The 107,618-nt window shown below is 33.8% G+C and overlaps 13 protein-coding genes across 40 annotated transcripts; 1 reads left to right on the forward strand and 12 right to left on the reverse strand.

The window, feature by feature from the left end:
* Positions 1–7,763: 7,763 nt before the first annotated feature.
* On the reverse strand, positions 7,764–11,968 carry LOC107949979 (disease resistance-like protein DSC1). The gene is made up of 4 exons (XM_016884731.2): positions 11,370–11,968; positions 10,123–11,296; positions 9,516–9,833; positions 7,764–9,286 (listed from the first exon to the last, which is right to left on the reverse strand). Exons 1-4 carry the CDS (start codon positions 11,849–11,851, stop codon positions 7,832–7,834), a joined length of 3,429 nt encoding a protein of 1,142 aa, XP_016740220.2. The 5' UTR covers positions 11,852–11,968; the 3' UTR covers positions 7,764–7,831.
* An 8,348-nt stretch (positions 11,969–20,316) lies between these two features.
* On the reverse strand, positions 20,317–21,114 carry LOC107934972 (dirigent protein 4). Its single transcript, XM_016867497.2, has one exon. It carries the CDS (start codon positions 21,041–21,043, stop codon positions 20,486–20,488), a length of 558 nt encoding a protein of 185 aa, XP_016722986.2. The 5' UTR covers positions 21,044–21,114; the 3' UTR covers positions 20,317–20,485.
* A 5,233-nt stretch (positions 21,115–26,347) lies between these two features.
* Positions 26,348–35,459, reverse strand: LOC107934935 (disease resistance protein RPV1). 16 transcript variants are annotated; one of them, XR_005919928.1, is made up of 14 exons: positions 34,873–35,457; positions 33,699–34,782; positions 32,847–33,161; positions 32,419–32,565; positions 32,048–32,194; positions 29,401–31,776; positions 28,793–28,966; positions 28,635–28,707; positions 28,439–28,524; positions 28,177–28,316; positions 27,797–27,934; positions 27,656–27,724; positions 27,498–27,560; positions 26,791–27,408 (listed from the first exon to the last, which is right to left on the reverse strand). XR_005919928.1 is itself a non-coding variant. In XM_041103643.1 (7 exons), exons 1-7 carry the CDS (start codon positions 35,340–35,342, stop codon positions 31,356–31,358), a joined length of 2,499 nt encoding a protein of 832 aa, XP_040959577.1. In that variant the 5' UTR covers positions 35,343–35,458; the 3' UTR covers positions 31,115–31,355. The 16 variants fall into 16 exon arrangements, 1 of the variants encoding a protein (XP_040959577.1); XR_005919922.1 differs by adding an exon at positions 26,348–26,643 and having other exon boundaries at positions 27,215–27,408; positions 28,177–28,524; positions 28,635–28,966; XR_005919921.1 differs by having other exon boundaries at positions 28,177–28,524.
* Positions 35,460–39,204: 3,745 nt separating this feature from the next.
* Positions 39,205–45,982, reverse strand: LOC107934973 (disease resistance protein RUN1). 2 transcript variants are annotated; one of them, XM_016867499.2, is made up of 9 exons: positions 45,406–45,982; positions 44,816–45,325; positions 43,631–44,726; positions 43,044–43,370; positions 42,515–42,661; positions 42,082–42,228; positions 41,652–41,798; positions 39,954–41,372; positions 39,205–39,497 (listed from the first exon to the last, which is right to left on the reverse strand). In XM_016867499.2, exons 1-8 carry the CDS (start codon positions 45,885–45,887, stop codon positions 40,032–40,034), a joined length of 4,197 nt encoding a protein of 1,398 aa, XP_016722988.2. In that variant the 5' UTR covers positions 45,888–45,982; the 3' UTR covers positions 39,205–39,497; positions 39,954–40,031. The 2 variants fall into 2 exon arrangements, with proteins under 2 accessions (XP_016722988.2, XP_016722987.2); XM_016867498.2 differs by having other exon boundaries at positions 39,205–39,503; positions 45,406–45,981.
* A 4,476-nt stretch (positions 45,983–50,458) lies between these two features.
* On the forward strand, positions 50,459–54,405 carry LOC107934977 (uncharacterized). Of its 3 annotated transcripts, none has more exons than XR_005919935.1 (4): positions 50,459–51,181; positions 51,388–51,639; positions 52,956–53,066; positions 54,004–54,405. XR_005919935.1 is itself a non-coding variant. In XM_041103651.1 (2 exons), the coding sequence occupies exons 1-2, from the start codon at positions 50,869–50,871 to the stop codon at positions 51,411–51,413; spliced, it is 339 nt and encodes a 112-aa protein (XP_040959585.1). In that variant the 5' UTR covers positions 50,463–50,868; the 3' UTR covers positions 51,414–51,880. The 3 variants fall into 3 exon arrangements, 1 of the variants encoding a protein (XP_040959585.1); XR_001694117.2 differs by having other exon boundaries at positions 50,463–51,181; positions 52,956–53,084; XM_041103651.1 differs by lacking the exons at positions 52,956–53,066; positions 54,004–54,405 and having other exon boundaries at positions 50,463–51,181; positions 51,388–51,880.
* Positions 54,406–56,176: 1,771 nt separating this feature from the next.
* LOC107963196 (disease resistance protein RPS4-like) lies at positions 56,177–60,701 on the reverse strand. Of its 7 annotated transcripts, none has more exons than XM_041103649.1 (9): positions 60,408–60,701; positions 58,767–60,182; positions 58,107–58,163; positions 57,920–57,995; positions 57,762–57,834; positions 57,568–57,640; positions 56,762–56,932; positions 56,624–56,666; positions 56,177–56,534 (listed from the first exon to the last, which is right to left on the reverse strand). In XM_041103649.1, exons 1-2 carry the CDS (start codon positions 60,687–60,689, stop codon positions 58,953–58,955), a joined length of 1,512 nt encoding a protein of 503 aa, XP_040959583.1. In that variant the 5' UTR covers positions 60,690–60,701; the 3' UTR covers positions 56,177–56,534; positions 56,624–56,666; positions 56,762–56,932; positions 57,568–57,640; positions 57,762–57,834; positions 57,920–57,995; positions 58,107–58,163; positions 58,767–58,952. The 7 variants fall into 7 exon arrangements, with proteins under 7 accessions (XP_040959583.1, XP_040959581.1, XP_040959582.1 ...); XM_041103647.1 differs by having other exon boundaries at positions 56,762–57,001; XM_041103648.1 differs by having other exon boundaries at positions 57,568–57,652.
* A 22-nt stretch (positions 60,702–60,723) lies between these two features.
* LOC121222135 (disease resistance protein RUN1-like) lies at positions 60,724–62,252 on the reverse strand. Its single transcript, XM_041102061.1, has 2 exons — positions 61,139–62,252; positions 60,724–60,731 (listed from the first exon to the last, which is right to left on the reverse strand). Exons 1-2 carry the CDS (start codon positions 62,250–62,252, stop codon positions 60,724–60,726), a joined length of 1,122 nt encoding a protein of 373 aa, XP_040957995.1.
* Positions 62,253–67,516: 5,264 nt separating this feature from the next.
* On the reverse strand, positions 67,517–68,598 carry LOC107934952 (TMV resistance protein N-like). Its single transcript, XM_041102062.1, has 2 exons — positions 68,114–68,598; positions 67,517–68,030 (listed from the first exon to the last, which is right to left on the reverse strand). Exons 1-2 carry the CDS (start codon positions 68,596–68,598, stop codon positions 67,517–67,519), a joined length of 999 nt encoding a protein of 332 aa, XP_040957996.1.
* A 2,574-nt stretch (positions 68,599–71,172) lies between these two features.
* Positions 71,173–78,170, reverse strand: LOC107934976 (TMV resistance protein N-like). Of its 4 annotated transcripts, none has more exons than XR_005919937.1 (7): positions 77,422–78,170; positions 76,454–77,333; positions 75,149–75,225; positions 74,779–74,925; positions 72,659–74,483; positions 71,568–72,177; positions 71,173–71,457 (listed from the first exon to the last, which is right to left on the reverse strand). XR_005919937.1 is itself a non-coding variant. In XM_041103652.1 (3 exons), exons 1-2 carry the CDS (start codon positions 77,907–77,909, stop codon positions 76,946–76,948), a joined length of 876 nt encoding a protein of 291 aa, XP_040959586.1. In that variant the 5' UTR covers positions 77,910–78,168; the 3' UTR covers positions 75,075–75,225; positions 76,454–76,945. The 4 variants fall into 4 exon arrangements, 1 of the variants encoding a protein (XP_040959586.1); XR_005919938.1 differs by having other exon boundaries at positions 71,279–71,738; positions 72,004–72,177; XR_005919936.1 differs by having other exon boundaries at positions 71,279–72,177.
* A 1,746-nt stretch (positions 78,171–79,916) lies between these two features.
* LOC121222593 (disease resistance protein RPP2B-like) lies at positions 79,917–82,576 on the reverse strand. The gene is made up of 4 exons (XM_041103653.1): positions 80,899–82,576; positions 80,317–80,457; positions 80,173–80,230; positions 79,917–80,077 (listed from the first exon to the last, which is right to left on the reverse strand). Coding segments are annotated over exons 1-2 (810 nt in total). The 5' UTR covers positions 81,708–82,576; the 3' UTR covers positions 79,917–80,077; positions 80,173–80,230; positions 80,317–80,456.
* On the reverse strand, positions 81,795–83,548 carry LOC107934954 (disease resistance protein RPP4-like). The gene is made up of 4 exons (XM_041102063.1): positions 83,366–83,548; positions 82,694–82,888; positions 82,079–82,396; positions 81,795–81,839 (listed from the first exon to the last, which is right to left on the reverse strand). The coding sequence occupies exons 1-4, from the start codon at positions 83,546–83,548 to the stop codon at positions 81,795–81,797; spliced, it is 741 nt and encodes a 246-aa protein (XP_040957997.1).
* Positions 83,549–83,580: 32 nt separating this feature from the next.
* Positions 83,581–84,279, reverse strand: LOC107934955 (disease resistance protein RUN1-like). The gene has a single exon (XM_016867482.2). The coding sequence runs from the start codon at positions 84,277–84,279 to the stop codon at positions 83,581–83,583; it is 699 nt and encodes a 232-aa protein (XP_016722971.2).
* Positions 84,280–96,059: 11,780 nt separating this feature from the next.
* LOC107934956 (TMV resistance protein N) lies at positions 96,060–103,370 on the reverse strand. Its single transcript, XM_041103654.1, has 11 exons — positions 102,849–103,370; positions 102,256–102,765; positions 101,026–102,166; positions 100,296–100,619; positions 98,633–100,045; positions 97,972–98,028; positions 97,785–97,860; positions 97,627–97,699; positions 97,432–97,517; positions 96,622–96,838; positions 96,060–96,414 (listed from the first exon to the last, which is right to left on the reverse strand). Exons 1-5 carry the CDS (start codon positions 103,340–103,342, stop codon positions 98,756–98,758), a joined length of 3,759 nt encoding a protein of 1,252 aa, XP_040959588.1. The 5' UTR covers positions 103,343–103,370; the 3' UTR covers positions 96,060–96,414; positions 96,622–96,838; positions 97,432–97,517; positions 97,627–97,699; positions 97,785–97,860; positions 97,972–98,028; positions 98,633–98,755.
* Positions 103,371–107,618: the final 4,248 nt, after the last annotated feature.

Below are 107,618 nucleotides of genomic sequence, written 5' to 3' on the forward strand. Positions count from 1 at the left end.
AGGTTCACTTTGCTTGGCTTCGTTTATTCTTATATCAGTCAAGAAGATACGTTTAAAATGTTCATCAACTGGGAAGAGATGCTGAGCTCGTTATCTTCTATACGATTAATTTGAGGTATCTTCTTCATTGTTCCATCTTCGTTGTTTTCAACAATTTATATTTTTGTTTTGGTTAAACTGGGAAGAAATGTTTGTTTAGTCGGATTTTCCCAATCTGAAGGCTTGGATGCTTTCTATGTTCTTTTTTTCTTGCTTCTTTTCATCGAAATATAGGATGGATTTTTTGTTCTTTTCGTAACAACTAAAATAATTCAACAAAGCTAAATTTACTTTCTTTCTGTACAATTAATCAATTGGAATTATCTTCATACAAATTTGTTACATCATCTAAGAATCAATTCCTAAATTAATAAAAGTGATCCACCAAAATATTTTCTGTTAATTTGTTAAAATAGATTTCAATTTTCATTATAATTATTGAACTCCTCCAAAGAAAACGTTCAAATTAAATTTTAATTATTTTATTAAACAAATCTTATTGATATATTTAAATTAAAATATTAATTTGAATGATCATGTTTTGATACATTTGAAGTGAAAAATAGGATTACTTAATTCTATCTTTTATTTTTATTGTATCTCTAAAGTCTATCATCACACTAAGCTGAATTAATACAAATCAGCCCATAAAGATAACGTTTGCTTTCGTATTAAGTATTTAGATAGCAGTTGCGACACATCTTGAAGGTCTTTTTTTTTCAGATTTCAATGTTTTTTGATGTTATTTTTCACCACAATGAACAACACAAGATGATAATGTTAATTACAACACAATGATGGTTTATTACTTATTCTATTTCAACAATTTTGTCTAAATGCTTTTTATATTTTACAGCTTAATTTGGCTTTTTTAGTAAAATAACCTAAAAAATTAATTAATTAACAAAATGATTTGGACAAAAAATTATTTAATAAAATGACCTGTTTTGAACGATGTAGCTCGGTGTTGCCGGTTAGTCAAGCAATACCACCCACTTTTTCAACACTATCATCAGCCAATCATTATCTTTTTAAAAGAAATAATTTTTTTATTGTCGCCACTGTATCAGGCAACACTTTGTACATGTTTTTCAAAATATTACTCTCTCTCTTTTACCGACAAAAGAGACAAGTGCTTTTAATGGCAAAGGGTCAAATTCTTGTCTTGGTCCATCTACCATGATCAGATTTAGAATTTGATCCTTATAATTTGATCATTTATTATTATAGTGTTAATAGAAGTAAATAACACTATTAAATATCATTTAATTAAAATACTAATGTACGCTTTATCATAAAAATATCAGCATGATTAATTGGGAGAAGTTTTTAAAATATAAACAAAAAAGAAAGATCCACAACAAAGTTTTAATCAAAATAATTAATAGTAGTACCTATTTGGATCAACTGATGAAATTATAAAAATATAAAGATAATGCTAAATCAAAGTACAAATATTAAATCTCAAATTTGAATATAATAGACAAACCAAAGCTATAATTTGATGAAACTATGTTCCTTTTTCCAATTTTAACCTCCCAAGTTAATAATTTTTCTCTTGACAACTCGAGTGAGAGAAAACAAATACTTGGACTACAAAGTACAAGTAGTTTATACAAAATTAATTAAAATGATTTTTTGGTTAAATTTTCAAACATATCCTATCAAAACTTGCCTTGAATAAAGTACATGCATCATAAAATCAAGTGCACCCTTTGTTTTAAGTACATTGGCTCTACCATGATATCATTTGGACTGGTATACAACATTTTTTTTCTGGTTCATGTACATTCCAGAGGTTCTGACCAAAGAACAACTTGGGGAAATTCTTGATTTTTAATCCTTTGATAAATCTGAGGAAAAGAATGGCATGAGGAAGCTAAAAATCACAATGAGTCAAAGTTAATTGAAGATGCAAGGCAAAGTAATGATTACCTGTTCCTCATTTTTTTTAAAGCTAAAGCTCAAAGTACTTTTCTAAGATCTGCTATTCCCTCGTGATTTTGGTTTGTCATCTACGTTTCCTACACCACTCACGACCATCTTCATTCCCATCATAGTAGCAAATTTAGGAGGTTAAAGCTTAATCTCTAGATTTTGGCTAACTTATACTATATTGCATTAAGAAAGGTGAGACAAAAAGGCATATCTACAAATCCAGAAATTTCTTGAGAACATGTTTTGTTGGTGAGAAAGAAGATATCAAAGATAACCCTAACCTGCAAATCCTGTAGAGTATCAAATATGTCAACATCTTAACTTTCATACAAGTTTTACTATGGAGGAATGCAAGAATGCAAAGAAGTGTTTGACATGACTGACTTAGGAGTCATGACATACTTCCTTGTATGGAAGTAAACCAGTCTGATCAAGGCATTTTTATCAGCTAGCATGCCTTTGCCTTGAAAATTCTCAACAAGTTTCATATGTCAAGCTGTAAATCAGTGAGCACACCATTGGCTCAAGGAGAGAAACTGACCAGCTTTGGAAGTCAAGAAAGAGTTGATGAAAGGGAGTACAAAAGCTTAATTGGTTGCTTACTCTACTTGACAGTAGCCAGACCTGACCTCATGCATGCAGTTAGTCTATTGTCAAGATTCATGCATTGTTGCAATATAACTCATTTCAAGGCAGCTAAAAGGATACTCAGGTATATCAAAGGAACTTTGAAGTTTGGGGTTGAATTTAAGAAAGAAGGAGAGCTAAAGCTGATTGGTTACTCAGATAGTGATTGGGCTGGGTCAGTTGAGGACATGAGAAGCACCTCGGGCTATTTCTTTAAACTTGACTTGAGAGTTTTTTGCTAGAGCTCAAAGAAGCAGTAGACAGTAGCTCAGTCAATAGCTGAAGCTGAATACATAGCAGTAGCAGCAGTCAAGCTATTTGGCTTAGAAAGGTGCTATGTGATTTAAATCAAGAGCAACATGGACCTACTGAGAATTTTGTTGACAATCAGTCAGCAGTTGCTATAGCCAAGAATCCAGTTTTTCATGGCAAAACCAAACACTTTAAAATCAAATTCCATTTTGTTCGAGAGGCAGAGCAATCCAATGAAATTAGTTTGGTTCACTGCAGCTCACAAGTTCAATTAGCTGACATTTTAACAAAGCCTTTTAGCACAACAAGGTTTATAAATTTGAGGAACTTAATTGGTGTTTGTTGCCTACAGTCTAAGGAGGAGTGTTGAGCATTGGCCTACAATGCAACAAAAAGCAGCAGCACTGCCTACATATCAGCAGCATGAAGATTGAACTAGAATAAATTTTTTGCTTTGTTTAATTTTGTTCTTTTGTAATGTGATCAAGTTGGTATGTAACTTGGTATCCAAAGTTAGTATTTTTATTGGATTTGAAACTGATGGATGTAATAGCTGATTTGTTCAGCTTTTCTTTTGAATTACTTTAGTTTGCAACTTGCCATATTAGTGGGAGCAGTTACAAGTTTAGGTAACTGTCCAAGTTATTTTTATAACCTCAATATATTTTCAAATGGAGAACGAAATCAATGACTTCTTCTTTTGGTTATAATTTTTTTGCTCATTGTTTTTCTTCTGTTTTTGCTTGCTGTTTATGTTTGCTCTTGGTTGCTGCCACATTGTTCTAACAAAAATCCAGAAAGCAAAGCTGTATTGGATAAACTCTGTTGACAAGTTGCAGTACCGCTTCAATATCTCAATTCAACCACAATATAAAGAAATCATTCAGTACAAGAAATTGAACATCTTAAAAGCTTACTTGTTTCAAACATCTGTCATTTATTCCTTATGCTCTCCTAACATCAATCATTGCCATCTTTATTCCCTTTAAATTACCAAATTCAAAAAGTAAAAGCTTAATCTCTGGTTAAAAGGGCACCTCTATAAATGTGAGTGAGATAAAATGGATTTTGCATTGATTCGCAACCTTCACCTTAACACCAGTAATTTTGTGGGAACTTCATTTGTTGGTGAGAAAGACGATATCCAAACCACCCATAATCTGCAACTTCAATTCTAGTAGAGTATTGAATCTGTGCCTCTGATAGGCACATCATCAATGTCCATTTGAGGACCAAACTGGTTGGGTTCAATCTGATCAACTATTAGCTCTTCAGAAGTTGTTTCTGGTTCATTTTTCTCCCAATTCCAGCACCCCTTTTCATCAAAGACCACATCTCTGCTCACCTAAATTTTATTTGTTGAAGGATTCAAAATTCTGTAGCTTTTCTTAACTGAACTATAGCCTATTAAGATACATGGTTGGGCCCTTTTTGACAGTTTATCTCTCTTCTCAGCTAGTATTCGTATATAGCATAGGTAGCCAAAGACTTTTAAGTGAGCCAATGAAGGCTTGAATCCAAAATAGGCCTCAAAAAGTGTCTTGTGAGCAAGTGCCTTGGTTGGAAGTCTATTCTGAAGGTAGACAGCAGTGTTTACTACCTCAGCCTATATGGTTTTTGGCAATTTCTTCTCGAACAACAAACATCTAGCCATATCCATCAAACTTCTGTTTTTTCTTTCACTGACTCTATTTTGCTGAGGAGTATAGACATTGGTTAACTGGTGTTTGATACTAGCATCACTGCAAATGGCTTGAAATTTAGCTGAGGTGTACTCAGTTCCATTGTCTGATCTTACAGACTTTAATTTGCATCCAGTCTCAGTTTCAACTGCAACTTTGAACTTCATAAACACTTGAGCTACCTTAGACTTGTGTTTCAAGAAGAAAATCCAGCAATATCTTGTACAATCATCAATGAAAAGAATGAAGTACCTGTTTCCATTGAGTGAATCAATTTTCATTGGGCCACAAACATCAGTGTGCACCAGCTACAACCTTTCTGAGGCTCTCCATGCTCTATTTGCAGGAAATGGCAGTCTTGCTTGTTTTCTTAGCTGGCATACCTCACAAACTTCATCATTCTCCACTGAGTTGGTGAAATTTTCAGTTAAACCTTCACTGACCATCTAAGCCATTGATCTGAAGTTGGCATGTCCAAGCCTTTGATGTTAGAGCTTGGAATCATCAGTAGAGGCTATGTAAGCTGACTTTGAGTCACTTGGCTAATAGACTTCAAAGCATTTGTCAGTCATAGTGACTGTCATGAGGCTTGATCCACTTGGATCGGAAATCTGGCACTGATTGCCCTTGAACACCACTGAATAACCTTTCTCTAGCAGTTGAGCAATGCTGAGAAGGTTCCTGTCAATCTCAGGCACCAATAGCACATTCGAGATGACTTTGGCACCTGTTAAAGTGCATATCAACACATCCCCCTTTCCTTCAGCCTTTATGAACTGACCATTGCCAACCTTTACTTTGGTTTTGCAGTTCCTGTCCAGAGTTTTAAAGATGGATGCATCTAGTGACATGTGATTAGTACAACCACTGTCTAATAGCCAACCTTTTGAGCACCTTTTATTATCTGATAAGCAAGACACAGTAAAGACCTACTATTCATGGTCACTATTGTATTTAGCCACTCGAACCTCTTCATTTTTCTTTTGTGAGTGAACCTACTTAGGCCTGCCTTTGTTTTTGCAGACCCTTTCAACATGCCCTCTCTTTTTGTAGTGTTGGCATAGAACATCTGGTCCAAACCAACATCTTTCTTCTAGATGATCAGGCCTCTTGCAGTGCCTGTATGGTTGGTCACTCATTGCATTATCAGGCTTAAACCTATTTTTCCAGAACTTTTTGCCTTTGATAGCATTAGTGTTCGAGGCCTCTCTGGCTTTGGCTTAAAAAGCACCTTCTTGATGGTCTTCAACTCTGCTAGCTCTTCTTTGCTCCTGAGCATAAAATGTGTTAATTACCTCAGTCAAAGAGATGCTAGCTAGGTCTATTAAATCCTCTAAAGAGGATATCTTTGCCTCATACCTTTCAGGTAAGGTAGAGAGGACTTTCTCCACTATACTTGCTTCATCAAACTACTCAGCAAGGAGCTTTATGCTGTTAACCACTACCATGATCCTATCTGCATACTGCTTCACAGTTTCTTCTTCTCTCATCTTTAAGTTTTTAAAGTCTCTTCTTAAATTCAAAAACTACTACTGCCTTGTCTTTTCTGTGCCTTGAAACTCCTCATTGAGCTTGTCCCAGGCTTGCTTTGGTGTTTCACAAGCCATAATTCTGGTGAAAATGACATTTAAGACACTATTCTGAATGCAGGACATGGCTTTGTGCCTCTTGGTCCTCTCATCAGCATGTTATCTGATCTGAGCCACTATGGGATTGGCCCTCAGTGGTGCTGGCTTAGTATCGGTGTTAACAACTTTCCACTGATCAAAGGCCTGAAAGTAAGTCCTCATTTTAATTACCACCCAAATGTTAAAACTTTCCCCATTAAAAACTGGTAGAGCTGCTAGAGAAAATCCTGAAGAAGCCATTCGAGTTTTGGCTTTGATGCAACAGGTCCTCTAAGACAAAGGATCTAGATACCAATTGTTGGTGCAAAACAAGCTTGTTTAAGCTTGCTTAAGCAACAAGCCTCGTGGCGTGCTGAAGAAACAAAAGTAGCAAATGCTTTGCAAATGGAAAACAGAATAAAAGCAAAGGAAAATGGAAGAAAGTTTTGATGAAAAACAAACTGATTTTTTCATTAACAACAAGATAAGGCATCAAGCCATTATATATATCAGTTACCTTAAGAAAATAAACAAGCTATCACCTAATCAACTACCTAACACCACTAATTTGCCTTGAAACTTGCTAGATTAACTTGTTCATGTTGCTTTGCTGATCTTTCAGTCAATCAACATCAAAATTACATCAAAAATTTACCTACTAAGTTCAAAATAGACTAGGTTACAAAAGGATTAAAAAGTAACTAAATGTAACAAACAAAACAACAACTTTAAGCTTCAGTTACTACACAGCCAGCCTTGACTGCTTGTAGTTCCTTCTCCTGCATGGCCACCTTTGTAGTTCAACTTGTTGCATGGAAACTAACTTCAAAAAATCCAAGATAAAAAATATCAACTCCAATGGCTCTACCATGAAACTAACCCAATCTAGCTTGAGAATGAGAACTGTCAAAGTTTGCCTCCAGCTCCATGTGTTCATCCTACAAGTTTTGAGATCTTTTGAAAATTCTGGATTTATATAATCCCATTGATAAATATGGGAAAAAAGGTGAGGATGCTAAAAATCATTATATGAACCTAAAATCATAATAATAAGTCAAAGTCAAAAGGTAACTTACTTCTCTACCAAGACTGAATGGCCAGAACCCAGAAAGGGCCTCGAAAGATTACTTCGAATTTGTGTTGACAAATCTGTTGACAACTTGCATTGTCACCAACTATCAGTTCAAAAACTTGTATAAAGCAAACATTCAGTAAAACAAACTGAAGGTCTTACAGCTCAGGCTTTCCTCCTTGTATGGCTAAAGCTCCAATTCAGCAATGGCATTCTCAAAGATCTATCATTCCCTAGTCTTACATCAACACAAAAGCAAAGGATATAAGAAAAACCAATCTCACAAATAACCGATCTTTCTAATGAATCAAGATATTATCCAAAGAAAATGCATCAAGTAATTTTTCAAGCAGAGCAAGTTAGATTCATCCTGGTTGGTTTTAATTAATTAAAGCACTTCATTTTTTGTCATTAATTTATAAGTTGAAAATTCACTATTAACAATTGTGGGAAACAAAAGTATGGCAATATGAAAAATGAAATGAAAAAACTGAAAAATATATGGTAATATGACAAAAGAGATGAAAATGAAACCCCTACCTATGCATTTCGATGACAAAATTGAGAAGTTGAAACTCCTCAAAAGCAGAGCCAAAGATGGAAAGAAATACAAACTAGTTCAATCTTTTAAGTCCTCCATCCCCTTCTTCACCATCATGGCTAAAGCTTCTTTTGTTTCCAGCAACTCTCTTTTCAGTAGCATCTGCGTCACTCTTTGCATCCACGTAAAATACATGAACGCCGCATTTCTTCACCTTGAAATCATGGAGACATATTTTTTCACCCTCTTCATTGTAGCTATAACTTCTGATGTAGAATTCAAATGTTGCCTCTTCATAATTCTTGTCTTCTTTAATCATATCCTTTTGAAATAGAATCAATACGTGATCACCCATGCAGTTCCACTCTGACTTTAAACTCCCACCGTCATATAACACACTTTTGAACTTTTCATAACCACCACCACCATCACTACAACTAGAGACTGTCAGTTGGTATTCACAGGTAAGTTCAAGTTCTTTGAAGCCACTACAGTGGGTGAGATCGGCCACAAGGCAGATAGCAAAAGCCAAGAATCTTCTCTTACCACACACATTTGGAGCTATCTTCAATGTTAAGGAAGAATACACGTTCTGGGACTCGAACTTATTTGCTGAAATTTCGGTTCCCGGGAAACAGCAAACCGATGCTCTTGGAAAAAAAATATTTTGCCCTCTCCATTTCTCTGCTATAGATCCAATTTTGAACATGGCATTTGCCTCAATGCTATCAATTGAGTCTTGATTCAAATTAGAGCAATTGGAGAACATCATGCTTAACTCATAAGCCCCACCAAGAAAACCGTGTTGTTGTATGAACGACACTTTTTCTAATGATGGGCAGTCATGTGCATCCAAGCGCCATAAATATGGTGGAAGATCTAAGAGTAATTTAAGGCTCTTGCAATGGTTCATCCTCAAATTTCGAAGGCTTTTAAACGATAAGATTGATGAGGGCACATCAATGGTTGGAATCTTTCTTGAACTAGAGAGGGAAATATAGCACTGTAGCTTTTGAATACTTGAGCCGCTCATATCTAAGTCTGCAAGAATACCTATGTAGTCGAAAGACAAGGACACTTGTTCAATTTGAGTCTTTGATAAGTTCAATCTACGTAAGCTTTTGGGGATTTCTGGAAATTTGGAGATTGGGCAATGACTAAGATCCAAATCATTAAGGGATTCCAACTTCAAAATATTGTTGGACACATTTTTAACCCTTGAGTTACTCAACCGTAATTGTCTAAGCCAGATGAGATGTTCAATTGAATCAGGCACTTCCTCTATTCCCGTTCCTTCTAAATCCAAGTAATGAAAATGACTTGGGATCTCAGGAATCTTCTTGAGGTTATGACATCCATGAAGATCAAAACTTTTAAGAGAAGCCAAATGGGTTAGGCAAGGAAGTTCAACCAAACTTTCGCACCCCCTACAGCAAAGGCTTTTAAGGTTGATTGCCCCGAGTAGACTAGGAATCTTTCTTAAATTCTTGCAATCAAAAAGGTCAATTTCCTTTAAACTAACAAGATCCTGGCAAAGAAAGTATAAAGCAGCTATGTTACTTCTAACCATCGTCTACATGCTTTGGGCATATTGAAATTTAAAAGAAAAAAAAATAATTATTACACTGAAAATAAAAACTATAAATAATAATAATAATAAAAAAGAAGATATCATTATATGGTTATCTAATACACCAACTATAAATCCTTTTTTTTAAAAATAAATTCTTGGATAAAGAAAGTATGAAAGAATATACCTGATGATTATCTCCATTCCAAAGTTGTTCCATATCACCATGTGGTAATTTCAATACAACAAGATTTTTTGGATTAAAACTTGAGGATAAAGATTTGAACGGGTAACACTCCCAACAAAGATACCTTAGCTCATCAGGAAGAGATACAATATCAACTTGGTCTGCAAGTAGCTTGTTATTCCAACATTTCCCAAATTTTCGAGGAAAATAAAAGTGGATAAATCTAAGATTTAGCATATTCTCAAAAACAGTAGGAGATAACTTTAAATTATCAATTTGAGACATGTCTAACTTTATTCCTTTAATTGCTTCATTTCCCTGATAACCAAAAAAAAAATTATCAAATATCAGCATAAAGAAATACATAGGAATTCCATTAAATAGAAGTAAATAGATTAGGAAAGGCTTAGACAAGTTTACCATACCTTTCTATTACAAAAATTTTGACATATATTAAAAGTGTTTAATTGTGTTTTTTTAAAAGCAACGTATTATTAGATATCTAATAATCAATATTGATATCTTCATTTTTGAAATAATAATTAAAAAGAGTTAATATTTGACATATTGTTCGTGTATAGATTTATAAATATACCATTAAACTTACTTTATTGTATCTCAGCATTTGATGCACATTATTGGGACTCCATAGTCTACTGCAATTTCCAATGCCTATAGCTTCTTGGCGAATAATATCCTTGCCCATCTCTTCAAGAATATCATGCATAGAAATTATTAGAGGTCCTGCTGCACATGCTGTGGAAAAATCGACTACACGTTCTGCTGCAAATGTTGGGCGAAACAGTCTGAGATCTTCCTCAAGCATATCTTGAAAATGGATGATGTCAAGTAGGCATTTATCCACCAAATTGCTTATTCCACACACTGCACCATTATACAAGGAACATAGAATATCTTCTACTTCTTCCTTATATTTCCCTTTGAAGAAACATGCTATGTCAAGAAATAAATTCTTCTCTAGTTCATCTAGCTCATCAAAGCTACTCTTTAAAATTTGTGATATTTTTGGTTGGCCATATTCCTTTAGTCTATCCACCTCGCTCTCCCACTCTTTTCTAGATTTCGTATATAGTTTACAACCCAAAACCTTAAGAGCAAGTGGATTGCCTTGGGCATATCTTACAAATTGGTTCGATAGATCTCGAAAATTAGCAGTAGGATTCAACTGCTTAAATGCAAATGTAGAAAAAAGTTGAAGAGAGCTTTTCTCATTTAACCTATTTACCTTGTGTATTTTGTCAGCTCCTCCATTCTTGAGAACTTGTCTATCTCTAGATATTAGAATGATTTTACTTCCATCACCAAAATGTTTAACACCCAAGTAATCTATTAGGTCTGGGTCATCAACATCATCAACAACAACAATTACTTTTTTATTGTTGAGCCTCTCTCGGATAAAAGCGGACCCTATCGAGGGGGTAAGTATATCAATTTGCTGGTTTAATATTTTAGAAACAAAGTTATTTCGTAAAGACTCCATCCCTTGTTGGCGTATTTTCTCTCTAACATTTTGAAGAAACCAACAACTTTTATACTTTGAACAGATTTCATGATATACAACATTAGCAAGAGTAGTTTTGCCTATACCAGCCATTCCCCAAAGCCCTATTACGCGGCAATCTTTTTGATTAATTAGCTTCAAGATTGTCTTTTTCTGATAATCTATTCCAACCAATTCTTCAAAAGCAGTACTGGATTTGTTATTCATCAGCTTTTTTGTAACATATTCAACGATATCCTTGATGTACTTGGTTTCAGGTCTAGAAAATAAGACAAAATGAAAGTTAAAACTAAAATACGTCAAATATAAGAAGATTAGAGAAAGAGAGTTACCTGTCGAACTTGCCACCTTCAATATGCCACCCTTTTAATTTACCGACGTCAGCAAAGGCTTTTTTCCATCGTCGTACTTGATCTAGACTTTTTGATTCATGGTCACTAAAGGATGTTTTGAAACTGCCACCAAGGTTCCGCACATCAAAAGGATCAACATGGTAAAAGATGGGAAGAACAATTTGTCGTCGAGTGTGCTTGCAGTCCATGATGCAAGAAATTTCAGCCAAGCATGATTTCGAAGAAGCATAGTCTTTAGATAAAATGATGATCGAGAGATTTGAGGCCATAATTGCATTTGAAAGTGCTGGTGATATTTGCTCCCCTCTTTCCAATGTTTCTTCATCGAAGAAGACATTCAGTCCCGTGTCTTTCAAAGCTTTGAGTAGATGACTGGTGAAGTTAAGGCGCGTGTCTTCACCTCTGAAGCTCAAGAAAACTTGGTGCTTCGTTTGACGAGAAGAAGGTGAAGAAGACGCCATGAAAGATTATGGATAATGTGATTGAGGCAAAGGGAGAAAATTATAGCAAGGGAGCTTTGGTTTGCCTATTGAAAAAGAAAAGTTTAAAATATGGATCCATCATCGAGGAACCTTTTATTAAATGGATACGTGTGAAAAAAAAATTATATAATAAATATATTTATAAAAAAATTAATTAGATTTTATTAAAATAGTGCAAATGTTAAAAACTGTTAAACTTTTTTTTCTCCGCCAAAATAAAAAAATTTATTAAAGAGAAGTAATGGTCAAAACAAACCAAATGGTTAGAAAAACTAAAAACAAAACAGCTCAACATTCACCTTAAAATACATACACAACACAAGAGATTGGAAACACTAAACCGTAAAGACACCAACTTCATTCTTGAAACTCACGCCCTTGCAACATTCAAAAATCAAGATAGCAAAGATCCCGAATAGTATTCCAAAACCGCTCAAGACACAACTTTGCTTCATGCCAAGAATATCCATAGTTAAAAAACTATTAAGGTTTAGGTTCAAATTTTGTAATGTTATGAACCTAAGCAGAAGAGTAGGTGAAGAAGAAGAAGAAGAAATTAAGTTCAGAGAGGAGTGAGAGAGAAGCAAACATAATTATCCAATTTCATAACCATTTTCCAACTTCACCCTCTGTAAACGGAAAAATATATAGGATTTTTTCTATATAATTTATCACATTTTTATATAAATCCATTGTTAAAACTAAGTAATTGTTTAATAAACTAATGAAATATGTGAAAAATATGAAATTAGAACATAAAAGTTATTAAAATGTGATTTTATACTTTATTATATAGTTTTCATGCAATAAATAGCTTATTTTATATTAATTTGAATATATTATATTTTTTAAGACATAAAGTGGGTTCATGATTAAATTAAATAATAAAATATAAAATTATATTTAATAATTCATTTTAAAATATTTTATTTATAATTTGGGTTTTAATTAATTAATTAAAATTGGATAAATTTAATTCTTTGGTCCTCTAACTTGTTGATTTATTCTGGACAGGTCTGATAGCTTTGTTGGATTACAAAACCATCCAAATTAGAGACCAAGTCAGCCCAAAATTCGGTGTCTTAATTGGATTACCAAAACTTAAAAAAAAAAACTGTCTTAATTGGGTGACTATTTATGTATCCAAATGAATCGATTTTAACAATAGAATGAAAAAAAATATAAAAAAAAATGTTTGTGATTAAGTTAAATATTTTATAATTGAATGACCAAAAGAAAAATTCTCATAATTAAGTGGCTATTTGTATACCCAAACAAATACCGTTTCATTCAATAATCTCTAATCAAGGAAATTATTTTAAGTGACAATTGACAAAGCAATTGGTTTGATAATAATAAGTAGATCAAATTTGTGTAATAAAAAAATGGATGGATGGGGACATGGGTCATTACTTACACTAACAAAATTGAATGTTATTTGTTAAAATTGTAAAATTTTAATACAAAATTTAATAAATTATGACCTATCATTTTGGATCATTAAAAAATTAAATGTAGAAGCGTACTTGAATATATTGATATGTTGAAATCTTTAAATATTGTGGTTTCCCACCTACCATTAATAGATCAACATGTTTCTTTTAGAAATAATATATATATTTATGTTTATTGGTAAATGTTTTAATAAGATGTCATATCGTATAATTTACTGCACATCAATTAGAACCATTTTTATCTTTTAAAAAAAATTATTGGATGAGCAAAGTATGAAAGAATATACCTAATGATCATTGTCATCCTAAAGTTTTCCATGTTGCCATTTGATAACTCCAACGTAACAAGATTCTTTACATTAAAACTTAATAAATTTTTGAAGGGATAATAACTCTACCAAAGAAGCCTTAATTCATTAGGAAGAGATACATTATCATGCTCCTTTGCAAGTAGCTATTGTCAGAGTTACTTGAATAGAAGTAGAGATATTTAAGATTAATCATGTTCTCAACTTTGATTTGAGATATGTCTAACTCTATTCCTTCAATTGATTCAGTCCCCTAATAAATATATATATATATATATATATATATATTATCAAGCATCCGTATAGATAAATTTATGGTCGTATTAAATCACTCATAAAAAAATAATTATGTTAAAGAAAGGCTTAGACTAATTTAGCATACTTTTTATTTACATGAACTTTCAGCCATATGAAGTGTTTAACTTTATCTTGTTTTTTTAAGGCAATGCATTAGATATTAATTAACCCAACAGAATGATAGACACTTGAGTGGATCCTATGTTATACCTTAACTCATTATAGGAAATATCTTTTTACGTACCCCATGTTCAAACCTTCCATAAGTATATAGAAGAAAAAAATATCTAAAGTTATGTATGCTCTAGAAAATAGTAGGATATAATTGTATGTAATCAATTTAAGATATGTCTACCTTTATTCTTTAAATTGGTTCAGTCTCATAATAACAATATATATCAAGTCATAAAGATTATTAAAAAATATATATTTTTTCAAAGCGATGAATTAGATATTTAACTAACATTTATTCCATAAAACATTGGTCATATCATACGAAGACATCTTATTAAAAATTCTATGAAGTATGGATTTGCATTTAATAAACTGACATAATACAATTCATATACTACCAATGAAGAAAATGTTGCGGAAAGGATCGATTCGAGAACTCCGATATGACTACAAGTAAATTGACCGGAACGAAAAATAAAGTGAACACAAGGATTTACGTGGTTCGGCTTTAATGCCTACGTCCACGGGCAGAGGCGAAAAGAAATTTCACTATAACAAGATGAAGATTACAAGTGTTTTACACTCAAGACACAACCCGAGAACCTCACAACTCTCAACCCCTATAGAAAACCCGAAAGCTAAAATCCTAGCTTTCAAAGAACAAGCTTTGCTCTCTCTTGGTTTGGGATGATTAATATGGCTAATGAACCTCTCTATTTATAAGAGAGTTCAAGGACATAATTGTCCAAAACTTTGGCAAAGATTTGTGGTTGAAAATGGACACCAACAACCATCCACTAATCCACTACCACCAACAACCCACTACCAACAACAACAATCCACTACCAATTTTAAGCCATTTCTTAACAAATCTCCACCTTGGCTTGAAATTTACCAAGCTGAACATCATAGTGAATTCCTCGAACTGGATCACCTCTTCCAAACGCCTCTCTGGCGCTAATCAATCCCGAATACCTATCAAGTCCAAGCAATGCTTGAACTTATATGCAGGGATCACCTTAGTTAACATATCTGCAGGATTCTTCTCGGTAGCAACCTTGCTGATAACAATGTCACCTTGCGTAACATGTTCCCGAACAAAATGATATCTGACATCAATGTGTTTGGTCCGTTCATGAAACATCTGATTTTTAGTCAGATGTATGGCACTCTGGCTATCGCAAAATACAACAGTGAAATCCTGTTGTAAACCCAAACTGCTTACTAGACCTTTCATCCACAATGCTTCTTTCACTGCTTCTGCTAACGCCATATATTCCGCCTCAGTCGTAGATAAGGCTACGGTAGACTGTAACACAGCTTTCCAACTAATGGCTCCTCCAGAATAAGTGAAAACATAACCCGTCAGAGATCTTCTTTTGTCCAGATCTCCAGCATAATCAGAGTCCACATAGCCCGTGACACTGCTAGTGCAGTCACTCTGATCATATACCAAGCATAAATCTGCAGAACCTCTCAAGTACCTGAGAATCCATTTCACGGCCTGCCAGTGTTCCTTGCCAGGACAACTCATGTATCTGCTGACCACACTAACTGCATGTGAAATGTCTGGACGAGTGCAAACCATTGCATACATCACGCTTCCAACTGCACTCGAGTATGGAATGTGAGACATTTGCTGCTTTTCTTCATCAGATTGTGGTGACAACTCTGCAGAGAGTTTGAAATGTGGTGCCAACGGAGTACTCACAGTTTTCGCTTTATCCATGCCGAAGCGTTGAAGAACCTTTTCAATGTAGTTCTTCTGCGACACACGAAGCTTGCCCGCCTTGCGATCTCTGTGAATATCCATGCCCAAAATTTTCTTGGCAGCACCCAGATCCTTCATCTCGAACTCACCACTCAACTGCGACTTTAACTTGTTGATTTCCGACATGTTTTTGGAAGCAATTAACATGTCATCAACATACAGCAACAAATAAATGTGCGAACCATCTGAGAGCTTCCGATGATAGACACAAGCATCATAGTCACATCTTGTGTAACCATGCTGAATCATGAAGCTATCAAACCGCTTGTACCACTGCCTTGGGGATTGTTTCAATCCATATAAAGACTTCTTTAATAGACAGACATGGTCTTCTTTACCAGGAACTGTAAAACCCTCTGGTTGACGCATGTAGATTGTTTCCTCGAGCTCACCATGCAAGAACGCCGTTTTTACGTCAAGCTGCTCAAGTTCTAGATCAGACTTGGCCACCATGGCAAGTAATACACGAATGGAAGAATGCTTTACGACTGGGGAGAAAACTTCATTGTAGTCAATCCCCTCTTTTTGAGTGAAGCCTTTAGCAACCAATCGTGCCTTGAATCTAGTTGCTTCAACCCCTAGGATGCCTTCCTTTTTCTTGAAGACCCATTTGCAACCAACTATCTTCTGGTTACTTGGCGGCTTAACCAACTCCCAAGTATGGTTCTTGTGAAGAGATTCTATCTCCTCACTCATAGCAATTGCCCACTGTGCCGACTCATCACACGTGACAGCCTCATTATAACTGGAAGGTTCTATACCAATGGACTCCGCCACACTGAGCGCGAAAGACACCAGATTAGCGTAACGCGGATTTGGTTTGATTTGTCTCTTCGTTCTTCCAGTGGCAATGCTATATGGTTTTTCTTGAGGTGACTCATCTTCATCGGAATCTTGCACCTCAACTTGATCATCCTGGACTGAAGTACCTTCCGTAGGAATTGGAGCGTCCACCTGACACTCCACCTGCTTCTCAACACCGTGATCTCCCATTCTATCTGACTCCTCCTTTTCCCGGGAATTTGTGGTGGATCGAAGCATGGATGACTCATCAAAAGTCACATCTCTGCTGATGATGAACTTGGACGAAACCGGATCAGGACACCACAACCTGTATCCTTTCACCCCTTGGCCGTATCCAAGAAATATGCATTTCTTCGCCCTCGGTTTGAGTTTTCCCTCATTTACATGAGCATACGCAGGGCAGCCAAACACTCTTAAACCAGAGTAATCAGCAGGAGAACCAGACCATACTTCCTCAGGAGTCTTCAGCTCAATAGCTGTTGACGGAGATCTGTTAACCAAATAACAAGCAGTATTAACAGCTTCAGCCCAAAATTCTTCACCGAGCCCAGCATTTGATCGCATGCAACGAGCTCGCTCCAAGAGAGTTCTATTCATGCGTTCTGCAACTCCATTTTGTTGTGGTGTTCGACGAACAGTGCGGTGTCTCACTATTCCTTCATTTTTGCAGAACTCATTGAATTCACCTGAGCAAAACTCCAAGCCATTATCCGTCCGGAATCGCTTGATCTTCTTTCCTGTTTGATTTTCGATCAAAGCTTTAAATTGCTTGAAGTTGATGAGAACCTCATACTTGCTCTTCAGAAAATACACCCAAACCTTTCTCGAGTAATCATCGATAAAGGTAAGCAGATATCTGTAACCACCTTTAGAAATTGTCGGAGAAGGCCCCCAAAGGTCAGAATGGAAGTAATCCACTGTGCCTTTTGTCTTGTGAATCCCAGTGCTGAACTTTACCCGAGTCTGCTTACCGAAGACGCAGTGCTCACAGAAATTCAACTTTCCTGTACACTGCCCAGACAATAATCCTCGTTTGCTTAGCACCGATAAGCCTCTCTCGCTCATATGCCCGAGCCGCATATGCCATAACTTCGTGGTGTCAGAATCTAGATCATCTGATGATGACACTCCCGCAACACCTGTAACCGAGGAACCATCGAGGAAGTAAAGGCCCCGCTCCAAATTACCACGTATCACAGTCAAAGCACCCGAGAATACCTTGAGAACTCCACCTTCAGCAGAGTACCGAAAGCCTTTCTTGTCCAACGTACTCAAAGAGATCAAATTTTTCTTCATTTCTGGAATGTGCCGAACATCAGTTAGAGTTCTAACAATACCGTCAAACATCTTTATACGAACTGTGCCAATCCCCATGACTTGACATGCGTGGTCATTTCCCATTAGTACTGAACCAGAATGCTTCTCGTATGTTGAGAATGCATCTTTCGAAGTACTTATATGAAATGTAGCTCCCGTATCAAGAATCCATCTCCCACCAGCGTAAGAGTCGGATACTGCAAGAACGATCTCGGCATCACTTGAAGAATCTGCATCAGCTACATTCGCACGATCATTTTGTTGCTCCTGTGATTCTGATTTCTCCTTCCTTTTCGGACAATCTACCTTCATGTGCCCGTACTTCTTACAGTAGTAGCACTGTATTCTCTTCTTGGACTGCGATCTAGGATGGCTTTTACTTGAACTTCCACCCTTTGCCTTGGATCTTCCTCGAGCAACCAAGCCTTCGCCTTCATTGTTTTCGACCACCTTACCAGTGATTTTCTTCCTCAACTCACTGGAACTTAAGGCATTTTTCACCTCCTCTAGAGTCAGGTCATCACGACCGTACATCATTGTATCAACAAAATTCTCATACGAGGGAGGCAAAGAACACAAAACAATTATTGCTTGGTCCTCATCATCGATTTTGTTATCGATATTATTCAAATCCATGATAATGGAATTGAATTTATCCAGGTGCTGGGAAACAGGTGTACCTTCCTCCATCTTCAGGGCATAGAGTCTTTGCTTGAGGTAGAGCCGGTTCGTCAATGACTTCGTCATGTACTTGCTCTCTAACCGGAGCCACAAACCGGACGCGGTTTTCTCATCCGCTACTTCTCGTAGCACTTCATCTCCTAGACATAGCAGAATAGCACTATGTGCTCTTTCTAGCATGTCATCCTTTTGCTCTTCCGAAAGCGTGCTTGGTAATTTATCTTTACCAGACAATGCTTTTAGCAATCCTTGTTGAACCAGCACTGCCCGCATCTTGATGCGCCATAAACTGAAACTATTTTTCCCGGTAAATTTCTCGACATCATACTTAGTCGATGAAACACTTGTAGCCATAATTTGGAACCTTTGAATGAATGATAATATTTTCTTCCTGATGTGAAAGATCAGACAAAGCTGCAGTCACAGGGCAATTCAGAAAATATTATCACTCCTTCAACTACGCTCTGATACCAATTTGTTGCGGAAAGGATCGATTCGAGAACTCCGATATGACTACAAGTAAATTGACCGGAACGAAAAATAAAGTGAACACAAGGATTTACGTGGTTCGGCTTTAATGCCTACGTCCACGGGCAGAGGCGAAAAGAAATTTCACTATAACAAGATGAAGATTACAAGTGTTTTACACTCAAGACACAACCCGAGAACCTCACAACTCTCAACCCCTATAGAAAACCCGAAAGCTAAAATCCTAGCTTTCAAAGAACAAGCTTTGCTCTCTCTTGGTTTGGGATGATTAATATGGCTAATGAACCTCTCTATTTATAAGAGAGTTCAAGGACATAATTGTCCAAAACTTTGGCAAAGATTTGTGGTTGAAAATGGACACCAACAACCATCCACTAATCCACTACCACCAACAACCCACTACCAACAACAACAATCCACTACCAATTTTAAGCCATTTCTTAACAGAAAATGATGACACATAATTAAAAATAAACTTACTTGGATCTTTTTAAAATCTGATTATCTTATCATATGATTTATTGATAGTGCAGTGTGCATCAAATTAAACTCTAATTGCAGTAACATACAAAGAAATTTCAGCCTAAACTGATATGATACTCAAAATTCAAGATAAGAAGCTATCAACTCCAATGGCTCTACCATGGAACTAACCCAATCTAGCTTGAGAATGAAAACTGTCGAAGGTTGCATCTAGCTCCACGTGTTCATCCCACAAGTTTTGACATCTGTTGCAAATTCTGGATTTATATAATCCCATTGCTAAATATGGGAAAAACTGGTGAGGATGCTGAAGATCATTATATGAACCTAAAATCATGATAATAAGGCAAAGTCAAAGGTAACTTACTTCTTCACCAAGACTGAATTGCCAGAACCCAGAAAGGGCCTCAAAAGATTACCTTGAAGTTGTGTTCACAAATCTGTTGACAACTTGCATTGTCACCAAATATCAGTTCAAGCACTTGTAAAAAGCAAGCATTCAGCAAAACAAATTGAAGCTCTTACAGTTCAGGTGCTCCTCCTTGAAACCATTTGGAATGTTTGAGAATCTCTTTGTGTCCCATTAGACACCAAAATATTCATATTGTTTATTTAAGATTGTTGGGCGTTAGTTTTCTAGTATTCAATAAAAACCCAGAATTTAGAAATGCCTTTATGTATGGGAAAACCCAAATGGCAACAATTTTATTAAAACAAACCAACATATCACAATCGATGTAATACAATATATATCTCGTACATTTATTCCAATCAAGTAGAACAGAATTATATAACTTTTGCAGAATTTAAAAGATTTGAGTCTAAAAATGTAATCTTAGTAATGAATTACAGTCACGTTGTATTCAATAACGACATTAGTGGCATTTATAAAGTATGACTTAAGTAGTGCAAACCCTGTTGCCATCTTGAATTGTCCTCTTCCTCCAATCACCGCAACCTCACGTTCTATCTCTGCTGTCGGATTCCTTGAAAATATGCTTATAGAGCTGCCTTTAAACTTACCGGTAGTAAATCCGAAATCTGCGTACATCACTGCATCGGTTGTATTTGTTCCGGCATAGACCGCAAGTCCCTGAGCATTTCCAATCACCTCAGAGTCATGCTCAGGAGCTATCTTGAGGGGATCATCAAAGGCATATAGGGTAGCAAATGGCACTGATGAATTATTGTCATTGCTTGGGATGTTAGCTTGGGCTATCACCACTGCTGTTGGGTTTTCACTGCCGAGAGTTTCGTGTAAAAAGAAGTGAAGATTGGTGAGCTTAACTGGCTTGGGATGATATGGTAGGCTCTTCGAGTAGTATTGGCTCTGCACTGCTACTTGGGAGAGGCAGATGATCAGAATCCAAATCAACATATATGTTCCTCTCATTGTCTCTGCTTTACTATAATTTCTTGTAGATCGATGAAAGCTAATAGAATGATCACGCAACAAAAGCTTGGTCTAATTAGCTGCTTGATTACTATGATCCACACCATTCTGTCTATAAATAAGAAATTCCCCAATTCATAATTAGACCCGTCAACGATTCTGCCCACAAGTAAAATGATCCACTTTCTGTAAATTAATTTTCAATTGGAAGACTTTTCAATCAGGCTAAATATGTTGAATTTTTTTAAGTTTAGGATAAAATTGATACAATGTGCAAGCATAAGGAGAGCTAAATTTGTTATTGTGTTATTGGGCTGAGAAAAAGCCCACGTTAAACTTCCATTACTAAATTAGCAATATTAAATAATGAAATTAAATATTTAATTTAAAAAATTTGAATCACTAAAACAAAAAAGGAAGTTAGTAGTTAGGTAAAAAAATAGAATGAATTTAATAGTTAAATCACTGTTCTTATACTTGCTATTAAAGAAAAAATAATAAGGAAAAAATATGGGTATGGTAAAGCAAGTTCAAATTTGTTATCTTCAATTCAAATAATCTTAATTACAAAAGTTGAAGTTCAATCTCTGATAATCTTAAATACACAGAGAAAATTGATTCAATGTAGCAATCAAGTCAAATGTAACAAAACAAGAGAATACTGTGTCTTTTCATTCAATTAAACTTTCAACTATATACCACTCGTACAGCATATTAAATTCCTTAATCACAGCAAATCAAATCCCTAATCACATCCTAAAATACAACAAAGGAAAGCATCTAATCATATCCTAAAAATACAGCAACCTATTCTTAGGAAAGTATATATCTACCAGATATTTGACAGCTATGCTTGACAAAATGGTTGTACCATGAAACCTACTCTTCACTTTGAAGTTCCCACTAAACCAAAATCATTTGAATTTTTTTTCCAAGTGTTTATGTTGGGTTCCTCTATGGGGTAAACATCAATCTAGCTTGAGAATGAACACTGTGATAGGGTTGGCATTGAAAATAACATCCACGCTCCATGTCTTCATTCAACGAGGAAGACATTCATCGAAGAAGACATTCAGTGCCTCGTCTTTCAAAGCTTTGAGCAGACGAGCGGGTTTAATTAGGACTGATTTTACCGCTTTGTTTACAAGTAGTTACTAAATGCTTTCAACCCTTGTTATTTCAGCCCTTGTGTGATATTTACTAAGCCTTCACTGTGTTATGCTGGGGTTTGGTGATCGGTGTGTAATCTCAAAGTCACAAATTTGTGATGCAAGTAATGTTTTTTTATTGACTAAATTAGTTGGGATTATTATAAATATAAAGAGTATTGTCTAGTTTACTTGCTTTTTTTAATGTACATTTGATTCCAAGAGGAAAGGTTTAAAAAAACAGAGAAAAATAAAAACAATCCAAAGGTTGCGTACTCAATTATTCTTCTCTATTTTTTTTCTCAATCAATTTTAGGAATTTTATTAATAAGGAAGATCACATACTCATGCTAAGTTAACCAATTAAGACCAACCAATAACTTGTGAACTACCATCAATTATTTTGAAAATGTGAAAATATCCAACTTTTTTCCTAAGTTGATATTTAAATTCTTTTTTTTTATCAAAAGTCGTATTTTCCTGTTACTTATTTTACATCAAAATGTTATATTCGATAAAAAATTTCTACCAATAATAAATCGTCACATCGTATAAACATAAGAAGTATTTTTTTTAATTATTTTTTTCGTTTTCTTTTACATTATTTCTCTCTCTATTTTTGTTTCTATTTTTTTCTCTGTTCTTATCCTTTATAATGTCTAGCAATATTAGTGCTCAAAATGTTTTTTTTATTATTATTTTCATTCCACAGCTGTTCTATGTCACTATTATGTAATATCAACACAATAAGATTCTTTAGATTAAAATTTGAGGATAAAAATTTGAAGGGATAATTCTCCCAACAAAAATACCTTAACTCATGAGGAAGAGACACAATATTGATTTCATCTACAAGTAGCTTCTTATTCCAATATTGATACAATATCGATTTCACCTGCAAGTAGCTTCTTATTCCAATATTGACGAGATATGAAATAGATAAATCTAAGATTAAGCATGTTTTTCAAAACAGTAGAGCTTAATCGTAAGTTATCAATTTAAAACATGTCTAGCATGATTTCTTAGATGGATTCTATCCCTAAAAAAATAATTTATCAAGTATTAATATATATATATATATAAACAATATATCAAATTATTTCTGTACGGGTAAAGCTACAAGCATGATGGTCTTTCACTGCCATCTCCATTCCCTTCATAGTAGCAATTTTGAAAAGTCGAAGCTTAATCTCTAGGTTTTGGCTAACTTATACTACATTTTGAATTAAACTCTGTAACTAAGAAAACCACATCTATAATATGAGATGAAAAAAAGAAAAGCCAACAAGAGATTGTTGTTGTTTTTTTTTTTTGTAGGAAAAGAAAAAGGAAAACTAAAGTTTTATTTTTCACCATGAATTTTTAGAATAAAACAAAATTTCAACTCCGTTTATGGAGTTAAATTTTAAACTGGCAAGGTACGAAATTTAAAAATTTCACAAGTAAAATTGAATTGATGACCGTTTTTATAGCATATAGTAAAAAATTAAAATATATAAATATATAAAAAATATGGGACACATGTCAAATTTATAACTCTACTTATAAAGTTAAAAAACAATGTCTTTCTAGTGTTACCAAATACTCACCCATATAATATTATAACACTAAATTAAACCTAGAACTTTGAGGGTTGGCTATAGAGCCCTGTACTATTTCGTTTATAATATGAATATTGTATATAATATGATAACCTAAAATTAATAAAATATTAAAATAAAAAGAGGCAATCTTAAAAAAAAAACAGAGTCTTAATAGAAACAATAATAAAATAATTCTATTTTTTTTTCTTGTGTGCTAATTCGAGTTTTCGTGTCAAATTTTTCATATAATCCATGCATCTACTCATTTCCTGTCACATTGGACGATAATTATATGTACATAAAAAATCATTGATTAAGTGTCAAATTAAATAAAATTCATGTCAAAAATTAATTAAAATAAATAGTAAAAGTATGTAAGTGTTTCCCATTTTAAAGCTTAAGATTTCAACGTGCTGGGCTATGATTGCATTCGAAGAGGACATTAGCAATGCGTGAAAGGCAGCTTATGAGTTGGTGGATTTAGGTCAACTTTGGTGTTTTATCTTCTTTACTAGTTGTATTTTGTTTGGTTCTTTAAGGGTGTTTTGTAAGTTTTTTATTATTATCTAAACTGCTAAAAATTTCAATAAATTTATCTGAAGTGTAGGTACTAGATTGGAGATTGAGTTAGAGAATTTGCATAATTACGATGTTCAATTTATTTTTAATGAATGAAGCAATATAGGCTCGGCTCTGACAGTTGTTTGAGTGCAGCCGCTCAAGGTTTAGGGTTGAAAGGGACTCAAAAAGTATTTTTTTTAACTTCTAATGTGAGAAAAAAAATTCAGGCTAAAATAAATTAATTAAATGTTTAGGGCTTTCAATTTTTCACCATAAATATTTCATCTCCTAAAGTCCCAATAATTTTTCAACTTTTATTGTATTACATTTTATAATTTTTCTTAAAATAGACCTAATTTATTATTTCACCTTGAATTCAAAACATTTCAAGAACAAGCATGTGAAACAATGTTTTGCATTTTTCAGCCTCAAATATTTGAATATTGAATTTGGAGTGTGAAGAATATATGTTAGAGCATGAAATAATGCGATTCTCGATTTTTGGAGAATTTAGAAGCTAAATAGAGCCTCACGCTTAGCTAGTTCATACAACTACTTTCTAAAGGTATAAGTCTGCAGTCAAAAAAGTTTTCTACTAAATTAAGCATTCACAAATTGTCTAACATGTGGTTTATCCTCAATTAATCTTCTTCTATAGTCAACATCCATAATTGAATTACGAGGTATGTTATTATTTTAGAAAGATTATTCATACAGAAATTTCATTTCTTGGAAATAATAATTCATTACAAGTACCATAACCCTTACGTGTATCACTTTTATTTACAAGGAAAAGCTCATAGTAGAAAAGTTATATATAATCATACCAAATTGATTTTACTCCATTTTTATATTTTTTTTAATAATTGTTTTGTCACCTAAATTTTATCACTTGTTAAAGAAATAAAATACAGTGGTAAGATAAGAGGATTTGTGGGTACGGATCATGTCGCACAAGTAGAATCCGCATAGAACTACGCTTCTTCTATTTTACATTGATTAGAATATGATTTTTCAATATTGTTTAAATAGATGTAGTCGAAATTTCTCTCCTATCATTCAGTTTTCAACATTACTGAATTTCTCCTCTTGAGGGGATCATCAAGGGCATATAGGGTAGCAAATGGCACTGATGAATTATTGTCGCCGCTTGGGATGTTAGCTTGGGCTATCACCACTGCTGTTGGGTTTTCACTGCCGAGAGTTTCGTGTAAAAAGAAGTGAAGATTGGTGACCTTAACTGGCTTGGGATGATATGGTAGGCTCTTCGAATAGTATTGGCTCTGCACTGCTACTTGGGAGAGGCAGATGATCAGAATCCAAATCAACATATATGTTCCTCTCATTGTCTCTGCTTTACTAAAATTTCTTGTAGATGAAAGCTAATAAAATGATCAGGCAACAAAAGCTTGGTCTAATTAGCTGCTTGATTACTATGATCCACACCATTCTGTCTATAAATAAGAAATTCACCAATTCATAATTTGAACCGTCAACTATTCTGCCCACAAGTAAAATGATCCACTTGCTGTAAATTAATTTTCAATTGGAAGACTTTTTGATCGGACTAAATTTGTTGAATTTTTTTAAGTTTAGAATAAAATTGATACAATATGCAAATTGCATAAGGAGGGCTAAATTTATTATTGTGTTATTGGGCTGAGAAAATGCCCACCTTAAATTTCCGTTACTAAATTAATGATATTAAATAACAAAATTAAATATTTAATTTAAAAAAATTGAATCACTAAATAAAAAAAAGTTAATAGTTAGGTAAAAAAATAGAATGAATTTAATAGTTAAATCATTGTTCTTGTACTTGCTCTTAAAGAAAAAATGTGGGTATGGTAAAGCAAGTTAAAATTTGTTACCTTCAATTCAAATAATTGACTTGCAATACTGAAAGCTAACTTGAGTTGCAGCTTACAATAAAGCCCCAATGGCCTCAACTGCTAACTTGAGTTGCAGCTTACAAGCAACACATAAAAAAAAAAAAAAAAAAACAAGACAACATAATTTATAATGCCAATAGCCACCATGCCATGAACATAAAATCCAATCCTCCCCGTTCTTGGCTGATATGCCTTAGCAAGACATTTACGAAAATCGATATCTTTCGCCTGAAGGATTGATCGATTAACTTGACTACGTCCCCCAAAAAATCCGTGGTTAATGCAATTGATACATAATGAACCTGTCATGCTCTAGTCCAAAGCTTCAGACGCAGTGTAATAGCTCGAATCACAATCACGTTTTACGACCACTGCAATTCTGGCACGCGCTTCACATCATTCTTTGGAAACAGTGACTGCAAATTCACCACAAAGAGTCACCGTATGCAGAAAATTGCATTGTTCGTTTCAAGACACAAACACCACACTACAACCGCATAACAAGTTCAGCTAAAATAAGCACCTACAAATTTCTGTAAATACTGCAATAAAAAATAATCAGAGAAGTATAATTTGTGTTTTTTTTATTATGGTAAGATCATAGTTTAGGATTACAGAAAGTGATTTTAATTACTAAGCTTCGAATCTTGAACTTGTTGGATATCATCCCATCAAAACGAATGTACAAACCAATTCCATAACAGAGTAAAACTCTGGAATTTTAATTACAAAAGTTGAAGTTCAATCTCTGATAATCTTAAATACACAGAGAAAATAGCTTCAAGTTTTAGCCCAAACTGACGTAGCAATCAAGTCAAATGTTTTGTTTAATCACAGCAAATCAAATCCCTAATCACATCCTAAAATACAACAAAGGAAAGCATCTAATCATATCCTTAAAATACAGCAACCTATTCTTAGGAAAGTACATATCTACCAGATATTTGACAGCTATGCTTGACAAAATGGTTGTACCATGAAACCTACCCTTCACTTTGAAGTTCCAACTAAACCAAAATCATTTGGATTTTTTTTCCAACTGTTTATGTTGGGTTCCTCTGTGGGGTAAACATCAATCTAGCTTGAGAATGAACACTGTGATAGGGTTGGCATTGAAAATAACATCCACGCTCCATGTCTTCAGTCAACGAGTTTTGAGATAAGAGCATCTCTGCCAAATTCTGCATGCATTTATTTAATCCATTGATAAATCAGGGGAACAGAAAGCCATGAGGATACCAATAATCAGAATGAGTCAAAAGTGATTTACCCAAGATCATATGCTTCCTCTCAAGGGCCAAAATCCAGAAAGCAAAGCTGGACGGGATACACTCTGTTGACAAGTTGCAGTACAGCTTCAATATCTCAGTTCAACCACAATATAAAGAAATCATTCAGTAGAAGAAATTCAACATCTTAAAAGCTTACTTCTTACAAACATCTGTCATTTATTCCCTCATCTGCTTTCCTTACATCCATCATTCCCATCTTTATTCCCTTCACATTGCCAAATTCAAAATTAATGGCACATCAATAAATGTGGATTTTGCATTGATTCACAACCTTCACCTTAACACCAGTAATTTTGTGGGAACTTCATTTGTTGGTGAGAAAGAAGATATCAAAACCACCCATAATCTGCAACTTCAATTCCAGTAGAGTATTGAACCTCTGTCCGGCTTGACTTTCATCCAAGTTTTATGGAATCTACAGATCACAGTCATAAAATTCAAAATAATAAAACATAGCAAATAGATTATATATAGGGAATAGTTGGTAGATTCACCTTAGCTAACATGAATATAAATCAGAAATCATGAACTGAAAACATATTTATATATATTTACTAACGTTTCAAGGAAATATGAAACATAAATCAATGGGTGAATGAATCATTGAAGTAGAATGCAGATAGTATTGAGATACAATATGATTAAATCTCTACTTACTGCCCATTGCTTGAGCACCAATGGTAGAACCTAAATAATTTAAGCTGAATGATGTCCACCACCGATCCTATGAATCAAAACCAACCAAGAACAAGTCCATTGCCAAAAAGAATTCAAGTATGACTCTTAATATCTCTTCACTGCAATGCTCAAACAACATGAGAGGCAGTAACATACAAAGAAATTTCAACCCAAACTGATATGACAATCAAAATCCAAGGTAAGAAGCTATCAACTCCAATGGCTCTACCATGGAACTAACCCAATCTAGCTTGAGAATGAAAACTGCCGAAGGTTGCATCTAGATCCACGTGTTCATCCCACAAGTTTTGCGATCTCTTGCAAATTCTGGATTTATATAATCCCATTGATAAATATGGGAAAAAATGGTCAGGATGCTGAAAATCATTATAAGAAACTAAAATCATGATAATAAGTCAAAGTCAAAGGTAACTTACTTCTTCACTAAGACTGAATTGCCAGAACCCAGAAAGGGCCTCAAAAGATTACTTTGAAGTTGTGTTCACATATCTGTTGACAACTTGCATTGTCACCAAATATCAGTTCAAACACTTGTATAAAGTAAACATTCAGCAAAACAAATTGAAGCTCTTACAGTTTAGGTGCTCCTCCTTATATGGCTGAAGCTCTAATTCAGCAGTGGCACAAATAACCAATCTTTCTAATGAATCTAGATACCATTGAAGGAAAATTCAGCAAGTATTGACATACCAGATGACACCAATGCTGGAAACTAAACAATGAAGCTGAATCGAGTTCACCACTGGTCCTATGAATTAAAAAATCCAACCAATAACAAGTCAACTGTCAATAAGTATTAAGTATGAATTTTAAGAACACAGACACAACAGGGGAATGAAGATGAGAAAATAATAATAATAAGCAACAATCACAAACTTTTGAACAAATTTCCAATTTTTATGTTCATAAATTATGCTTTTAATATTAACAATGTAGAACTCGAAGGTTTCAATAGGGTAAAGCACCTTCTAAAATACAAGTAATTTATAAAGCAGAGCAAGTTAGATTCATCCTGGTCGGTTTTAATTAATTAAAGCACTTCATTTGCTGTCATTAATTTATAAGCTGAAAATTTACTATTAACAATTGTGGAAACAAAAGTATGGCAAAATGAAAAATGGAATAAAAAAACTGAAAAATGTATGATAATATGAAAAAAAGAGATGAAAATGAAACCCCTACCTATGCATTTGGATGACATAATTGAGAAGTTGAAACTCCTCAAAAGCAGAGCCAAAGATGGAAAGAAATACAAACTATTTCAATCTTCAAAGTCCTCCATCCCCTTCTTCACCATCATGGCTAAAGCTTCTTTTGTTCCCAGCAAGTCTCCTTTCAGTAGCATCTGTATCACTCTTTGCATCCATGTAAAATACATGAACACCACATCTCTCCACCTTAATATAGTCAACTCCTTCAAGGTCTTCGCAATGTCTGATACAGAATTCAAATGTTGCCTCCTCATAACCATGTACTTCTTTGGCTCAGGATTATCCATCAAAAGTATCATACTTCTGAACTTTTCACAAACACCACCACCATTGCCACCACCGGAGGCTCTAAGTTGGTACTCACAAATATATGCAAGAGTTCCAAGCCAAACGCAGTGAGTGAGATCAACCACAACGCAGATAGCAAAAACCAAAAATCTATTGCCACTACCCCCATTCGGGGCCATCTTAAAACATAAGGAAGAATTCATGCTCTAAAACTTGAACTTATTTGCTGAAGTTTTTTTTCCTGGGAAACAACAAATCAAACTTGGAACTTTATCAGCATAGTATTTCCAATCAGATCTCGCTGCCTCAATATTATCAATTGACTCTTGATTCAAGTTGAAGAAATTACAGAATAGCATGCGAAACACATCATCATCATTATCATCATCAAATTGATATAAATTTTGACATGCAAAGGATACTTTTTCTAATGATATGCAATCAAGTACACCCCAGTATTGCAGATATGGTGGAAGCTCTGAGAGTAAATTGAGGCTCTTGCAACCATCCATCCACATATCCCTAGGGGTTGTAGGCCTCAAGCTTGGTGAGGGCACACCTTTTACCCTTGTTCCACTTATGTCCTCCAGGTAACCCAAAGCTATGATGCATGCACACAGGCACGCAATACGGACCGATACAGACACGATCATCTACTTTTCCTGCTTCTCTAACGTGTCTGTTTTTAGACACCCGTGTCGTGACCGGTCCGATCTCATTTTTTTTTTTGACATATTCCAGCATGTCCCCTACATATCCAGGTGTGTCTGACGAGTGTCCTTTTCGGACACACCTTCGATACCGGGAGGAGGGATGAGCCGTGTTCATGCTTCCTAGACCCAAAGTTTGGAAAGAAGAGGATACTTCTTGGATTAGAGTCCCATGGAATTCTTGGAAATTCTGGAAATTCGACCATTGGGCAACCACTAAGATCCAGATAACGAAGAGATTCCAACTTGATCGATACAGTTTTGACTGCAGAGCCACTCATATCTAAGTCCTGAAGATTACATAGTGAGTCCGAAGGCAATGACACTTCTTCAATTTGAGTGCCAGATAAGTTTAATTCTATTAAGCTTCTTGGGATTTCTGGAAATTTGATCATTGGGCACTTACTAAGATTCAGTTTACGAAGGGATTCCAACTTGATCGATACATCTTTTACCTTTGAGCCCCTCATATTTAAATTCCGAAGATTACATAGGGAGTCGAAAGGCAAGGACACTTTTTCAATTTGAGTGCCAGATAAGTTTAATTCTGTTAAGCTTCCGGGGATTTCTGGAAATTGAATCATTGGGCAATCACTAAGGTCCAATTGACGAAGGGATTCCAACTTGATCGATACGTTTTTTACCCTTGAGCTCCTCATATTTAAATTCCGAAGATTACATAGGGAGTCGAAAGGCAAGGACACTTCTTCAATTTGAGTTCCAGATAAGTTTAATTCTGTTAAGCTTCCTGGGATTTCGGGAAATTGAATCATTGGGCAATCACTAAGATCCAATTGACGAAGGGATTCCAACTTGATCGATACGTTTTTTACCCTTGAGCTCCTCATATTTAAATTCCGAAGATTATATAGGGAGTCGAAAGGCAAGGACACTTCTTCAATTTGAGTGCCAGATAAGTTTAATTCTGTTAAGCTTCTTGGGATTTCTGGAAATTTGATCATTGGGCAATCACTAAGATCCAATTGATGAAGGAATTCCAACTTTGAAATATTGATCGATACATTTTTTACCTTTGACTTGCGCAATGACAATCTCTGTAGTTTGTGGAGAAGCTCAATTGAATCGGGCACTTCTTTTATTTTTGTGCTTGATAAATTCAAACGACAAAAGTGACTTGGGACCTGAGGAAACTTCTTGAGACTATAACATCCGTTAAGGCGAAGATTATACTGATGAAGAGATGCCAAATGATTGAGGCAAGGAAGTTCAACCAAACTTTCACATTTATAGCAACCAAGGAATTCAAGGTTGATGGCTCCTAATAAACTAGGAATCTTCCTTAAATTCTCACAATATGAAATGTCAATTTTCCTTAAATTAACAAGATCCTGTGCAGAAAAAATAACTATATTACTTTTAAGCATCATCTACTTACTTTAGGTAGTAAAAAAATGAAAATGAAATAAATTATAATACTAAGAAAAATAAAAATTTGCATATGATGTATTACAATTAATAGATCAAATAATGTCACTTATTTAAATAAAATAAAATATTTTTATATTTATTTTTAAAAAAATTAAATAAGATACCATAAGAATATTTGATACATCAAATTATAATTTTTTTTTTGTTCAAAGAAAGTATGAAAGTACATACCATATGATCATCTTCATTCCCAAGTTGAACCAAACTTCTACATTTAAAGCAATTAAGGAGTTCAAGGTTGATGGCTCCTGAAAGATTAGGCATCTTCCTTAAATTCTTGCAATTTGAAACGTTAATTTCCCTTAAATTAACAAGGTCCTGTGCAAAAGAAAGAATAATTATATTACTTTTAAGCATCATCTACTTACTTTAGGCAATAAAAATTGAAAAATGAAAAAAATAATTATAATACTAAGAAAAAGAAAAGAAAATATTTTATATTTATTTTTAAAAAAATTTAAATAAAATGTCTTCGTATGAATATTTCATACATCAAATTATATAAATCCTTTTTTCTTCAAAGAAGGTATAAAAGCACATACCATAAGATTATTTTCGTCCCAAAATTGAACCAAACTTTCACAGTTAGAGCAATGAAGGAGTTCAAGGTTGATGGCTCCTGAAAGATTAGGTATCTTCCTTAAATTTTTGCAATTTGAAACGTTAATTTCCCTCAAATTAACAAGGTCCTGTATAGAATAATATTTGTATTACTTTTATGAAATGAAAAGAAAATAAATATTTATAATACTAAGATAATAAAAATTTATATTTGATGTATTCAATGTGAAAATTCACCCACAATTAATAGATTAAATGATGTCACTTTTTTTTATATAAACTAAAAAATATTTCATGTTTATTTTTAAAGAACTTTAAATAAGATGTCATCATATGATTATTTGATATATCAAATTATAAATTGTTTTTCCATAAAAAAATTTAGATGAAGAAATATAAAAGCACGTACCATATGATCATCTTCATTCCAAAGTTTTTCCATCTTGCCATCTCGTAATTTCAACACGATAAGATTCTTTGAATTAAAACTTGATAAAGATTTGAAGGGGAAATAATCCCAACAAAGATACCTTAGCTTATTAGGAAGAGATACACTATCAACTTGGTTTGCAAGTAGCTTCGGGTTCCAATCCTCTTTCTCAATCTCAGGTTTATAGAAGTAAATATATCTAAGATTAAACATGTTCTCAAAAACAGATGGACATAACTGCAGCTTATCAATTTGAGACATGTCTAACTTTATTCCTTCAATTGATACAGTCCCCTAATCATGAAAAACAATTTATCAAGTATCAGTATGTATAGATATAAAAGTGTTCAATTTTATTTTTCTTTTTTTAAAAGCAACCCATTAAATACTTAACCAACCCAATAAACACTTGAGTAGATCCCATGTTATACCCTAACACACTTGTCATTATTTGTATGTTAAGTAAACAAATATTTTATTTTTTGAAATAATAATTAAAATGATTATCATTTCATACAATGTAAATACAAACAATTAAACTTTTAACATATTAAAATATATAATTAATTGAATTTATATATTTACAAGATATCAAATATAAGTTTTAATTAAATAACAAAAAAATAAAAAAATAATGGAAGCGGATTGAGTTTTAGCTCGATTGACATGGAGTTTAAGTGCGCTAAAGTGCACTATCATCCTATGTAATGGTTGAAGAGGGGCTATAAGTAATTTTAGCCATTGTATCAAAAAGAGCAGATATGATCAGTACCTATAATGAGATTGTTAAAAAAGACAACGAAAAATAATGTAAATACAATTTGCGCTTACTTGATTAAATCTGAGCACTTGATCCACGTCTTTAGGAAACCATAACCTGCTGCACTTTCCCGGGTTTTCTTTACATTTTTGGCGAACAATGTCTTTGCCAATCTCTTCAAGCATATCATGCATAGAAATGTGATAACCATCTATACTATCAAGTAAGCACTTGTCGACTAAGTTTCTTATTCCACACATTGCACCCATATAATAATTACTTAGAATTTTTTCTACAATATCCATTTTTTCCCCTTTAAAAAAGCATGCTACGTCAAGAAATATATTCTTCTCTAGCTCACCCAACCCATCTAAGCTACTCTTCAAAATCTGTGAAATTTTTGGTTCGACATATTGCTTTAGTTTATCCACTTCGCTCTCCCACTCGTTTTTAGACTTTGTATATAGATTAGAACCCAAAACTTTAAGAGCAAGTGGACTACCTTGAGCATATTCTACAAACTTGCATGATAGATCTTGAAAATCAACAACAGGATTCAACAACTTAAATGCAAATGTAGAAAAAAGTTGAAGAGAATCGTTCTTATTCAACTTCTTTACCTCATGTATGTGGTTAGCTCTTCCATTTCTAAGTACTTGTCTATCTCTAGATGTTACAATAATTTTACTTCCAGGACCAAAATATTTAACACCCATAAAATCTATTTGGTCTGGGTCACTAACATCATCAAGGACAAGAAGTACTATTATATTATTCAGCCTGTCTTGGTAAGGGTAGCTTATAGAAGGGGTGTCAATACAAATTTCTTTTTCGTCTAGTAGTTTGGAAAGAAGTTCATTTCGTAAAGACTCATCCCCCTGTTTTTTTATTTTCTCACTAACATCTTTAAGAAACAAACGACATTCAAACTTTGGAGAGACTTCCTCAAATACAGCATTAGCAAGGGTAGTTTTGCCAATACCACCCATTCCCCAAAATCCTATTACACGGATGTCCGCTTGCTCAATCAACCCCAAAAGCATCTTTTTTTGATCATCTATTCCGACCAATTTTTCAGAAGTGATTCTAGGCGCACTTTTCATCAATTTTCTTGTAACATCATCAACTATATCCTGGATATACTCGGTTTCAGATCTATCAGAGAATCAAAAAGTAAGTATAATTATATATGAAATCTAAAACAAAGATAAGTCAAATATAAGAAGATGAGAAAAATATAGTTACTTGTTGTCTTGTATATGAATTCCTTTCAATTTCCCGACCTTAGCGAAGGCATCTGTCCATCGTTTCACTTCATCTGTGGGCCTCTTTGATTCATGGTCTTCAAAGGATGTTTTGAAACTCCCACCAAGGTTCCGCACGTTGGAAGGATCGACATGGTAAAAGATGGGAAGAACAATATGTCCTTCAGAGCGATTACGGTCCATGATGTCAGAAACTTCAGCTAAGCATGATTTCGAAGAAGCATAGTCTTTAGATAAAACGATGATTGAGAGATTTGAGGCTGCAATTCCTTGCGAAAGTGCTGGTGAAAGTTGCTCCCCTATTTCCAGTGTATCTTCATCGAAGAAGACATTCAGTGCCTTGTCTTTCAAAGCTTTGAGCAGATGAGCGGTGAAGTTAAAGCGGGTCTCACCTCTGAAGCTCAAGAAAACTTGATGCTTCGTTGAACAAGAAGATGAAGAAGAAGCCATGAAAGTGTGGTTGGTTTAATTAGGACTGATTTTACCGCTTTGTTTACAAGTAGTTACTAAATGCTTTCAACCCTTGTTATTTCAGCCCTTGTGTGATAGTTAGTAAGCCTTGACTGTGTTATGCTGGGGTTTGGTGATTGGTTTGTAATCTCAAAGTCACAAATTTGTGATGCAAATAATGTGTTTTTTTATTGACTAAATTAGTTGGGATTATTATAAATATAAAGAGTATTGTCTAGTTTGCTTGCTTGACTACCCTTCCTCTTTTTTTAATGTACATTTGATTCCAAGAAGAAAGGTTTAGAAAAACAGAGAAATATAAAAACAATCCGAAGGTTGCGTACTCAATTATTCTTCTCTATTTTTTTTTCTCAATCAATTTCAGGAATTTTATTAATAAGGAAGATCACATACTCATGCTAAGTTAACCAATTAAGACCAACCAATAACTTGTCAACTACCAATTAAAACATCAATTATTTTGAAAATGTGAAAATATCCAACTTTTTTTCCTAAGTTAATATCTAAATTCTTTTTTTTTATCAAAAGTCGTATTTCCCTGTTACTTATTTTACATCAAAATGTTATATCTGATAAAAAATTTCTACCAATAATAAATCGTCACATCGTATAAACATAAAAAAATATTTTTTTAGTTATTTTTTTCTTTTACATTATTTCTCTCTCTATTTTGTTTCTATTTTTTCTCTTTTCTTATCCTTTATAATGTCTAGCAATATCAATGCTCAAAATGTTTTTTTTATCATTTTCATTCCACAGTTGTTCCATGTCACTAGATTGGAGATTGAGTTAGAGAATTTGCATAATTGCCATGTTAAATTCATTAGCAATATAGGCTCGCCCTACGGTTGTTTGAGTGCAGCCGCTCAGGGTTCAAGGTTGAAAGGAGCTCAAAAAATATTTTTTTTTTAACTTTTAATGTGAAAAAAATGTAGGCTAAAATAAATTAATTAAATGTTTAGAACTTTCAATTTTTCACCATAAATGTTTCATCTCCTAAGACCTCAATAATTTTTCAGCTTTTATCGTATTACATTTTATAATTTTTCTTAAAATAAGACCCCAATTTATTGTTTCACCTACCTGGAGTTCAAAACATGTCAAGAACAAGCATGTGAAACAATGTTTTGCATTTTTCAACCTCAAAATTTGAATATTGAATTTGGACAGTGAAGAATATATGTTAGAGCATGGATTTTTGGAGAATTTAGAAGCTAAATAAAGCCTCACGCTTAGCTAGTTCATACAATTACTTTTTAAAGGTATAATTAGTCTGTCAAAAGTTTTCTACTAAATTAAGCATTCACAAATTGTCTAACATGTGGTTTATCCTCAATTAATCTTCTTCTATAGTCAACATCCATAATTGAATTACGAGGTATGTTATTATTTTAGAAAGATTATTCATACAGAAATTTCATTTCTTGGAAATAATAATTCATTACAAGTACCATAACCCTTACGTGTATCACTTTTATTTACAAGGAAAAGCTCATAGTAGAAAAGTTATATATAATCATACCAAATTGATTTTACTCCATTTTTATATTTTTTTAATAATTGTTTTGTCACCTAAATTTTATCACTTGTTAAAGAAATAAAATACAGTGGTAAGATAAGAGGATTTGTGGGTACGGATCATGTCGCACAAGTAGAATCCGCATAGAACTACGCTTCTTCTATTTTACATTGATTAGAATATGATTTTTCAATATTGTTTAAATAGATGTAGTCGAAATTTCTCTCCTATCATTCAGTTTTCAACACAGTTTTCAACATTAGTGAATTTTTCCTCTTCTGCCTATGATTTTTCCCTGAAAAGGTTTCCAGTAAAATCTCTATGTTTTGTTTTTCTTTTCTTATTGCTTTGTAATTATTATTTTTTTGTCATTATCGACATCTAACAATAACAAAAAAAAAAAAACAGAATCTAATTTCAATAGTCATGTCTGGTTAAAAATGAATTGAATTAGCAATTAAGCTTGACAATCTAATTTCTCATCATTTTGAGCCAAGAATTTTTGACAAAATAGAATTCAAATTAGGGACCGGCTTCCTGCAGATTTGTTGATTGTGATTCTCTTGAAGTTTTCTGTCAAGTCTATCATTCCTTTTAAGTGTGTGGCAGCAACTTGGTACCATCTCATTGAAAATCTTTTCTTTATTTCTCAACATCATAACAATAGAAAAAAAAAATACGGGTCTTCTTGTTTACTATTGTACAGGTACCATTGAGTTTCCTGTATATTATTAAGGTATCGGTGAGTTGGGCCAAACAGTACAATGCAGCATATAAGTGTAATCCGTCTTAGCAATTCAGTTTGGCTTCCGATAGTTCTTTGACAGGGGATTGGGTACATCTTTATACTGATGGGTTGTTAGGTTGGAGTCTGGCTTTGCTGCTTCAGGGGGTCATCTGTGGGGAAAGAGGAGAATAGATTCTTGGTTATAACCATTATTTGGGGAGTTAATGTTCAGCTTTTGAGGCTGAACTTTGGAGTATTCTTAAAGGTTTGGCACTTATTATGGAACGGGGGTATAAGAATATTTTGGTCCACTCGTATAGTTTGGAAATTATTACAGCTATACCGACTAGTTGCTTAGAAAGTTCGCCATCAGTTTTGGTAAGATGAATTCACTTGAACTTACAAACTGTTAAACAGTGGAACTTCACACATATTCCAAGGGAGAGGAATAGACTTGCAGATAGTCTCGCTAAAATGACTTCAGGAAGCAATTCACAAGAACAACTATTTGTTAGGATCCTAGAGGAGTTCTTCGATGAATTTGGGTTTGATAGAGTAGTTGAGATTTCCGTTGTAATTACTTAGGTTAGGATTTAGGCTATTTTTTGCACCAAAAAAAGAGTTAGTAATGTCATGCACTTGTATGTTGATCAAGCACTCATTTCTTATCAAGATATGCTTCAACAACTACCCAATAATTTTGATGTTATGACTCCTTTTCTCTTTTGGGTCGATAGTGGATTACTTTGTTGATGTGATAATAATTCCTAATTATCGTATAATCCAACCACAATAAAATTTAGGATGCTTCCTAAATGTCCCCAAAATATCCCACCGAAGACATATTTGTTTTTCTACTCTTGGATTTGGGTTGGATCATTTCCCCCAAAATATTATATTTTAATGCTACGTTCGTTTGAATCAGTTATATGAATATAAATTAATCAAGGAGTCAACTATAATTTCCGGGCAGAAATTCACCCCAACTCTTGAATAAAATTCTTTTTTTATGTTAAATTTTAATAAATAAAAGAAATCGATAATATATGAAATTTAAGTTGTATAATTCTACATATAAACTTTTGATTTTGATTCAATTATACATATTAATAAAAATAAATTAATCAAATAATTTTCGTATATGGGATAGATAATGCTGAATTTTGATAATTAAGATTTGTGTTTCTTCGTCACTTTTAAAAGGATGGTTTACCAAGTAAACTTGACAATTCTCTTAAATTATAATAATCCCATCTGATTTGACAATAATATCTATTTAATCACCATACCCAACTAATGAAATTTCATTCCGGTCCATAAAAATATATGATTTGCATCACAATTTTGTCCTACTGGAAGACCTTAACTTTGATATTACACACCAATCACCATTTCTCAAACAAATGTTGTGTGTACCTAAACTTTGAATTTTTATCAAATTTTTTCTTGGAATCAAGTTTTTTTATAAAAAACAAAAATTAAATACGCTTGATGATTACACTAATGTTGAATCTTGATAATTAAGAATTATGTACCTATCATTTCTAAATATTTTTTTAGAAAAATATACGTGAAGCATAGTTTACCAAGTAAACTTGACAATGCACTTATGCTTATAATATCCCAACTAATTTGATCCATCATTATTTTTAGGTTAAACTACACAAGTAATCATTAAACTATTAATGTGTTTCCACTTTGATCACCCAAGTTTAAAAATAATTCTATCTTAACCACTAACATGGCTAAAGATCCAATTCAACAGTGGCACAAATAACCAATCTTTCTAATGGATCTAGATATCATTGAAGGAAAATGCAGCAAGGATTGAGATACCAGATGACACCAATGCTGGAAACTAAACAATGAAGCTGAATCGAGTCCACCACTGGTCCTATGAATTAAAAAAACCAACCAATAACAACTCAGCTGTCAATAAGAATTAAGCATGAATTTTAATATCTGAATTTTAAGAATACAGACGCAAGAGGGGAATGAAGATGAGAAAATAATAATAATAAGCAACAATCACAAACTTTTGAACAAATTTCCAATTTTTATGTTCATAAATTATGCTTTTAACATTTACAATGTAGAACTACAAGGTTTCAGTATGGTAAAGCACCTTCTAAAACACAAGTAATTTATAAAGCAGAGCAAGTTAGATTCATCCTGGTCGGTTTTAATTAATTAAAGCACTTCATTTGCTGTCATTAATTTATAAGTTGAAAATTTACTATTAACAATGGTGGAAAACAAAACTATGGCAATATGAAAAATGAAATGAAAAAATTGAAAAATGTATGATAATATGAAAAAAATGAGATGAAAATGAAACCCTTACCTATGCATTTGGATGAAACTCCTCAAAAGCAGAGCCAAAAATGGAAAGAAATACAAACTATTTCAATCTTTTAAGTCCTCAATCCCCTTCTTCACCATCATGGCTAGAGCTTCTATTGTTCCCAGCAACTCTCTTTTCAGTAGCATCTGAATCACTCTTTTTATCCACGTAAAATACATGAACACCACATCTCTCCACCTTGATATACTCTTCTCCTCCTCTTCCTAAATCCAGAAGTCTGACGTAGAATTTGAATGATGCCTCCTCATAATTCTTGTCTTCTATAACCATGTCGATGCTAGATAGAATGAACACGTGATAATCCATGTACTTATCTGGCTCATGAAGACTGAAGTGAGATATCTCACTTCTGAAATTTTCACAACCATCTCCACCATTGCCGCCACCGGCAGCTGTAAGTTGGTACTCACCAATATATCGAAGTAAAACGTCATGGCGGTGAGCGAGGTTAGCCACAAGGCAGATAGCAAAAACCAAAAATCTGCTCCCACTACCCCCATTTTTGGATATCTTCAAACTTAAGGAAGAATTCAAGCTCCGATACTTGAACTTATTTGCTGAAATTTCGTTTCCTGGGAAACAGCAAATCAAACTTCGAAGGTTATCACGAAAGTCTTTCCTACCATATGTCGCTGCCCATTCCTTAGCTAGGGAACCAATTTTGAGCATGGCATTTGCCTCAATGTTTTTAGTTGACTCTTGATTCAAGTTGAAGCAATTACAGAATCGCATCAGTAAGTTATGATCTCTGCAAAACTCATCAACCAAAGAATCAAACTGATATAAATTTTGATCTGCAAAGGATACTTTTTCTAATGATGTGCAGTCATTTGCACTAAAGACTTTCAGATACGGTGGAAGCTCTGAGAGTACTTCGACCTTTGGGCAACCATTAAGATTCAGTTTGCGAAGGGATTCCAACTTGATCGATACATTTTTGACCGCTGAGCCACTCATATTTAAGTGCTGAAGATTACATAGGGGATCGAAAGGCAACGACACTTCTTCAATTGGGCAATCACTAAGATCCAATTTACGAAGGAATTCCAGCTTTAAAATATTGATGGATACATTTTTTACCTTTGACTTCCCCAACCACAAAGTTTCAAGTTTGTGGACATCCTTGATTGAATCAGGCACTTCTTCTATTTCGGTTTCTGACAAATCTAAAGAACAAAAGTGACGTGGGACCTGAGGAAACTTCTTGAGACTATGACATCCGTTAAGATGAAGACACCACCCACTAAGAGATGCCAACTGATCGAGGCAAGGAAGTTCAACCAGACTTTTACAGTTAGTGCAATCAAGGAATTCAAGGTTGATGGCTCTTGAAAGATCAGGCATCTTTCTTAAATTACTACAATTTGAAACGTTAATTACCGTTAAATTATCAAGGTCCTGTACAGAAAAAATAGCTGTATTACTTTCAAGCATCAGCTACTTGGTAAAAAATGAAAAGGAAATAAATAATTATAATACTATAAAAAATAAAAATTTATATTTGACTTATCGGTGTGAAAATTCACCCACAATTAATAAATCAAACAATGTCACTCATCTAAATAAAATAAAATATTTTATATTTATTTTTTAAAAACTTTAAATAAAATGTTATCATATGAATATTTATACATCAAAATATATTTTTTTTTCAAAAAAAAGTATGAAAATACATACCATACAATCATCTCCGTTCCAAAGTTCAACCAAACTTTTACAGTTAGAGCAATCAAGGTATTCAAGGTTGATGGCTCTTGAAAGATTAGGTATTTTCCTTAAGCTCACGCACCCATTGAAGTCAATTTGCCTTAAATTAACGAAATCCTGTATAGAAAAAATAAGTGTATTACTTTTAAACATCAACTATTTAGTAAAAAATGGAAAGGAAAGAAATAATTATAATACTATACAAAAATAAAAATTTATATTTAATGTATCCGGCGTGAAAATTCTCCCACAAGTAATAAATTAAACGATGTCACTTATCTAAATAAAATAAATTATTTTATATTTATTTTTTAAAGACTAAATAAAATGTTATTATATGAATATTTGATACATCAAATTATAAATCATATTTTTTGAAGAAAAGTATGAAAACGCATACCGTACGATCACCTTCATTCCCAAGTTCAACCAAACTTTGACAGTCAGTGCAATCAAGGGATTCAAGGTTGATGGCTCTCGAAAGATTACATATCTTCCTTAAATTATTGCATTCTGCAACGTAAATTTCCCTTAAATTAACAAGCTCCTGTATAGAAACAATATTTGTATTACTTTTAAGCATTAACTACTTACTTTAAGCTGTAAGAAATGAAAAAGGAAATAAATAATTATAGTACTAAGAAAAATAAAAATTCATATTTGATGTATTGGATGTCAAAATTAACTCACAATTAATAGATCAAATGATGCCACTAATTTATATAAAATCTTTCATATTTATTTTTTAAAAACTTTATGATTATTTGATACACTAAATTATAATTTTTTTTCTTAAAAAATTCTTGAATGAAAAAGTATGAAAGTACACATACTATATGATCATCTTCATTCCAAAGTTCAACCAAACTTTCACAGCCAATGCAACGAAGGAGCTCAAGGTTGATGGCTCCTGAAAGACTAGGCATCTTCCTTAAATTCTTGCAATATGAAACGTCAATTTCCCTTAAATTAGCAAGGTCCTGTGCAAAAGAAAAATATAAAAAAATAATTATATCACTTTTAAGTATCATCTACTTACTTTCGGCAATAAAAAATGAAAAAAAAATTAACAAGATCCTGCACACGATGAGAGCAAAAGTAGTTTCATTACTTTAGAGCATCATTTACTTATTTTAAGACTATCAAAATAAAAATTTATATTTGCTGTTTTGGGTGTATTAATACACCCACCATGAAGATTAAATTATGTTGCTTCTTTTAAAAAATAGAATAAAATAATATATATATATATTAAAAAAATTTAATAAAAATATGTTATCATATAATTAAATGCTATATCAATTATAAATTCTTTTTCTTTAAAAAAAAATTCAAATGAAGAAAGTATAAAAGTATACATACCTGATGTCCATCCCAATGATGTCCATCCCAAAGTTGTTCCATGTCTCCATGTGGTAATTTCAATACTACAAGGTTTTCTGGATTAAAACTTGATGATAAAGATTTACAGGGATAATCATCCCATCGAAGATACCTTAGCTCATCAGGAAGAGGTACAATATCAACTTGATTTGTATATAGTTTCTTATCATTTCCACACTCTGAATTCTTAGGAGAATAGAAGATGATATATTTAAGATTAGTCATGTTTTCAAAAACAAAAGGGCGTAATAGTAGTTTATCCATATGTGACATGTTTAACTTCATTCCTTGAATTCGATCCGTCCCCTGATAACAAAAATCAATTTATCAAATATGAGCATGGAGAAATTTATGGATATTCCATTCTAAAAGTGTTTTTTTTCCAAATCAACCCATAATGTATTTAACTAAGCCATAAACCTTGACCAGATTTTACATTATACTTAAGATCACATCGGTCATTATGTGTCCAGTATAGATTTATATAGTGATGTTGAACCACATGGTAGTATCTCATTAAAGCATATTAAAAAAAATAAAAGAATATGAATACAAGTAATGCTTACTTGATTATATTTGAGCACTCGTTTAATGTGTTCATGACTCCATAGCCTCCTGCACTTTCCAGGGGTTTTAGATTTTTGGCGAATAATATCTTTTCCCAGCTCTTCAAGCATATCATGCATAGATATTAAATCTTCATTATGAGTAGAAGATGAAGGTGAGATATTGATTAGGCACTTGCTGACCAATTTGCTTATTCCATCCTCTACCCCTCGATAACAACTTAGAACATGTTTTATTCTTTTTATGGGTTCCCCTTTGAAGAAGCATGCAATGTCAAGAAATATATTCTTCTCTACCATACCTAGCCTATCATAACTACTTTTCAAAACCACAAAAATTTCTGGGTGGGAATATTCCCTTAGCTTCTCCATCTCACTTTCCCAATCATTTATAGTCCTTTCATATAAATTACAACCCAAAACTCTAAGAGCAAGTGGATTGCCTTGGGCGTACTCCAGAAACTTGCATGATAGATCATGAAAACCAACTGCGGGATTCAACTGCTTAAATGCAAAGGTAGAAAAAAGTTGAAGAGAATCATTCTTATTTAATGCCTTCACCTCATGTATTGTGTCAGCTCCTCCACTCTTAAGCACTTGTTTCTCTCTAGATGTTATAATGATTTTACTTCCAGAGCCCAAATGTTTAACACCCATACAATCTATTTGGTTTGGGTCACTAATATCATCAAGGACAACAAGTACTTTCTTATTGTCGAGCCTCTGTTGAGTTAAAGTGGATCCTATAGAGGGGGTGTCTATATCAACATTTGATTTCAATAATTTCGAAAGAAGTTCATTTCGTAAGGATTTCTTCCCTTGTTTTTCTATTTCCTCTCTAACATTATGAAGAAAGCAACAACTTTCAAACTCTAAAGAGATTTTTTTATATACAGCCTCGGCAAGGGTTGTTTTGCCTTGACCACCCATTCCCCAAAGTCCTATTACACGACAGTCTTTTTGCTTAATCAGCTTCAAAATCGTCCTTTTCTGATCATCTATTCCAACCAATTCTTCAGAAGCACTTTCAAACCCAATATTCGTCAACCTTTTTATAACATATTCAACAACATCTTTAATGTACGCGGTTTCAGGTCTAGAAAACAATAAAAAATGTAAATAAGTAAATATGAAATCTAAAACAAAGATAAGTTGAAAATAACAAGATGAGAAAAATATAGTTACCTGTCAAATTTGCCTCCTTCTATATGCCACCCTTTTAATTTTCCGACCTCTGCAAAAGCAGTTTTCCATTGCTGTACTCTTTCAGCTGGTTGCTTTGATTCATGCTCTTCGAAGGATGTCTTAAAATGCCCACCACTATTTCGCACATCGGAAGGATCAACATGGTAAAAGACGGGAAGAACAATATGTTTGTCAGTGGGATTGTGCTTGCGATCCATGATGTCAGAAAGTTGATCTAAGCATGATTCTGAAGAAGCATAGGCTTTAGATAAAACGAGGATTGAGAGATTTGAGGCCGAAATTGCTCGAGAATATGTTGATCGAAGTTTCTCTCCTTTTTTCAGCGTTTGGTTATCGGGGAAGACATTAATTCCTACTTTTTCCAAACCATTGACTAGGTGATTGGAAAAGTTGAGGCGTGTGTCTTCACCTAAGCTTAAGAAAACTTGATGCTTCATCAACTTTTGCAAAACATACGCAACAATATCCTTGATGTACTGGGTTTCAGGTCTAGCAAATAATTGAAGTATATATATGAAATCCAAAACGAAGATAAGTCAAATATAAGGAGATGAGACAAATATAGTTACCTATCCGAGATGCTTCCATCTATATGCCACCCTTCTAATTTACCGACTTCAGCAAAAGCAGTTTTCCATTGTTTCACTTTATCAACTGAACACCTTGTTTGATGATCATCAAAGGATTTCTTAAAACTCCCATCAATATTCTCCACATCGGAGGGGTTAACATGGTAAAAGATGGGAAGAACAATTTGTTGTTTGACGCTATAGAGCTCCATGATGTCAGAGAGTTCAAGCAAGCATGATTTCGAAGAGGCATAGTCTGCAGACAAAACGATGATTGAGATATTTGAGACTGCAATTGCTCGAGAAAGTGCATCTGAAAGCTGCTCCCCCCTTTCCAGTTTTTCTTCATCGAAGAAAACATCAAGTCCCTCGCCTTTCAAAGCTTGAAGTAAGTGAGTGGTGAAATTAAGGCGCGTGTCTTCACCTCTGAAGCTCAAGAAAACATGATACTTCATTAGAGTAGAAGAAGAAGAAGAAGCCATGGAAGAGTATTGAAGCAAAAGAGAGAAAATTTGGTTGGGTTGTGGTATTATTGTAAGAAGAAAAAGTGTAAAATATGCATAATCTTTGGTATCCTTTTATTAAATGGGAAAGAGAATGAAGGCGTTTTCCTTAGACTTCTTAGCCAATTATCTTTTAGTCAACACCACCAGAGATAACCAATTCCCCTTTTTATCTTTTACCGACAAAAGTGGGAGTGTTTTGATGGTGGGTCCATCAAACCCAAAATGATTCTTATTTGAACGATTAATAAAATATAAATTTAAAAATCGCGATTAATTGAGCTTAGATGAGAGGATAAGTTTACAGTTTTATAATAAAGTCTCTAGTGATAGTTTTAAATTTTCTAAATCAAGATAAAAGTTAAGAGTGCTTTTGATCAATTTAGTTTGATGTAATTTTTATTTGTTTGTTTATTTTTTCACTAAAAAATCAGTTATTTTCTGAAAACCGAATTGAATTGAATCGAATTTTATTTTTATTTCATATATAATTAATTTTAATTTTTATGATATAAAAATATATATTTTATATTTAAAATAGTGAAAGTAATTTAAAAATTAAAAAAATAAAAATGAATTTAAAAATTATCAAATAATATTTAAAAGCCATAAAATAAAACTCATTTTATCAAAATAAACCTTAAAAATTAAAACAAAAACTTAATATAAAAAATTGTGAACCAAATCGAGCCAAATTAAACTATAACGGACTATTCAAAAAATATAAATAACCCGACCCTGTGAACCTCTTAGAAACTTCACTATCCATGAAATTAGCCAATTTGAAAAAGGGTCAAATTTTGATTTTGAGTCTCTCTACTATTCTCAAATTTGAGATTTAGTCCTTTAACTTAAAATAATCTCTTTATTTATATGTTGTTATTAGCTAATTCAAACAAGACAGTTAACTATTTCAATTAAAATTAAAATTTTAGTACGTATTATTATCCAAGTGATATAATATCTTGTGAAAGGTCACTAAAATAAACAAATAAAAGAACAAAAAAAAATTAAGAGAGAAGTGATGAAGATAAGGGCATAGTTAACTTTTTCCATGTTTATTAAGATAAATAATCTTACGAAGCAAATCCAAAAAAGTTATTTTGGACCCAATTCTAAAGTTTGGCTGAAGCATAGGCGAAGACTTGAATAACCCACCGCCATAAAAAATTTTACTGGAAAACTGTTAAATTTTAATTTTGATCCCTATATTATTTTCAAATTTAAGATCTAATTTCGAAACATTAAAATAACATAATTTAATCTCTTTATATTATCATTAATTAGTTGGATATAACATTAGTAAGTATTCCTATTATGACATTATCGATTTGGAGTATTCTCAAATTTAAAATGGAATCCCTATATTTCAAAATCACTTGTAGTGAAGCATAGGCGACGATTTGAGCTTAGCCAATTATCTTTGACGGCAATAAAAAATACATGTGCTTGTGCAGCTTTGATAAATTGCATAGTGAATCTTGTTTTTTCTTGTCTAGTCTGTTCAATAAAACTGAACTATCTGACCCACACATCTCAAATGTTAACATGTGATTTTAAAAGAAATATAGGTTATGGTGAGAAGAATTCAGAACACTTTTATCTTCAACTCAATTAATCAGTGGGCTCCAAATTGGCTTTTTTTTTTTTGCTTTTTTTTTCTCCATTGTATTTTACATTGGATTCTATTTGATAAAACTAAAAATAAGTTCTTTTCATTGTTTTTCAAAGTTGAAACCCCACCACCCATTCAATCCTATCCATTACTTGATAAAAGCTGAAGCATAGGCCACGAATTTAGCTTACCCAATTTTCTTTTACCGACAGAATTGAGCAATAAGATTTACTCTTTTGACAGAATTTTTTTAAATGTCATTCATCATATAGTCGATGCTACCCTCAACAATTGTTCCATATCAAGATTTTGTCCCTAACTTCCACGGAGAGCCATTGTATGGTTCACCGGACAGGAAACCTCAATTGGTGGAGAAGATACGTACTTATAGGAGAGGTAAAATATTTTTCACGGACAAAATATTTAAAACCAACATGCTCCCAAGGAGAAGGTTACTTATGCCTTGATTAGTGGTTTGAATCTCCACGTGCATATTTTAAAATGATTAATATTTTTGCATAATGCTCACGCTTCTGTCATGAGCTCCTAAAAGCACGTATCTCTTCCACCAATTGAAACACTCCACTCCCTAAATCCACAAGGCTCTCCACATAGTTGAGACGTAAAAACTTCAACACGGGATAAGACCTCTGATAGTTGAGTGAAATACTGACTGCCCGACAAACAACACCTCAAAGGCTTCTCTTGAAAGAGTCGGACCCCCTCAACAAATTTAAACCGAAGTTCTTTTTTCATGAAAACCTAAAACAATAAAAGTGGGACAAAATAAAAATTTAGATTACAAACTGTAAATAGTTTGAGCAAAAACATTTAAAACGATGTTTTAAAATGAAAATTTATTTTAATTATGAAATTTGATCCGTAATCAAACAACACAGCTCGTGTGTATATGTCATGCTACGTACCTTAGCTGTAAAGGGTATCAAGTAACTAGTCGACAATCCAAAATTATAACTTATTTCAAATATGACATTTCCATCATTTTCGGTATCCAAGATATCCAAAATCTTCCGGGGATTGAGTTTTAGCATAGATATCATCGTTGGCATTACAATAATTAAGAGGATGTGTTTAAATATTTTAAAAGTTTGATAGTTTATGATAGAAGTAGGGATTATATAAGAAAATTAAAATTCTTCCAAAATGATGGTGATGATTAGGAATTTCCAAGTCAAGGTCTTCCAATGGGACAAAATTGTTAAGCAAGTGACTAAACTAATAAAAGAGTCGTTGAACTAGTTAACTACTTGTGTTAAATAAGTTCAAATACTTTCGGTCTACTCAAATAAAACTCTAGTTTGAACTACCCGTTATTTAAAATGAAGTATTAATTTATATTAAAGATTTTATTTAAGATATAAATTAAAGGTTATTTGGATAACATTTAAAGTTTGAATGCTTATTTGGGGTATAATACAAGTATAAGAAATTATTTAGATAAAGTGATAAAACTTAAGGGCCTATTTCATATATTCATATAAGTAAATTATCTATAGGAAAAAATATATTTGTTGATTTTTTTATAGATATTATCTATATTAGTAGTTTCAACAAATTGAAAAAAAATGGGTTTCTTTTTATAGTTAAAATTTATTTTAATTTATGAAATTTCGCTTGTGATCAAGTAGCTCTGCTCTTATGTTGTAGGTATACCTACTCATGGGTCAGGTCATTTGACCCGGTCTGAAGGCTTGTCTGAAAAGTGGGAGAATTTTAGTAAAAATATAGACTCAAAAAATAGAATTGAAAAAAAATAAAGCCTATTTAAAAAACGGATTAGGCTGGTAAGACATTTTTTGCCCAAGCCTGTCCCAAATTCACTAAATGACAAAAGAATATACTATTTTTTTGTTATTTTAATTATATATTCTTGTTGTTTCCTCCTTATTTTGCTACCATTTCACTATTATGTTGCTAATATTTTGTTGTTATTATTTGGATATTGTATAACACTTGTTTTACTATTAATTTTGTTATTATTTGAAATATATTTGCTTGTTAAGTTGCATCTATGTTAGTGATATTTAATTATACATATTTTTTTTAAAATTTGTTTTCAATTTGTTGAGAAATATGTATTTTAATGTTTTTAATATTTTTTATATATTATATATATTTAAAAAATCATATAAAAATTTAATATGGGTGGGCTATGTCGGGCCCAAGTTTTAGCATTTTTATCTAGACCGGACTTGGATAAATTTTTAGACCTATTTTTTAGCCAAACCCAGGTCTAATAAATAGGCCTAAATTTTTACTTGAGCTCAACTCAGCCTGTCTCAATCCATAAGCACCTCTAGTTGTATGTGATGCTATTTTTTATTTTTGAAGATAATCAATAACTAGTCAACAATCCAAAATTAGCCATTGTTTCATATATGCATATTTTTGGAATGGGATAAAGCAACATTTAATCTGACATTTTTTCTTAACTTGGTCCTCAACTTGGTTTTTTATCCATATTAATCTTGAAACATGTCAATTTTTAGCAATTTTGGTACCTGCGATGATGTGACACTTTTAGATTGAGCTACATCATCAATTAAGTTATTATATATTTTAAAGTGCAACATTATTATAGCGATCAAAATTTGAAAAAAAAGTAGTTATTTTCATTAAAGTTCCCTGATAACAAAAAATAATTTATCAAATATTAGCACGGAAAAATTGATAGACATTCCATTAAATAACTCATAAAAATAATTATATTTGGATAGGCGTAAACTAATTGAGCACTTTTAAGAATTTTTACATACAAAAAGTGTTTTCTTTTCTTTTCTTTTTTTTCAAATCAATGCTTAAGTATTTAACTAAGGCCTCCTTTGGATGCAACTGCATCTCAATTCGTTGGCTTTTTTAAGCTAAAAAAAATTGCAACTGAAATATTAGTAAAGGCAAGGCTGTTTGGAAAGTATTGTTCACCACCTTGAAAATGCATTTCACCTTACTGGAGGCTTAATTCCAGACTGGAGCCTTTTGCTACAGGCAAAATTTAGCAACTTCAGTTGCTTTTTCTTTTCCTCTTTTACCCATATCTTCTTCCGTTCTTCATCTTCTCTTCTCAGCATATTCTGTTTTGTTTCCTTTCTTTCTCTCTTTCTCATGCAAATCTACCATGAATTCTTCGCTGGGTCTTGGCTTAAGGCGATGATCATTCTTTGATTTCTAACATTTTTATTTTAATGAATTATGCTGATTGTCATCAAATTGAGAGAAAGTGTAGTAGCCGATGAAGATTACAGATTATCTATTGGGTTTTCAGTCATTAACTTGGAATTGTGGAATTGTGGAATTGTGGATTATGCTGTTTTAACGAATTAGAAGATGCATTATGCTGTTTTTGTTGGATCTTCAGTCATTAACTTGGAAGTAGACAAAGAAAAGCATGCGATTGTCCTCCCTAGGAATTTTCTACTTGATAGAATAGTAATTCTTTTTCTGCTTCATGTTAACTGTGTTTCTTCTTTTGCCCTTTCCAGATGGATTTCCAAGAGCAATTCTTCAAGGAACGAATCAAATTTATCCATGAAGCGAGGGATGAGAAGGAAGAGAGTTTTGAGAAGCTGCAACAGCAAGAGCGTGAGAAGGTCAAGCAGTCTAACCCCAATCCTTCAAATGCAGAGGAATACAGGCGCAGGTACATAATTTTGATACTTCTGTGAATTTCCTTGTGTAATTTGATTGATACTGGTAATCTTACAGTATATGACCATTTCACATAAAAACAGATGGTTTAATCTCATAAGATGAAATGCTGCTAGATATCTCTTTTTTGTTTACCTGTTGAAGTTATGAGATATTCGTGTATTTTTCTTTTCATATCTTTTGAAAAATTATTTGTAGGGCGGATGAAATTGCAAAATTCATAAAGTTCTAGGATGAAGGGATGCAGGCTTTTGTGGCAGAGAGGGATAAGCTGATCAAAGCACACGAAAAGAAGATGGTTGGCATGAGAGAGAGGCATTGGCAGGAAGAAGTTGAGCTTGAAAAGGAGTTTGATGCTGAATTGAGCCACCTCATGGAGAAGTACACTCTAGATGGCTCAAAAGTCAACGCCGGCAATACTTGATTGTGGAATTGTAGGGGAATGCGATGGTATGTACACATGTGGTAAAAAAGACTTTAATCTCTCTGTTTCCTGAGGAAACTTCTGTGATGACAGTGAAAATTTCTCCATCTTGAGTTACAACTCTTAAAATAGTATGTTAAAAGATTGGAATTTATGGGTAAAAAAAGTTAAATCTAAAGTTGCATCTATGGTTGCCATATTATGCTTGTGTTGTTTGCTTAGACATGGTTCAAATAAGAACTTGGAATGAATCTACGATTTCTTTCCTATTATGTTGCAATGTTTTTGTTCAATGACATTGCTCTTTCTAGATTACGGGCTGCATCTTTCATGCAACTTGAAACCAAAGCTAATCATATGTTTTGTAAAGAAGGAAATAGAAATAATGTTATTTTTGGCTCGGTACGAGGGCTAAAAATTTTGAGGGTGTAGCTAACTGTCAAATTAATAGAAGTTTCGAAAAATATTGTTTTTTACATGAGCACTTTTTGAGAACAACTTTGTTGTGAACAATTTGTTATGCGCCTTGGCGTAGGATCTAGTCAATTTGTTATGCATTATGATGGAGCTATCTATGAAGCTGCTGTTCAGATTATGCTAAATACATTGCTTATTGAATCTCATCAAACTCTTTGATTACTCTTAAATCCTGCTCTTGAGAAACCTTGAGAAAGAAAGAAGAGGCTTGATTCTTGCCAGGTTTTTCCCTTGATTTGGATTAACACACAAGTATGCTTTTTTTGTTTGACAATTTTTTTTACATGTTTGGAAACCAAATATTCATTTGTTTGTATACTATAGCTTCATCACACTTTGATTGATTCAAATCTAACTTTTTGTGAACAAATATTGTTGTATAATATTAGTTGCATCTTCTAGTGTCTTTCTTTTTTGCAATATATAATTGCAATTGAGTATAGATTGAAAATCGAGTCTATAGCTGTGTACATTTATTTGAAGAAGCAATTTGATTGTCAAGAGTTGTTCTAAGTACCTAGGGGCAGTTTAAATAAGAAAGATAGGAGAGATTAATGGAGATGTTAACTATAGGATTAAAGGTGGAGCTTGTCTATTTTTTCCTGGATTCAATCAATAAGTCTTTGTTTTGAATGGTTTTCTTTTGTTGCAAAGGATGGTGCACAGGATGAATTCAGTTTTATGCTGTATTTTAAAATGCTATGCTGTATGTATGCTGATCTGCATTTTATTCTCTTGTGTTCTTTGTCTGGTGATGTTCAAATTGTTAGGGAGCTTGTTACAAATACTTTTTAAAATGTCAACAACATTTTATTTCAGCGTATACCTTTTTTTATTCTTGCTATGTCTGTGTTTGGTATTGCAGGCAGAGCTCGAGTCTTTTAAAATGGAATATGCAAATGCAAGACTGGAATGCAATGCAGCTGATGAACGTGCTAATATATTGGCTTCTAAAGTCATTGGTTTGGAAGAGAAGGTAACAAAGTTTTAATGGGTAAATGTTTTCTTCCTTCTCCAATTTCATTCTATTCATAACAGAACATATATATCACTCTTGATAATAATGCTGAAAGATCAGTAAGCTGCCATGTTCGTATATGCATGGTTGTAATATATACCACATGAAGGGTGTTTCTTGGACGTATAGTAGAGCTGCAACGTTTTTAAGTGCCAGTTTAACTTAAGTAGCTCTCTAGTCCTTTTTTACATTTGATTTGATCCTGTTATTTTCTTGTTTTATATGATACTATTAGCATTTGGAGTTTCTTACTTTATTCCATTGAATATATTTCTAAGGCCAAGTTTCATTCCTGAACTTCTGGTGTTAGCGGAAAAGGTTGGATCCTCCTGCATGTTCTTGTTATTTGTATTCCATAGATATTGGATCTATAAAGTTGCTCTCTCTATTAGCAATACAAAGTAAACTGCAGTGGAGAATTTCTACTATCTTCGGGTGGAGGATGCTTGTATATATCTTGGATTTTATACCATCCATATACTATAAGGGCATGGTTACATTCTAGAAATTCCTTCCATTCTTCAATTCTGGTTATAAATTATAAGTACGAGGGTTCAAGATATTTAAAAGCACTATTTTTTTATCACCTGATTTCTTGAATTGTTTTGTATGTTTGTTTTGTTTCAAGTTAGATTCATATTTGAACCTACAAGAAAGGACCTCACTTTTTCTTAGCTTTACCGATAATTCAGTCTCAAAGGATAAAATAGTGTAGTATTGCTATATGGTCTGTATAGCTGACCTTCCAATAGTTGGAAAAGGCTTACATGTTATATTAATCTGTAATCCATATATAATTCCTTGCACCAGTAATCTCAGTGAGATTGTATCTTATACTTATGTTGTTACAAAGCTGATATTACCGATTTTAAAAATGTTTCTGGCATGTGAACAGGCCTCTGAGCACTTATGGCTGAATTTAATGGTGCACCAGTCCCATCTGATTCACTCTCTTAGTAGCTTGTTATTGAACAAAGGCAGGTATTGTAGCATAGCAATTTCTTGAGACATTTGAAGTTAAAAGGGGTTGCAGTTTTGGGGTTTCCGACATTAATAAGGGTTGTTGTCCACATTTTGTTTATTTGTTTGGTTTTTCTTTTTCAGTTAATCAGCATGCTTGTATTAATCCAGATGCAACAGTAGTTGGATGATGAATGATATAATTGACTCGTTCAAGCTTTTGATGGTTTTTGAACCATGAACAATAAGAAATGAATCAGATATGTTGATGAAGAATTGAACATGTGGTTTCTATTGGATTTCTTCTGAAATTAAGAAATGAATCATTTTTCATTCATCATTGCATTGCTTCATCTTTAGCTCAAATGTGAATCATTTTGCATTTTCTCTTCTGATGAATATTCCAATCTATTGGACAAATACACTAGTGTGATGTTGGAAACATGGATCTAAATTTGAAGTGTATGCCTTGGGTTTCAATATAAATGAAGCAGAAATTATATATTTAAATTTGATTTATTATATAAATGGTAAGAAAGAAATGAAAAGTATAAAGATATGAAAATATGAATGTTACATTTTAAAAAATATTTCATCCAATTTCTGTTGAAATAATGTTTTGATTGATTGTAGGTTAAACAGGGATTTAAAAATTGCTAATGTTATAAAGTCATATTTTGACAGTCTTTAATCTTATATTATAACTCCAATGTTAAACTAAATCAAACTTAAAGTTTAAGTTAATTTTTATCACCCCAATGTCTTATAATATTGTTCAAATTAGTAAAACATTTTAAAGGATTTGGTATGTAGGCAAAATTTCATACAAACATAGATAACGGAATTAGTCCAATTGAGTAACACTGTTAAACCTTCTTGTTAAACTGAGCTGTTCAGCAACTTATGGGCTAGGAATTAGTAAAAACCAACAGTAGCATATTTATGTAATTGTAATAATTCATTTTTAATTATTTATTATTGAAAATAAATATAATTGTACTAATTTTTAATCATTTATTAATTTTGTAATTGTTAAATAATTTTAAAAACTTCTATTATATATCATTTTTAATCTAATGTCCTTAAAAGTCATTTTCTATTTTCACCTCACCGCTACAGCTGCGTTTGAATCCAAACACACACTCTACCGCTGTTTCTAATCTCACTGCTACAGTACCCAATCTCACCGCTATAGTAACTAATCTCACTGCCACCGCTGTTTTTAAACTCACCGGAGCTAAACACACTGCCCATCCAAAGTATTTAACTAAGTCATAAACCTTGAGCAGATTCTACATTATACCTAAGACATAGTTATTATGTATCATTATGCATCAATTCTGTCATACCAGGCCCTTGGTGCTTAAGAAAACTTGATGCATCATTTGATGAGAAGAAGATGAAGAAGACGCCATGAAAGTGTATGGATTGTGAGATTGAGGAAAAAGAGCACAAATAAACCGTGGGAGCTTTGCTTTTGCTTCTACTTTTTATTCAAATTCTCTTATATTTTGGATCAACCTTCGAGCTTGACATTTGCATTTTGTTAGTAATACGAGCTGTTATCCTTATGAATATCCAATTTAAAGGGACTGTTTTTCTTGCCTAGTCTGTGAAATAATTGTTCCATCCATTAGTGTACTATTTGGTCCCCGACGCCCCACAATTAAGTTCACATAATATTGATTTTCATGTGTTTTTTTCCTTACCTTCATTCATTGATTGCAAAAAAGCAAATCAATACTATGCTACAAAGCCGTCAGTCATCCTCTTGGCTGAATTTTCATGGAAATTCTGCAGATTACAGTCTTATAGCTGTAACTTCATAACGCACCAAAGCATGAAAATTCACCACTTGATATTAAACACCCATCATCCAGTTTGGTTTTTAAATAAGCACTTCAGTTTTCTATCATATGAGATTAATTTATTTAAAAATTGTGGATGCAAGCTTACAACATCTATCACTAGCTAATTTGTAATGCTAATGGACCTGAATTTGAGTAATTACTGCAATATATAATAATCAGAGTTGTATAATTTGTGTTTTTTCTTATAGTAGATCATAGTTTAGGATTACAGAAAATTAATTTAATTACTAAGCTTCGAATCTTGAACTTGTTGGATATCATCTCATCAAAACCAATGTACAAACCAATTCCAAAACAGAGTAGAACTCTGGAATTTTAATTACACAAAGGGAAAATTGATTCAAGCTTTAGCCCAAACTGATGTAACAATCAAGTCAAATAGCTGTACCATGAAACCAACTCTTCATTTTGAAGTTCCAACTAAACCAAAATCATTTGGATTTTTTTTTCCAGGTGTTTATGTTGGGTTCCTCTATGGGGTAAACATCAATCTAGCTTGAGAATGAAAACTGTGATAGGGTTGGCATTGAAAATAACATCCAGGCTCCATGTGTTCATTCAACGAGTTTTGAGATGAGAGCAACACTGCCAAATTCTGCATGCATTTATATGGTCCATTGATAAAGCAGGGGAAAAGAATGCCATGAGGATACTAATAATCAGAATGAGTCAATAGTAATTTACCCAAGAGCATATGCTTCCTCTCAATGGGATAAACAAGGCAACTCTGTTGACAAGTTGCAGTACTGCTTCAATATCTAAGTCCAACCACAATATAAAGAAATCATTTGGTAGACGAAATTGAAGATCTTAAAAGCTTACTTGTTACAAACATCTGTTATTTATTCCCTCATCTGCTTTCCTTACATCAATCATTGCCATCTTTATTCCCTTCACATTAATCTCTAGGTAAAAGGGCACATCTATAAATGTGGATTTTGTGGGAACTTCATTTGTTGGTGAGAAAGAAGAAATCAAAAAACCACCCATAATCTGCAACTTCAATTCCAGTAGAGTATTGAATCTGTGTCTGGCTTGACTTTCATGCAAGTTTTATGAAATCTACAGATCACAGTCATAAAAAAAAAAAAATAGAACATAACAAATAGAAAATACGTACTCCTAGATCAATATAAAAGCATAGGTTATAAGATTAACCAATCTCAAACATATGTTGATTATATTTAGGTAATGGTTGGTAGGTTTAGCTAACATGAATGTAAATTAGAAATCATGAACTGAAATATTATATATATATATATATACCAACTTTCAAAGGAAACATGAAACATAAATCAATGGGTGAACAAATCATTGAAGTAAAATGCAGATAGTATTGAGATGCAATATGATTAAATCTCTACTTGCTGCCTATGGCATGAGCACCAATGGTGGAACCTAAACAATTAAGCTGAATGATGTCCACCACTGATCCTATGAATCAAAACCAGCCAATAACAAGTCAACTGTCAAAAAGAATTCAAGTATGAATCTTAATCTCTCCTCACTACAATGCTCAAACAACATGAGAGCAGTAACATACAAAGAAATTTCAGCCCAAACAGATATGATAATCAAAATCCAAGATAAGAAAATATCAACTCCAATAGCTCTACCATGAAACTAACCCAATCTAGCTTGAGAAGAAAACTGTCAAAGGTTGCCTCCAGCTCCATGTGTTTATCCCACAAGTTTTGAGATCTGTTGCAAATTCTGGATTTATATAATCCCATAGATAAATATGGGAAAAATGGCGAGGATGCTGAAAATCATTATATGAACCTAAAATCATGATAATAAGTCAAAGTCAAAAGGAACTTACTTATCCACCAAGACTGAATTGCCAGAACCCAAAAAGGGGCTCAAAAGATTACTTTGACTTTGTGTTGACAAATCTGTTGACAACTTGCATTGTCACCAAATATCAGTTCAAACACTTATATAAAGCAAGCATTCAGTAAATAAAATTGAAGGTCTTACAGCTCAGGTGTTCCTCCTTGTATGGCTAAAGCTCCAATTCAGCAGTGGCATTCCCAAAGATTTGTCATTCCCTAATCTTACATCAACACAGAAGCAAAGGATATAAGAAAAAACAATCTCACAAATAACCAATCTTTCTAATGAATCAAGATATGATTGAAGGAAAATGCAGCAAGTATTGAGATACCAGATGATACCAACGCTGGAACTAAACAATGAAGCTGAACCGAGTCCACCATTGGTCCTATGAATTAAAAAAAAAAACCCAATAACAAGTCAACTGTCAATAAGAATTAAGTATGAATTTTAATATCTGAATTTTGGCAACCACCAAAATCCCCTCTGGATATTTTATCAACTCCAAAGCAGAATCATTTTGCTACTGTATTGAAATCTCCAGTTACTGTTCAATTTTCCTCTAAATTAATTAATATATATGGAGAATTTCCTTCTTGGACAATATATGCTATATCTACAAAAGAACACAGACACGACAGGGGAATGAAGATGAGAAAAATGATAGTAAGCAACAATCACCACTGTTGAACAAATTTCCAATTTTATGTTTCATAAATTATGCTTTTAACATTTACAATGTGGAACTACAAGGTTTCAGTATGGTAAAGCACCTTCTAGAAGACAAGTAATTTATAGAGCAGAGCAAGTTTAGATTCATCCTGGTCGGTTTTAATTAATTAAAGCACTTCATTTGCTGTTATTAATTTATAAGTTCAAAATTTACTATTAACAATTGTGGAAAACAAAAGCATGGCAATATGAAAAATGAAATGAAAAAACTGAAAAATGTATGATAATATGAAAAAATGAGATGAAATGAAACCCTTACCTATGCATTTGGATGACATAATTGAGAAGTTGAAACTCCTCAAAAGCAGAGCCAAAGATGGAAAGAAATACAAACTATTTCAATCTTTTAAGTCCTCCATCCCCTTCTTCACCATCATGGCTAAAGCTTCTTTTGTTCCCAGCATGTCTCTTTTCAGTAGCATCTGTACCATCTGTAGCATCTGTATCATCTGTAGCATCTCTCTGCATCCACGTAAAATACATGAACACCACATCTCTCCACCTTGATATACTCTTTTCCTCGTCTTCTTAAATCCAAAAGTCTGATGTAGAATTTGAATGATGCCTCCTCATAATTCTGGTCTTCTTTAACCATATCGGCGGTAGATAGAATAAACAAGTGATAATCCTTGTACTTCTCTGGCTTAGGAAACAATAACAAAGATATTTTACTTCTTAGCTTTTCATAACCACCACCACCACCATCATTGCCACCATCGGCGGCTGTAAGTTGGTACCTACAAATACATTCAACATTACTAATGTAACGGCAGTGAGTGAGATCAGCCACAAGGCAGAAAACAAAAACCAAAAATCTGCTCCCACCACCCCCATTTGGGGCTATCTTCAAACATAAGGAAGAATTCATGCTCTGACACTTTAACTTATTTGCTGAAATTTTGTTTCCTGGGAAACAACAAATCAAACTTGACAAATCAGGAATCTTGCCACAGCAATCAAACCTCGCTGCCCATTTCTTAGCTAGGAATCGAATTTTGAGCATGGCATTTTCCTCAATGTTATTAATTGACTCTTGATTCAAGTTGAAGCAATTACAGAATAACATGTGAAACACACCATCACGTTCATCACCTAACGAATCAAACTGATATAAATTTTGATCTGCAAAGGAAACTTTTTTTAATGATGTGCAGCCATGGACATTCAGGTAGAGCAGATATGGTGGAAGCTCTGAGAGTAATTTGAGGCTCTTGCAACGATTCATATGCATATACTTAAGGCTTTTAAACCTAAAGCTAGCTGAGCGCACATCAACAGTTGGAAATTTAACGATTGGACAACCACTAAGATCTAGAACTTCAAGGGATTTCAACTTTGAAATATTGCTTGATACATCTTTTACCATTGAGTTTGTCAAGGTCAACCGTTGAAGTCTGTCGAGACGCTCAATGAAATCAGGTACCTTTTTTATTCCGGTTTCTGATAAATTTAACGTATCAAAGTTATTAGGGATCTCCGGAAACTTCTTGAGACTACGACATCCCTTAAGGCGAAGGGATTTAAGTGATGTCAAATGGGCGAGGGAAGGAAGTTTAACCAAACTTTCGCAATTTCCACAGGCAAGTTTTTCAAGGTTGAGGGCTCCTAATAAATTAGGGATCTTCTTTAAATTTTTGCAACTGAAAAGGTTAATTTGCCGTAAATGAACAAGATCCTGCACATGATGAGAACATAAAGTAGTTAGAGCATCATTTACTTAGACTCTATCAAAATAAAAATTTATATTTGATGTATTGTTTCTTTTAAAAAATAGAATAAAATCTTTTATATTTATTTTTTTAAAAATTTAATAAAAATATGTTATTTAAATGCTATATCAATTATAAATTCTTTTTCTTAAAAAAATTCTTGGACGAAGAAAGTATAAAAGTATATATACCTGATGAACTTCGTTCCAAAGTTGTTCCATCTTTCCATATGGTAATTCCAATGCAATAAGGTTCTTTGGATTATAACTTGATGATAAAGATTTGAAGGGGTAATAATGCCATACAAGATACCTTAGCTCATCCAGAAGAGAGATAATATCATCTTGGTATGTATGTAGCTTCTTATACTCCTCATGCTCTTTCCTCAACCAACTCCGTGGAAAATAGAAGAAAATATATCTAAGATTAATCATGCTTTCAAAAACAGAAGGTTGGAATAATAGGTTACCCATACGTGACAAATCTACCTTTATTCCTTGAATTCGATCAGTTCTCTGATAACAAAAACCAATTTACCAAATATTAGCATGGAGAAATTTATGGACATCCATTAAATAACTCATAAAAAATATAATTATATTAGGATAGGCGTAGACTAATTGAGCACTTTTAGGAACTTTTACATACAAAAAGTGTTCCCTTTTCTTTTGTTTTTATTTTTTCAAATCAATGCAATAAGTCATAAACCTTGAGTAAATTCTACATTATACCTAAGACATAGTCATTATGTGTCCAGTATGATGATACTTGATATGATATCAAATGTATAGGTTTATATAGTGGCATTCAACCAAATGACAATATCTCATTAAAGTATATTAAAAAATATAATTAGTGCTTACTTTATTATATTTGAGCACTTCTTCCACGTGTTTCAGATTCCATAGTCTACTGCACTTACCAAGGGTTTTAGATTCTTGACAAACAATGTCCTTTCCCATCTCTTCAAGCGTATCATGCATATAAATTGCATCTCGTAATAATTTACAGGGGCCCATTGTAGAATAACCAAAATAATCAATAGAGAAATTAGTAGATGAGACATTGATCAGGCATTTGTCAACCAATTTGTTTATTCCACACTCTGCACCCTTATAACAACCACTTAGAATAAGTTTTGCTCTTTCCATGGGTTCCCCTTTAAAGAAGCATGCAATGTCAAGAAATATATTCTGCTCTACTAAATCTAGTCCATCATAACTACTTCTCAAAGCCTCTGAAATTTTTTTTTCTGGGGGACAGTCCTTTAGCTTCTCCGCCTTACTTTCCCAATAATTTATACTTCTTTTATTTAAATCAGAACCCAAAACTTTAAGAGCAAGTGGATTGCCTTGAGTGTACTTTACAAACCTACGGGATAGATCTTGAAAACCGACTGCGGGATTCAACTGCTTAAACGCAAAGGTAGAAAAAAGTTGAAGAGAATCGTTCTTATTTAACCCTTTCACCTTATGTATTGTGTCAGTTCCTCCACTCTCAAGCACTTGTCTATCTCTTGATGTTATAATGGTTTTACTTCCATAACCAAAATGTTGAACACCCATATAATCTATTTGGTCTGAGTCATCAACATCATCAAGGACAACAAGTACTTTCTTCTTGTTGAGTCTCTCTTGAGTTAAAGTGGATCCAATGGAGGGGGTGCCTATATCAACATTTGATTTCAATAATTCCGAAAGAAATTTATTTCGTAAAGATTCCTTCCCGTGTTTTTTTATTTCCTCTCTAACATTATGAAGAAACCAATGACTTTCAAACTCTGAAGAGAGTTTTTTATATACAGCCTCAGCAAGGGTTGATTTGCCTTGACCACCCATTCCCCAAAGTCCTATTACACGACAGTCTTTTTGCTTAATCAGCTTCAAAATCGCATTTTTCTGATATTCTATTCCAACCAATTCTTCAGAAGCACTTTCAAACCCAATATTCGTCAACTTTTTTATAACATATTCGACAACATCTTTAATGTACTCGGTTTCAGGTCTAGAAAACAATAAATATTGGAACCCACCCATTGTTTGAAAAGTCAAAAAGGGTGGGCACCGAAAGTAGAAAGTAAAATTGGTTGGCAAGTTGGGTTAAAAGTTGGCATGGGATAATTGCAATTTTGGTCCCTAATTGTATAGGGACATTGCAAGTTGATCCTTGAACCTCAACTATAAATAGGTCTAACCATTTCTTACTTTCTTCATCCCACACTTGCCATTCTCTACTTAAGGCAATTGTTCTCTCTCCCTATTTGTAAACTTTTACTTGTATTTTTGGAGTGAAATATATTTGGTAGTGCCCGAGGACGTAGGCAAAATTTGCTGAACCTCGTTAAAATTCTAGTGTTCTTTATTTTTGTTCTGCATATTTTGCAAGTGTCATTGTAGTGATTTATTGTGCTATTAAATTACGATAGAGGGATATTCTGGCTAGGAAAGATCTGGTATGTAAGCGATCCTCGTGATCCACCTCTCTTTCCTGGGAATTAAACTTAGTGTGATTTTTCAGTACAATAATTTTACTCTTTCACACGCTTCCGCGCAACAATTGGTACCAGAGCCAGGTTCGTACTTGGGGAATACGACCGTTTACGGTACTATTCACGTATACGGCACTATTCACGTATACAGTACTGTTCACGTATACAGTAGTTGGGATTGAGGAGAAAAATGGCAGCAGCATCGTCATCAGCAAGGACTACTGTGACAAATGCAAAATTTGAAGTAGAGAAATTTGACGGTACCAATAATTTTGGTATGTGGCAGTGTGAGATCCTGGATGTCTTATGTCAGCAAGAGCTGGATATAGCCCTTGAAGAAAAACCTGACAAGATGGATGACAAGGAGTGGGCCAAGATCAATAGACAGGCGTGTGGTACAATCCGCCTATGTTTGGCCAAAGAGCAGAAGTACTCCGTCATGAGGGAGACATCAGCGAAGAAGCTGTGGGATACATTGGAAGAAAAGTTTCTAACGAAAAGTCTTGAAAATAGGCTTTATATGAAAAAGAAACTTTTTCGATTCACGTATGCACCCGGTATGTCGATGAATGACCATGTGAACTCATTCAATAAAATTTTAGCAGACTTGCTAAATTTGGATGAGAAATTTGAAGATGAAGACAAGGCATTATTGTTGTTGAATTCCCTTCCTGATGAATATGATCATCTTACCACCACATTGCTTCATGGGAAAGATTCAATCACATTTGATGCAGTCTGTAGTGCGTTGTATAGATCTGAGACTCGAAAGAAAGATAAAAGAGATCACAGAGATACAACTGCAGAAGTCTTAACAGTAAGAGGTCGTTCACACAGCAGCAAACCTGGTAGAAGGGGTAAGTCCAAAGGGAGACCCGCCAAAGATGAATGTGCCTTTTGTCGTGAGAAAGGGCATTGGAAAAAGAATTGTCCTAAGTTACAAAAGGGCAAGTCTATTTCTAATGCATGTGTAGCGGAGCATGATGAGGAGTCAGACTTTAGCTTGGTTGGCATGGCAATGGCATGTCAAACGGATGAGTGGATATTGGATTCGGGATGTACTTACCATATGTGTCCTAATAAGGACTGGTTTTCTAGTCTTGAAGAACTAGAAGGTGGAGTTGTTTTTATGGGCAATGATAGTGCCTGTAAGACAATGGGTGTAGGTACAATCAAATTGAAGAACCATGACGGCTCAATCCAAGTTCTGACAGATGTTCGCTATGTACCCAGCTTGAAGAAAAATCTCATCTCATTAGGGGCCCTAGAATCTAAAGGGCTCACAATCACTTTGAAAGATGGATTACTAAAGGTAGTAGCTGGGGTATTGACGATGATGAAAGGCACTAGAAGAAATAACTTGTACTATTTAAATGGAAGTACAGTTATTGGATCAACATCAACAGCTTCTGCGAAAGATACAGATTCAGAGGCTACCAGGTTATGGCATAGGCGATTGGGACATGCTGGTGAAAAAGCTTTGCAGACTTTGGCGAAGCAAGGCTTGTTGAAAGGTGCAAATTCTTGCAAATTAGAATTCTGTGAACATTGTGTTCTGGGCAAGCAGACGAGGGTAAAATTTGGTTCAGCAATTCACAATACGAAAGGAATTCTGGACTATGTTCACAGTGATGTGTGGGGACCTACCAAAGTGGCTTCTTTGGGAGGTATGCACTATTTTGTCACTTTTCTTGATGATTATTCAAGAAAAGTATGGGTGTATCTAATGAAAAGAAAAAATAAAGTTTTGGATGCATTTCTGAAGTGGAAGAAGATGGTGGAGACTCAGACAGGTCGAAAGGTCAAACGACTTCGATCAGATAATGGTACTGAGTACAAAAATGATCCATTTCTACAAGTATGTCAAGATGAGGGCATTGTGCGACACTTCACTGTTCGAGATACACCACAGCAGAATGGGGTGGCAGAACGCATGAATCGGACTATACTGGAGAAAGTTCGATGTATGTTGTCCAATGCTGGATTGGGCAAGGAATTTTGGGCTGAGGCAGTTACATATGCGTGCCATCTAATTAACCGATTGCCATCAGCTGCAATAAATGGAAAAACTCCTATGGAGATGTGGACTGGTAAACCTGCTACTGATTATGATTCTTTACATGTTTTTGGTTCCACTGCATATTATCATGTAAAAGAATCTAAGTTAGACCCAAGAGCAAAGAAAGCATTATTCATGGGTATAACTGGTGGTGTAAAAGGATACCGTCTCTGGTGTCCTGATACAAGGAAGATTGTTTTCAGTAGAGATGTAACTTTTGATGAATCAACCATGATGAAGAACGAGGATTCACAAAAGGATGACAAAACCAGTAGTACTTTGCAGCAGGTGGAGTTTGAAAAGGTTAATGATGATCCAGCTAATATTGAAAGAACAAATGATGAAGAAGTTTCGACCCAAGAACTTCTACAGCAACAAGATTCAATTGCATATAGGAGGCCAAGAAGAGAGATTCGTAAGCCTGCTCGCTTTGATGATATGGTGGCCTATGCACTTCCAATTGCAGATGATGATGTTCCTTCCACTTACACAGAAGCAATAAGTAACTCTGATGGTGTAAAGTGGAAGCAAGCTATGAATGAAGAAATGCAGTCTCTTCATAAAAATAGGACTTGGGAGTTGGTGAGACTGCCCAAGGGAAAGAAGGCAATTGGATGCAAATGGGTATATGCAAAGAAGGAAGGATTTCCTGGTAAAAATGAAATTCGATACAAGGCTAGATTGGTAGCAAAGGGTTACGCTCAGAAAGAAGGAGTAGACTACAATGAAGTGTTTTCTCCAGTTGTGAAGCATTCGTCTATTCGAATTTTGCTAGCCTTGGTTGCGCAATACGATCTTGAACTAGTTCAGCTTGATGTGAAGACAGCATTTTTACACGGTGATTTGGAAGAGGAAATCTATATGACTCAGCCTGATGGATTCAATGTTGCTGATAAAGAAAATTGGGTTTGCAAACTGACAAAGTCGCTTTATGGATTGAAACAATCTCCGAGGCAGTGGTACAAGCGATTTGATCAGTTCATGAAAGGGCAAAGGTACACAAGAAGTAAATTTGATCATTGCGTATATTTTCAGAAGCTACAAGAAGGAACTTTCATATACTTGCTCTTATATGTTGATGATATGCTGATAGCATCTAAGAGCAAAGTTGAGATTGAGAGATTGAAGACTCAACTCAATCTCGAGTTTGAGATGAAAGATCTAGGTGAAGCTAAGAAGATTCTTGGCATGGAAATATGTAGAGATAGAGCTCATGGCAGAGTTAGCTTGTCTCAGAAGCAGTATTTGAAGAAAGTACTACAGCAGTTTGGCATGAACGAGCAGACCAAACCTGTAAGTACCCCGTTGGCTTCTCATTTCAAGCTTTCTGCACAACTATCTCCTTCGATGAATACGGAACGAGAATACATGTTGCAAGTTCCGTATTCTAATGCAGTGGGTAGCTTGATGTATGCAATGGTGTGTACAAGACCCGACATTTCACAGGCAGTTAGTATAGTGAGCAGGTATATGCATAATCCTGGAAAAGGACATTGGCAAGCTGTGAAATGGATTCTACGGTATATTCAGAAGACCGTGGATGTTGGATTACTATTCAAGCAGGATAATACACTTGGTAAAGGTGTTATTGGGTACGTTGATTCTGACTATGCCGGTGATTTGGACAAGCGAAGATCAACCACCGGTTATGTGTTTACACTTGCTGGAGGACCAATAAGTTGGAAGTCTACACTACAGTCTACAGTTGCATTGTCAACCACAGAAGCCGAGTACATGGCTGTAACAGAGGCTGTAAAGGAGGCTATTTGGTTACAAGGTATAGCTAAAACCTTGGGGTTGGTTCAGGAGCATATTAACGTGTATTGTGATAGTCAAAGTGCTATTCATTTAGCAAAGAATCAAGTCTATCATGCACGTACAAAACATATCGACGTACGATTCCATTTTGTACGGGAAATTATTGAAGAGGGGAAAATTTGTCTTCAGAAGATCAAAACTGCAAATAATCCCGCAGATATGATGACCAAGGTGGTAACAGCAACCAAGTTCGAACATTGTTTGAACTTGATTAATATCCTGCAAGTTTAACAGTTGAAGAAGGCACTATCAAGTATTGTTATCAAAGGCAGAAAGAATTGTGTGAAGATAAGATTATCCTAATCAAATCTTCAAGGTGGAGATTATTGGAACCCACCCATTGTTTGCAAAGTCAAAAAGGGTGGGCACCGAAAGTAGAAAGTAAAATTGGTTGGCAAGTTGGGTTAAAAGTTGGCATGGGATAATTGCAATTTTGGTCCCTAATTGTATAGGGACATTGCAAGTTGATCCTTGAACCTCAACTATAAATAGGCCTAACCATTTCTTACTTTCTTCATCCCACACTTGCCATTCTCTACTTAAGGCAATTGTTCTCTCTCCCTATTTGTAAACTTTCACTTGTATTTTTGGAGTGAAATATATTTGGTAGTGCCCGAGGACGTAGGCAAAATTTGTTGAACCTCGTTAAAATTCTAGTGTTCTTTATTTTTGTTCTGCATATTTTGCAAGTGTCATTGTAGTGATTTATTGTGCTATTAAATTACGATAGAGGGATATTCTGGCTAGGAAAGATCTGGTATGTAAGCGATCCTCGTGATCCACCTCTCTTTCCTGGGAATTGAACTTAGTGTGATTTTTCAGTACAATAATTTTACTCTTTCACACGCTTCCGCGCAACAATAAAAAATGTAAATAAGTAAAAATGAAATCTAAAACAAAGATAAGTTAAAAATAACAATATGAGAAACTTATTGTTACCTGTCAAATTTGCCTCCTTCTATATGCCACCCTTTTAATTTACCGACCTCTGCAAAAGCAATTTTCCATCGTTGTACTGTCTCAGTTGGTTGCTTTGATTCATGCTCCTCGAAGGATGTCTCAAAACTCCCACCACTATTTCGCACATTGGAAGGATCAACATGGTAAAAGACGGGAAGAACAATATGCTTGTCAGTGGGATTGTGCTTGCAATCCATGATGTCTGAAAGTTCACCTAAGCATGATTCTGAAGAAGCATAGGCTTTAGATAAAACGAGGATTGAGAGATTTGAGGCCGAAATTGCTCGAGAATATGTTGGTAGAAGTTTCTCTCCTTTTTTCAGTGTTTCGTTATCAGGGAAGACATTAATTCCTACTTTTTCCAAAGCATTGACTAGGTGATTGGAGAAGTTGAGGCGTGTGTCTTCACCTAAGCTTAAGAAAACTTGATGCTTCTTCATCTTTTGCATAACATACGCAACAATATCCTTGATGTACTGGGTTTCAGGCCTAGCAAATAATAGAAGAAGTATAAATATGAAATCCAAAACGAAGATAAGTCAAATATAAGGAGATGCGACAAATATAGTTACCTATCCGAGATGCTTCCATCTATATGCCACCCTTCTAATTTACCAACTTCAGCAAAAGCAGTTTTCCATCGTTTCACCTCATCAACTGACCTCCTTGCTTCATGCTCATCAAAGGATTCCTTAAAACTCCCATCAATATTCTCCACATCAGAGGGGTTAACATGGTAAAAGATGGGAAGAACAATTTGTTGTTCGACGCTATAGCGGTCCATGATGTCAGAGAGTTCAAGCAAGCATGATTTCGAAGAGGCATAGTCTGCAGACAAAACGATGATTGAGATACTTGAGACTGCAATTGCTCGAGAAAGTGCTTGTGAAAGCTGCTCCCCTTTTTCCAATTTTTCTTCATCGAAGAAAACATCAAGTCCCTCGTCTTTCAAAGCTTGAAGTAAGTGAGTGGTGAAATTAAGGCGCGTGTCTTCACCTCTGAAGCTTAAGAAAACATGATACTTCATTAGAGTAGAAGACGAAGAAGAAGAAGCCATGGAAGAGTATTGAAGCAAAAGAGAGAAAAATATAGCGAGTGAGTTTTGCTTGGGTTGTGGTATTATTGTAAGAAGAAAAAGTGTAAAATTTGCATAATCTTTGGTATCCTTTTATTAAATGGGAAAGAGAGTGAAGGCCTTTTCCTTATACTTGAGCTTAGCCAATTATCTTAGTCAACACCACCAGAGATAATCAATTCTCCTTTTTATCTTTTACCGACAAAAGTGGGAGTGTTTTCATGGTATTCTTATTTGAACGATTAATAAAATATAAATTTAAAAATCGCGATTAATTGAGCTTAGTTTACAGTTTTATAATAAAGTCTCTCTTGATGTTTTAAATATTTTAAATCAAGATAAAGTTAAGGGTGCTTTTGATAAATTTAGTTTGATGTAATTTTTATTTGTTTGTTTGTTTTTTTACTAAAAAATATGTTTTTATCTGAAATCGAATTGAATTTTATTTTTTATTTAATATATAATTAATTTTAACTTTTTTGATATAAAAATATATATTTTATATTTTAAATAGTGAAAGTAATTTAAAAGTTTTTGAAAAATTATTGTATTTTAGAAATATTTATGAAATTAAATTTGAAATTTATCAAATAATATTTAAAAGCCATAAAACAAAACTTATTTTATCAAAATAAACCTTAAAAATCAAAACAAAAAATTAATATAAGAAACTGTGAGCCAAATCGAGCTGAATTAAACTATAATGGATGGTTCAAAAAATATAAATAACTCGGCCTGTGAACCTCTTTGAAACTTCACTATCCATGAAATTAGTCAATTTGGAAAAGGGTCAAATCTTGATTTTGAGTCCTCCTACTATTCTCAAATTCGAAATTTAGTCATTTAACTTAAAATAATCTTTTTATTTATATGTTGTTATTAGTTTATTCAAACAAGACAGTTCTATTTCAAATAAAATTAAAATTTTAGTACGTATTATTATCAAAGTGATATAATATCTTGTAAAAGGTAACTAAAATAAACAAATAAAGAACAAAAAAATTGAGAGAGAAGTGAAGATAAGGGCATAGTTAACTTTTTCTATGTTTATTAAGATAAATAATCTTATGGAGCAAATCCAAAAATTAGTTTAGAGTCTACTGTTGGAGAGGATAATGATAGTAGTTATGGATCATCTGTTGGTGATGAAAATGCTGTTGATTTTGCATTAGATGAAGTGAACAATGTTGCGGTTGCAATTAGTGGAAAAGAGGAGGATGGGAATAATACTAAAACTGAGGTATGGGACTTAGATGAACATGGCAGCTTGGTTGGGTTCAATGAAGATGAAGAACATGAAGATGGTGAGAGAAGAAGAAGCAAGTTTCTTTTATACAATGATCGATCTAATCCGTTAAAATTTAGTTTTGGGAATGTTGTTTAAAGATGGCAAATAGTTTAAGAGTGCAATTCGAAACTACTCCAAAGAATGTAGAAGACAACGGAAGTTTCTTAAGAATGAATCGAAAAGGGTTGTTGTGAGGTGCATTGCTTCCCCTAACTGTCCATGGAGAATTTTGGCTAGCTATAATCCTATTGCCAAATACTTGCAAGTAAAAACTTTTCAGGAGAAGCATCATTGTTTGGGTAGTTTTGAGAACAAAATGATGATTGCTGCTATGATTGCCCAACATTTTAAAGCAATTATCAATGATCACTTTAAGATGCAACTAAGGAAAATTCAAAGAAGATGTGCTTCAGAGATGCATGTAAATGTGAGCATTCAGTGTTGTTATAGAGCCAAGAAAGTAGTGAAGGAGAAAATGGTTGGGAATTATGAGGAATTTGGTCAGTTATATGACTATACTCATGAGTCAAGGTCAAAGATGTCAGGCAGCACAATAAAAATGGTTGTTCACAATAGATTCCCCTCCTCATTTTAAAAGGTTTTATCTGTGCTTTGATACACTAAAGAGAGGTTGGAAAGTGAGGTGTAGGCCACTTATTGGATTATATGATTGCTTCCTAAAAGGGTCATTTAAGAGTGAAATTCTCACAATTGTTGGAAGGGAAGCAAACAACCAGATGTTCCCTATTACATGGGTTGTGGTTGAAGTGGAATACATTGATTCATGGGCCTAGTTTCTTAGTCTCCTATCAATTGATTTGGGCTTGGAGGATTGGTATGGGTTTACAATTTTCAGGGACCAACAAAAGGTTAGGGAATTAATAAATTTGGGCTTGGTCTTGTCTTTTTATTTTGTTAAGTATAATTAACTATATTTTTCTAACAATCTATTTGGTTCATTAAAACACAATTAAGGCCTTCAGAGTGCAATTTCTGACATATCGCCAAAGGTGGAGCATAGGAATTGTGCGAGGGACATGTTTGCAAATTGGTCAGGAAGGAAGCTAGGGAAATCTTATAAATATGATTTCTGGCAGATTGTGAATTCCACGACTGAGAATGAGTGGGAGGAATTATGTGCAGCACTATGTCCGACTTGACTTTCATGAAAATTTTATGGAAACTACGGATCACGGTCATAAAATTCAAAATAATAAAACATAACAAATAGAAAACACCTACTCCAAGATCAATATAAAACCATATGTTAGAAGATTAACAAATCTCAAGCATCTGTTGATTATATATAGGGAACAGTTGGTAGGTTTACCTTATCTAACATGAATATAAATCAGAAATCATGAACTGAAAACATATATATTCACTAACATTTTAAGGAAATATGAAGCATAAATCAATGGGTAAACGAATCATTGAAGTAAAATGCAGATAGTCTTGAGATACAATATGATTAAATCTCTACTTACTGCCCATGGCATGAGCCCCAATGGTGGAACATAAACAATTAAGCTGAATGATGTCCACCACAGATCCTATGAATCAAAACCAACCAATAACAAGTCAATTGCCAAAAAGAATTCAAGTATGAATCTTAATATCTCTTCATTGCAATGCTCAAACAACATGAGAGGCAGTAACATACAAAAAACTTTCAGCCCAAACTGATACGACAATCAAAATCCAAGGTAAGAAGCTATCAACTCCAATGGCTCTACCATGGAACTAATCCAATCTAGCTTGAGAATGAAAACTGCCGAAGGTTGCATCTAGCTCCACGTGTTCATCCCACAAGTTTTGAGATCTCTTGCAAATTCTGGATTTATATAATCCCATTGATAAATATGGGAAAACATGGTGAGGATGCAGAAATCATTATATGAACCTAAAATCATGATAATTAAGTCAAAGTCAATGGTAACTTCTTCACCAAGACTGAATTTGCCAGAACCCAGAAAGGGCCTCAAAAGATTACTTTGAAGTTGTGTTCACAAATCTGTTGACAACTTGCATCGTCACCAAATATCAGTTAAAAAACTTGTATAAAACAAGCATTCAGCAAAACAAATTGAAGCTCTTACAGTTCAGGTGCTCCTCCTTTTATGGCTAAAGCTCCAATTCAGCAGTGGCACAAATAACCAATCTTTCTAATGAATCTAGATGTCATTGAAGGAAAATGCAGCAAGTATTGAGATACCAGATGACACCAATGCTGGAAACTAAACAATGAAGCTGAATCGAGTCCACCACTGGTCCTATGAATTAAAAAAACCAACCAATAACAAGTCAACTGTCAATAAGAATTAAGTATGAATCTTAATAGCTGAATTTTAAGAACACAGACACAACAGGGGGATGAAGATGAGAAAATAAAAATAATAATAATAATAATAATAATAATAATAATAAGAAAAAATCACAAGCTTTTGAACAAATTTCCAATTTTTATGTTTACAAATTATGCTTTTAACATTTACAATGTAGAACTACAAGGTTTCAGTATGGTAAAGCACCTTATGAAAGACGAGTAACTTATAAAGCAGAGCAAGTTAGATTCATCCTGGTCGGTTTTAATTAATTAAAGCACTTTATTTGCTGTTATTAATTTATAAGTTCAAAATTTACTATTAATAATTGTGGGAAAAAAAGTATGGCTATATGAAAAATGAAATGAAAAAACTGAAAAAAATATGATAATATGAAAAAATGAGATGAAATGAAACATTGAAACCTTACCTATGCATTTGGATGACATAATTGAGAAGTTGAAACTCCTCAAAAGCAGAGCCAAAGATGGAAAGCGATACAAACTATTTCAATCTTTTAAGTCCTCCATCCCCTTCTTCACCATCATGGCTAAAGCTTCTTTTGTTCCCAGCAACTCTCTTTACAGTAGCATCTGTATCACTCTTTGCATCCACGTAAAATACATGAACACCACATCTCTCCACCTTGGTATACTTTTCTCCTTCATCATTGGCTTCATCGAAATGGAAATTTTTGATGTAGAATTCAAATGTTGCCTCCTCATAATTCTTGTCTTCTATAACCATGTCGATGCTAGATAGAATAAACACGTGATAATCCATGTACTTAACTGGCTCATAAAAACTGCGGAAACATATCTCACTTCTGAAATTTTCACAATCACCTCCACCATTGCCACCACCGGCGGTTGTAAGTTGGTACTCACAAATACATTCACGTAATTGAAATTCAAGGCAGTGAGTGAGATCAGCCACAAGGCAGATAGCAAAAACCAAAAATCTGCTCCCACTACCCCCATTTGGGGCTATCTTCAAACTTAAGGAAGAATTCATGCTCTGACACTAGAACATATTTGCTAAAATTTTGTTTCCTGGGAAACAACAAATCAAACTTGGAGCTCTGTCAGGGTTGTATTGCAAATCATATCTCGCTGCCCATTTCTTAGCTAGGGATCGAATTTTGAGCATGGCATTTGCCTCAATGTTATTAGTTGAGTCTTGATTCAAGTTGAAGCAATTACGGAATCGCATCAAAAAGTTATGATTTATGCAAAACTCATCATCTAAAGAATCAAACTGATTTAAATTTTGATCTGCAAAGGATACTTTTTCTAATGACGTGCAGTCATTTACACTCAAGACTTCCAGATATGGTGGAAGCTCTGAGAGTAATTCGACCTTTGGGCAACCACTAAGATCCAGATAATGAAGAGATTCCAACTTGATCGATACATTTTTGACCGCTGAGCTACTCATATTTAAGTGCTGAAGATTACATAGAGAGTCGAATGGCAACGACACTTCTTCAATTTGAGTGCCAGATAAGTTTAATTCTATTAAGCTTCCTGGGATTTCTGGAAATTCGACCAGTGGGCAACCACTAAGATTCAGTTTACGAAGGGATTCCAACTTGATCGATACATTTTTGACCGCTGAGCTACTCATATTTAAAAGCTGAAGATTACATAGAGAGTCGAACGGCAACGACACTTCTTCAATTTGAGTGCCAGATAAGTTTAATTTTATTAAGCTTCCTGGGATTTCTGGAAATTTGACATTGGGCATCCACTAAGATTCAGTTTGCGAATGGATTCCAACTTGATCAATACATTTTTGACCGCTGAGCCACTCATTTTTAAGTGCTGAAGATTACATAGGGGGTCGAAAGGCAACGACACTTCTTCAATTGGGCAACCACTAAGATCCAATTTACGAAGGAATTCCAACTTTAAAATATTGATCGATACTTTTTTCACCTTTGACTTCCCTAACCACAAAGTTTCAAGTTTGTGGAGATCCTTAATTGAATCAGACACTTCTTCTACTTTGGTTTCTGATAAATCTAAAGAACAAAAGGGACGTGGGACCATAGGAAACTTCTTGAGACTATAACATCCGTTAAGGCAAAGACTATATTGATGAAGAGATGCCAAATGATTGAGGCAAGGAAGTTCAACCAAACTTTGACAGTTAGAGCAACCAAGGAATTCAAGGTTGATTGCTCTTGAAAGATTAGGTATCTTCCTTAAATTCACGCACCCATCAAAGTAAATTTTCCTTAAATGAACAAGGTCCTGTAGAAAAAATAATTGTATTACTTTTGAGATTCAACCACTTACTTTAGACAGTAAAATATGTAAAGGAAATAAATAATTATAATACGATAAAAAATAAAAATTTATATTTAATGCATCCGGCGTGAAAATTCACCCACAGCTAATAAATCAAACGATGTCACTTATCTAAAGATAATAAATTCTTTTATATATTTTTTTAAAAACCTTTAAATAAAATGTTATCATATGAATATTTGATACACCAAATTATAAATCAGTTTTTCAAAAAAAGAGAGAGTATAAAAACGCATACCATACGATCATCTTCATTCCAAAGTTCAACCAAACTTTTACAGTAAGAGCAATCAAGGAATTCAAGGTTGATGGCTCTTGAAAGATTACATATCTTCCTTATATTTTAGCATTCTGAAACGTAAATTTCCCTTAAATTAACAAGCTCCTATATAGAAACAAAATTTGTATTACTTTTAAGCATCAACTACTTACTTTAAGTAGTAAAAAATAAAAAAGGAAATAAATAATTATAATACTAAGAAAAATAGAAATTCATATTTGATGTATTGGGTGTGAAAATTAACCCACAACCAATAGATCAAATGATTATTTGATACATTAAATTAAAAAAAAATTCTTAAATGAAATAAGTATGAAAGCACACATACTATATAATCATCTTCATTCCAAAGTTCAACCAGACTTTCACAGCCAATGCAACGAAGCAGTTCAAGGTTGATGGAACCTGAAAGATTATGCATCTTCCTTAAATTCTTGCAATATGAAACGTCAATTTCCCTTAAATTAGTAAGGTTCTGTGCAAAAGAAAAATATATAAAAAATATATAACAATAATTATATCATTGTTAAGTATCATCTACTTACTTTAGAAAGTAAGAAATAAAAAGAAAATAAATAATTGACAAGATCCTGCACAGGATGAGAACAAAAGTAGTGTCATTACTTTAGAGCATCATCTACTTATATTAAGACTATCAAAATAAAAAGTTATATTGGGTGTATTAATTCACCTACCATTAATAGATCAGATTGCTTCTTTTAGAAAAATAGAATAAATTTATATATATATTTAAAAAATAAAATAAAATGATTTCACTTATTCAAATAAAATAAAATAAAATAAAACAAAATGTTTCATATTTATATTTTAAAAACTTTACATAAATATCATATGATATATTATTTGACACATCAAATTATAAATCCTCTTTCTCTTTAAAAAAAACTTCTTAGATGAAGACAGTATGAAAGTATATACCATATCGTCATCTTCATTCCAAAGTTGTTCCATGTTGCCATGTAATAGTTTCAACACGACAAGATTTTTTGGATTAAAACCAGATAAAGATTTGAAAGGGTAAACATCCCAACGGAGAAACCTTAACTCATCAGGAAGAGATATACTCTCAACTTGATTTGCATATAGCTTCTTAAGCCATAACATTTTCTTAGGAAAGCTAATGTTGATATATCTAAGCTTATGCATCTTCTCAAAAGCAGTAGCACAAAACTGTAGACTATCAACTTCAGTCATGTCTACCTTTATTCCTTTAATTAGGTCAGTCCCCTGATAAAAAAAAATATTTATCATGAATTAACACAAAGAAATTTATGTACATTCCATTAAATCAGTCATAAAAAAGCTAATTAAATTAGGAAAGACTTTAAAATAACTTGGCATACCTTTTTATTAGTGGAATTTTTAGATGCACAATGTTTTTACTGTTTAATATTTTTAAAGTAATGCATTATATTTTTAACTAACTCAAAAAACCTTTAGCAAATTCCATGTTGACTGTTGTATCATAAGACATTTGGTCATTATGTTTATGGGAAGTAATAAATATTTTATGTTTTAAAATAATAATTAAAAAGGATAATACTTTGTAAACCACAACATCTATTAAACCATGTGAAAGAATAAAAAGAATATAAATACAATTAACACTTACTTTATCATGGCTGATCACTTCTTCCACATCTTTACAATTCCATAATCTACTGCGCTTTCCAGGGTATTCAGAGTCTTGCATAACAATGTCTTTGCCCATCTCTTCAAGCATGTCATGCATAGAAATAGATTCATATTTGACCTCAAGTAGGCACTTGCCGACCAACTTACTTATTCCACATCTTGCACCTTTATAATAATTACTTAGAATTTTTTCTACATAATTCAAGTGTTGCCCTTTAAAGATGCATGCTACGTCAAGAAATATATTCTTCTCTTCCTCATCCAGCCCATCTAAGCTACTCTTCAAAATATGTGAAAATTTTATTTCTCCACATTGCTTTAGTTCATGTTTAACTTCTTTACCTCATGTATGTGGTTTGCTCCTCCATTCCTAAGTACTTGTATATCTCTAGATGTTACAATGATTTTACTTCCAGGACCAAAATATTTAACACCCATAAAATCTATTTGGTCTGGGTCAGTAACATCATCAAAGACAAGAAGTATTTTTTTTATTATTCAGCCTCTCGTGGTAAGGGTATCCTATGGAAGGAGTATTGTTTAATAGTTTGGAAAGAAGTTCATTTCGTAAAGATTCACTCCCCTGTTTCTTTATTTTCTCACTAATGTTTTGAAGAAACAAACTACATTCAAACTTTGGAGAGACTTCCTTATATACAGCATCAGCAAGGGTAGTTTTGCCTATACCACTCATGCCCCAAAGTCCTATTACATGGATGCCCGATTGCTCAATCAACACCAAAAGCTTCTTTTTTTGATCATCTATTCCCGCCAATTCTTCAGAGACACTTCTACAATTGCTATTCAACTTTTTTAAAACATATTCAACGACATCTTTAATGTACTCAGTTTCAAATCTAGAAAATTTAAAAATAAAATCAACAGTCAAAAGATATATATATATATAAGTCAAATATAAGAAGATGAGAATGTATATATTGTTACCTATCGGATTTGCCTCCTATATGCCACCCTTTTGATGCACCGATTTCAGCGAAGGCGGCTTTCCATCGCTTCACGTCTTCAATTGGTCTCTTTGATTCATGCTCTTCGAAGGATGTCTTAAAAGTCCCACCAATATTTCGCACATCGGAAGGATCAACATGGTAAAAGATGGGAAGAACAATATGTTTGTCCGTGGGCTTGCGCTTGCGATCCATGATGTCAGAAAGTTCAGCTAAGCATGATTGTGAAGAAGCATAGTCTTTAGATAAAACGAGGATGGAGAGATACGAGGCTGCAATTGCTTGTGAAAGTGCATGTGAAAGTTCCTCCCCTTTCTCTAGTTTTTCTTCATCGAAGAAGACATTCAGTCCCTTGTCTTTCAAAGCTTGGAGTAGATGAACGGTGAAGTTAAGGCGCGTGTCTTCACCTATGAAGCTTAAGAAAACTTGATGCTTCATTTGACGAGAAGAAGATGAAGAAGACGCCATGAAGGTGTATGGATTGTGAGATTGAGGAAAAAGAGAACAAAATAAACCGAGGGAGCTTTGCTTTTGCTTCTATCTTTTTAATGGTAAGAAGAAAAAGTGAGTCAATTAAATGGGAATGAGATTGAAAGGGTGAAGCATAGCCAATTTTATGAGTGAAGAATGTGCGTGTGGACCTTAGAAACCGCACCACCAATCAAACTCTATCTCTCCAAAAGCCTTTAACTCTGCTGCCTACCATCAAAAACTCGAACCAAATAAAATTAACTGTGCTGCTTGCTCTGCTCTTTTTTTTTTTTTTGAAGTTTGAAATTTTTTTAATCAAAATGGCTTTTTATAATTAAAATTTATTTTAATATATGAAACTTTGATTTGTAATCAAGTAACTCAGCTCTTGTGTATGTATGTGATGCTATTTTTGTCTTAAAGATTATTATCAACAAGAAAAATTGTTCCAATGATGTTGGGGGGTGTTAATTTCCAGGTCAAGGTCTTCCATTGGGACAAAATTGTTAAGTAAATAAATTTCCATTCTTGAATTTCTTTTTGGGTCCTAACAAAAATATTGACTTCTACACACTTTGTGATTTGGGTCAATTGAACTGAAATTTCATATAATTTTCTTTTAGGCAATTTTAAGTGAATTCAACTTAAATTTCCCACAACTTTATAATTTTCACTTTTTTCCCCTAAATGAAAAGTCTTTAGAATGAAGGGTGTTGTGTTTCTATTTTCCTAGGTAAAATAATGATAGATTTTCTTTGTGCTTTGGGGGTTTCCTATTTAATCCTTTATTTTGAGCACAGGTAAGGTGAGTTTGGTTAAAAAGACCTCTTTAGTTTCTTTCAATTTTGGAATCGAATAAATTGGTCACTCTCAAAAAAGAAAATCAAAGCAATTTAATCATTGTTAATTTTAAAGGTGAGTAATTAAGGACAATTAATCGTGATGTTAACGTCTTTCGTCAATTGTACATAATTTTGATTGGTATAACAATAAATTTAGCCTTCAATGTTTTCATTTTTTGTCAATTTGGTCTTGGTTCTAAAAAATCAATAAATTTAGTATCAACATTTACACGAATGTTGTGGCCTAAATTTGTTAAATCAAGACAAAATTGTAAAATTTAAGGGGTAAATTTGTTATTATACCAATCAAAATTATGTACGTTTGTTGGACAACATTAATGTTGTGATTAATTTACCTTAATTGCTCACTTTCGGAATTGATGGAATTTAAATTGCTCTAATTTTTTTAAGAGAGATCAATTTACTAAATATCAACATTGAGAGAGATAGAATAGATCTTTTACCAACAAATATGGTTGCTTACATTTATTTTAAACATAGATTCGAATCAGTTTTCTAATTAAACATGGATTCACCTAAACTGTTTAGCAAGTAAGAATGAGCAAAATTCTATTCTATTTGAAAAATTGAAAAAAAAATTGAATTTTAAATTATTCGAATATAGTTAATTGAGTTAATCAAATTAATTGACTCAACTTGATTTTTTTTCAAATTTCGAGTTCAATTCGGAGTTTTCGAATTCAAAGAATCCAAATAATTCGAATAAATCGAATACCCAAAAAAATTAAGCTAAATGATGTCATTGCCAAAAAGAATTCAAGTATGAATCTTAATGTCTCTTCACTGCAATGCTCAAACAACATAAAAGGCAGTAACATACAAAGAAATTTCAGCCCAAACTGATATGATAATCAAAATCCAAGATAAACTCAATCTAGCTTGAGAATGAAAACTGTCAAAGGTTGCCTCGAGCTCCACGTGTTCATCGCACAAGTTTTGAGATCTGTTGCAAATTCTGGATTTATATAATCCCATTGATAAATATGGGACAAAAAAAGATTAAGGATGCTGAAAATCATCATATGAACCTAAAATCATAATAATAAGTCAAAGTCAAAGGTAACTTACTTCACCACCAAGACTGAATTGCCAGAACCTAGAAAGGGCCTCAAAAGATTACTTTGCATTTGTGTAGACAAATCTGTTGACAACTTGCATTTTCACCAAATATCAGTTCAAACACTTGTATAAAGCAAGCATTCAGTAAAACAAATTGAAGCTCTTACAGCTCAGGTGTTCCTCCTTGTATGGCTAAAGCTCCAATTCAGCAGTGGCATTCTCAAAGATCTGTCATTCCTTCGTCTTACATCAACACAAAAGCAAAGGATATAAGAAAAACGTATCTCACAAATAACCAATCTTTCTAATGGAAGAAAATGCAGCAAGTATTGAGATACCAGATGACACCAATGCTGGAAACTAAACAATGAAGCTGAATCGAGTCCACATTTGGCCCTATGAATTAAAAAAACCAACCAAAAACAATTCAACTGTCAATAAGAATTAAGTATGAATTTTAATTTCTGAGTTTTGGTACCCACCAAAATCCTCTATGGATATTTTATCAACTCCAAAGCAGAATCATTTTGCTACTGTGTTGAAATCTCTAGTTTCCGTTCAATTTTCCTCCAAATTAATTAATATATATGGAGAATTTCGTTCTTGGACAATGTATGCTATATCTACAAAACAACACAGACATTACGGCGGAATGAAGATGAGAAAAAATAATAATAAGCAACTATCACAAACTATTGAACAAATTTCCAATTTTATGTTCATAAATTATGCTTTTAACATTTACAATGTGGAACTACAAGGATTCAGTATGGCAAAGCACCTTCTAAAAGACAAGTAATTTATAAAGCAGAGCAAGTTAGATTCATTCTGGTTGGTTTTAATTAATTAAAGCACTTCATTTTCTGTCACTAATTTATAGGTTGAAAATTTACTATTAACAATTGTGGAAAACAAAAGTATGGCAATATGAAAAATAACATGAAGATTTATGATAATATGAAAAAATGAGATGAAAATGAAACCCCTAACTATGCATTTGGATGACATAATTGAGAAGTTGGAACTCCTCAAAAACAGAGCCAAAGATGGAAAGAAATACAAACTATTTCAATCTTTTAAGTCCTCCATCCCCTTCTTCACCATCATGGCTAAAGCTTCTTTTGTTCCCAGCAACTCTCTTTTCAGTAGCATCCACGTAAAATACATGAACACCACATCTTTCCACCTTGTTATAGTCTTCTTCTTCATTAACTTCATCATCATTGTCGATGATGTAGAATTTAAATGATGCCTCTTCATAGTTCTTGTCTTCTTCAACCATGTCGTTGCTAGATAGAATAAACACGTGATCACCCTTGTACTTATTTGGCTCAGAACAATCGAAGAAAGATATCTTACTTATGTAGCTTTTAGAATCACCACCACCGGCGGCTGTAAGGTGGTACTCACAAATACAATTAAGATATTTAAAGCGATGGCAGTGAGTGAGATCAGCCACAAGGCAAATAGCAAAAACCAAAAATCTGCTCCCACTACCCCTATTTGGGGCAATCTTCAAACTCAAGGAAGAATTCATTCTCTGACACTTGAACTTATCTGCTGAAATTTTGTTTCCTGGGAAACAACAAATCAATCTTGGAAAGTCTTCTCGCTGGTATTTCCAATCATATCTCGCTGCCCATTTCTTAGCTAGGGATCCAATTTTGAGCATGGCATTTTCCTCAATGTTATCAATTGACTCTTGATTCAAGTTGATGCAATTACAGAATAGCATGCCAAACAAATCATCACCTAACGAATCGAACTGATATAAATCTTGATCTGCAAAGGAAACTTTTTCTAATGATGTGCAGCATTGTACATTCAAGTTTTGCATATATGGTGGGAAACTTTTTCTAATGATGTGCAGCATTGTACATTCAAGTTTTGCATATATGGTGGAAGCTCCGAGAGTAATTTGAGGCTCTCGCAACGATCCATCCTCATATGGTTAAGGATTTTAGGCCTCAAGCTTGGTGTGGGCAAATCGACAGTTGGAAACTCTCTGGAACCGAACAGGGTGATATTACACATTAGCTTTTGAATACTTGAGCCGCTCATATTTAAGTATTGAAGATTACTTAAAGAGTCTAACGACAAGGCAGCTTCTTCAATTCCAGTTCCAGATAAGTCTAACCATGTTAAGCTCCTCGGGATTTTTGGAAATTCGACCATTGGGCATTCACTAAGATTCAATTCACTAAGGAGTTCCAACTTTGAAATATTGATCGATACTTTTTCTACCTTTGATTTGCTCAACAACAATCTTTCAAGTTTGTGGAGATACTTAATTGCATCAGGTACTTCTTGTATTTCAGTTTCTCGTAAATCTAAATAACAAAAGTGACTTGGGACCTGAGGAAACTTCTTGAGACTATAACATCCTTCAAGGCGAAGCTTATCCTCATCACGAGATGCCAAATGATTGAGGCAAGGAAGTTCAAACAAACTTTCACAGTAAGAGCAATCAAGGAGTTCAAGGTTGAGGGCTCTTGAAAGATTAGGTATCTTCCTTAATTTTTTGCAATTTGAGACGTCAATTTCCCTTAAATTAACAAGATTCTGCACAGGAAAAAAATTTAAATGTCATCCACTTACTTTAGGCAATAAAAAATGGAAAGGAAATAAATAATTATAATAATAAGAAAAACAAAAACTTATACCGATGTATTGGACTTGAAATTTCACCCACAATTAATAGATCAAATGATGTCACCTATTTAAATAAAATAAAATCTTTTATATTTATTTTTTAAAAAACTTTAAATAAGATGTCATCATATGATCATTTGATACATCAAATTATAATTTTTTTTCCTTAAAAAAATTCTTAGATGGAGAAAGTATGAAAGCACATACCATATGATCATTTTCATTCCAAAGTTGTTCCATATTGCCGCTTCGTAATATCAACATGACAAGATTCTTTGGATTAAAACTTGATAAAGTTTTAAGGGGAAAATAATCCCAACAAAGGTACCTTAGCTTATTAGGAAGAGATATACTATCAACTTGGTCTACAAGAAACTTCGGATTTCGATAGCCATTCTCAATCTTTGAATCATAGAAGCAAATATATTTAAGATTAAGCATGTTCTAAAAAACAGATGGACATAACTGCAGCTCATCCATTTGAAACATGTCTAATTTTATTCCTTCAATTGATACCGTCCCCTAATAATGAAAAACATTTTATCAAGTATCAGTATATAAAGTTACATTTTGCTGTTTTTTAAAAGCAAGGTATTAAATAAGTACCAACCCAGTAAATCCTTGAGTAGATCCCATGTTATACTCTGAGACATTTGTCTTTATTTGTATGGTAAGTAAACTGATATTTTATTTTTTGAAATAATAATTAAAATGATTAACATTTGATACAATATAAATACAAACAATTAAACTTTTAACATATGAAAACATATAATTAACTGAATTTATATATTTACATGATATTACAAATAAATTTTAATTAAAATAACACAAATATATAAAATAATAGAAAACAATGTAAATACAATTAGCGCTTACTTTATTATATCTGAGCACTTGATCTACGTCTTCAGGAAACCATAACCTGCTACGCTTTCCCGGGTCTTCTTTACATTCTTGGCGAACAATGTCCTTGCCGATCTCTTCAAGCATGTCATGCATAGAATAACAATCTATGCTATCAAGTAAGCACTTGTCGACTAAGTTTCTTATTCCACTCATTGCACCCATATAATAATTACTTAGTATTTTTTCTACAGTATCCATTTTTTCTCCTTTAAATTGAAGCATGCTATGTCAAGAAATATATTCTTTTCTAGCTCACGCAACCCATCTAAGCTACTCTTCAAAATATGCGACATTTTTGGCTCGGCATATTGCCTTAGACTATCCACTTCGCTCTCCCACTCTTTTCTAGACTTTGTATATAGTTTAGAACCCAAAACTTTAAGAGCAAGTGGATTACCTTGGGCATATCCTACAAACTTGCATGATAGACCTTGAAAATCAGCTGCGGGATTCAACAAGTTAAATGCAAGTGTAGAAAAAAGTTGAAGAGAATCATTCTCATTCAACTTCTTCACCTCATATATGTGGTTAGCTCTTCCATTTTTAAGTACCTGTCTATCTCTAGATGTTACAATGATTTTACTTTCTGGACCAAAATGTTTAACACCCATAAATTCTATTTGATCTGGGTTACTAACATCATCAAGGACAACAAGTACTTTTTTATTGTTCAACCGCTCTTGGTAAGGGTGTCCTATGGAAGGGCTGTTAATACAAATTCCTTTTTCGTTTAATAATTTGGAAAAAAGTTCATTTCGTAAAGATTCATTCCCTACATTTTTTATTTTCTCACTAACATTTCGCAGAAACAAGTGGCTTTCAAAATTTTGGCAGATTTCACCATACACAACATCAGCAAGGGTAGTTTTGCCAATACCACCCATTCCCCATAGTCCTTGCTCAATCAGCCCCAAAATTATCTTTTTTTGATCATCTATTCCAATTTCCAACCAATTCTTCAGAAACACTTGTACAATTGCTATCCAACTCTTTTGAAATATATTCAACCACATCTTCAATGTACTCTGTTTCATATCTAGAAAATAGTTAAAAAATCGACAGTCAAAAGAAAGATATTCGTATTAGTCAAATATAAGGAGATGAGAATATATATATTGTTACCTATCGGATTTGCCTCCTATATGCCACCCTTTTAATGCACCGACCTCTTGAAATGCAGATTTCCATCGTTGTACTCTATCAGCTGGTTGCTTTGATTCATGTTTTTGGAAGGATGTCTTAAAAGTCCCACCAATTTTTTGCACATGGGAAGAATTAACATGGTAAAAGATGGGAAGAACAATATATTTGTCAGTAGGATTGCGCTTGCGATCCATGATGTCAGAAAGTTCACCTAAGCATGAATTTGAAGAAGCATAGTCTTTAGATAAAATGATGATCGAGAGAATTGAGTCCGCAATTGCATTCGAAAGTGCTGATGAAATTTTCTCCCCTTTCTTTAGTGTATCGTCATCGAAGAAGACAGTTCATCCCTTGTCTTTCAAAGCTTGGAGTAGATGAGCGGTGAAGTTAACGCTCGTGTCTTCACCTCTGAAGCTCAAGAAAACTTGATGTTTCACTTGACGAGAAGAAGATGAAGAAGACGCCATGTAAGTATATGGATTGTGAGATTGAGGAAAAAGAGAACAAAATAAACTGAGGGAGCTTTGCTTTTGCTTCTATTTTTGTAATGGTAAGAAGAAAAAGTGAGTCACTTAAATGGGAATGAGATTGAAAAGGTGAAGCATAGCGGATTGTTAAGTTTAGTTCCCAAGCAAAGGTGGCCATGCACGACATGCAAAGGTGGTCATGCTCGAAAAAATAGCAGCAAGCAGTGGTGCCATGGTGTGCAGCAACTGAAGTTTGAAGCTGCCAATCCACTTGCTGTTTTTAGTTCCATTTTGATTGTTTTGTAATCTAGTTCATGTTGAACTAAGTAGGTAAATGTTTTGATATTGATTGACTGAAAAGTCAGCAATGCAAGTTGTACAAGCTAATCTTGTAAGTTTCAATGCAAATTAGTGGAGTTAGGTAGTTGATTAGGTGATTACTTGTTTGTTTTACTTGTTGACTGAAATATGTAATGGCTTAATGCCTTGTTGGTGTGTTAATGAAAAATATCAGCTCATTTTTCATTCAATCTTCTTCTCTCTTTTCTGTTATTCACTAGCTAGTTTCATTTTCTGTTTTTGCTTCTGAGTTTGTTTCTTCACCAAGGCTCGAGGCTTGCTATTCAAGCAAGATACAAAACAGCTTGTTATTGTCTTTTTGTTCCAACAATTGGTATCTAGAGCTTCATTCTTAGTGGACCTGTTGTATTAAACTAAGAAAGCTGAATGTCTTCCTCAAGTTTTTCACCAGCAGCCCCACCAGTCTTCAATGGAGATGGCTTCCACATATGGCTGGTCAAGATGAAGACTTACCTGTAGGCCTTTGATCTGTGGGAAATTGTTAACACAGATGCTGAGCCAGCACCACTGAGGGCTAATCCCACAGTAGCTCAGATAAGGCAGCATGCTGATGAGAGGACCAAAAGGCATAAAGCCATGTCCTGCATCCAGAACTGTGTATCAGATGTCATCTTCACCAGAATTATGGCCTGTGAGACTCCAAAACAGGCCTGGGATAAGCTTAAGGAGGAGTTTCAAGGCACTGAGAGAACAAGGAAACAGCAGCTATTAAATTTGAGAAGGGATTTCGAGAATCTGAAGATGAAGGAAGAAGAAACAGTGAAGCAGTATGCAGACAGAATCATAGCAGTGGTTAACAGTATAAGGCTCCTTGGTGAGCACTTTGATGAGGCAAGAATTGTGGAAAAGGTCCTCTCCACTTTGCCTGAGAGATATGAGGCCAAGATATCCTCCTTAGAGGACTCAAGAGACCTTGCTACCATCTCTTTGACTGAGCTAATCAACACTTTCTATGCTCAGGAACAAAGGAGAGCTAGCAGAGCTGAAGATCACCAGGAAGGTGCATTCAATGCCAAGGCCAGAGAAGCCTCGAGCTTCAATGCTCCAAGAGGCAAAAGGCCTTGGAAAAATAGGTCTAAGCCTGATACTGCAAGGAGTAATGACCAGCCCTGCAGACATTGCAAGAGGCCAGGTCATCCAGAAGACAGATGCTGGTTTAGGCCAGATGCAGTATGCCAACACTGCAAGAAGAAGGGCCATGTTGAAAGGGTCTGTAAAAACAGGAGTAAGCCAAGGCAGAATCAATTTCAGCAGTCAAAGGTTGAAGCTCGAGTAGCTGAGGACAGTAGTGACCAAGAAGAACAGGTCTTTGCTGTTTCCTGCTTAGCTGCTGAAAAGAAATGCTCAAAAGGCTGGTTGTTGGACATTGGTTGCACTAACCACATGTCACCAGATGCCTCCTTGTTTAAAACCTTGGACAGAAGTTATAAAACCAAGGTCAAGGTTGGAAATGGTCAGTTTATAAGGGCTGAAGGAAGAGGAGAAGTGCTGATATGTACTCCCACAGGCAACAAGATCATTCCAAATGTGCTGTTGGTGCCAGAGATTGACAGAAACCTTCTCAGCATAGCTCAACTGCTCGAGAAAGGTTATTCTGTTGTGTTCAAGGACAAACAATGCCACATTACTGATCCAAGTGGATCAAGCCTTATGACAGTCACAATGACTGATAAATGCTTTGAGGTTCACTGGGCAAATGACTCAAACTCAGCATACACAGCCTTTGTTGATGACTCCAAGCTTTGGTATCAAAGGCTTGGACATGCCAACTTCAGATCAATGGCTCGAATGGCCAAAGAGGGCTTGGCAGAGAACTTCACCAACTCAGTGGAGCATGATGATGTGTGTGAAGTTTGCCAGATGGGGAAATAGGCAAGACTGCCATTTCCTACAAATTCAGCTTGGAGAGCTACTGAAAGACTGCAGCTGGTGCACTCTGATGTATGTGGCCCGATGAGGACTGAATCACTCAGCAAAAATAGGTATTTCATCCTCTTCATTGATGATCTTACAAGGTTTTGCTGGATTTTCTTCTTAAAACACAAGTCTGAGGTAGCTCAAGTGTTTGTGAAGTTTAAAACTGCTGTAGAGAAAGAAACAGGTTGCAAGCTGAAATCGATAAGGACAGACAATGGCAGTGAGTACACTTCAGCTCAGTTTCAAGCCATTTGCAATGATGCTGGTATCAAACATCAGCTTACAAATGTCTACACACCTTAGCAAAATAGGGTAGCTGAAAGAAAGAACAGAAGCCTGATGGATATGGTCAGATGTCTCCTGTTTGAAAAGAAACTACCCAAGACCATGTGGGCTGAGGCAGTAAACACTGCTGTTTACCTTCAGAACAGGATTCCTACCAAAGCTCTTGCATCCGAGACACCTTTCGAGGTTTGGTTCAGTTTCAAGCCTTCCTTGGCACATCTGAAGGTGTTTGGTTGCCTGTGTTATGCACAAATACCAGCAGCAAAGAGAGACAAGCTCTCTAAAAGGGCTCAACCAGGTGTTCTAGTAGGCTACAGCTCAGTCAAGAAGGGCTACAGGGTTCTGGATCCCTTGACAAACAAAGTCCAGGTGAGCAGAGATGTCATCTTTGATGAAAAAGCCTGCTGGAATTGGGAGAAAAATGAGCCAGAAGCAGTTTCAGAAGACCTAGTGCCTAATCAATCTGAACTTGAGCAGCTAGGACCTGAAATGGATGTTGATGATGTACCTGTGAGAGGCACAAGGCCCTAGATGATATTTATGAAAGGGCACAGGTTGCAATAGCAGAACCTAGCAGTTTTGAAGAGGCTGAGGCAGATGAAGGCTGGAAACTAGCTATGGTCAATGAAATCAACATGATTGAGAAGAACCAGACATGGGAGCTAGTTAATAAACCTGCTGGAAAGAAGACCATTGGAGTAAAATGGGTCTATCGAGTAAAACAGAATGCAGATGGCAGTTTGAACAAGCTAAAAGGCAGGCTTGTTGTCAAAGGATTTAGCCAAAGGTATGGTCTGGACTACCTAGAGACATTTGCACCAGTAGCCAGGTTTGACACAGTTAGAATGATAGTTGCCTTGGCTGCTCAACATCAGTGGACCATTCATCAGCTTGATGTTAAGTCTACATTTCTCAATGGTTTCCTGGAAGAAGAGATCTACATCGAGCAGCCTCAAGGATTTGTGATCACTGGCAAAGAACACATGGTGTACAGACTGAAAAAGGCTTTATATGGCCTGAAACAGGCTCCTCGAGCCTGGTATGCTCGAATTGACTCTTACTTGCTCAGTTTGGAATTTGAGAGAAGTCCCAATGAACCAACACTGTATGTGAAGAAGAACCAAGCTGAAACTCAGCTTATCCTGTCACTCTATGTTGATGATTTATTGGTAACTGAAGGAGATAGAAGAATGCTGAAAGATTTCAAAAGAAAAATGATGGAAATGTTTGAAATGTCTGATTTAGGCAGAATGAACTACTTCCTTGGAATGGAAGTGAAGCAAACAGAAAAGGGAATCTTTCTTAGTCAGAGTTCTTTTACTATGAAGATCCTGGATAAGTTCTCTATGAAGAACTGCAAGCCAACAAGCACACCAATGGCTGTTGGAGTGAAGCTTTCGAGGCAAGGGAGTGGTGAACCAATTTGCGAGACTATGTACAAGAGTCTCATTGGTAGTCTGTTGTATTTGACTGCAACAAGACCCGATATCATGTTTGCTGTTAGTGTGCTATCGAGATACATGAATTGCTGCAATGATCAGCACTTTCAAGCAGCTAAAAGAGTGCTAAGATACATCAAAGGCACCATTGATCATGGTGTATTGTTCAAAAGGGCTGAAAACATGAAGCTGATAGGCTATGTTGATAGTGACTGGGCTGGATCGAGTGATGACATGAGGAGCACATCCGGATATGCATTTAGTCTTGGCTCAGGCATGTTTTGCTGGAGTTCTAAGAAACAAAGTCAGGTGGCACAATCAACAGCAGAAGCTGAATATGTTGCTGCTGCATCTGCTGTGAATCAAGCCATATGGCTTAGAAAAATCTTGGCTGATTTAAACCAAAACCAAAAGGAGGCAACAGAGATTTATTGTGACAACAAATCTGCTGTTGCAATTGCAAAAAATCCCGTTTTTCATGGCAGAACCAAGCACTTCAATATTAAGTTGCATGTTATAAGGGAGATGGAACAAGCTCATGAAATCGAACTGATTCATTGCAATTCAGAAGTGCAAATTACTGATATCTTCACAAAGGCACTCAATGTGTCTAAATTTGTTAAATTCAAAAGGGAATTAGGTGTTACTAGCATGGAAACTAAGGAGGAGTGTTAAGTTTAGTTCCCATGCAAAGGTGGCCATGCACGACATGCAAAGGTGGTCATGCTCGAAGAAATAGCAGCAAGCAGTGGTGCCATGGTGTGCATCAACTGAAGTTTGAAGCTGCCAATCCACTTGCTGTTTTTAGTTCCATTTTGATTGTTTTGTAATCTAGTTCATGTTGAACTAAGTAGGTAAATGTTTTGATATTGATTGACTGAAAAGTCAGCAATGCAAGTTGTACAAGCTAATCTTGTAAGTTTCAATGCAAATTAGTGGAGTTAGGTAGTTGATTAGGTGATTACTTGTTTGTTTTACTTGTTGACTGAAATATGTAATGGCTTAATGCCTTGTTGGTGTGTTAATGAAAAATATCAGCTTATTTTTCATTCAATCTTCTTCTCTCTTTTCTGTTATTCACTAGCTAGTTTCATTTTCTGTTTTTGCTTCTGAGTTTGTTTCTTCACCAAGGCTCGAGGCTTGCTATTCAAGCAAGATACAAAACAGCCTGTTATTGTCTCTTTGTTCCAACACGGATGAGTTTTTACTGATAAAAATTTCAATATTGCCTCCGCTTATGAAGTTTAAAACCTCTATTATCAATATACCAAATATTTTCCTATAAATTGAATGCTAAAACTTATCTAAATATAAGTTAAATATTAAGGGTTATTTAGACTTTAAAGGCATATTTGGGGTATGATAAAAGTACAAGAGATTATTTAAATAATGAAATAAATCATCTATAAGAAAAACAAATATGACTTAATTTTTGTTGAAGTTGGTCAGCATGCAGCAACCTCGCAGACAGCAAGCAGGCCATGAAGACCAAGCCATGCAGGAGCCGCTGGAACGAGCTGAATTTTGTTCATTTTGTATTCTTTAGTTGATGAAATGAGTTTTAGTTCATTTCAAACTAAGTTAGGCCTATGATTGATGTAATTAGCTGGTGTGTGAGCTGTAAACAGAGCTTTGTGCATGCTTACAAGTTTAGTTTTCAAGTTTCAATGTAATTAATGGTGGTAGGTATTGTTTAGGTGAATGCTTACTGTTTTTGACAAGCAAATTGCTTGGATATACTTATTTAGTATATTAGTCTAAGCAAATCATCTATAGGAAAAAAAGTTACTAGTTGATTTTGTAACTAAATCTAGTTGATGGATATTAAGTAATTTTCAAAGCACAAAATATTCAAATATTTACTGTCATTTCCTGGAAAGTGTGAGAGTGACAATTTTCAAAGCACAATTTTCTTGACTGAGATTTAACAAAGGCAACGATTGGAGGAGATTAGCTAATTATCTGAGTCAAGAAAATTGCCACTCTCACACTTTCCAGGAAATGACAGTCTTCTTTATTTGTATATTTTACCCACAAAAGTCAAGGTCTTCTAATGGGACAATGTTCAGCAAATGGTTAAATTCTTAAAAGAGTCCTTGAACTAGTTTACTTTTGTTGTACCCAAATAAACCCCTATGTTTTTATCTGTGTTTAAATTAGCCCTTATTTCAAATGACATGTTAATTTTAAGCTAAGTTGGCGATGAGGGGAGTGTTGAATTTCAACATCAACTTATAATCACCATTTAATATATTTTATTTGTGTTTATTGTTGTGCAAAGTTTAACTATTATTGTTAGTTTTTAAAAACCAAGTTTAACTTAAATCTTTTGGTAGTTAAAAGGATAATAAATCTCGTATTGCTTAAGAATAAAGCACAAAGGGATTATGAATCTATATAAAAGCCCATATTTCACATCATTTAGAAAAACAAAGGCAAAAAGATTTAGAGTTTATATAAAGAACCATATTTTAAGCCATAAGTCTATATATTAGCCTTCTGGTGATGTGGCCTTTGATGAAGAAGAAGGCATGAAAGAGTATTAAAAGGGAGTTTTGACCAACAAGAAAACTTGTTCCAAATGACCATGATGATGATGGGTGTTAATTTCCAAGTCAATGTCTTCCAATGGGACAAAATTGTTAAGACTAAAACTTTTCTAGATACAAGTTAAAAATTAAAAGTTATTTGGATAAAAAATAAAGTTTAAAGGCTTATGTGGGGTATGATAAAAGTACACAATATTATTTAGATAATATGGTAAAGGTTAAGGGCCTATTTAATATGTTAGTATGAGTAAATCATCTATACCAAAATATATATTAGTTGATTTCGTAACCAAACATATTAACTTAAAAAAAAAATTGTCACCATTCATGAATTTCTTTTTGGGTTGTGATGAAATTTCTTACGAATTCCTAACAAAAATAATGACTTGAACACATTTTTTCATTTGGGTCAATTGAACTGAAATTTTGTATAACTTTCTTAAGAATAATTTCCACGTTTAGACAATTTTAAGTGAATTGAACTTAAATTTCCTACCACTTTCTTGAAGAATAATTTTCACTTTTTTCCCCTAAATAAAAAGTCTTTGGAAGGAAGGGTGTTGTGTTTCTATTTTCCTAGCTGAAATAATGATAGATTTTCTTATTTCTCCGACATTGTAGTGGAACAGATTGAAGTTACAACAGCGAATCTTACTTCCCCGACATTGTAGTTGAACAGATTGAAACTACAACAGCGAATCTTACTTCCCTAGCGGTGTAGTGGAACAGATTGAAGCTACAACGACGAATCTTACTTCCCCGACATTGCAGTTAAACAGATTGAAGCTACAACAGCAAATCCTATCTCCCTAACGTTGCAGTGGATTGGATCGAAGCACCAGTTTCTATACCCTAAAGATGCAGTGGGGTAGAACGAGGCTACTTGAAGAAGAGAAGCACCGAAGAAGTCGAGGCTCGACAGGACTGGGCACAATTGGGCTTTTAGTCTTTGCTCCGTTCCCGTTACACGACAACGAGCAAAGAGGGGCAGCTAACCACACCCAAACCCAAATACATCAAACCCACTAAGCCCAAATATTACAAACCCAATACCAGCCCAATACCCAGCCCAAATCAAGGCCGAAACCCTAGTAGTTTCTGAAACAGCAACAGACTCCCCTCCGCGCCGCGCCACCACGCATCCCCTCCATGTCACCACGCCTCTGTACGGCCGTACCTGCAACAAACAGCAAAGCAACAACAACAATATGCCAACATAAGAAAAAACAAAGGAAATAATAGAAAAAAATAATTGATTTTTTGTAATATTCGGCAATATAAAAGCCGATTGATTCATTTTTGTAAGGATTACACGCACGAAATCAATAAAAAAGATTTCAAAGGCAAATCAGGTTTTTTTAAGGTGATCTGAGTTTTTTTCCTTTCGATTATTTCCTTTTTCGATTCTTTGATTGTTTTCCTTGTTTATTTATTATTTAAGAAAGGAAAAATGAAAGGAGAGTGGTTTTAATTGATAATGGAATCGTTGTTTGCTCCGTTGTGATCGGAGTCGAGCGACGGTTCAAATAAGAGAGGGGATTCCGAATAGCGAGATTACAGGAGCGGCGCATGGGGTTTTCCTTCTGCTTTAGGTTTTTTTTTTTAAATATGAATAGGCTGTTGAGATTTAGGGTTTCTTTTGGCTTCTAAGCGACATACGAAACGACGTTGTTTGATGCAAATGCAATGGTGTCAAAACGGTGTCATTTAAGACTAAGACCCGCGCAGTGACCCGGCCCGAGGCAGGATCCGCGCAATTTGGTTCAAGGGTCTATTTGTGCAACGAGCCCCTCTGTGTTTTATGTTGTTTCAATTTGATTTTCTTCAATTTTTAATCTATACCGCACATTTGGTTCCAATTTCATTTGGATCCATGTTTAAACGGTGTCGTTTTCCACATTTGATTTTGAATATTCGGATTTTTGCGTTTAATTGCTATTTTAATCCCTCAAATTTTAAGTCGATAATAAATTTAGTTTATCTTTATTTTCCTTTTTATTTCTAGTTGTAGTGTTTTATTTTTATTTTTATTTAAATTCCAATTTCATTTTTAATCCATTATTATTATTATTATTATATATTCTAAATTATATTTCATGTCCAATTTAGCCTCCAAAAGTATAATTTTAAAATAAATTAATACTTATCTTAATACATTATTTCTAGTATTATTTTAATATTTAGCTTGACATTGTTTTTAAACTTATTATTAATATGATTTTAAAATGTAATATACTATTATTTTTAAATTATTACTAACATGTTTTAAAATTATCATACATTTTTTAAAAAACTCCATTATATACTTTTATTTTCAAACTTGATATGTTATTATTTGATTCATCATTTATTAATATATATATATTTATTTTTTATTTTTTTATTTATTTATAAGAATTTGATATACTTTGTATATATTTTAATGTTTTATTTTATGCTATAACTTAAAATTCCTTTTTTTATATTTCTATATGATTAATGTTTACATAATAATATTTTTTATACTATTATTATTATATATATAAATTACTAAATTATTTTTTAAAAGTACATATTAATGTTTTGATATTTGATACTATTATGATTATTAATTTCAAGTGTTTTTAACATATTTATATATAGGATATATTGATTATAATTTTTTTTCCTTTCATTATCTTGATGTATCTTTTAGAAAATTGATTATTAATTCGATGGATGTTTATTTGTTAATATTAGTGTTTGTATGATATGATTAGCTATTTTGCATTTACCTATTACTTGCTTGTTACTTCTTAGTATGTGTTTGGATTACCATTTATCTTTTACATTATATATTACCATTCAATCATGTTACATTTATTTAAAAAAATTGTGTTTTATTAAAGCACTACAATCATTCTATTCCATAATTTTCAAAACTACTCGATGTTCACGATTCTCGAGAGGATTGTGCCCTAACTTACTGGGCTTCGATTCTTTTCAATGAATTTAGATAGCCAAGCATTTATTTTGCAATAAAACCATACAAATTCTAAATAAAGTTTTTTTTTTAGGATTTCAAAATGTTGGATCCTAACTCACTGGGTATGAGATCTTGCTATCTCGATTTAAGGATTTTTTAAATAAAGGAAATATTCGGTGTTTAGGAATTTCGAGAAATTGAACCCTAACTTTCTGGATTCCGATTTCTCGTTTGACCCAAATAATCAAATATCCTTCTCAAAATGCATGAATTTTAAAATTTTAAAAAGATAAACTTGATTTCAAAGATTAAATTGTTGCACCCTAACTCACTGAGTGTGACAGTTTATTTCTTTGAAATGAGTATGTCTTGTCATCCAATTCATTTATTCAAGTTTTTTCTAAAGGATCATATTTTAAAATCTTTTCAAATTTTCAGCAGTAAGACGTTAAACAATCAATTCGGTACCAATTTTGGGCATTACGAGGGTGCTAACCCTTCCTCGTGCGTAACCGACTCCCGAACCTGTTTTCTCAAATTTCGTAACCAAAATCGTTATTTTAGCAAATCAAAATGTTTTATTAAAATCTCAAAGTGATCTGATCACACCTCGAAAAAAGATTGGTGGCGACTCCATTTTTGTTTTTTAAGTCGATTCACGTTTTTCAAATAAAAAAATGGTTTCGACAGTTGTTTCTTAGAATGTCAAGAGATGGGTGTGAGGCCAAAATACACACAGTAGGATGTTGTAGTCCGGTGATCATCAAAATCCAGCCCTCAATTGGCATCGACATAACCAACTAACCAAAGCCTATAAGATGGACGAAAGACTATCCCATAATCAAGAGTCTAAATCAAGCTAGCTTAAATAAATAAATAAAAAGCCTTCAATTTTGTCTAAATTTATTTTTTTTATTCAAATTCTCTTATATTTTGGATCAACCTTCAAGCTTTACATTTCCATATTGTTTACCCTTAGATGAATATCCAATTTAAAGGGACTGTTTTTCTTGCCTAGTCTGTGAAATAATTGCTCCATTCATTAGTGTACTATTTGGTCCCCGACGCCCCACAATTAAGTTCACATGATATTGATTTTCATGTGGTTTTTTCCTTACCTTCATTCATTGATTGCAAAAAAGCAAATCAATACTATGCTACAAAACTGTCAGTCATCCTCTTGGCTGAATTTTCATGGAAAATCTGCAGATTACAGTCTTATAGCTGTAACTTCATAATGCACCAAAGCATGAAAATTCACCACTTGATATGCGACGCACAATTTTTATGTTTTGTGGGTGATAAATAAGAAAAATTAAACACCTATCATCCAGATTGGTTTTTATATAAGCACTTCATTTTCTGTCATATGAGATTTATTTATTTAAAAATTGTGGATGCAAGCTTACATCTATCACTAGCTAATTTGTAATGCTAATGGACCTGAATTTGTGTAATTACTGCAATATAAAATAGTCAGAGTTGTATAATTTGTGTTTTTTCTTATAGTAGATCATAGTTTAGGATTAGAAAACTATTTTAATTACTAAGCTTCGACTCTTGAACTTGTTGGATATCATCTCATCAAAACCAATGTACAAACCAATTCCAAAACAGAGTAGAACTCTGGAATTTTAATTACAAAAAGGGAAAATTGATTCAAGTTTTAGCCCAAACTGATGTGACAATCAAGTCAAATAGCTGTATCATGGAACCAACTCTTCATTTTGAAGTTCCAACTAAACCAAAATCATTTGGATTTTTTTTTTCCAGGTGCTTATGTTGGGTTCCTCTATGGGGTAAACATCAATCTAGCTTGAGAATGAAAACTGTGATAGGGTTGGCATTGAAAATAACATCCAGGCTCCATGTGTTCATTCAACGAGTTTTGAGATGAGAGCAACTCTGCCAAATTCTGCATGCATTTATATGGTCCATTGATAAATCAGGCGAAAAGAATGCCATGAGGATGCTAATAATCAGAATGAGAGCATATGCTTCCTCTCAATGGGATAAACAAGGCAACTCTGTTGACAAGTTGCAGTACTGCTTCAATATCTAAGTCCAACCACATTATAAAGAAATCATTCGGTAGAAGAAATTGAAGATCTTAAAAGCTTACTTGTTACAAACATCTGTTATTTATTCCCTCATCTGCTTTCCTTACATCAATCATTGCCATCTTTATTCCCTTCACATTAATCTCTAGGTAAAAGGGCACATCTATAAATGTGGAATTTGTGGGAACTTCATTTGTTGGTGAGAAAGAAGATATCAAAAAACCACCCATAATCTGCAACTTCAATTCCAGTAGAGTATTGAATCTGTGTCTGGCTTGACTTTCATGCAAGTTTTATGAAATCTACAGATCAGTCATTAAAAAAAAAAAAAAGAACATAACAAATAGAAAATACCTACTCCTAGATCAATATAAAAGCATAGGTTATAAGATTAACCAATCTCAAACATATGTTGATTATATTTAGGTAATAGTTGGTAGGTTTAGCTAACATGAATATCAATTAGAAATCATGAACTGAAATATTATATAGATATAGATATATATTTACCAACTTTCAAAGGAAATATGAAACATAAATCAATGGGTGAACAAATCATTGAAGTAAAATGCAGATAGTATTGAGATGCAATATGATTAAATCTCTACTTGCTGCCTATGGCATGAGCACCAATGGTGGAACCTAAACAATTAAGCTGAATGACGTCCACCACTGATCCTATGGATCAAAACCAGCCAATAACAAGTCAACTGTCAAAAAGAATTCAAGTATGAATCTTAATCTCTCCTCACTACAATGCTCAAACAACATGAAAGCAGTAACATACAAAGAAATTTCGGTCCAAACTGATATGATAATCAAAATCCAAGATAAGAAAATATCAACTCCAATAGCTCTACCATGAAACTAACCCAATCTAGCTTGAGAATGAAAACTGTCAAAGGTTGCCTCCAGCTCCATGTGTTTATCCCACAAGTTTTGAGATCTGTTGCAAATTCTGGATTTATATAATCCAATTGATAAATATGGGAAAAGTGGTGAGGATGCTGAAAATCATTATATGAACCTAAAATCATGATAATAAGTCAAAGTCAAAGGTAACTTACTTCTCCACCAAGACTGAATTGCCAGAACCCAAAAAGGGGCTCAAAAGATTACTTTGACTTTGTGTTGACAAATCTGTTGACAACTTGCATTGTCACCAAATATCAGTTCAAACACTTGTATAAAGCAAGCATTCAGTAAATAAAATTGAAGGTCTTACAGCTCAGGTGTTCCTCCTTGTATGGCTAAAGCTCCAATTCAGCAGTGGCATTCCCAAAGATTTGTCATTCCCTAATCTTACATCAACACAGAAGCAAAGGATATAAGAAAAAACAATCTCACAAATAACCAATCTTTCTAATGAATCAAGATATGATTGAAGGAAAATGCCGCAAGTATTGAGATACCACATGATACCAACGCTGGAACTAAACAATGAAGCTGAACCGAGTCCACAATTGGTCCTATGAATTAAAAAAAAACCAACCAATAACAAGTCAACTGTCAATAAGAATTAAGTATGAATTTTTATATCTGAATTTTGGTACCCACCAAAATCCCCTATGGATATTTTATCAACTCCAAAGCAGAATCATTTTGCTACTGTATTGAAATCTCCAGTTACTGTTCAATTTTCCTCCAAATTAATTAATATATAAGGAGAATTTCCTTCTTGGACAATACATGCAATATCTACAAAAGAACACAGACACGACAGGGGAATGAAGATGAGAAAAATAATAGTAAGCAACAATCACAACTGTTGAACAAATTTCCAATTTTATGTTTCATAAATTATGCTTTTAACATTTACAATGTGGAACCAGAAGGTTTCGGTATGGTAAAGCACCTTGTAGAAGACAAGTAATTTATAAAGCAGAGCAAGTTTAGATTCATCCTGGTTGGTTTTAATTAATTAAAGCACTTCATTTTGTGTCACTAATTTATAAGTTGAAAATTTACTATTAACAATTGTGGAAAACAGAAGTATGACAATGTGAAAAAGAAATGAAAAAACAGAAAATTTTATGATAATGTGAAAAAATGAGATGAAAATGAAACCCCTACCTATGCATTTGGGTGACATAATTGAGAAGTTGAAAGTCCTCAAAAGCAGAGCCAAAGATGGCAAGAAACTATTTCAATCTTTTTAAGTCCTCCATCCCCTTCACCATCATGGCTAAAGCTTCTTTAGTTCCCAGCATGTCTCTTTGCAGTAGCATTTGTATCATCTGTACCATCTGTACCATCTGTATCATCTGTATCATCTATAACATCTGTATCATCTGTATCACTCTCTGCATCCACGTAAAATACATGAACACCACATCTCTCCACCTTCATGTCTACATCATCATCTTCTAGACCCCAATTTCTGATGTAGAATTCAAATGATGCCTCCTCATAATTCTGGTCTTCTTTAACCATGTCGATGCTAGATAGAATAAACACGTGATCACCCATGCACTTCTCTGGCTCAGGAAGCTTGAACAAAGATATTACACTTCCTAGCTTTTCATAACCACCACCACCATTGCCACCACCAGCGGCTGTAAGTTGGTACTCACATCTACAATCAAGTAATCGACAGCAGTCAGTGAGATCAATCACAAGGCAGATAGCAAAAACCAAAAACCTGCTCCCACTACCCCCATTTGGGGCTATCTTCAAACTTAAGGAAGAATTCATGCTCTGGCACTTGAACTTATTTGCTGAAATTTTGTTTCCTGGGAAACAACAAATCAATCTTTGAAAGTTATCACGCCGTTTTTCCCTATCATATCTCGCTGCCCATTTCTTAGCTAGGGATCCAATTTTGAGCATCGCATTTGCCTCAATGTTATTAGTTGACTCTTGATTCAAGTTTAAACAATTAAAGAATAGCATCAAAAACACATAATCCTCATCTGATGAATCAAACTGATATAACTTTTGATCTGCAAAGGAAACTGCTTCTAATATCATGCAGTCATGTAGATTAAAGTCGAGCAGATCTGGTGCAAAGACTTTGTGCATCTTGAAACGATCCATATGCATATACTTAAGGCTTTTAAACCTCAAGCTTGGTGAAGGCACATCAATAGTCGGAAATTTAACGATTGGACAACCACTAAGATGTAGAGAAGAAAGGGATTTCAACTTTGAAATATTGCTTGATACATCTTTTACCATTGAGTTTGTCAAGGACAACCGATGAAGTCTGTCGAGATGCTCAATGAAATCAGGTACTTCTTTTATTCCGGTTTCTGATAAATCTAACTCATAAAAGTTATTTGGGATCTCCGGAAACTTCTTGAGACTACGACATCCCTTAAGGCGAAGGGATTTAAGTGATGTCAAACGGGCGAGGGAAGGAAGTTCGACCAAACTTTCGCATTTTTCACAGTCAAGTCTTTTAAGGTTGACGGCTCCTAATAAATTAGGGATCTTCTTTAAATTTTTGCAACTGAAAAGGTCTATTTCCCGTAAATGAACAAGATCCTGCACATGATGAGAACATATAGTAGTTAGAGCATCATTTACTTAGACTATCAAAATATAAATTTATATTTGATGTATTAATTCACCCACCATCAATACATCAAATTGTTTCTTTTAGAAAATAGAATAAAATCTTTTATATTTATTTTTAAAAAATTTAATAAAAATATGTTATTTAAATGTTATATCAATTATAAATTCTTTTTCTTAAAAAAATTCTTGGATGAAGAAAGTATAAAAGTATATATACCTGATGAACTTCGTTCCAGAGTTGTTCCATGTTTCCATATGGTAATTTCAATGCAAGAAGGTTCTTTGGATTAAAACTTGATGATAAAGATTTGAAAGGGTAATAATCCCATCGAAGATACCTTAGCTCATCCGGAAGAGATATAATATCATCTTGGCATGTATGTAGCTTCTTATAAGCCTCACCCTCTTTTATCAACCAACTCCAAGGGTAATAGAAGAAAATACATCTAAGATTAATCATGCTTTCAAAAACAGAAGGTTGGAATAATAGGTTACCCATAGGTGACATGTCTAGCTTTATTCCTTGAATTCGATCAGTTCCCTGATAACAAAAACCAATTTATCAAATATTAGCATGGAGAAATTTATGGATATTCCATTAAATAACTCATAAAAAAATAATTATATTAGGATAGGCATAGACTAATTGAGCACTTTTAGGAACTTTTACATACAAAAAGTGCTTTCTTTTCTTTTATTTTTATTGTTTCAAATCAATGCATTAAGTATTTAACAAAGTCACAAAGTTTATGAGCAGATTCTACATTATACCTAAGATATAGTCATTATGTGTCCAGTATGATGATAATTCTAAATACTAATTTAAAGGGATAATACTTGATATGATATCAAATGTATAGGTTGATACAGTGGCATTCAACCAAATGACAATATCTCATTAAAGTATATTAAAAATATAAAAGAATATAAATATAATTAGTGCTTACTTTATTATATTTGAGCACTTCTTCCACGTGTTTAAGATTCCATAGTCTACTGCGCTTACCAAGGGTTTTAGATTCTTGACAAACAATGTCCTTTCCCATCTCTTCAAGCGTATCATGCATAGAAATTGTATCTAGTAATTTCAAGCGGCGCCCTGTAAAATAAGCAAGATAACTAGCACCCAAAATACAAGGAGATGAGACATCGATCAGGCATTTGTCAACCAATTTGTTTATTCCACACACTGCACCCTTATAACAACCACTTAGAATAAGTTTTGTTCTTTTCATGGGTTCCCCTTTAAAGAAGCATGCAATGTCAAGAAATATATTCTGCTCTACTAAATCTAGCCCATCATAACTAATTTTCAAAGCCTCTGAAATTTTTTTTTCTGGGGGACAGTCCTTTAGCCTCTCCACCTTACTTTCCCAATAATTTTTACTTCTTTTATTTAAATCAGAACCCAAAACTTTAAGAGCAAGTGGATTGCCTTGAGTGTACATTACAAACCTACGGGATAGATCTTGAAAACCAACTGCGGGATTCAACTGCTTAAACGCAAAGGTAGAAAAAAGTTGAAGAGAATCGTTCTCATTTAACCCTTTCACCTCATGTATTGTGTCAGCTCCTCCACTCTCAAGCACTTGTCTATCTCTTGATGTTATAATGGTTTTACTTCCATAACCAAAATGTTTAACACCCATATAATCTATTTGGTCTGAGTCATCAACATCATCAAGGACAACAAGTACTTTCTTCTTGTTGAGTCTCTCTTGAGTTAAAGTGGATCCAATGGAGGGGGTGCCTATATCAACATTTGACTTCAATAATTTCGAAAGAAATTCATTTCGTAAACATTCCTTCCCTTGTTTTTTTATTTCCTCTCTAACATTTTGAAGAAACCAATGACTTTCAAACTCTGAAGAGAAGTTTTTATATACAGCCTCAGCAAGGGTTGTTTTGCCTTGACCACCCATTCCCCAAAGTCCTATTACACGACAGTCCTTTTGCTCAATCAGCTTCAAAATCGCATTTTTCTGATATTCTATTCCAACCAATTCTTCAGAAGCACTTTCAAACCCAATATTCGTCAACTTTTTTATAACATATTCAACAACATCTTTAATGTACTCGGTTTCAGGTCTAGAAAACAAAAAAAAATGTAAATAAGTAAATATGAAATCTAAAACAAAGATAAGTTGAAAATAACAAGATGAGAAAATTATAGTTACCTGTCAAATTTGCCTCCTTCTATATGCCACCCTTTTAATTTACCGACCTCTGCAAAAGCAGTTTTCCATTGTTGTACCCTATCAGCTGGTTGCTCTGATTCATGCTCTTCGAAGGATGTCTTAAAATGCCCACCACTATTTCGCACATCGGAAGGATCAACATGGTAAAAGACGGGAAGAACAATATGTTTGTCAGTGGGATTGTGCTTGCGATCCATGATGTCAGAAAGTTCACCTAAGCATGATTTTGAAGAAGCATAGGCTTTAGATAAAACGAGGATTGAGAGATTTGAGGCCGAAATTGCTCGAGAATATGTTGGTGGAAGTTTCTCTCCTTTTTTCAGTGTTTCGTTATCGGGGAAGACATTAATTCCTACTTTTTCCAAAGCATTGACTAGGTGATTGGAGAAGTTGAGGCGTGTGTCTTCACCTAAGCTTAAGAAAACTTGATGCTTCATCAACTTTTGCATAACATACGCAACAATATCCTTGATGTACTGGGTTTCAGGTCTAGCAAATAATAGAAGAAGTATAAATATGAAATCCAAAACGAAGATAAGTCAAATATAAGGAGATGAGACAAATATAGTTACCTATCCGAGATGCTTCCATCTATATGCCACCCTTCTAATTTACCGACTTCAGCAAAAGCAGTTTTCCATTGTTTCACTTCATCAACTGACCTCCTTGTTTCATGCTCGTCAAAGGATTTCTTAAAACTCCCATCAATATTCTCCACATCAGAGGGGTTAACATGGTAAAAGATGGGAAGAACAATTTGTTGTTCGACGCTATAGCGGTCCATGATGTCAGAGAGTTCAACCAAGCATGATTTCGAAGAGGCATAGTCTGCAGACAAAACGATGATTGAGATACTTGAGACTGCAATTGCTCGAGAAAGTGCTTGTGAAAGCTGCTCCCCTTTTTCCAATTTTTCTTCATCGAAGAAAACATCAAGTCCCTCGTCTTTCAAAGCTTGAAGTAAGTGAGTGGTGAAATTAAGGCGCGTGTCTTCACCTCTGAAGCTCAAGAAAACATGATACTTCATTAGAGTAGAAGAAGAAGAAGAAGAAGAAGAAGAAGCCATGGAAGAGTATTGAAGCAAAAGAGAGAAAATTTGCTTGGGTTGAAAATGTATAAAATATGCATAATCTTTGGTATCCTTTTATTAAATGGGAAAGAGAGTGAAGGCGTTTTTCTTAGACTTGAGCTTAGCCAATTATCTTAGTCAACACCACCAGAGATAATCAATCTTTTACCGCCAAAAGTGGGAGTGTTTTCATGGTGGGCCCATTAAACCCAAAATGATTCTTATTTCAACGATTAATAAAATATAAATTTAAAAATCGCGATTAATTGAGCTTAATTGAGAGGATAAGTTTACAGTTTTATAATAAAGTCCCTCGTGATGTTTTAAATATTTTAAATCAAGATAAAGTTAAGGGTGCTTTTGATCAATTTAGTTTGATGTGATTTTTATTTGTTTGTTTGTTTTTTACTAAAAAATCTGTTATTATTTGAGATTCAATCGAATCGAATTTTATTTTTTATTTATTAAATAATTAATTTTAACTTTTATGATATAAAAATATATATTTTATATTTAAAATAGTGAAAGTATTTTAAAAGTTTTTGAAAATTTATTGTATTTTAGAAATATTTATGAAAATTAATTTGAAATTTATCAAATAATATTTAAAAGCCATAAAACAAAATTCATTTTATTTGTATGAAATTTATCAAATTAATTTGAAATTTATCAAATTTTATTTAAAAGCTATGAAAGTGTATGGATTGTGAGATTGAGGAAGAAGAGAGGAAAGTACACAAAGGGAGCTTTGGCATCCTAGTATTAAATGGCAATGAGAATATGAGATTTAACAAAGGCAATGACTGGAGGAGATTAGCTAATTATCTGAGACAAGAAAATTGTCACTCTCACACTTTCCAGGAAATGACAGTCTTCTTTATTTGTATATTTTACCCACAAAAGTCAAGGTCTTCCAATGGGACAATGTTCAGCAAATGGTTAAATTCTTGAACTAGTTTACTTTTGTTGTACCCAAATACACCCCAATATTTTTATCTGTGTTTAAATTAGCCCTTATTTCAAATGACATGTTGATTTTAAACTAAGTTGGTGATGAAGGGAGTGTTGAATTTCAACATCAACTTATAATCACCATTTAATATATTTTATTTTGTGTTTTATTGTTGTGCAAAGTTTAACTATTATTGTTAGTTTTTAAAAACCAAGTTTAACTGAAATCTTTTGTTAGTTAAAAGGATAAGTATTGCTTAAGAACAAAGCACAAAGGGATTATGAATCTATATAAAAGCCCATATTTCACATTATTTAGAAAAACAAAGGCAAAAGGATTTTGAGTTTATATAAACAACCATATTTTAAGCCTTAAGTCTATATATTAGCCTTCTGGTGATGGGGACTTTGATGAAGAAGAAGGCATGAAAGAGTATTAAAAGGGAGTTTTGACCAGCAAGAAAACTTGTTCCAAATGACGATGATGATAATGATGGGTGTTAATTTCCAAGTCAAGGTCTTCCAATGGGTTTTGACCAACAAGAAAACTTGTTCCAAATGACGATGATGATGATGGGTGTGTTAATTTCCAAGTCAAGGTCTTCCAATGGGAGACTACAACTTTTCTAGATACAAGTTAAAAATTAAAAGTTATTTGGATAACAAATAAAGTTTGAAGGCTTATGTGGGGTATGATTAGAGGTGATCATGGGCAGGGCCGAGTTCGGACCGGACATAGAAAAAATTTGGCCCGTGTCCAAGGTTCAGGCCAGGCCCTACCCGAAATATGGGTCTGAAATTTTATCCAGGCCCGATCCGAGAAAAAATTCCTAAGTCCGAGCCTGGCCCAGCCCGACCCATTTTTTAATAAACATCAAAATTATATTTTAAAAAATAAAAAAAAAAGAATTTTAAAATTAAAAAAATTAAAAAAATATTTATTTATTATATATTCGGGCCGGGCTAGGTTCGGGCCAAAAAAGTTTTGCCCGAGGCCCGGGTCGTTTTCTAAACGGCCCCGTTTTTTGCCCAAACCCATATTTCGGGCCTATATTTTTACCCGAATCCTCTCATATTTCAGGCAGGCCGTCGAGCCGGGCCACCCAACCCATGATCACCTCTAAGTATGATAAAAGTACACGAGATTATTTAGATAATGTGATAAAGGTTAAGGGCCTATTTAATGTGTTTGTATGAGTAAATCATCTATACGAAAATATATATTAGTTGATTTCGTAACCAAACGTACAACTTCAAAAACAATTGTCACCATTCATGAATTTCTTTTTGGGTTGTGATGAAATTTCTTACGAATTTCTTAACAAAAACAATGACTTGAACACATTTTTTCATTTGGGTCAATTGAACTGAAATTTTGTATAACTTTCTTAAGAATAATTGCCACTTTGGAATTGAACTTAAATTTCCTACCACTTTCTTGAAGAATAATTTTCACTTTTTCCCCCCTAAATAAAAAATCTTTGGAAGGAAGGGTGTTATGTTTCTATTTTCCTAGGTGAAATAATGATAGATTTTCTTTGTTAGTCCTTTCTAACATAGGGAAGACAAGTTTGGGTAAAATGACTTCTTTAGTTTTTCTTAATTTCAAAATTGACTAAATTGATCCATTTAAAAGAAGAAAAATTTAATCTTTGTTAATTTTGAAAGTGAGCAACAAATAAATTTTGAAAATTGAATAAGGACATTTAACTACTTCGTTAATGTCTTCTATCAAATTCACATAATTTTGATTGGTATAATATTAAATTTAGCCCTCAATGTTTGCATTTTTGTCAATTTAATCTTGATTCTAAAAAATCAACAAATTTAGCATTAACATTTACACATTTACACAAATGTAGCGGTCTGAATTTGTTAAATCAAGACAAATTAAACATGAATTCACCTAAACTGCTTAGCAACTGATTTAGAGCTTGATATAATCAAGATCAATAGGAGATACCATTGTTATAGAATAGTAAGTCTTAAAAGCAAATAAATATTTGGATTTGCCTACCCTTGAGAGCTTATATATACTTTGATCCCTTGTGTGATATTTAGTAAGTCTTTACAGTGTCTAATTATTTAGATATTTGATGGGTTTCTATTGTTCTGCAAGAAAATGGAAAGTTGAGCTTACCCAATTATCTATCACTCAATGCGCTTATGGACCCTACAAACCCATCAGATTCTATCTTTTGAAAAGCCTTTTAACTCTGCTGCCTATCATCATAAGCTTCAACTGCTAACTTGAGTCGGAGCTTACAAGCAACACGTAAATCAAAAAACAACAATGCAACATAATGTGTAATGTCAATAAATACAATGCCATGAACATTAAAATCCGATCCACCCCGTCCTTGGCTGATATGCCTTGGTAAGACATTTACGAAAATCAAGATCTTCACTTGAAGGATCAATTGATTAGCTTGGATACGTCCCCAAAAGTATCCGAGGTTGAATTGATACACAATGAAACTGTCATGCTCTAGTTCGAAGCTTCAAGCACAGTATAATAGCTCGAATCACAGCCACGTTGTTGAAGTCAGCTCCCATGTAGCAGCAAAGGTGGCCATGCAAGGAACGTGCTTCAACAGCAAAATTGGTGCAGCAAGCTGAAGCTATCCATTTAGTTTCCTTAATTGAATGTTTTGTATTTAGTTAGGATCAAACTTAGTTGGTAGCTGCATTTTGATGTAATTAGGTGCTGAATGACAAGTTTAGGTAGAAGTTTTTTGTTTTTCAATCAAGTTTACCAAGTTACTAGGCATTTTAGTGGTGTTAGGTATGTTATTAGGTGATTACTTGTTTGTTTTACTTATTGACTGATATATGTAATGGCTTAATGCCTTGTTGATGTGTTAATGAAAGATATCAGCTCATTTTTCATTCAATCTTCTTCTCTCTTTTCTGTTTTTTCACTTGCTAGTTTCATCTTTCTGTTTTCTGCTTCCGAGCTGCTTCTTCACCAAGGCTCGAGGCTTACTACTCAAGCAAGACTAAAAACAGCTTGTTGCTGCCTCTTGCACCAACAATTGGTATCGAGAGCTCTTGTCTTAGTGGACCTGTTGCTTCAAAACAAGGAACTTGATGGCTTCTTCAGGATTTTCACCAGCAGCCCCACCAGTCTTCAATGGAGAAGGCTTTCACATATGGCTGGTCAAGATGAAGACTTACCTACAGGCCTTCGATCTGTGGGAAGTTGTCAACACAGATACTGAGCCAGCACCACTGAGGGTTAATCCCACAGTAGCTCAGATGAGGCAACATGCTGATGAGAGGACCAAAAGGCACAAAGCCATGTCCTGCATCCAGAACTGTG

Source organism: Gossypium hirsutum, chromosome D10 (genome assembly GCF_007990345.1).
Source record: "Gossypium hirsutum isolate 1008001.06 chromosome D10, Gossypium_hirsutum_v2.1, whole genome shotgun sequence".
NCBI lineage: Eukaryota > Viridiplantae > Streptophyta > Magnoliopsida > Malvales > Malvaceae > Gossypium > Gossypium hirsutum.

What these genes read in the sequence shown, in the direction of transcription:
- LOC107949979 (XM_016884731.2), bottom strand. Translation starts at nt 11,851, where the DNA reads ATGGCGTCTTCTTCACCTTCTTCTCGTCAAACGAAGCACCAAGTTTTC. An exon ending in GAAGGTGGCAAGTTCGACAG is followed by an intron (nt 11,297 to 11,369) that starts GTAACTCTCTTT and finishes CTTATTTTCTAG; the next exon opens with ACCTGAAACCAAGTACATCA. An exon ending in GGAATGGAGATAATCATCAG is followed by an intron (nt 9,287 to 9,515) that starts GTATATTCTTTC and finishes TTTCTTTGCCAG; the next exon opens with GATCTTGTTAGTTTAAAGGA.
- LOC107934972 (XM_016867497.2), bottom strand. Translation starts at nt 21,043, where the DNA reads ATGAGAGGAACATATATGTTGATTTGGATTCTGATCATCTGCCTCTCC.
- LOC107934935 (XM_041103643.1), bottom strand. Translation starts at nt 35,342, where the DNA reads ATGGCTTCTTCTTCATCTTCTTGTTCAACGAAGCATCAAGTTTTCTTG. An exon ending in ATTCATATACAAGACAACAA is followed by an intron (nt 34,783 to 34,872) that starts GTAACTATATTT and finishes ATTCTCTGATAG; the next exon opens with ATCTGAAACCGAGTATATCC. An exon ending in GGAATGAAGATGATCATATG is followed by an intron (nt 32,566 to 32,846) that starts GTACGTGCTTTT and finishes TATTCTATACAG; the next exon opens with GACCTTGTTAATTTGAGGGA.
- LOC107934973 (XM_016867499.2), bottom strand. Translation starts at nt 45,887, where the DNA reads ATGGCTTCTTCTTCTTCTTCTACTCTAATGAAGTATCATGTTTTCTTG. An exon ending in ATCATTGGGATGGACATCAG is followed by an intron (nt 42,662 to 43,043) that starts GTATGTATACTT and finishes TCTTTTGCACAG; the next exon opens with GACCTTGCTAATTTAAGGGA. An exon ending in GGAATGAAGGTGATCGTACG is followed by an intron (nt 41,799 to 42,081) that starts GTATGCGTTTTC and finishes TTTTCTATACAG; the next exon opens with GATTTCGTTAATTTAAGGCA.
- LOC107934977 (XM_041103651.1), top strand. Translation starts at nt 50,869, where the DNA reads ATGCATTATGCTGTTTTTGTTGGATCTTCAGTCATTAACTTGGAAGTA. An exon ending in GCAGAGGAATACAGGCGCAG is followed by an intron (nt 51,182 to 51,387) that starts GTACATAATTTT and finishes AATTATTTGTAG; the next exon opens with GGCGGATGAAATTGCAAAAT.
- LOC107963196 (XM_041103650.1), bottom strand. Translation starts at nt 60,689, where the DNA reads ATGGGTAACCTATTATTCCAACCTTCTGTTTTTGAAAGCATGATTAAT. An exon ending in TTTGGAACGAAGTTCATCAG is followed by an intron (nt 60,183 to 60,407) that starts GTATATATACTT and finishes CATCATGTGCAG; the next exon opens with GATCTTGTTCATTTACGGCA.
- LOC121222135 (XM_041102061.1), bottom strand. Translation starts at nt 62,252, where the DNA reads ATGGGTGGGTTCCAATATTTATTGTTTTCTAGACCTGAAACCGAGTAC.
- LOC107934952 (XM_041102062.1), bottom strand. Translation starts at nt 68,598, where the DNA reads ATGGCTTCTTCTTCTTCGTCTTCTACTCTAATGAAGTATCATGTTTTC. An exon ending in GATGGAAGCATCTCGGATAG is followed by an intron (nt 68,031 to 68,113) that starts GTAACTATATTT and finishes ATTATTTGCTAG; the next exon opens with GCCTGAAACCCAGTACATCA.
- LOC107934976 (XM_041103652.1), bottom strand. Translation starts at nt 77,909, where the DNA reads ATGGCGTCTTCTTCATCTTCTTCTCGTCAAATGAAGCATCAAGTTTTC. An exon ending in ATAGGAGGCAAATCCGATAG is followed by an intron (nt 77,334 to 77,421) that starts GTAACAATATAT and finishes TAAATTTTCTAG; the next exon opens with ATTTGAAACTGAGTACATTA.
- LOC121222593 (XM_041103653.1), bottom strand. Translation starts at nt 81,707, where the DNA reads ATGCTGCACATCATTAGAAAAAGTTTCCCACCATATATGCAAAACTTG.
- LOC107934954 (XM_041102063.1), bottom strand. Translation starts at nt 83,548, where the DNA reads ATGAGTGGAATAAGAAACTTAGTCGACAAGTGCTTACTTGATAGCATA. An exon ending in GGAATGAAAATGATCATATG is followed by an intron (nt 82,397 to 82,693) that starts GTATGTGCTTTC and finishes TTTCCTGTGCAG; the next exon opens with AATCTTGTTAATTTAAGGGA. An exon ending in TGTTGTTGAGCAAATCAAAG is followed by an intron (nt 81,840 to 82,078) that starts GTAGAAAAAGTA and finishes GTTCGGTTCCAG; the next exon opens with AGAGTTTCCAACTGTCGATT.
- LOC107934955 (XM_016867482.2), bottom strand. Translation starts at nt 84,279, where the DNA reads ATGGGTGGTATTGGCAAAACTACCCTTGCTGATGTTGTGTATGGTGAA.
- LOC107934956 (XM_041103654.1), bottom strand. Translation starts at nt 103,342, where the DNA reads ATGGCTTCTTCTTCTTCTTCTTCTTCTTCTTCTACTCTAATGAAGTAT. An exon ending in GATGGAAGCATCTCGGATAG is followed by an intron (nt 102,766 to 102,848) that starts GTAACTATATTT and finishes ATTATTTGCTAG; the next exon opens with ACCTGAAACCCAGTACATCA. An exon ending in AAGTGCTCAAATATAATAAA is followed by an intron (nt 100,620 to 101,025) that starts GTAAGCACTAAT and finishes TTTTGTTATCAG; the next exon opens with GGAACTGATCGAATTCAAGG.